The sequence below is a fragment of the Tauraco erythrolophus genome, chromosome 19 (genome assembly GCF_009769465.1).
Source record: "Tauraco erythrolophus isolate bTauEry1 chromosome 19, bTauEry1.pri, whole genome shotgun sequence".
NCBI classification, from domain to species: Eukaryota; Metazoa; Chordata; class Aves; order Musophagiformes; family Musophagidae; genus Tauraco; species Tauraco erythrolophus.
In genome coordinates this window covers 6,047,497-6,166,725 of record NC_141483.1, presented here as the reverse complement: position 1 = coordinate 6,166,725, position 119,229 = coordinate 6,047,497, and the positions used below count along the sequence as shown (strand labels likewise).

The 119,229-nt window shown below is 55.3% G+C and overlaps 12 protein-coding genes across 17 annotated transcripts; 4 read left to right on the top strand and 8 right to left on the bottom strand.

Annotated features, from left to right (window-relative positions):
* The first annotated feature begins 2,932 nt into the window (after positions 1-2,932).
* On the top strand, positions 2,933-9,149 carry LOC104379344 (carbonic anhydrase 15-like). Its single transcript, XM_086623685.1, has 8 exons — positions 2,933-2,999; positions 4,672-4,707; positions 6,088-6,258; positions 6,509-6,669; positions 7,368-7,460; positions 7,790-7,856; positions 8,060-8,226; positions 8,931-9,149. Exons 1-8 carry the CDS (start codon positions 2,933-2,935, stop codon positions 9,147-9,149), a joined length of 981 nt encoding a protein of 326 aa, XP_086479811.1.
* A 10,920-nt stretch (positions 9,150-20,069) lies between these two features.
* Positions 20,070-31,199, bottom strand: LOC104375077 (immunoglobulin lambda-1 light chain). Of its 2 annotated transcripts, none has more exons than XM_086623437.1 (4): positions 31,154-31,199; positions 27,724-28,015; positions 21,953-21,990; positions 20,070-20,492 (listed from the first exon to the last, which is right to left on the bottom strand). In XM_086623437.1, exons 1-4 carry the CDS (start codon positions 31,197-31,199, stop codon positions 20,170-20,172), a joined length of 699 nt encoding a protein of 232 aa, XP_086479563.1. In that variant the 3' UTR covers positions 20,070-20,169. The 2 variants fall into 2 exon arrangements, with proteins under 2 accessions (XP_086479563.1, XP_086479562.1); XM_086623436.1 differs by lacking the exon at positions 31,154-31,199 and adding an exon at positions 28,134-28,196 and having other exon boundaries at positions 21,953-21,994; positions 27,728-28,015.
* On the bottom strand, positions 29,434-31,140 carry LOC147527418 (uncharacterized). The gene is made up of 2 exons (XM_086623428.1): positions 30,725-31,140; positions 29,434-29,836 (listed from the first exon to the last, which is right to left on the bottom strand). The coding sequence occupies exons 1-2, from the start codon at positions 31,138-31,140 to the stop codon at positions 29,434-29,436; spliced, it is 819 nt and encodes a 272-aa protein (XP_086479554.1).
* An 8,295-nt stretch (positions 31,200-39,494) lies between the features above and the next one.
* LOC104372783 (uncharacterized) lies at positions 39,495-42,389 on the bottom strand. The gene is made up of 4 exons (XM_086623732.1): positions 41,939-42,389; positions 41,063-41,365; positions 40,143-40,439; positions 39,495-39,667 (listed from the first exon to the last, which is right to left on the bottom strand). The coding sequence occupies exons 1-4, from the start codon at positions 42,387-42,389 to the stop codon at positions 39,495-39,497; spliced, it is 1,224 nt and encodes a 407-aa protein (XP_086479858.1).
* Positions 42,390-42,926: 537 nt separating this feature from the next.
* LOC147527417 (uncharacterized) lies at positions 42,927-44,131 on the bottom strand. Its single transcript, XM_086623731.1, has 2 exons — positions 43,708-44,131; positions 42,927-43,237 (listed from the first exon to the last, which is right to left on the bottom strand). Exons 1-2 carry the CDS (start codon positions 44,129-44,131, stop codon positions 42,927-42,929), a joined length of 735 nt encoding a protein of 244 aa, XP_086479857.1.
* Positions 44,132-45,034: 903 nt separating this feature from the next.
* Positions 45,035-47,442, bottom strand: LOC104370838 (vacuolar protein sorting-associated protein 29). Its single transcript, XM_086623416.1, has 4 exons — positions 47,424-47,442; positions 46,866-47,054; positions 46,079-46,314; positions 45,035-45,504 (listed from the first exon to the last, which is right to left on the bottom strand). Exons 1-4 carry the CDS (start codon positions 47,424-47,426, stop codon positions 45,387-45,389), a joined length of 546 nt encoding a protein of 181 aa, XP_086479542.1. The 5' UTR covers positions 47,427-47,442; the 3' UTR covers positions 45,035-45,386.
* Positions 47,443-48,267: 825 nt separating this feature from the next.
* LOC104381284 (V-set pre-B cell surrogate light chain 3) lies at positions 48,268-49,165 on the bottom strand. Its single transcript, XM_009988967.2, has 2 exons — positions 49,090-49,165; positions 48,268-48,846 (listed from the first exon to the last, which is right to left on the bottom strand). Exons 1-2 carry the CDS (start codon positions 49,136-49,138, stop codon positions 48,518-48,520), a joined length of 378 nt encoding a protein of 125 aa, XP_009987269.2. The 5' UTR covers positions 49,139-49,165; the 3' UTR covers positions 48,268-48,517.
* A 3,076-nt stretch (positions 49,166-52,241) lies between these two features.
* Positions 52,242-55,138, top strand: C19H22orf15 (chromosome 19 C22orf15 homolog). The gene is given in 6 exon segments (XM_086623730.1): positions 52,242-52,317; positions 53,392-53,476; positions 53,721-53,854; positions 54,195-54,262; positions 54,789-54,913; positions 55,003-55,138. Coding segments are annotated over 6 exon segments (624 nt in total).
* A 1,406-nt stretch (positions 55,139-56,544) lies between these two features.
* On the bottom strand, positions 56,545-57,791 carry CHCHD10 (coiled-coil-helix-coiled-coil-helix domain containing 10). 2 transcript variants are annotated; one of them, XM_086623511.1, is made up of 4 exons: positions 57,736-57,791; positions 57,461-57,644; positions 57,038-57,188; positions 56,545-56,614 (listed from the first exon to the last, which is right to left on the bottom strand). In XM_086623511.1, the coding sequence occupies exons 1-4, from the start codon at positions 57,789-57,791 to the stop codon at positions 56,595-56,597; spliced, it is 411 nt and encodes a 136-aa protein (XP_086479637.1). In that variant the 3' UTR covers positions 56,545-56,594. The 2 variants fall into 2 exon arrangements, with proteins under 2 accessions (XP_086479637.1, XP_086479638.1); XM_086623512.1 differs by having other exon boundaries at positions 57,038-57,185.
* Positions 57,792-70,172: 12,381 nt separating this feature from the next.
* On the top strand, positions 70,173-88,493 carry MMP11 (matrix metallopeptidase 11). Its single transcript, XM_086623580.1, has 8 exons — positions 70,173-70,292; positions 79,457-79,707; positions 80,970-81,113; positions 82,141-82,274; positions 84,997-85,244; positions 85,578-85,791; positions 87,175-87,432; positions 88,360-88,493. Exons 1-8 carry the CDS (start codon positions 70,173-70,175, stop codon positions 88,491-88,493), a joined length of 1,503 nt encoding a protein of 500 aa, XP_086479706.1.
* Positions 88,494-89,708: 1,215 nt separating this feature from the next.
* On the top strand, positions 89,709-102,518 carry SMARCB1 (SWI/SNF related BAF chromatin remodeling complex subunit B1). 4 transcript variants are annotated; one of them, XM_086623394.1, is made up of 10 exons: positions 89,709-89,849; positions 91,575-91,686; positions 92,356-92,385; positions 93,680-93,809; positions 94,383-94,520; positions 95,188-95,315; positions 95,887-96,053; positions 96,496-96,686; positions 101,080-101,211; positions 102,153-102,518. In XM_086623394.1, the coding sequence occupies exons 1-10, from the start codon at positions 89,757-89,759 to the stop codon at positions 102,190-102,192; spliced, it is 1,161 nt and encodes a 386-aa protein (XP_086479520.1). In that variant the 5' UTR covers positions 89,709-89,756; the 3' UTR covers positions 102,193-102,518. The 4 variants fall into 4 exon arrangements, with proteins under 4 accessions (XP_086479520.1, XP_086479521.1, XP_086479522.1 ...); XM_086623395.1 differs by lacking the exon at positions 92,356-92,385 and adding an exon at positions 91,880-91,891 and having other exon boundaries at positions 91,575-91,704; XM_086623396.1 differs by lacking the exon at positions 92,356-92,385.
* Positions 102,519-105,546: 3,028 nt separating this feature from the next.
* LOC104373976 (derlin-2) lies at positions 105,547-109,016 on the bottom strand. Its single transcript, XM_086623361.1, has 7 exons — positions 108,916-109,016; positions 108,718-108,783; positions 108,024-108,097; positions 107,424-107,517; positions 106,847-107,042; positions 106,255-106,345; positions 105,547-105,701 (listed from the first exon to the last, which is right to left on the bottom strand). The coding sequence occupies exons 1-7, from the start codon at positions 109,006-109,008 to the stop codon at positions 105,587-105,589; spliced, it is 729 nt and encodes a 242-aa protein (XP_086479487.1). The 5' UTR covers positions 109,009-109,016; the 3' UTR covers positions 105,547-105,586.
* Between the last annotated feature and the right edge of the window lie 10,213 nt (positions 109,017-119,229).

Genomic DNA, 119,229 nt, shown 5'->3' with positions numbered 1-119,229 from the left:
GCTCAGCCCTGGGAGAACGCTGGGGACGCGGGGACAGGGGTTGGATGTGTTCAGGGGCTGAGTGCTGGCAGTGACCCCAGGGGTGCCAGGCCGTGGGGGGCTGCCCAGCGTCACCGGGCGGGGGGAGATGTCGCTGACCCTGGCGGGAGCGCAGGATGAATGAAGGGGCTGTGCAGCAGCGTGTGGCCAGCACACATCTGCTGGCCACAGAGCTGCCTTTGTGCCAGCGCCGGCTGTGCTCCCCGCCCTGCTCCCGGCTTTCTCCCTGGGCTGGCAGCAGCTTATTACGGAGATCAAAGATTTTCACAGAAAATCAGAAGTGGCTGGAGTATTTATCTCTCTTGCACTTTGCCTCCCCATGGCACTTGCTTCTCTGGATGCCTGCAAGCCTTCATGCCCCCATCCCTGGGTGATGTGAACCACGCTCCAGCAGCTCAAGTCCTTGTCTTATCACTGTTCCCGTCAGCCCAAGTCCTTGGGCTGGGCTCCCAGACAGCAGCACAGGATTTACCTCCAGGAGCTGTTCTTGGCACCTCTGCTGTGTGCTGGTGCGGTGCTTGCTGATGGTGCACGTGGCGAGGGTTCCCAGCAGGGTGGCACCATGCCCACGACTGATCGATGGCTGCAGCTTAAGTAACTATTTTTATTTTTCAGTGGTATTTTTTCCCCTGTCATGGCTCTTGCCCTTGGTGCTGTGAGTACGCATGTCTGTGGGGACCTCAGCTGCCTCCTGGCTCCATGGCGGCAGGACGATGGATGTGGCCTCTCCCTACGAAGACAGCACAGAGCTGCAGGATCGGCTGTGAGCTCCCCACCACCGTGGCAACAAGAGATCTGCAAGTGCAGAGCAGCTCTTTCAAGGTTTGATCTTGTTCCTATAGAAACTGGAGGTTGCTCCTGCCTGGCACTGGTGCCGGCAGCCAGTGGTGTGTCCTGGGGAGCAGGGTGGTCGGGGATGGGCAGGAGTGGGGTGCGGCACAGCACCTTGGTGCTGCCGCTGCCTTTCCACATGCCTTGGTCCCTCCTCTGCTTCCTCAGTCTTCTCCTGCTCCTCAGAGGGGCTGTGCTGAGTGCCCTGGGCGGCAACAGCCTAGGTACAATGGATCCCATCGGCTCTGGAGCTCTGAGGGTCTGGGCTTTTCCCTCACTGCCTGGCACTATAGGCTGTCCTGCCGTGGGCGGTGGCAGAGGTGCTTGTGCCACTTGGTGAGCTCACACCTCCAAAGGAAGCCTTGGTCTACTCTGGGTGCTGCAGCAGCTCTTCTCCTTCCCAGCAGCAATCGGTGGCAGGCTGCCCACCCCATGAGACCCTCCGCCTCACCTGCCCGCCCTTTGCGGCATGCTCCGGAAGGATGATCACAGCCTTCTGCAAACTACCTCATCCCCGGAGCAGGGGCCAAGCGTCAACCATGGCGCGGATCCAGAGCAGCTTGGGGGAGCCCTGCGCTGCCATCCTCCTCTGCGTCCCGCGCCGGTGCCCAACCGTGCAGCTTGGCACTGCCCGGGCATCTGCCTGGGGCTGGCTCTGCCTGGAGGGGATGAGCCTCAGCAGGTGCATTGTCCCCTTGCAGCACATGGCAGCCAAGTGGCTCTGCTGAGCTCGAGTCCGTCCCTGGCCAAGCCGGCAGCAGGAGGCTTCTTCCTGCTGCCCTCGCGCTGGTGCAGGGTTTGTTCATCCTGGCAGCGTCTCGGCAGCACTCCCGGCCAGGACCGAGTGCTGGCGAGAGGAGCTGCGGACTGGGCCCCGTGGCCTCCTTTCCACTGCTGCCTGAAAGAGGGTATGGATATTTTAGGAGAATGTGACAACACCACACTCCTGTGTTCTCACCTGCTTCAGTGACACACTGGCTCTTGTGGGACCTGCCTGGATGGGTGCAATGGGGATGGTGTGCACTGCCTCTGTGTTGAACAGCCCTGTTCCCTGGCACAGGATGCCCACACTGGGCTCCTGTGATGCCCAGGTTGGTGCTGAGGCTTGTGCCCCAGCACTGCCCACCTGCCCTGGCTGGCCAGTGCTGCGTGGCTGTGAGAGCTTGAGCCCCTACAGCAAGATGTGGCCTTATGCCAGCTGGAGGGAAAAGGGCTGGACCCTGCCCCATCAGCGTGCTGCTCCTTGGTGACCTGGGGGGCTGAGGGTCCTCCACAGGGCAGCTGCAGAGGCCATCTGAGCCTGGGGGCTACAGTGACCAGGGCCAAGGTGCTCTGGGCACCCACTGGCCTTTGTCTAGGGCGGGCTGCATGCCACCTGTTTGCAGGGATGAGCTGGAGTCGGCCCGTGGGTCCCCGTGGCATCACCTGCCCCATGTCAGGTCTCTGATGAAGAGCTGTCGCTATTCCTGGCACAGGGGATGCAGGACCTGCTGCTGGCTGGGGGGTTGCTAAAGCTGGGGGGGACAAAGGCTGTCCCATGGTGTGTACCTGCAAGGAGTGGGAATGGGGCAGAGCTGTGCCCCGAGCCCCCTCTGAAGCCCGTCTGTGGCTCCTCGCAGGAGGCGGATGTGGCACAGCAGGGATGCTGCCAACCCCTGCTTCGGGGATGGAGAGCAGGATGGTACCTGGGGCCACCCCCTCACCCCTCGGAGGGCAGCGAGCCGGGGAGGGTGCTGCACTCTCAGGCTTTGCTAGCCCCCCGCTGCCGCCTGCCCTGAGGCTGGCATCCCGGGCAGGGCCTGGCACGGCGCAGAGGGGCTGGCTGGGGGCCGGGCCGCTCCCCCGCTCCCTCCTAGCAGCCGAGGAGTTAAAAACTCAGCCCTTGTGATGAATATTTAACGGCAGTGCACAGGCTGGAGCGGGGAGGATTTCTCCGGGCTGCCTGGGCGCTGGCAGCGCTGCCGCCCGCCCCAGCCCCGCCGCCCGCCCGGGCGCACTGCGGAGGAGGACGGGGCGTCGCGGCGGGGCCGCCCGCCCGCTGCTGCCGGGCCCTGCCGCCGGCATGGGGGCCCGGGGGCTGGGGATAACTTTTCTGACTTTGCCTCTCGTCGTGCGAGCAGCCGCGGGAGGTGAGATGCGCCGCGGGCTCCCCCCGCCCCGGGCGGCGGAGCGGGCCGGGGGGTCCCCGCGGCGGGAGGGGACGGGGGGTGGCGGGGGCCGGGCTGGGGTCAGCCCCGCTTAGTCCCGTGTGGCGGGGGGCCGGGGTCAGCCGTGCCGGCAGGGACTGGGGGACCTGGTCCGGGCCAGGAGCTGTCTCATTACCCCCCCGTCCTCCTCCCCTCCGGGGGATGTCCCCGCTGTGCTGCGGGAGGTCCCAGCCCACCCAGAGCGGTCTGTCCCGGCAGGAGGCATCTGGGACGGGGTCCCTTCGGGGTGTGCGGGTGGGTGTTCGGGCACTCGGGTCTTGGGCTCCAGCCCACCCGCCCCACAGAGCTGCGCCGCTGCGCTGGGAAGCACCGACGAGGGTAAAACCTCCGAGCAAAGCAGTGCTGCCGTCCCGGGACCGAGGCGCTCGGGTGCTCACCTGCTGGGGGACCGGCTGCAGCAACGAGCGCTGCCCTGGCTCCTGCCGGAGGATGCTCGAGGTCAGGCGAGGGCTGGTGGGTGTGGATCTGAGGGTCTCCCAGGAGCTCGCCTTCCCCCTGGACAGGTAGGAAAGCCTGAGCTCCTTGCCCTGGGTCCTGCACCATCCAGCTTCTGGCTTTCTTCTGGGGCTGGTGTCTCCCATACCACCATGGCGAGGATTTGGATGCGGTGCTGCAGGCTGGGGCCATGAGCAGCACAGGTGGGGGCAGGCAGGGCTGCCTGCATCCTGCTGGTCTGAGTGGCCGTGGCTGGTCCGAGAGCGTGGCCCAGCTCACTTGCAGCCGGCGTGCTGCCACGGCCCCTTGGCTGTCAACGGGGACCGTTCCGTTGGCTGGCCCTGGGCAGCTCCGGTTGCTCTGTGCCTCCTGCCAGGGGCAGGATGGGGAGCTGAGGAAGGAAGGGAAGCACTCCTTGGCTCCAATTGCAGAGGTGATGGCCCTGAGCAGATGTGCAGACAGCAGGAGCTGGGCTTTGGCTTCCTTGGCATCCTCTCCAGCATCCCCTCGGGCATCCCCATATCTGCTGCACCAGCACCCTGCATCGAGCGCGCAGCCCCCACGGCTGCCCCCAGCGCAGGCAGCAGTGCTGGTGGGAGTTCGGCAGCTCCGGCTGAGGTGGTCCTGAGTGACGGGACAAGCCGTCATCCTGCAGCGTGGGCGCAGGCCTGCCCACCACCACCCCCTGCCTCCTGCAGCCCCCAGAAACTGCCTTCTGCTGCCAGCCCACCCCCAGGGAGCACGGGGGGGAGAGCAGCAGCAGCTCCCCCTCGGCTCCCCACTCACCCAGGGCTGCTGTGAGGTGGATGAGGCACTTGGTGTGGGGCGAGGGGCTGCCTTGGCTCCCCAGGATGCGTAAGGGGGGTATGGCCCCGCAGCAGCCAGGGAAGGAGCCCCGCAAGCAGCGAGGTTTGGCCGCCTTGGATCTGAGCAATGCTGAGGGAGGTTTCCCTGCGGAGTGGCTGGGGGAGGCAGGGAGGGTGTGAACGCGTGAAAACACCAGTGCTGAGAATAACTGGGATGAACACGAGTGCCGGCAGGACCTCTGGCTGCAATGAGGGGGGCCCTTGCAACTGGGGGGCCGGGCATGGCTGTGGGTGGGTTTGGGGAGCAGGTGCCCATCTGCATCGCCTGCCCTGAGCTCTCCTTTCTCCCGCAGGGCAGTGGTGTTACGACTCGCAGGACCCTAAATGCGGTGAGTGGTGCCATGTGCGGGATGGGGGGTGTCAGGGCTGCGCAGGGCTCGGACCCCCATGTCTCCCTGTGGCACCCACTCAGTGCCCAGCCAAGCGCACCCTGGGCAGCATCAGTATGGCTGCAGCCAGGAGTGTGGCTTGGAAAAGGGCAAATTCACCCATATCACACTAAGGTGGGAATGGTTAGATGAGCTTCGCTTTCAGGTGTGCTGGTGTAGAGACTGGAGACAAGCACCTGAGCCCCTCGGAGCAGCTCAGCCCTGGTCCCCCACCCCAGCCAGGTCTGAGTGCTCGCGGGGCAGCACCAGCCTCCCCCCTTTCACCCGAAGTGGAGTCAATCCCACATTTAAAATATGCTGTAGCAACCCCAGCGAGGTGACAGTATCGGGGGGGCCGTGGGGCACGGGGCCCTGGCACGAGGAGGGACGGCTCCGTTTGGGCAGGCAGTGAGCCCTGCCTGCCTGCGCAGGGGAAGGCAAGTGTGGCTGGGGGCGCTTTGTCTTAAGCATGCAAATAGCTTGTAAAAGGTTAATTAAGGATCAACAAGCATTTAATCAGCCGTTACGGCCCAACTGTTTTATAGCTCTCGGGTGCCCCATGCCCAGCCACCGTGGCACATCAGCCAGGAATCGCTGGGCTCCGCTTATCCCTGCCGGACCAATGCTCAGCTTTATTGGCAATTTAACCTCATGGGGCTGGAGGCGAGGGCAGATTTCGGCAGGGCAGTGGGGCCGGTGAGAAGCAGCTTGGGCAGCACGGAGCCGGTTGTGTGCCTGCAGCAGGGCTGCAGGGAATGATCCCTTAATGAAGGCACCAGCTAATTTGTGGGGCCGCCCGGTAGCATCATGCTGAGGAGCGGGCAGGGCAGTGGCACAGCCAGGCTGTGGCTCTCAGGGTTTCCAGGCAAAAAGCTGCCTGGAGTAATGGGACAAGAAGGGAGGGAGCCAGGGCTGAGCCTGGCAGGGCAGGAGGTGGGGTGAGTGTGTGTCTGTGGTTCTGTCTGCCCAAGAGGAAGGTGGGTGAAGGTGAGAGCCACGCCAGCACTGGCCCCCAAGGAGGATTTCCTTGCAGGGATGGGAGAAGAGGCTGGGAGAAAAGCCTGCCCGTCACCAGTGGCACTGTGGAGGGACAGATGCTGCTGCTGGCTAAATATAGGCCCTGGCCCCGCAAGGAAATCCTGCTGAATTGTGGATGAGGCTGCAATAAGCCCCCACTCATCAACAAGGAGAAAGGTTGGCTGGGCAGGGGGGCAGCTCCCACGGGGTGCAGGCGAGCACGGCAGGGCTGGCTGGGGACCCGGCCACCCTTGGCCTCGTGTTCCCGCTGGGGGTGGCAGTGGCTCGGTGGCTGCCCGTGGTGCCCCTGCTCCTCCTCTGCAGGCCCCAGCCACTGGAAGGAGCTGAAGGCCACCTGCGGCGGCGACAAGCAGTCCCCTGTGAACATCGACAGGCGCCGGCTGCAGCGGGATGGTGGCCTCGGGGACATCCTCTTCGAGGGCTACGACCAGGCCCCCCCGGGCAAATGGAGGCTGGCAAACGATGGGCACACGGGTGCGTGCTGCAGCCGGGCACCCTCCCTTGCCCTGGCTCCCTGGGCACCATCCTGGCCAGGGCTCCACCACTGCTCTTGGGGGCCCTCTGCCCTCGAGCTGTGGGGTCCCAGGGCAGCTCCTGCCATGTGGGTTTATGTCAGCTCTGGGACGAAGCCTGGGGAGGATGAGCCCAGGTGTGCCAGGGCTGTTCCCCATCCCAATCCCCATCCTTACCCCGCTGTCCCTATCCCATCCCGCCGCCCTTGCAGTGATGCTGAGCCTGGCGAGCGAGTCGGCCTCTGAGCACATCACCATCAGTGGTGGGGGCCTCCCCGGCACCTACCGCGCGCTGCAGCTCCACTTCCACTGGGGCAGCCCAGCTGGGAACGGCTCCGAGCACACCCTCGACGGGCGCCAGCTCCCCATGGAGGTAGGCGAGAAAAGGCACCCGTTGCGCTCTCTGGGTGGCCCAAGTTCTTGGTGTGAGGGGAAGGTGTGATCTGGTGTGCCCCAAGGCTGCCACGCAGAGGGGTGATGGGGTTCGGTCACGCTGCACCGGTGGGTTGGGCTGTGCTCCCTGTCACCGCAGCCTCGCGCTGATGGTGGGATGCAGGTAGCTGCTGCGCGGGCACCTGGGGGCTTAAAAAGCAGCTACACGAGACTCAAGGTTTTTCTTTACCGCACGTGGGCCGAGCTGCCTTGCCGGAGGTGCTCAGTGGGGTTGGGAGGGCTCCGCGCCCCGCTGGGACCGCAAGCTGAGCCAGTGAGTGCAGAGCACGCGGGAACATGCTGTGCCAAGTGTGTTGGGATCCTTCTGGGTGAAAGAGGCTCTGCGCCTCTAAAATATTAATTATCTGCCAGAGGAGAGCAAAATTTATGTATTGCGGCTGGCAGCGCCCGGGACCGCTGCACCCCCTTCCCCACCCCCTTCAAAGGATGCTGCCTCATCAGGGGGCTTTGATCCTCCGAGTGGCCGCCCTGCGGAAGCACCCATGGGACTGGGAGGGCTTTTCCGGGGGCTGGATGGCTCAGTGTCCCCCCGCCTCAGACTGGCCGGGGAGATCCGCAGCTGAGTGCCCCGCTGCCAGGGGCAGTTGCCCACACTTGGCCCCTCCGTGCTTTCCCTAGCTGCACATCGTTCACATCAACGTCAAGTACCGGACGCTGGCAGAGGCCAAGGGGCATCCCAACGGGCTGGCTGTCCTCGGCTTCTTCTTCCAGGTGGGTCTGTGGGGGCTCACACTGCTGGCAGGAGGGGAACCCCGGGAGCAGGCTGCTCGCAGTGCGGCTGGGGGAGCATTGTTCGGGTGTCCCGAGGGAGCAAGAAGAGGCAGGAAGGCTGGGTCCAGGCCAGAAGGTGCTGGGGAACCTCAGTGGTAAAGGGTGCCATGACCCCCTCACTGGCTTTGTGCAAGGGGGGTGCTGGCTGGGAGCTCACCCATCCCCACTGCTGCAACGCGGGGCTGCGGCCAGCTCTGCCTGCCGATGCTCGGCGGTGCTGGATGACCCAGCTCTGTCCTATGCCGGTCGCTTCCTCTCCCCTTCTGCAGGTCTCTGAAACCCCTAACACCAACTACAACACCATCGTGGTGGGGCTGAGGAATGTCTCCCACGCTGGTGAGTTGCCTCCTCAGGGACAGGGGCGGAATGGGGAGAGACTTGGGTGCAGGAGGGCAGGGGTGCACCCCGGTGGGTTGGGCGGAGGGGACCTGCCAGTCCGTGGGGCCGTCTGGCTGAAGGGAAACTTATAGGGGTGGCCCTGCTGTCCCCACTGTGTCCCCGGCACGGGACAGGCTGAGCACCCATGTCTTGCCCCACAGGGGACTCCGTGGATTTGGCCTCCACCTTCCGCCTGAGCACCCTGCTGCCACGCACCAGCCAGCTCTCTGGGTACTACCGCTACCAGGGCTCCCTCACCACCCCCGACTGCAGCGAGGTCGTCGTCTGGACTGTCTTTGAGGAGCCCGTGGAGATCGGCCGGGAGCAGGTACCAGTGTGCACAGCCCCATGCTCCAGCACCTGAAGGGCTGGACCGCAGGTGGCTCCTCTCCTCGCCCCTCCTGACCCCTAGGCAAGAGCACAGGGAAAGTCATCTGTATAATAACGCTCCCGGCAACCCAGAAATTAATTAATTTTATGAGGGTTAAGTAATGGAGTCATAGCTACCTGCCAGCGGGGAGAAATCCTGTCTGTAGTGCTCTCCTGTCCAGCCCTGGTGTTCAGAAAGTGAAATGGGAGTGAACCCCAGCAGAGCTCAGAAGGGGCTCCAAGGAGGTGAATGGGTGGGTGGGTGGATGGATGGATGGATGGATGGATGGATGGATGGGTGGGTGGGTGGGTGGATGGATGGATGGATGGATGGATGGATGGATGGATGGATGGAGTTCTCCTCTGCTGCCCAAGCATCTTGATAGACGTATTTCCTTGAGGGTGTTGTGGGCCAGCTGCTCTTTAAGTGCTCAGCACAGGCAGTGAAACACAATTAGCTCCTTTAAAACTCAAGAGCTGATCCTTGGCTTCTGTACTTACCCTCCGAGTCTGGTTTTGGGAGAGCGCTGAGGGGTGGCAGGAGGACACGTGCTGCGCGGGCCACGCGGTGGGTTCGGTGCCATCGGCTGCAGGGCAGCACGAAATGGGGGCTCGAGGTGCCCAGCGAAGCGGCTGCCCACCCCTGCCTCTCCTCCTGCGCAGCTGCAGGCGTTCGTCAGCACCCTCCACTTCCCGGCCGCTGGCCCCACACTCCTAAAAATGACCAACAACTTCCGCCCGCCGCAGCCTCTCCACAGCCGGAAGGTCTTCGCCTCCAGGGCAGCCACGGCCAGCAGCGGGTCCCAGTGCGGAGGCCACCACCAGCTCCTCTCCCCCCTGCTCCTGCTGGCCCTGCTTGGCCCCTTCTCACCAGCCCCTTAGGGTCTGGCCCAGCTTTTCACCAGTCTCACGCGAGCATCGCCCTGCTGCAATGGTGACGGGGAGGCAACACATCTGGTTCATGGGGAAATGGTGAAAAAAAACACAAAAAAAAAAGCACATTGAGACCTCGGCTGGGCGAAGATTTTGCAAACCTGGATCTCTGCAGGGATGAATCTCAGTAAGCCCAGAGGCTCCCTGCACTGCCGCTGTAGCCAGGCGGCGGGCGGCACCAGGACGGGATGATGGAGGGGCTGGAATAAAGCTGAGGTCCTCGCCGGTGGCTGCGGGTCGCTGCCTCTTTGGCTCTGTGTCCCTTCGCTGCTGCCAGGGCAGGGTGCTTGGCACGAGGGTGCGGGGTCAGTGGGGAGGGAGCTGGGGAACAGCATCTGGGCGGCATGCAGGGACACTGGCCCTGCGCACGTGAGTGTGAGACTCCCCCTCTCCTCCCTCTGCAATAAATCCTCAGGGCCGAATCCTGGCCCTGCGTCTGGCTCAGCATCCTTGTGATCCCTGTGCTCGCATGCGCTGACCTCTTGCTTTCCCCCGGGTTGGGGCTGGCTGATGGAGGGATGGTGCTGTCCCTGGGGACACAGCACCCCTCAGTGCCCAGGGGCAGGATGCAGGGAACCGATGGCTCTTTCCACAGAGCTAATTTTACGCTGGCAGAAATAGCTGCAGCTGCCGGCACTGCTCCTGCGCTGCCTGGCAAGGCAGGGGCAGAGCCAGGGCCCAGGCACATGGGGTGGTTCATAATTAATGTGCTGAAGCTCCAGGCGTGTTCCTGTGTCCTTCTGAATTATGAGGGTAAGAGCACAGGTTGTTATCTGGGAGCAGAGCGGGGCAGGTGGAAGTTTTCATCATTTCTTGGGGGGAATCTGCTGCCAGTGCAGGGCTCCAGCCACCGCGCCCAAGGGGTGGCTGCAGCACCCATGGGTGCAGGAGGGCTGAGCATCCTCCTGGTGCGAGGTTTGGGCTCCCTCTGATTCCTGCAGCGGGGAAGAGGCAGTTCCAGTGGCTGAAGGGGCCCAGACGAAGACCCCATGACCCCATGGTGGGGTGCTCACGGGCCCCTGCGGGTGCTGGGGCTCCATCGACCCACCCCAGAGCTCAGGCCTGGGGTCTCGGAGCAGCTATGCTGGTCTGGGGAGAGGAGCGCAGAGCTGGTGCTTGTGCCCTGGGGTGCCGAGTGCCGTTGGGCAAGGCACTGAGCGTGGGCTGCCATGGGCTACCATGGGCTGCCGCAGCCTCCTGCCGCCGGCGTGCTGGTGCCCATCGCCCAGCTCGGTAATTCCCGCCAGGCTCCGGATGGCGCCGGCTGGAAGCGGGAGCCTCGCTCCGGGCCCGTGTGCGGACCCGTCAGTGCGGGCAACGGCCCCGGCCCCTGCGCTGCCGTGCTGGGGCTCAGGCCGGGGAGAGCCGGCAGGCGGGGGCCGTGCTCACCGCGCACCGGCGGGGAGCCCGGGCTGCCGCTGCCTCGGGGCGCTCGGGCTGGCCCCGCGCCCCTCCGGGCTGCCCGCCCGCCGCCACGGGGCACACGGGCCGCGCCGGGCGCGGCTGCCGGAGCGCCGCGCCGCCGCCAGGGGGCGCCCTCCTCCCGGCTACGGGCGCTCGTGCTCCCTGCGCCCCTCCGCTGTGCCCTCCGTTCCCCCGTGTCCGTCATGGCCCCGTGTCCCACTGTTGTCCCCGTGCCCCCTGCCCCCCCATGTTCCCCCACCTTCTCCGTGCTCTCTGTTCCCCCGTGTCCGTCATGTCCCCGTGTCCCACTGTTGTCCCCGTGCCCCCTGTCCCCCCATGTTCCCCCATCTCCTCCGTGCTCTCTGTGCCCCACGTCCCTCCGTGTCCCACCGTTCCCCTTGTGCCACCCCCTGTGCCCCTTGCCCTGCTGCACTGCCCAGCCCCAGCCCCTCGCACCCACAGGCTGTGGGGCAGCTGCCCCACGAATGTGCCCGGGCCCAGCCCAGGGCGGTCACAGGCCCAGCTGGCAAGAGCAGCATGTCCAGCCGCACAGCACAGGGGATCTGGTTGGCCACCATGAGCCCCAAATGGCTGCAGCCCCTCCCCCCCCAGTCCACTGCAGCACCAGGCCAGGGTGTGAGGGGCATTTGGGTGGAGAGGCCAGATATTGCCTGTCCAGTGGGGCCAGACGTTGCCTGCCCAGGGGGTTCATAGAGGGCACAAGGCTGCGGCTCTCCAAGGGGTCCAAAATGGTTGGTAGGAGTCCTGCAAGCAGACACCTCTGTGCTCGGGGTCCCCATCCCCCAGGGGACCCATCTTGGCTGGCCACGGTGCCCCTGGCAGAGGATGGCAGTGGCACCCAGCAGGATCAGGCAGCCGAAGCCCTCTGCACAGCCGGACAACACAACCACTCCGAGGGCTCAGCACACGCTGTGCAGCTTGCTGGGACTCCAGATTCAGGGAGGTGCTGTGCCTCCCTCCAGGAATGCTGGGCTGCCCTGGCTGCCTGGGATAAGAACCTGGAAACCCGCCTCTACCCAACAGCCATTGCTGAAATGGGGGTGAAAAATGGCTTTTCCCGCCTCTTGCGCTGCCCGCGGCACGGCCAGGCAGCAACGCTCTAGGTGCCACGTGCTGGAAAGTTTGTGCCGAGGAAGTGGTGCGTGCCGGGGACGGGGCTATTCCTGGCTCCCAGCTGGTGTTTGGCCGAAGTGGGCTCTTGTTTTCGGCCAGGCTGTAATTTTAGCGAAGGCTGTTCCTGAGCAGCGGGGCTGCGGTCGGCACAGCTGCCCGGGGAGAGCACCGGCTCAGCTGGGGGGGGGTCAGCGATGTGCATCAGCCACTCCTCTGCCCGCGGCCGGCCTGGGGTGCCCGACCAAAAGTGCTCAAAATATGGCACAAATGCTTAAACCTCCTGTTCTTCCCCTGCCGTGGCTGCAGAGGAAGGCAAAAGGGCTGTGGCTCTGCTGTGGCTGGGGCCGGTGGCGTTTGCTCAGGGTGAGGAGGCTGCTGGTGAGGGTGGCACTGGCCAGAGTGCAGGATCCAGCCCTGGAGTGCATCCCATTTTCCCCTCCAATACCCCTGTGCTGGCTGCAAAAGCCGTGGGACAGGCACTGCTCGCCCCAGCAGGCCGTGGATGGGGAAAAAAACAAATTTGGCTTAAAGTCCTCCCTAACTGGTTGAGTCAAACCCTTCTGTTCCCTCCTGAGAGCCCGGCAAAGACTGTGGCGGCCGCCTCCATCACACCCATCAGCCACCGCCTTGCCATCACCCTGCCACCAGCATTCCCTACCTAGAAATTTCTTAACATTAAGCTAAAAAACCCCATCTCGAGAGTGCTAACAAGGGCTGAAACTTAACGGCCATATTTGTCCAGACGGGCAGTGCCAACCGTGCAACAGAACCTCTCCATCAGCACACCTGCCCGGGGAGATACAGCTGTTTACACCCGATACGAGCAGAAAACGAGTGTTTCCTTGGTCCCCAGGCCAGGGCTGAAGCTCTGCTGGGAGTTTTATTTTATTATCACGCTAAACTTGAGATGATAAATATTTTGAAGCAGCTGAAAGGTGTTTATTTTTGAGTTGATTCAGCTTGTTTACAACCTGTTTACAAGCAGGGGTATTTATCTTTGGGGCTGTTTACCTCTTTCCAGGCTGTGGCTGATGTTCAACACACATCTAAATAAACCCCTGGCGAGGGATCTGGCTGTTCCCCCCACCCGGTGCCTTCCTGCCGGCTGCCAGCTGTGTGCCGCGGCGGTTGCTGTTTTGACAGAGCTATGCAAATTCTCTCGTCTTCACAAGTGGGCTTGATTGCTCAGGTCATGTTTTCGACCACGCCAGCCTCAAACATTTATTTATTTCGTTTAATTCCCTTTCAATTGCAGGGTGATAAACCTTGGCCCTGGGCTCTGTGACTGTCACTGGCTGGGGCTTTGACCCAGGGCTGCCTGGTGGGTGTTTCATAGTATTTTATAATTCATAACCTGTATTTTATAATTTATAACCCACATTTTATTCTTTCATAACCTATATTTTATTTCTCAAATTTGGGGAGATCTGCCCCACATCACAGGAGGCTGCCCCATGCATCTCATGACAGGTCAGGCTGATGGATGAGCCCAGCTAAGGGGCTGCGTGGCAGGAGGCAGAGCCTGATCATTTTAGTCCAGTTAACGGGGGAGGATTTGGGGTGACTTGGCAGTGGGGGGCAGCAGGAGGCCCCAGGCTGGTCCCCCTGTGGCAGAGGCACAGAGGGACAAGGGCACGATTTGAGCAGTATCGGGGCCAGCCCTGGCCTCAAACCTCATACGTGTGGGATGAGCAGTGCCCAGCCGGGTGTCTGGGTGCACTGGGGTCACTGGGGTGGGGGTGCCCGTGTTTGTGCATATATGTGCAACTGTGTGCATGCAAGTGTGTGTGCTCTTGTGTGCCCATTCAGCAGCTGGGACGCCCCACACTGGGGCAGGACCCACTCTGCTGGGCGAGACTCCGCTCCCCAGCCCTGCCACGGACCCTCAGGGGACAGGAGAGGTGACCCCAGGCTGGGACACCCACCCTGACCTGGGCACGCAGCCCCACCACCCTTGGGACCAGCCCCCCACAGGTCTCTGGTCCCCCCACCACCCACCCTGCCAATTTTGGGCAGCTTTAGGCTGACCCGAAACCTGTCCCCCCGCTGCGGCAGCTGACAGTCCCGCAAGGTGACAGCCCGGCGAGGCAGGGGCAGCACTCGCTGTGGCAAAGAGCAGGCAACCACCTCGGGGCTGAGCCGACCCAGGACTCATCCACATGGCGCCCGCTCGCCTTCACACGTCAGCACCCACTGGGGACGGTTTCGATTCCTTTTTTTGGGCCCCGCTTCAAATCTCTGATTGGCAATTGTGGTGGGTAAGGAGTAAATTTAGCTGGGGGACGCCCCCATGGCCGCACAGCTGCGTGTCGGGGCGGGTGGGGGGGCCGGGGGGCCCGGGCTGGCGTGGCACAGCCCTTCCTGAACCCCTCGGGATGAGCAGGGGGATGGCGGGACGGGATGCAGGAGCCACCAGCCACCCCCCTGAGCACTCTGCACCCCTTGGCTCAGGCCATGGGGTATGGCCGAAGCGTGGCAGAGCCACAGAGCCTGGGGGTCACTCTGCCACCCCCCAGCCTCCCCGGCGGGGCATAGCTCTGCCCCGCTCCCCCCAGCCCGGGCGGGGGCTGTTCTGGGCCCCAGCTCTTGCTTTCGAGTTTCAGCCCTGCTGCCTCCAGGAACAGGGTGGCTGTTTGGGCGGCTGCAGCTGCCACGGGGGGGGCAGGTGGGACCCCCCCGGCCCCTCTGCCTGTGCCACGTCGCCCATGGCTCGCCAGAGGTGTTTCATCAGCCGCAGGTGCACTCGCTCCGCTCCTGCCACGTCCGCACACAGGGAGCCCCCGAATCCTCCTGGCACCAGGCGCTGGGGCTTGCTGCGGCCTGGGGAAATCACCGAGTGATGGGTAATAAAAAAAAACACCAAGCCCAGGCTGGTTTGAGGGGGTGCAAACCTGGCTGGATGTGGCCCCCGCAGAGGGGCTCCAGCACAGCCACTCCCAGTGCCAGGCCATGGGTGCAGGAGCTGCCCTCGCCCTGGGCACGGTCCAGGGACTGGAGCAGAGCTTTGCCCCTCGGGGCTGGGGGGTGTTTTGGGAGAGAGCTCCCATGCCCTGCACTCCTCTGCCTCTATCCCCCCATCCCTCCCTCTGTCTTGGCTGTGGGGCCTCTCCAAGCGCAAAGTGCTGAACCCACCAGGATTTATTCCCCTCCAAGGCTTTGCCAAGCCAGCCTCAGCCTGGGAATGCAGCTCTCGCCAGCCCTGACCCTGCTGTGGGACCCACCACCTCTCTCTGGAGCTAATTACAGCCTTCCTGAAGCATCTCGTTTACTAAATTAGATCCCTCTTATTTTAAAATTAATGGCGATCTGGGACAACAAAAATAAATAAATGGCTATTTAAAATCACAGCAGGAGAGATGGCAGAGTGAGAGCGAGAGCTGCACCTGGGGAGAGGTGCGGGTTTTGGTTTCACTCAGCACATTTGCTCCCAAAAAAACCCCACCAAGGGCAGCTGCGGGAACAGGATGGGCCTTTTCTACCCAGGCACTGCTTCCCTCCCCACTGCCAGGGGCTGAATCAGGCCCCACATTCCAGTATGATTCCCAGCGGTGACTCTCCAGCCCTGTTGAAGGCTCATTACGGGTTAAACTGAGGCTGGAAATTGGCCGTGCTGTGGGCGGTGGTGAAGCATCTGGGTCCTGGGGGAGCTGGGGCCACTGATCTATAATTCAGCAGGTTTTTCCTTGTGGTTGTTGCTTACAGAAAGAATTTAATGAATTCTTTTAATCAATAATTAGTGAGTTTTCCTGCGCCCAGAGTCGGAGACCTGCCTGCACTCTGCTCGCCCAGACCCGAGCCAAAGCCAGACCCCGGCTCGTGGCCCAGCACAACCTGCCCCAAACTGAGCCCCTGAAAAGCTCAGTCTGGTGTCCTGCAGCCGAGGGACCCGCTTTACCCATGCCATGTCAAGATGGGCTCCAAGCCCCCCGAAAACATTGCCCTGCTGCCCACCTCCCCATCCCCCAACCCCTGAGCAAAGCCCAGCAGCGTGGCTGGGACCGGGGCTCCTCTGTCACCCCATCACTCGCTCCAGCCTCACCCACTGCTTGAGGATGTCAATTGCCAGCTGCTGGAGTCACTAATTACTGAGGCTTCAGCTTTCTCAGTGGGAAAAAAGGGAACATCCTTCCCGGCAACAGGTCTGGTCCTTGGGGCGTTTTTGGTCAGCAGAAACCCAGGCAGAGGCTGTCCCTGATGAAAGCCCCGGCAGCACCACAGGGCCAGGGATGAGGATGCTGTGGGGAGAGGTTTGCCGGGGAATAACCTCGCTCGCCTGTGGAAAGGGGCTCAGTGCCAGGGTGGAGGAGCTGGTGCCGTCTCTGAGCTTGTGTCTCCCAGCAGCGAGCCAGGCTGGGCACTTGTGGCCGCACCGCAGGGATCCTCACCTCCCGGATCCCTGACCGCAGACATCGCAGCCCGGCAGCCCCCCAGGACCGACTCTGCCAGCTCTGCTGCTGCTGCTACACGCTCTCTCTGCCCGGGAAACTGTGTCTTAAAGGAGCTCATCTTGAAACACAGCAGGACAGATGTCTCCATTGCCCTTCCTCCCTTCCTCTCTCCCTTCCTTGCTCTGCTGCGATGCAGACTGACCACCCATCTCGCTGCTGGCTCCTTCCCAGGGCCAGTGGCAGCCCAGGGGGCTGTGATCCAGCCTGGGCATGGGTTTGCTCCGAGGGGTTGGGGTTTGCTGGGAAAACCCTGAGCATGTCACCCCACACATGGACAGGGACACTGGGACTGCCCCCATCAGCCCCATACCCATGCAGGGTGATGGGAGGGGGGTTTGCCCCATGTGTGGGGCTGTACTGTGGCATGGACTCCCTTGCCCGCCTGGGGAGCAGGATAAAGCCAGGATAAAGCCAATGAAGTTGTTTTGGAGCAGGAGGTGCCTCTTGGCACCTCTGGTGGGGTCCAGGCCCTGCCATCAACTCCCTGCCAAAAAGCAGGAGGGAAGGAGGGCCCGGACTGCCCAGGGCTCATCTTCCCCCTGCCCTTCCTGTGCCCTGCCAGGACTGCACAGTGCCCACATCCCCACAGGGCTGGCACACATCCTTGAAGTCAGGGTGCCTGGGGAAGGCTCGAGCTGTCCCCTGGTGAGGACAAAATGGCTGGTGCAGCCGAGGAAACCCAGCAGCCCTGGAGTGGGGCACCCCAGGGCAGCCCCAGGCACAGCGAGGGGTGAGGGTTTGTGGGGGGTCAGAGCGGGGCTGTGCTGCAGGGGCTGAGCCCCTGCCTGCACCAGCAGAGCTTGCCTCCTTTGGTGGCACACGGGCAGGCAGACGGGCTGGCAGAGGCCTGGGGCACTCGGTGCACCTCCCAGTGCCCTACTGTCCCCAGGGGCTGCAGGGTCACTGGGCAGTGAGGGAGAAACAGCAGCTGCAAACAGCCTTGCACTCGGCAAAAGCTGATTCTAGTGCATGTGGAGATAACACCAGTACAGGAATGGGGTGGGAGGGCACAGGAGCTGTGGCCATGCACACAGCCAGAGCTTGGTGGCCATGTCTGTTTGGGTGACCTCTGGGTGCAGGGGACATAGGCGGGGCTGGGGGGGGAGCGGTTTGGGCATGGGGATATGGAGACAGCACGGAGTGGGGAGCTGCTGTCTCCAGCAGCCTTGGGGAGGGATGGGGACAGGGCTGGGATGCTGCATCCAGCACTGTGGATGTGACCGTGGACCTGGAGCTGGCTGGAGAGCTGCACACCATGCAGAGATACACGCTGGGAAAAGCACCTTCTCTGCATGATTAGCAGCATCCTCCCATCAGAATAAAGTCTTCTGAAATGCTAAACCACTGTGTTGCCGTCACGGGGGAGTCCCCAGCAGCAGTGGGGGACATGAGGCTGCTTTTGCCGGCAGCAGGACCAGTGCTATGTCCCAGCTATCACTGCCCACCCTGGCATGTCCATGTGGACAAGAGATCGACGGAAAAAAATGAATGCCACTGGAAGGTTCTCTTTGATATTTGCTTTCCTGAAAAGTTTGGAGTTGCTGCCGCAGTGCTTGCTCCCTGCGAGATGAGGCTCCCTTAGACGTTGTGCCAGACAAGGAGCAATGCAGAGAGCAGAAACTGCCCCCTCGGATCTTGTCTCATAGAGTTTGAGTTTGGCAGACGATTTTTGGCTTCTTTTCCTGAGAAATCCTCAGCGGGTTTCTGAACGGCTGGGTAAAAAAGAGCATTAAAGAGCCAGGGTGGGCAGCTCCATCAGAGCTTTCTGGGACGGACGGAGGCGTTGAGGTGGTTAGGATGGATGGAGCTGTTGAGGTTGGTAGAATGGATGGAGACGTTGGGGTGGACAGGACAGAGGCACTGGCAGGGACAGGACAGATGGACGCATCAGGGAGGACGTGTGGCCGTCAGAGCTGCGCTTTCTCCCTGCTGACTGCCAGGGTCTTTGCCCCGAGCAAGGCTGGTGTGAGGAGAGCTCTCCCATGGTGAAGGTGTTGGCTGGCCCCTGGCCTTCCCAGTCAGCCGATTCTCAGCTGGAGACAGGGAGGAGCCATGGGCGGGGGCGGGGGGGGCGGGGGGGGGGGGGGTGGGTGGGCGAGGATCCAGGTCCCTGGGACTGGCACAGAGGCTGCCTCAAATGGGGCTGTGGGGCTGACCTCTGTGCCTCACTGGGGGTCGCTGCCTTGGCCAGGCTCATAGGGCTCTGGTCGTTCCTCCTGTGCCCTGAAGAGATGTCCCCAGAAGGTGCCTGCAGGGACATGTGGTAGCCCAGAGCTCGGTGGGGCTGGGCACCCTGCTGGCACCGGCACAGCCCAGGGAGGGGGACGTGTGTGGCCATCTCCCACCCCTTTCCCTGAAAGCCAATCGTCTCCTGGGCTGCATCCAAAGCAACGTGGCCAGCAGGTCCCTGGAGGGGATTCTGCCCCTCTACTCTGCTCTCGTGGGCCCCCCCACTGCAGTGCTGCGTCCAGATCTGGGGTCCCCAACCTCAGAAGGACATGGAGCTGTTGGAGTGAGTCCAGGGGAGGCCATGGAGATGATCCGAGGGCTGGAGCACCTCTGCTATGGAGACAGGCTGAGAGAGTTGGGGCTGTTCAGCCTGGAGAAGAGAAGGCTCCAGGGAGACATTCTTGCGGCCTTTCAGTACTTAAAGGGGCTTATAAGGAAGGTGGAGACAGACTTTCTAGCAGAACCTGTTGCAATAGGACAAGGGGTAGTGGTCTTAAACTAAAAGAGGGTAGATTTAGACTAAAAATAAGGAAGACATCTTTTACGATGAGGGTGGTGAAACACTGGCACAGGTTGCCCAGGGAGGTGGTAGATGCCCCATCCCTGGAAACATTCCAGGTCAGGCTGGATGGGGCTCTGAGCAACCTCATCTAGTGAAAGATGTCCCTGCTCATTGCAGAGGAGTTGAACTAGATGACCTTTACAGGTCCCTTCCAACCCAAACCATTCTGTGGCTGTTATTCTTTGTCCCCAGAAGGTGCCTGCTGGGACACGTGGCCACCCAGCACCCGGTGGGGCCGAGCACCCCGCTGGCACTGTCACAGCCCAGGGAGAGGGACCTGGTGGGACCATTCCCCCTTTTACTATTAGGCTGGGGAGGGGGCATTTCCCCCAAAACTGCACCCAGCGTGTCTGGGTGCTCCCATGCCCTGTCCCCAAGCAGATCCCGACAGCTCTGGGAGGTGCCCGCAGCTGAGCACTGTCGCTCTCAGCACAGCTGTGGCTGAGTCGCTCTGTGCGCAGGGCAGCAGGGAAACTTGCCTGCGGCTGTGCTGGGGACAGGCCATGTGGCACGCAGGGGCCAGACTGCCGTGGCACAGGGTGCAAGGGACAGACTGGTGCATGTGTGTGCCCCAGTGGCTACACTGACCCTCCCATCCCAGGAGACATGAGTGACCAAGGAAACAGGGACAGAGCCAGGGCTGGCCAGCCAAAGGGCACACTGGCCATGGCCTCACCACAAGCCACGTGTCCCTGAAAGAGATCTGGTGCCCAGAGGCCAGCAGGTGAGAGACATGGCCAGCACAACCTGGGCCATGTGCTTGCCACCAGCACAGGAGCTTAGCCCAGGCCAATGCCCCAAGCTGCTCATGGCAGGTCTTGGTGGGGCTGAGGGGCTCAGCCAGGTCCCTGTGGGTGAGCAAGAGCTGCAAGGACCCCTGGGCACCCCCAACAATATGCGTACACATGTGTGTGTGCATGTACACGTGTATGCCCGTCCCACCCTCCTCCATACTGGTGCCACTGGGGCGCAGGGGGAGTGGGCGCGTTGGAAGGACACAGAGACAGGAATGCTGAGCCACGCTAGTTCAGTGTCGGTGTTTATTCGTGTGACACTCAGGTCCGGGGACAGGGGGACATGGGGGGGAGACATCGGCGGGGGGTGTGGGGGAGAGACACTGCCCCCAGAACCGGGGAGAGGGAGGGGGCCGGCGAGGGGATGCTGGGCGCAGGGAGCTCCATTCCCGGCGGGGTTAGGAGCACTCGGATCTCTTCAGGCTCTTCTCCACGTTGCCAGCCTCGTGCGTGGCCTTGCAGGAGTAGCTGTCATGGCTCTTCCAGTCGCTGGCGGTCAGGGTCAGGTAGCTGCTGGCTAGGTACTTGCTGTTGCTCTGCCGCTGGGGCTGGCTGGTCTCCACGCCGCTGGTGAGCGTGCGGCCATCAGCCGTCCAGGTCACCTGCACCACACCAGGGTAGAAGTCTTCCAGCAGGCACACCACGGTGGCTCTGTTCTGCGTCGAGAGCTCATCGTCGGATGGCGGGAAGAGGAGGATGCTGGGAGAGACCTTGGGCTGTCCTGCGAGGGGAGAGAGCGGCGCGGGCTCAGGGAGGACCCTGTGCTCTGCCACAGCTCCCTGCCTGCCTGCCCTGCTGCCCTGCCTGCCCTGCCCGGAAACGCTACATTTCCCCCACAGCTAAGAGTTTATCATTTATAACTCTAACGTATTTAGATTTGGGATACATCTATATATGTATTTATATATGTATATATATGTGTGTGTATATATATATATACACACATATATATATATACACACATATGTATTACACACACTTGTGTGTAACAGACATACACATATACATCCATCCCATACATATTTATATATATGTTATATATACACACTATATGTGTATATATGTGCATATACATATTCTATATTATAGACATATATATATACAGCTAATATACATCTGTATGTATATTATATATTACATACGGAAACTATACAATATGCTACGTGCATATGTAGTATATATTGTTATATAAATATATATTATTTGTATAATATATTTATGTATTATGTATACATATTATATATTATATGTATACATATGTATTTGTATACATATTTATGTATTTTTATATAATTGATATAAAAATATGTTCGTGTGTTTTTATATATATCATATATGAACATATATGTTATATATATATTTTATATATAAAAGAAAATCTCTGGTTAGTCTTTCTAACCAGAAATTTCTTTCCTTCTGCAAGGCAATTTTTTCAAAAATCAAAAATTCAAAGACAAACCATCCTGTTTGCTGTCCAGTTCTGCTTTCAGACACTTTCAAACTTGTCTCAGAAAAAGTACGACTAAGAATCAGCCAAACGAAGACAAAGAAAAGATGTTTGGTCTTTCCGACGTGGTTCTGCTGCCTCCTCAAATGTACAATGTCTCTGTCTCTATCTCTATCTCTATCTCTGTCTCTGTCTCTATCTCTATTCAAAAACCACAAGGACTCCGCCATTAAAAACTTTCTGCTGAAGAAACTGGTAAACTGCATTTTTCTCAGTCTCATGCCCCTAGTCATTCTGTTCAGATTGGGATTTTTGGCCGAATTCTTTTAAAAATTACAGATAAAGACTGTAAGAGGACTAAGAGTTGAGGACTTAGACCTTAGACCTTAGACTAACAACTAATTTCTTTAACAAAGACAAAAATTAACTTTCTTAAGGATCTAAACCTGACTTTCTGAAATAGGCTCCCTTAGACCTCAGACACATTTCCTGCACAAATTTTAAGATCTTTCAATTGAGAAAATACCCCCCAATCCTCCATGACGTGCACCAGAGCCCTCCAAGTCCGCAGGACAAGACACAGCCCGCAATGCCACGCTTAGTGCCTGTCTCCGAACCAACGGCAGACCCCAGCCCAACGCCAAGCCGGAGAAAAAAACCCCGGATCACCGAAAATCAACAAAATGTCACAATTTCATGGTGGGGAAGGAAAGACCGAGAAGTCGGCGACTCACCTAGGACGGTCAGCACGGTCCCAGCTCCAAATACACCACACAGTGATACATGGCTGTGCAAAAACCTCCTGCCCCATGGCAGGAGCAGTCCTGGGCCCCATGGATGTGGCAGAGTGGAGGTGATGGGATGGAGGTGCCCTGATGGACACAGCAGGATGGAGGTGACGGGATGGAGGTGTCCTGATGGAAGCAGCAGCAGGAAAGCGATGGGGTGGAGGTGCTGCAATGGACGCAGCAAGATGGAGGTGATGGGATGAAGGCGCTCCAATGGACACAGCAGTATGGATGCACGGTGCTGGTCATGCCTCTGTGGATGTGGCAGGGCAGGAGCAGCATGACAGCTATATGGGGATGACTGCATGTCCTTGCTGGAGAGGCCATGGGAAAATGGGTGGCCTTGGCCCCACCATCCCACACAGACTGTGTTGGCATGGCTGTGTCCTTGGCTGCTCCAGGGACCCCTCTGCTACCTAGGACTGCACCTCGTTCTTGTTACAAGTCCATGTCTCTGCCTGCGGTATGGGGACATTAATCCCAGGTGAGGAAGAGTTGGTGGAGGCTTTGGGTGCCCTCAAGGTACAACACTTCCTGCCCTGCCCGAGTCAAGTGGTCCTGGTCCACAGGTGGAGGGGAGGGCTGGGGGCATCAGCCGGCGCTGGGCGCTGTGGCAGAGGAGTCTTGGCCAGCTGCTTTCTCCAACTTGATTTAGCTCCCGCCTTCGCTGCGGGAGATCAAGCCCGCACTCATGGACCAAACTGAGGGCTGGTGCAGCCCCAGCACCTGACGTGGCTCCCACTCAGCTGCCTGGGTGCAACAGAATTTACAGCAGGAGCCCAGAGACGGAAGGCAGCAGCCATCTGGCTTGCTCCAAGCAGCCCTTGTTTGCTCCTGTAAAGGAAAGGCACGTGAACGCGTTTCAGAGTGGTTAGACAGATGGAGGACACACTACTATAACCAAATGGAGAAGTTGAAGAGAGAAAAAAACAAACTCCCTGAACTGGAGGAAGAGCCGTACAGCCTCTGGCATCAGGAAGACCCTGGGTGAGCATTAGAGCAACTTAACTGAGGATGGTCATCTGGGTCCCACCACCAAAGAAGTGGCAGTGACATGTTGTTGCGCAGAAGGAGTCCAAGCAGCTGCTGAGCTCCGACAGCAGCCCCAGCGCCCCGCGAGTGCGGCTGGGAGGCAGCTGGGCTCCAGCTCCTGGTGCAGCTTGTGCGGTGCCGCTTGCGGGGGATGACAGAGTAGGGACGGTATTTGTGAATCCTCCCCCCAGCCCATCCCTCCTGAGGGATACCCAGAGGCTGGGCCAAGCTCTTGGCTGAAATCACGTGTCAATCCCCCTCTCAACATCCCCCTGTATAAAATGCTCGCTGGGTCACAAGTTTTAGTGAAGATCCCCCCCCCAGTCTGGGCCAGTCTGCCTTTGGTGGCCTCAGAATCAGTCCCACCTTGTCTCTCTCTGGGGAGTGGGTGGCAGCTCGCTGGGTCCAGCTTCACCCCTTTTGAGCACCGCAGCACCCCTCCCCGGGCTGTGCTGTGCAGAGATGCCAGAGATGGGCTGAGCATCTGGGTGGGCAGCATGGCCTGGGCTGGGGGCGAGCTGGGGGCCGGGGTGTAAGGAGCATGAAGTAAAGGGCGAATGAGAGCAGCACGTCCCGGTGCACACGTGTGTGGAGGGGGAACCCACGCTACTGCCAGGGTGAGCGTGGCGCAGGGTTGGCAGCCCATGTGCTGCTCTGGACACCCTCCTGCCTTCAGTAGTGGAGCCAGACGGTGCCTTTGGCACCGAGCAGAGCACTTAAACCCATCTCACCTGGTTCTGCAGAGGTGGTGTCTGCTTCCCAAGGCACCAGCTAAGCCAGCTCCGGAGCAGCAGCATGGACAGAGAGGCATAGCAGACGTATTATCCTTGCATGGGAGACAGGGAGGCTGCAGAGATCTGCAGGTTTGCTCCAAGGACCCTGCCAGCAGTATCCCTGCCTGCCCAGGAACTCAGCTTCCCGCAGAGCCACCCCTGCCTATTCTGTGCCCTCTTAGCTCTGGCGTTCGCAGCCCTTTGGAGCTGCAGCCCTCGGGTGAGGGCTCCTGGGAGCATCTGCCAAGGGCCAGGGCACACAAAGAGGATTGGTGAGGAGGCATTGGAGGCTGTTGGTAGAGAGGAAGAGCTGGGACTAGCAGAGAAAAGCATGCAAGGGATATGGATGCCAGCATACAGCTGGAATAGCCAGGGCAGGGGTGAGCCAGGGTGGTTTCAGCTAAGAATGATTAACTTCAGATTCCCCAGGGAAGGCTTGGCTGCTACTGTGTAAAGTGTTTGCCCAGAGTGCTGCCAATCTCACAGGGCGCAGGGTGCTTGTCTCAGAGCAAACAAGCTCTTGGAGGGCTGAATTTCAGTAGGACCAACTTAAATTGAACTTGAAAATATTCAAATGCTGTGGTTTGTGCAAGTGGTTATAGAAAGAGGCAGAGTCGGTGAACCTCCGGAGTTACTAGAAAACAAAGGATGCTTCGAAGATTTTGTGGTTCCAGGCACTGTCTGTTTCAGAAGTTTAGTGTGCCTCTGGGTAGGCTTGTGCATTGTTGCAAAGGCTGAAAGCAGCCAACAAAATCACTGGAATTTTCTACGCAAAGCATTTTCCTGAAGCCGATGCCATCTATAGTGGATGATCAGTTTCTGAGCATTTCTTGGGCTTTGATGGAGTTTTGGTTCCATTTTAGGGGAGGACAATAAAGGGGGACAACATTATGCTCAAACATTTCTCCTTGGAGAGGGGCACGGAGGGGGACTGATGCCGTGCTGGACATACTGGGGGTGTTGGCCCTTCAGCACCTGCCTGGTGTGTGGCCTTGGTGGGAGCAGGGGCAGGTGAGGGGTGCTGGTCTGGAGGGGCATTGGAGACAGTAAACACGACTGCTGTGTCCCGGCTGCTGGGGCCCAGCAGGGGTGGCCATGCCAGGCACCGTCTGCTGCTGCCATGTGGCTCATCTGATCATGCCTGGAAACACACAAAAAGGGAAAGGGTAGGCTGTTCAGAGCAGCCTTGAAGCATAAACTGCCCTGAAAGTGCTTTGGCATGGCTTGGGCAAACAGCTAGCCCCAGAAACCACTTCCTTTATGGGCTAAAATCAGCACTGGCTGGAGGCAGCAGGCACCCAGTGCCTGGAGGCTCCTATGGTGGGCTGGTAGGCACCTGGCCGGGCCCTGGGTGCCAGCAGGGAAGCGCAGAGGACCTTGGACCCACAGTGTGGGGCATGGACAGGGCTAATGGGGGTCATTCCCTCCCAAAAGATAGGAGATGGGCACAGAACTGGGGCTCTATGGGACAGCAGAATGGGGACACCAGGCACAGCCACCTGCAGCACAGGGCAGCAAGGGCCCGGACACGGCACGAACCAGGACCACCAGCATATGGGGACAGCACAGACGATTAACTGGTCCCTGCGATGGTGGGAGGTTTTTGTATCACTTCCTCATTGCTCCGTGTCACTGTGGGATCATTGCTGCCGTCGTAGCCACCACAGAAATAGACAGCCTCGTCCTCAGCTTGGACCCCAGTGATGGTTAACGTGCCCGTGGTGCCGGACTTGGATCCGGAGAATCGCGTAGGGATGTCCGAGGGTCTCTGGTTGCTGTTGTAGATCACAGTGACAGGGGCACTGCCAGGTGTCTTCTGCTGGTACCAGCCAACATAGCTACCGCTGCTAAGCCCGGAGCAGGTGATCTCGACGGTTTCTCCCGGGTTCTTTGACACCGAGGACGGCTGAGTCAGCGCTGCCTGGACCAGGGAACCTGGAGAGGGAGAGGAGAGAGGGGAGAAGACGGGGGTCATTCAGTGCCCCACAAGCACAGCCCTGCCTGGGCACCAGGATGAGGCCCCGTCCGGGCACAGCGAGTCCGTCCAGGGCACCTGAGCCATGGGCGAGCACCGCGAGGAGGAGAGGGACCCAGGCCATGGCGCGATTCCACCAGCTCTGCGTCCCGACGCCGATGGGGCTGTGTCGTGGACCTCAACTCCCTTTTAAGCCCCCGCCTGCCTGGGCACGGCCCCTCCATGCAAATCTGACCCCGCGCTTGGGGCCGGATCCTGCCCATAATCTCTCCCTACCTCCCTCTGGGCTCCCACCCAGCCCCTCCACCCCAGATGCAGCAGAGCTTGTCCTCAGGCACAGAGCGGAGACGTGTCCCAGCTCAGAGTCCGAAACCTACCAGCACAGAATCCGTGTCCCCAGCCTGGGCCGAGTGGCTGCAGGGCCAACAGGCACAGAGGAGCCGGGTGATGGGAGTGGGGGCAGGTTGGCAGCATCTGCAGCTCCAACATCATCCCCCATGAGTTGAGGGGAGCAGATAAGCTGGTGCCTGTGCTGGGGATGGAAGGACAAGCTCCTGCCCAGGCTATTGCCACTGGGGTGGATTTCTGGGGTCCAGCTGGGCCCAACAAGGCTCTCCCATGGAGAATGGGCTGGCAAAAGGCAGGAGTGAAACCTCGTTTCCATCCCTCCGAGCTCCTCAGCTGAACCTTGTCTGTGACCGATGAGCAGCGGGGGCCTGAGTGTGGAGTGGGCAAAGGGAGCGGGGCTGGAAGTGGGGCTCCATGGGGAGCACACAGGAGCCCTCACCCTTGAGGACCGCAGGGTACAGCCCTGCCCGTGCCCTGCACGCTCAGCCCATGGTACGTGGCCCTCTCCCCCAGCACCACAGTTTGGGGCACCGAGCTGGGACCCGGCTGCTCACGCGGCAGCTCCTGACACCAAACACAGCCGCCGTGGGACGGGTACCCCTGCCCACTGCCCGGCACCATCGCACACCTTCACGCCCAGCCCGTGCCCCCTGACCCATCACACTTGTGGGGATGCAGGAAATGTCACTGCTGACAACAAGCGGCACTCCATAACGTGGAGAGGTTGGTGCCTTTGTCCCCAGCAGTAGCCCCAGTCCCGAGTCCTGCCGCAGCCACCGGCTGCGGTGGGGCCATGGTGGGGCATTGCCCAGGGCCAGGGCCTTCCTGGGGGGCCGAGGTGCAAACACAGCCGACCCATGGCTCCTCTTGCAGCATGACAGTGCAACCCCTGGCTCTGCCCCGCTCTGCCCCAGCAGCCTCATGCATGGCCCTGGAGCTGCTGCCCTGACAGGAAACGCCCCTTCCCAGGGCTCGCAGGCAAAGCTTTGACCCAGCTCTTGGCCCATGGCACATCCCCACCTCTTGGTGCTGGGGCAACAGTTTCAGCAGAGGAATCCACCTGGTGTGACACCCCAGGGGCTCCTGGCGCAGCTGGGCGGAGAGGAGGGCAGGGAGGCGCCCGGCCAGGCCCTGGGTGCCAGCCGGGGAGCGCAGGGGACATTGGACCCACAGTGTGGGGCAGGGACAGGGCTACTGGGGGTCATTCCAGCATTTCTTTACCAAGAAGGTGCTCAAACACTGGAACAGGCTTCCTAGAGAGGTGGTCGATGCCCTAAGCCTGTCAGTGTCAGAGGCATTTGGACAATGCCCTTGGTAACGGGCTTTAACATTTGGTCAGTCATGAAGTGGTCAAGCAGTTGGACTGGATGATGTCCCCAAAGGACAGGGGACAGGCACAGAGCTGGGGCTCTACGGGACAGCAGAATGGGGACATCAGGCACAGCCAGCTGCAGCACAGGGCAGCAAGGGCAGGGACATGGCATGGACCTGGACCACCATCAAATGGGGACAGCACAGATGCCTAACTGGCCCCTGCTATGGCAGAAGGTTTTTGTATCACTTCCCCATTGCTCCATGTCACTGTGGCAGCAGTGCTGCTGCTGTCGTAGCTACCACAGAAATAGACAGCCTCGTCCTCGGCTTGGACCCCAGTGATGGTTAACGTGCCTGTGGTGCCAGACTTGGATCCGGAGAATCGCGAAGGGATGTCCGAGGGTCTGTTGGTGCTACCATAGATCACAGTGACAGGGGCACTGCCAGCTACCTTCTGCTGGTACCAGCCAACATTGTAGCTGGTCCCGGAGCAGGTGATCTGGACGGTTTCTCCCGGGTTCGCTGACACCGAGGACGGCTGAGTCAGCGCTGCCTGGACCAGGGAACCTGGAGAGGGAGAGGAGAGAGGGGAGAAGACAGGGGTCAGTCAGTGCCCCATGCGCACAGCCCTGCCCGGGCAGTGGCATGAGGCCCCATCCGGGCACAGCAAGTCCGTGCAGGGCACCTGAGCCGTGGGCGAGCACCGCGAGGAGGAGAGGGACCCAGGCCATGGCGCGATTCCACCAGCTCTGCGTCCCGACGCCGATGGGCCTGTGTTGTCGACCCCAACTCCTTTTTAAGCCCCCATCCGCCTTGGGCACAGCCCCTCCATGCAAATCTGACCCCGCGCTTGGGGCTGGATCCTGCCTGGACCGCCCAGGGCACAGAGGGGCCAGGGCAGCACCAGCTGCAGACACTCTGGGCACGTGGTGCGGGGCAGCCGGAACGCCTTTCTGCGTCCCAGTCCCAGACATCAGGGCAGATACCCCCATTTCCACTCTTCTTCCCTTGGGTCCAGCTGCAGCCTCTCTCCTGCCCAGTCCTTCTCCCACCCAGCCATGGCCTTGGGTGAACAGAGGAGCCGGTGTCCAGCCTCACGCCTTCGAGCTCTGCCCCACAGCCCAGCACTCTCCGGATGGGCTCAGGCCTCTCACGGGCAATCCCCAGGGCATGTCGCAGAGCCTGTGGGGTAGCCCCAGTGGGCAGGGTCCTTGGACATGGAGCCACACACTGCCCTGGCCTGCAGCCCGTGGTAGACTGTCAGCTGCCAGGGCTTTGCACCAGCGGGGCTTTGCTTCCCAGACTCCTCATCTCAGGGTTGAAGGTGAAGCTTTGTCCTGGCCTCTTGGCCAGCAGCACAGTCCTGCCTATTGGTCTTGGAGCCAAGGTTTCAGCAGGCTGGACTCCCCCACGGTGATGTCCAGGAGCGGGGCTGAGACCTTGCTGCAGGCAGGTCCTGCCCAAGCGCAGCCAGGCGCTCCCTGCCTGCAGCCCAGGCCAGCTGCACCCAGCTGCACTGGCCACCTTGCACCCATGGCACCACTTATGGCTCCTCAGCCCACACCTCCTCCTGCCCAGGCCTGGAACGTGCCCACAGCACAAGGGCCTCTGCAACACCCAGCAGTGCCATGCTCCTGCCCTGCTGCCTGGCTACAGTGGAGCCCTTTGGCTGCAGGAGCCATTGGACATTTCCGTGCCAGTGCTCGCACAGAGCCATGCCAGCTGGACACCTCCAGGTCAGGCAGAAGCCCACCAGCAACCACAGCACCTGGTGGCAGCTCCAGGGGAAAGCAAAAGGGTGGTGGGGAGTAGGTGCCAGTGATGAAGGCGGTCCTGGTGCAGCGGGGATAGGGGTAGGGACAGGGCTGCTGGGGGTCATTCCCTCCCCAAAGGACAGGGGACCCGGGGCTCTACAGGACGCCAGGCACAGCCACCTGCAGCACACGGCAGCAAGGGCAGGGACATGGCATGGACCTGGACCACCATCAAATGGGGACAGCACAGACGATTAATTGGCCCCTGCGATGGCGGGAGGTTTTTGTATCACTTCCTCTTTGTTTCGTGTCACCATTATAGCTGCTGTCGACACCACCACAGAAATAGACAGCCTCGTCCTCGGCTTGGACCCCAGAGATGGTTAACGTGCTCGTGGTGCCGGACTTGGATCCAGAGAATCGTGAAGGGATGCCCGAGGGTCTCTGGTTGCTGTTGTAGATCACAGTGACTGGGGCACTGCCAGGTGTCTTCTGCTGGTGCCAGCCAACACCATAGCTGCTGCTGCTCTTAAGCCTGGAGCAGGTGATCTGGACAGTTTCTCCCAGGTTCTTTGACACTGAGGATGGCTGCGTCAGCGCTGCCTGGACCAGGGAACCTGGAGAGGGAGAGGAGATAGCGGAGAAAACGAGGGTCAGCCAGTGCCTCACAAGCACAGCCCTGCCTTGACAGGTGATGGTGGGACAGCAGAGACTCCTAAATGATCTCTGCAATGGTGGGGTTTCTGTATCCCTTCCCCATTGCTCTGTGTCACCATGGGATCATAACTGCTGCTGTCCCAGCCACCACAGTAATAGACAGCCTCGTCCTCAGCTTGGATTCCAGTGATGGTTAACGTGGCCGTGGAGCCGGACAAGGATCCGGAGAATCGCGAAGGGATGCCTGAAGGTCTGTTGTTGTTGTTGTAGATCACAGTGACAGGTGTCTTCTGCTGGAACCAGCCATAAGCACTGTTGGTACTCCCGAAGCAGATCCCCGGTTTGCCCCAGGGATACGGACACTGGGGGCAGCTGAGCCTGACCCATGTGAGAGGCAAGGGGCTGAGGGAGAAGCTCTCCCTGCCCAGCTGCAGGGCCTGAGGCTCCTGGGCTGGCAATTGCCCACACACCCAGCCCTGCACATCCAGGGGGCTGCAATACCACAGGGCCCTGGGTGAGACTCAGCCTGGTAGAGCAGAAACACAGCAAAGCTTTTTCCAGACAGCTCCAAGGGCTCCAGCTTCTAAAACTGTCCCAGGCTCCTCTGCCCCTCATGTGGACACTGGGCAGCAGAGATGAGTCCAGCCAGGGCCTCTCCAGCACCAGGGCCCCATCACTGGGGACAGAATCATAGCCCTGAGATATAGGGCACATGGGGAAAGGCATCAGGAGGAAAAGAGAAAACTCCAAAGCTGGCAAGAGCATCCTGCCTGGCTGAGAAGAAGGACAAGATAAAACCAATCTCTGCAACGCTCAAGGTCTTGCTTGCCTGAGGCTCAGTGTCACCATGAGATCAGCACGGATGCCGTCTTCGCCACCACAGTAATAGACAGCCTCGTCCTCGGCTTGGACCCCAGTGACAGTTAACGTGCCTGTGGTGCCAGACTTGGATCCAGAGAATCGTGAAGGGATGTCTGAGGGTCTCTTGTTGCTGCTGTAGATCACAGTGACAGGGGCACTGCCAGCTTTCAGCTGGTACCAACCAACATAATCACTGCTGCTGCTGCCAAGCCCGGAGCAGGTGATCTGGACGGTTTGTCCCAGGTTCGCTGACACTGAGGACGGCTGAGTCAGCGCTGCCTGGACCAGGGAACCTGGAGAGGGAGAGGAGAGAGGGGAGGAGACGAGGGTCAGCCAGTGACCCAGGAGCACAGCCCTGCCTGGACAGCAGGACAGGGATCGGAACCCTGTGACCAAAGGCCCTGGCTGGGTGCAGCACATCTGTCCAGGACACCTGATCCATGGGCGAGCACTGCGACGAGGAGAGGGGCCCAGGCCATGGTGTGATTCCACCAGCTCGGTGTCCCCATGCCAATGGAGCTGTGCTGTGGACTCCGACTCCCTCTTGAGCCTTTGTTTGCCCAACTGGGCACGGCCCCTCCATGGAAACGTGGCCCCCAATGTTCCCTGGCAGCTCCTGTCCCAGTGCTCCCCTGCCCACTGCGGGCACGTCTCTGGCCCACCAAAGGCACCGAGACACTCTGGGCTGGCGACTCCCCGGGCCACTCAGCTGGAAAACCAGGTCCTGCTTCACACCGGGGCACCACAGCCGACTTTCTCTCAGGAGCCACAAGATGTGCCCGGCTGGATCCAGGTGCCCGGGCAAACGCTCCTCGGCTCCGCTTTTGGTAACCACCACCGGAGCGAGACACGTGCCTTGGCGGAGCCGCTTTTCTACCCCGCGCCGCGCTGAAGCCACCCGGCACCCCCGGCAGCCGCAGCCCAGCTCCTCCGCCCGCGCTGCGCGGCCGCTTCTCCGCGGGGCTCCGCACCCGCGGCCGGCCCAGCCCCGGCCGGCAGCGCCGCGCCAGCACCCCCTGCCCGCAGTGCACCCCCGCTGCAGGCCGGGGCCCGGGGCCTCCCGGGCCGGGGCCGCTCCGGCGGCACAGACGCTGCCGCAGCTCAGCGGCCCCGCGGGGACCAGGCGCAGCGGCCCGGCCCGGCCTCTCTCTTAAGCTCTGGCTGTAAACCAAGACTAAGCTGCAAGCCGAGTGTTGGGCTACTACACTTCATTGCCGGGGCTGGAGGGGTCTGGGAAACACCGCGCTTTGCGGGCACTGGCAGAAGCTGCCCTGGCAAAGTTACACAGAGCCTAGAACAGCCCTCGAGGCTACCAAACAGCCTGAGTCCTGTCAGGCTCAGGTGTTTAAGCTGGCAGGGCCACCAGCAGTCTGATCTCCTACAAAATATTAGCGTGCAGCTTCTGGGAAGACACCAGAGAGCAAAATGACTTGAAGAAGCTGCTGCCACTCACCCCTCTCCAGGCCCAGAGACCAGTGCTGGGCTGTCACACCGAACATGTGGGCTAAGTAAAGCCCCGGTAACAGGGGAGCCCCACTGCAGTCCCCGGAAAGGAGAGAGTTGGCCTCCTGGAATGAACACTTCCCAACAGTAAATAAACACACAGCACCAGTGCCAGCATCCCATTTTGAAGGCAGAAGCAACCAGCCACACCACAGATCTGCACTATCAGCAGCTCCGTCACTTCCACAGCCTCCAGCACCACTGTCAGGATCAATCCCACCCTTGCACAGCAGACAGTAAGTCAACCCGGGGCATCCACCCATGGGACCCTACGGAGTGACGGGATGCTGATCAGCACTACCATCGTGGCCACCATGGTACTAGACAGCCTCATCCTTGGCTTAGACCCCAGTGATGGTTAATGCGCCCGTAGTGCCGGAGAACGAACCAGAGAATCGTGAAGGGATGCCCGAGGGTCTCTTGTCGTTCCAGTAGATTACAGTGACAGGGCCACTGCCAGGTGTCTTCTGCTGGTACCAGCCATAACTGTTGCTGGTCCTGGAGCAGGTGATCTGGACGGTTTCTCCCGGGTTCGCTGACACCGAGGACGGCTGCTGAGTCAGCGCTGCCTGGACCAGGGAACCTGGAGAGGGAGAGGAGAGAGGGGAAAAGACAGGGGTCAGCCAGTGCCCCACGAGCACAGCCCTGCCTAGGCAGCAGGATGCAGCCCCTGTGCCCAAAGGCCGTGATGCACAGATGGACCCACAGCCCCACAGACAGCTGAAGACGAGAGACCCATGGCCCTGCAAGGACAGCTGGCAGCAGCAGGCCAGTGGAACACCACCTTCTGAGGGAAAGGAACCTGGTCATGGCTATAGGGATTTCTGGGGAGCAGAGGCCACCCTGGCCCAGAGCAACCCAGCAGAGGCAGCTCCAGCAGCAGCTGGAGGATGTGGCTGCCAAGAGCAAAAGGTAGCAGGGCTGGTGATGAGGCAATGCTGTTCCTGGGACAGAGAAAATGAACGCCCAGCCTCAGCATCACCTCCTGTGCCTTGGGGAATGGAACTGGGGACATTCACAGTCATGTCCTTGGACAGGAGACCAGAACCTGCCTCAGCTCCACAGACACAGTTCTGCTTGGCAGGAGGGAAGAGGGCTGCAAACCTTCCTCTTCAACAGCAGGGTCTGTGTCTCACTTCCCCATTACTCAGTGCCTCCATGACCCCAATCAGCATTGCTGCCGTCGTAGCCACCACAGAAATAGACAGCCTTGTCGCTGGCTTGGACCCCAGTGATGGTTAACGTGCCCGTGGTGCCGGACAAGGATCCGGAGAATCGCGAAGGGATGTGTCGCAGCTGGAAGGCTTCAGGCAGCTCCAAGCAGACCAATGTTCTAATGCGAAGGCTTTAGGCTCTACTCTAAGGAAGGCCCATGCTCCTCCAAGGCTCAGGAGGAAATACCTCACCCTTAGGAGTAAACGCCCTGCCTTAAATAGTCAGGAGTCACATGGTTTGCTAGATGGGTCAAGGCTATTGGTCACTTGACCATCCATCTCCCAGAGTGATTGGCTGAATGCTACAGCACCTGTTTCAAGGTAACTTTCCCAGTGTAACGAGCTACAGGTGTTTCTTAGTTAGCCTGCATAGGGAAAGAACCTTCACAGGATGCTGCAGCAGCCAAAAGGTTTCTCCACAGGATGTCCGAGGGTCTCTTGTCGTTGTAGTAGATCACAGTGACAGGGGCACTGCCAGGTGTCTTCTGCTGCTGTCTTCAGCCAACCCAATTGCTGCTGCTGCTGTGAAGCCCAGAGCAGCTGATCTGGACGGTTTGTCCCGGGTTCGCTGACACTGAGGATGGCTGAGTCATGGCTGCCTGGACCAGGGAACCTGGAGAGGGAGACGAGAGAGAGAAGACAGGGGTCAGCCAGTGCCCCATGAGCACAGCTCTCCCTGGGCAGCAGGATGTGGATGGGGCCCCCGTGCCTAAAGGCCAAGTTGCCACGGAATGACCCAGAGCCCAAGGCCAGAGCCCCCGGGTCCTGCAAGGAGACCTGGCAGCAGCAATAGCCCAGGGAATGCCAGAACCAGTGGAGATGGGACCTGCCCACAGCTACAGGCACATTTGAGGAGCAGAGCCCTGCCCAGCACAGAGCGTCTCAGCACAGAGCTAGCTCCAGCAGCAAGAGGAGGATGGGGTCTACAGCAGCAATAGGCAGTGGGACTGGGGACAAACCTACCTCATGCCTCTCTAGGAACAGGGGTGAGGAGACCCCGGTCCCACTGTCATCTCCTGTGCTCTGGAGCGTGAAAGTGAGGTTCTAGGAGAGGACAAGAAGCTCTCTCATCCCCACAACCAAGACTCTTTTGAGCTACAGAGAAGAAGGGCTGGAGACCTTACTTTGATTCCACGGTTTGTCTCTGCCCGTGGTGCCGAACACAGAACCAGAGAATCGAGAAGGAATGTCCAAGGGTCTCTTGGTATTATGATAGATCACAGTGACAGGGGCACTGCCAGGTGCCTTCTGCTGGTACCAACCAACATAACCACTGCTAACCCCGGAGCAGGTGACCTGGACGGTTTGTCCCAGGTTTGCTGACACCGAGAGCGGCTGAGTAATCGCTGCCTGGACCAGGGAACCTGGAGAAGGAGAGGAGAGAGGGGAGAAGATGAGGATCAACCAGCGCCCCACAAGCACAGCCCTCCCCAAGCAGCAGAAAAGGGAATGCCACAGCTGGAGGAGAAGGGATGCAACCACTGTCAGGGGAGAACTGGGAGAGCAGAGCCCAGCCCAGGGCATCTCAGCAGCTCTGAGGTAGCTCCAGCAGCAGCAGAAGGACATGGTCATCAGTAGCATGAGGCGGTGGGGTGAGGTAATAAGGCCACATTGTGAATTCTGTAGGAATAAGGACAATGCTCCCCAGGCATGGGGAAGAGCAAGAGAACCTGCAGTGCTCTGGGACATGAAAGGGAGGGCATTCACAGCCATGGTCATGCAGAGGGGACAGGCACCTGCCTCAGCCCCACAGCCAGCCAGGAGGGAGGAGGGTGGAAACTTCCTCTAATTTTGGAGTCTGTGTCTCACTTCCTACTGCTCAAAGTCACCTGACATAATTGCTGCTGCTGTCACTGCCACCACAGTAATAGACAGCCTCGTCACCAGCTTGGACCCCAGTGATGGTTAACGTGCCCGTGGTGCCGGACTTGGATCCGGAGAATCGTGAAGGGATGTCCGAGGGTCTCTTGCTGCTCTCATAGATCACAGTGACAGGGGCACTGCCAGGTGTCTTCTGCTGGTACCAACCAACATAAGCACTGCTGCTGCTGCTACTAAGCCCGGAGCAGGTGATCTGGACCGTTTGTCCCAGGTTCGCTGACGCTGAGGACAGCTGCGTCAGCGCTGCCTGGACCAGGGAACCTGGAGAAGAAGAGGAGAGAGGGGAAAAGACGGGGTCAGTCAGCGCCTCACGAGCACAGCCCTGCCTGGGCAGTGGTAAAGGGACAGGAATCCTGTGCTTGAATTTCCTAATGGCACAAAGGGACCACATCCCCACACACTGAGCCCAAGGCCTGAGCCCTGAGGCCCTGTGAGGAGAGATGGCAGAACCAAGAGGACGTGACCACCAGCAGTACGAGGCAGTGGGGCAGGCAACAAGGCAATGCCATGCCTTCTGCTGGGACAGGCTCGAGGTGCCCACAGCCTCAGGGTCATCTCCTGTATTGCATGGTACAGTGAGGAGGACATTCATAGACAAGGATATGCAGAGAGGACACAAACCTGTCCCAGTCTCACAGCTCTGCTCTGCCATGAGGGAGAAGAGCAGAAAACCTAAATTTTTAACTCCTTTGTAGCTCACTTCCACGTCTCTCTGTCTCACTACAACAGCATCACTGCTGCTGTCCCAGCCACCACAGTAATAGACAGCCTCGTCCTCGGCTTGGACCCCAGTGATGGTTAACGTGCCCGTGGTGCCGGACTTGGATCCGGAGAATCGCGAAGGGATGTCCGAGGGTCTCTTGTCGCTCTGGTAGATCACAGTGACAGGGCCATTGCCAGGTACCTTCTGCTGGTACCAGCCAACAGCATAGCTGCTGCTAAGCCCGGAGCAGGTGATCTGGATGGTTTCTCCCAGGTTCTTTGACACTGAGGACGGCTGAGTCAGCGCTGCCTGGACCAGGGAACCTGGAGAGGGAGAGGAGAGAGGAGAGAAGACAAGGGTCAGCCAGTGACCCAGGAGCACAGCCCTGCCTGGGCAGCAGGACAGGGATCGGACCCCTTTGCCCAAAGGCCCTGGCTGGGTGCAGCAAATCTGTCCAGGGCACCTGATCCGTGGGCGAGCACTGCGACGAGGAGAGGGGCCCAGGCCATGGTGTGATTCCACCAGCTCTGTGTCCCCATGCCAATGGAGCTGTGCTGTGGACTCCGACTCCCTCTTGAGCCTTTGTTTGCCCAACTGGGCACGGCCCCTCCGTGGAAACGTGGCCCCCAATGTTCCCTGGCAGCTCCTGTCCCAGTGCTCCCCTGCCCACTGTGGGCACGTCTCTGGCCCACCAAAGGCACCGAGACACTCTGGGCTGGCGGCTGCCTGGGTACCTGCCCCTTCCCCAACACGGCTGCTGAGCTCTGAGCTCAGACAGGGCCCACCCAGTGCCTGTCCCTGCCCAGGAGGACCATGGCCTTGCTGTGCCTACAACTCCTGTGCACAGGGCAGGGGACAGCCCCACCTCAACACGTAGACACATCCACCTGCTCTGGAGCCCCCAACTCTGCTTGGCGCTTGCTGGTCCCTGGCAGCCACGCTGGCCATGCGCTGCTCAGCAGCACTGACAGAGGAGCTGGGAAAACCAGGTCCTGTTTCAAATGAGGCCACCACAACTGGGTGTCTAAGTGCCACAAGAGACCTGCAGAGCAGAGAACCGGCATTTCAAAAGGGACTGGCTCGCACAGAGATCAAGAGCTTCAAGGCTACCCAACAGTAAGGCAACACGAACCCACAGTTCCTCCAGCTGCTGACGGCATGGGCCACTGCAGCCGCCAAAGGGGTCTGCTGGGACTGCCCTGCTTCAGGGTGTCACACGCTGGCACCTGGCTGTCCCCAGCCCCTTTGCCTCCTGGCTGCTCCATGAACATCAGGACTCGGTTGTGGGGCCACACTGACACCATGTGGGGACGTGAAGTCCCTCAGCGACAGCACTGGAGGAACCGAGCGCAGAGCCCGGCACTGAACTCCACCCATGCTGTCCCTCATCCCTACCACAGCTTCCAACAAGTCCAGAGACATCTCCAGCCCCTGCCACAACCTTCAGGGCTTCTGCATGGGACCCTGCCCAAGGCAGCCCCTGCTCACAGAGCAGAGCCTCTCACACAGGCACAGGGTCCTTGGGCACAGTTGCTGTCACCAGAGGAGGGTGGGCATCAGCCCTGAACTGGCAGGGAGCCCAGGGACCAGAGCGGGATGCGCCGAGATGATGACAAGGTTTCTCCCAGCTTCTCTGTGCCACAGGACCAGCCACAAGATAAGACATTTTGAGGGCAGGAGCAACCAGCCACACCACAGGTCTGCACTACCAGCAGTTGCGTCACTTCCACAGCCTCCAGCACCACCGTCAGGATCGAACCCACTCTCACACAGCAGACAGTAACAGTCAACCTGGGGCATCCACCCATGGGACCCAGCGGGGCGCCGGGATGCTGATCAGCACTGCCGTTGGGGGCACCATGGTACTAGACAGCCTCATCCTCGGCTTGGACCCCAGTGATGGTTAATGTGCCCGTAGTGCTGGAGAACAAACCAGAGAATCAAGAAGGGATGCCCGAGGGTCTCTTGTCATTCCAGTAGATCACAGTGACAGGGCCACTGCCAGGTGTCTTCTGCTGGTACCAGCCAACAGCACTGCCGCTGCTAACCCCGGAGCAGGTGATCTGGACGGTTTCTCCTGGGTTCGCTGACACTGAGGACGGCTGGGTCAGTGCTGCCTGGACCAGGGAACCTGGAGAAGGAGAGGAGAGAGAGGAGAAGACCACGGTCAGCCAGTGTCCCAAGAGCACAGTCCTCCCCAAGCAGCAGAATGGGGAATGTCACAGCTGGAGGAGGAGGGATGCAACCACTGTCAGGTGAATTTGGAGAGCAGAGCCCAGCCCAGGACATCTCAGCAGTGCTGAGGTAGCTCCAGCAGCAGCAGAAGGACATGGTCATCAGTAGCACGAGGCAGTGGGGTGGGGTAACAGGGCCACATTGTGAATTTTGTAGGAATAAGGACAATGTTCCCCAGGCATGGGGGAGAGTAAGAGAACCTGCAGTGCTCTGGGACATGAAAGGGAGGGCATTCACAGCCATGGGCATGCAGAGGGGACAGGAACTTGCCTCAGCCCCACAGCCAGCCAGGAGGGAGAAGGGTGAAAACCCTTCCTCTAATTTTGAAGACTGTGTCTCATTTCCTGCTGCTCAAAGTCACCTGACATAATTGCTGCTGCTGTCACTGCCACCACAGTAATAGACAGCCTCGTCGTCAGCTTGGACCCCAGAGATGGTTAACGTGCCCGTGGTGCCGGACAAGGATCCGGAGAATCGTGAAGAGATGTCCGTCGGTCTGTTGGTGTTGCTATAGATCACAGCGACAGGGGCACTGCCAGGTGTCTTCTGCTGGTACCAGCCAACATTGCTGTAGCTGCTAAGCCCGGAGCAGGTGATCTGGAAGGTTTCTCCCAGGTTTGCTGACACCGAGGGCAGCTCAGGCAGTGCTGCCTGGACCAGGGAACCTGGAGAAGGAGAGGAGAGAGGGGAGAAGACGAGGATCAGCCAGCACCCCACAAGCACAGCCCTCCCCAAGCAGCAGAAAGGGGAATGCCACAACTGGAGAAGAAAGGATGCAACCACTGTTAGGGGTGAACTGGGAGAGCAGAACCCAGCCCAGGGCATCTCAGCAGCGCTGAGGTAGCTCTGGCAGCAGCAGAAGGACATGGTCATCAGTAGCACGAGGCAGTGGGGCGGGGTAACAGGGTCACGCTGTGAATTTTGTAGTAATAAGGACAATGCTCCCCAGGCATGGGGAAGAGCAAGAGAACCTGCAGTGCCCTGGGACACGAAAGGGAGGGCATTCACAGCCATGGTCATGCAGAGAGGACAGGAACCTGCCTCAGCCCCACAGCCAGCCAGGAGGGAGAAGGGTGAAAACCCTTCCTCTGATTTTGAAGTCTGTGTCTCATTTCCTACTGCTCAAAGTCACCTGACATAATTGCTGCTGCTGTCCCAGCCACCACAGTAATAGACAGCCTCATCGCCAGCTTGGACCCCAGTGATGGTTAATGTGCCCGTGGTTGTGAAAGGATGTCCTAGGGTCTCTTGTTGTTGTTGTAGATCACGGTGACAGGGGCACTGCCAGGTGTCTTCTGCTGGTACCAGCCAACATAGCTGCTGCTAAGCCCGGAGCAGGTGATCTGGATGGTTTGTCCCAGGTTCTTTGACACCGAGGACGGCTGAGTCAGCGCTGCCTGGACCAGGGAATCTGGAGAGGGAGAGGAGACAGGGGAGAAGATGGGGGTCAACCAGTGCCCCAGGAGCACAGCCTTGCCCAGGCAGTGAGAGGGGGAATGCCACAGTCAGAGGAGAAAAGACCTTCCGGTGTGGTCAGAGAAACACTTGAGGAGCACAGCTCAGGCCAACGCATCCCAGCACAGAGGCAGTTCTGGCAGCAGTGGGAGGACATGGTCATCAGTAGGAAAAGGCCATGGGGTGGCAGACAAGGTCACATTGTGAATTTTGTAGGGACAAGGAAAAATATTCACCAGCCACAAAGTCACCTCCCCTGCTCTAGGACACGAAAGGGAGGACATCCACAGCCACAGTCATGCAGAGGGGACAGCAACCTGCCTCAGCCCCACAACCACAACTCTGCTTGGCCAGGAGGGAGAAGGGCTGAAAATCTTCCTCTGACTTTCGAGTCATGGTCTTGCTTCCTATTACGCTTTGTCACCAGACACCATAGCTGCTGCTGTCCCAGCCACCACAGTAATAGACAGCCTCGTCCTCGGCTTGGACCCCAGTGATGGTTAATGTGCCCGTGGTGCTAGATGCAGATCCGGAGAATCGTGAAGGGATGTCCGAGGGTCTCTTGTCGCTCTGGTAGATCACAGTGACAGGGCCATTGCCAGGTACCTTCTGCTGGTACCAGCCAACAGCATTGCTGCTGCTAAGCCCGGAGCAGGTGATCTGGACGGTTTGTCCCAGGCTCCTTGACACCGGGGACAGCTGAGTCAGTGCTGCCTGGACCAGGGAACCTGGAGAGGGAGAGGAGAGAGGGGAGGAGACAAGGATCAGGCATTGCACCAGGAGTCGAGTTCTGCCCAGGCAGCGGGACAGAGGTGGGACCCCTGTGCCCAAAGGCCCTGGCAGGAGCAGTGCATCTGTCCAGGACACCTGATCCATGGGTGAGCACCTCGAGGAGGAGAGAGGCCCAGGCCATAGCGTGATCCTCTGCGTCCCCACGCTGATGGGACTGTGCCATCGACCCTGACTGTCTCTTAAACCCCTTCCAACCTGGGGAAGTCCTCTCCATGCTAATATGACCCTTTGCTCATGGCCAGATCCTACCTGCACCTCTCCCTCAACTTCCCTCTCAGCTCCCGGAACAGGGGCTTCTTCTCACACCCCACTTCACCTGCTGCGATGCACAGCCAGGGTCACACTGGTCACACCTGAGTTATTGCTGGTGGTGATGGCCTCATGTTCAAGGTGCAGAACAGCATGTTGGTCCCACCCAGGGATCCCTGACGCCAAGGGTGCCTGGTGCACCACCACCTGCAAAACGACACCTGGAAGCTGCAGTGCCCAAACCTCAACATCAGCATCCCACAGCACCCGCAGTCACAAATGGTCACCCTGCGGGATGCCTCGACCACACCAGCACCGCTGCTGTCACTGCCACCACAGTAATAGACAGCCTCGTCCTCGGCTTGGACCCCAGTGATGGTTAATGTGCCCGTGGTGCCGGACTTGGATCCGGAGAATCGCGAAGGGATGTCCGAGGGTCTCTTGTCGTTGTAGTAGATCACAGTGACAGGGGCACTGCCAGGTGTCTTCTGCTGGAACCAGCCAACAGCTTCACTGCTGTAGCTGCTAACCCCAGAGCAGGTGATCTGGACAGTTTGTCCCAGGTTTGCTGACACTGAGGACGGCTGAGTCAGCACTGCCTGGACCAGGGAACCTGGAGAGGGAGATGAGAGAGAGGAGAAGACGAGGGTCAGCCAGTGCCCCATGAGCACAGCTCTCCCTGGGCAGCAGGATGTGGATGGAGCCCCCGTGCCTAAAGGCCAAGATGCCACGGAATGACCCAGAGCCCCGCACACAGAGCCCAAGGCCAGAGCCCCAGGGTCCTGCAAGGAGACCTGGCAGCAGCAATAGCCCAGGGAATGCCAGAACCGGTGGATATGGGACCTGCCCACAGCTACAGGCACATTTGAGGAGCAGAGCACTGCTCGGCACAGAGCATCTCAGCACAGAGCCAGCTCCAGCAGCAAGAGGAGGATGGGGTCTACGGCAGCGGGACTAGGGACAAACCTACCTCATGCCTCTCTAGGAACAGGGGTGAGGAGACCACAGTCCCATTGTCATCTCCTGCACTCTAGGGTGTGAAAGTGAGGATATTCTAGGAGAGGACAAGAACCTGTCTCATTCCCACAACCATGACTCTTTTGAGCTACAGAGAAGAAGGGCTGGAGACCTTACTTTGATTCCACGGTTTGTCTCTCACTTCTACATTACCCAGGGTCTCCAGCACACAGACCAGCACTGCTGCTGTCGTAGCTACCGCAGTAATAGACAGGCTCATACTTGGCTTGGACCCCAGTGATGGTTAATGTACCTGTGGTGCCAGACTTGGATCCGGAGAATCGTGAAGGGATGCCAGAGGGTCTGTTGGTGCTACCATAGATCACAGTGACAGGGGCACTGCCAGGTGTCTTCTGCTGGTACCAGCCAACATTGCTGCTGCTGTAAAGCCCGGAGCAGGTGATCTGGATGGTTTCTCCCGGGTTCGTTGACACCGAGGAAGGCTGAGTCAGCGCTGCCTGGACCAGGGAACCTGGAGAGGGAGAGGAGAGAGGGGAGAAGATGAAGGTCAGCCAGTGCACCAGGAGCACAGCCCTGCCTGGAAGCAGAACAGGGATGGGACTCCTGTGCCCAAAGGCCCTGGCTGGGTGCAGGAAGTCTGTCCAGGGCACCTGAGCCATTGGCGAGCAGCACAAGGAAGGGAGGGGCCCAGGCCATGGTGTGATCCCACCAGCTCTGCGTCTCGACGCCAATGGGGCTGTGCAGTGGAGGAGAGAACATGGGGGTCATCCAGTGTCCCAAGAGCACAGCTGTCCCCGAGAGGCAGAAAGGGGAATGCCACAACTGAAGGAGAAAGGATGCAACCACTGTCAGGGGTGAACTGGGAGAGCAGAACCCAGCCCAGGGCATCTCAGCAGCGCTGAGGTAGCTCCAGCAGCAGCAGAAGGACATGGTCATCAGTAGCACAAGGCAGTGGGGTGGGGTGGGGTAACAGGGCCACATTGTGAATTTTGTAGTAATAAGGACAATGCTCCCCAGGCATGGGGAAGAGCAAGAGAACCTGCAGTGCTCTGGGACATGAAAGGGAGGGCATTCACAGCCATGGTCATGCAGAGAGCACAGGAACCTGCCTCAGCCCCACAGCCAGCCAGGAGGGAGAAGGGTGAAAACCCTTCCTCTGATTTTGAAGTCTGTGTCTCATTTCCTACTGCTCAAAGTCACCTGACATAATTGCTGCTGCTGTCCCAGCCACCACAGTAATAGACAGCCTCGTCACCAGCTTGGACCCCAGTGATGGTTAACGTGCCCGTGGTGCCGGACTTGGATCCGGAGAATCGCGAAGGGATGTCCGAGGGTCTCTTGTTGCTCTCATAGATCACAGTAACAGGGGCACTGCCAGGTGTCTTCTGCTGGTACCGGCCAAAATCATAGCTGCTGCTGTAAAGCCCGGAGCAGGTGATCTGGACGGTTTCTCCCGGGTTCGCTGACACCGAGGACGGCTGAGTCAGTGCTGCCTGGACCAGGGAACCTGGAGAGAGAGAGGAGACAGGGGAGAAGATGGGGGTCAACCAGTGCCCCAGGAGCACAGCCCTGCCCAGGCAGTGGGAGGGAGAATGTCACAGTCGGAGGAGAAAAGACCCAAACATGGTCAGAGAAACACTTGAGGAACACAGCTCAGCCCAATGCATCCCAGCACAGAGGCAGCTCTGACAGCAGTGGGAGGACATGGTCATCTGTAGGAAAAGGCCATCGGGCGGCAGACAAGGTCACATTGTGAATTTTGTAGGGACAAGAAAAATATTCACCAGCCAGAGTCATCTCCCGTGCTCTAGGACACCAAAGGGAGGACATTCACAGCCACAGTCATGCAGAGGGGACAGTAACCTGCCTCAGCCCCACAACCACAACTCTGCTTGGCCAGGAGGGAGAAGGGCTGAAAATCTTCCTCTGACTTTTGAGTTGTGGTCTCACTTCCTATTACGCTTTGTCACCAGACACCATAGCTGCTGCTGTCCCAGCCACCACAGTAATAGACAGCCTCATCCTCAGCTTGGACCCCAGTGATGGTTAATGTGCCCGTGGTGCCGGATGTAGATCCGGAGAATCGCGAAGGGATGCCCGAGGGTCTGTTGGTGGTACCATAGATCACAGTGACAGGGGCACTGCCAGGTGTCTTCTGCTGGTACCAGCCAACAGCATTGCTGCTGTCAAGCCCAGAGCAGGTGATCTGGATGGTTTCTCCTGGGTTCGCTGACACCGAGGACAGCTGAGTCAGCGCTGCCTGGACCAGGGAACCTGGAGAGGGAGAGGAGAGAGGGGAGAAGACAAGGGTCAGCCAGTACCCCAGGAGCACAGCCCTGCCCGGACAGCAGGACAGGGATCGGAACCCTGTGACCAAAGGCCCTGGCTTGGTGCAGCACATCTGTCCAGGACACCTGATCCATGGGCGAGCACTGCGACGAGGAGAGGGGCCCAGGCCATGGTGTGATTCCACCAGCTCGGTGTCCCCATGCCAATGGAGCTGTGCTGTGGACCCTGACTCGCTCTTGAGCCTTTGTTTGCCCAACTGGGCACGGCCCCCCAATGTTCCCTGGCAGCTCCTGTCCCAGTGCTCCCCTGCCCACTGCGGGCACGTCTCTGGCCCACCAAAGGCACCGAGACACTCTGGGCTGGCGACTCCCCGGGCCACTCAGCTGGAAAACCAGGTCCTGCTTCACACCGGGGCACCACAGCCGACTTTCTCTCAGGAGCCACAAGATGTGCCCGGCTGGATCCAGGTGCCCGGGCAAACGCTCCTCGGCTCCGCTTTTGGTAACCACCACCGGAGCGAGACACGTGCCTTGGCGGAGCCGCTTTTCTACCCCGCGCCGCGCTGAAGCCACCCGGCACCCCCGGCAGCCGCAGCCCAGCTCCTCCGCCCGCGCTGCGCGGCCGCTTCTCCGCGGGGCTCCGCACCCGCGGCCGGCCCAGCCCCGGCCGGCAGCGCCGCGCCAGCACCCCCTGCCCGCAGTGCACCCCCGCTGCCGGCCGGTGCCCGCGGGGACGGGGCGGAGCGCCCCGGCCTCTGCCGCCTGAGGACAAATGCCCGGCCCGCCCAGCTCCACCCCATCACCCTTCCCAGACTTGCTTCCCCCTTTCCAGGCCGCCCAAAGCAGGAGGTGGGACGCGTCTGCCCAGGCAGAGTCCTTGGGCATCTCTGACACATCCTCAGCAAGTGCACTGCCACTTTCAGCCCTCGTAGAGCCCCCTCACACCAAATTTAGCCCCTCTTCGCCTTTTGAAAGCATCAGGAATAGGACCCAGGCACACGAAGACAGGGATTTATTACTCTAGGTTCGTTTTACATCAGAGGTTCAATGCCAAACTACCCTAACCCTCTGTGACTCCCTTAGGCCGGGAACACAGCAGTTCCTTCTTAAACACAGGATATTTTCCACAGGCCTCTTTCTGTTCATTGGCAGTTTCTTGTACTTCAAGTTCTGGTTGGGAACCGAGGTAAACTTTGTTGTTGTTGGTTGGTTGGGTTTTTTTTTTAACAAGCTCACAAGCAATGAAGTGTTGTGGCTGCTTTAGTCCCACGCGCCGCAGCAGCAGCACCCCCCTGTGGCCTGGCTCCACTTAACTGGAAAGAAGGAACAAAAGGTGGCGAGAATTCAACAAGCAGGTTTGAACACGATTCAGTACTTCTTGAACTCAATTCTTTCTACTTTCACATCATCCTCAATTAGTCGGTATACATAAGTCACAACTGTGGAAGCCTGGATATCCATCAGTACAAACGAAGGGATGATGTTCCTGGAAAGAAAACATACTTTGTCCATCTTCCCAATTAGCTTACACTTCTTGCTATTAACAGATCTTATGCTTATGTATTCTAATATGCTTGGTTGCCAGGGGCTGGAGGGGTCTGGGAAACACCGCGCTTTGCGGGCACTGGCAAAGCCACCCCAGCAGAGTTACACTGAGCCTAGAACAGCCCTCGAGGCTACCAAACAGCCTGAGTCCTGTCAGGCTCAGGTGTTTAAGCTGGCAGGGCCGCCAGCAGTCTGATCTCCTACAAAATATTAGCATGCAGCTTCTGGGAAGACACCAGAGAGCAAAACAACTTGAAGAAGCTGCTGTCACTCACCCCTCTCCAGGCCCAGAGACCAGCGCTGGGCTGTCACGCCCAACATGTGGGCTAAGTAAAGCCCCGGTAACAGGGGAGCCCCACTGCTGTCCCAGGGAAGGGAAAGCACTGGTCTCCTGCTCCTCACGGCACCTCACCAGTGCTCTCCAGCACAGTGGCTGGACACTCACAGGTGAGCGAATTTCAGGTAATGCCTACAGGCTCTGCTGCACTGGGAAGCTCAGGGCCCCTCTCACTCACGTTTCCAAAGCACTATAGGCTCCTGTAGCTGATCCTGGGTTGATGTAGAATTTGTTTTCATGTTCAAATGCTTCAAATCTGTGCGTGTGTCCTGAGATGAGAATGTCCACATCCAGCTGCCTCTGCAGCAGTGCCAGGCTGGCCACATCGCCCCAGGGAATAACTTGATGGCCGTGAATCAGCCCAATTCTGAACTGCCCAACAGTTACAACCTTCTCTTCAGGATAATTCAGGCTCTGAGAGGAAAAAGGTATAGCCTATAAATCAACCAAAGACCCCTTACCTACACAACACAGGTTCCTACATTCCAAGACACAAACCCTATTTTCACTATTCAAGGACACAAGGTCTCTTTCAATGTGCAGACTCACCGGATGCTTGTACCACACCCCAGTAAGAGCAACTGCAGAGCTGGGAATTTGCACAGATATCAGGAGCCTCGAGGCTACCCAACAGTAAATAAACACACACACACGCCCCCAGTTCCTGCAACTACGCAGCCAGCTAGGGGACTCCAGAGGCTTCATAGCAATTGCAAATGAACTTGTGCCAAAGCTCATAAGAGTCAAGTGCATGTATTACCCCCCCACATCCAGTCCCCTGTGCAAGCACAACAAGAAGGGTCTAGAAAATAATTTTGTTTCCTCTATCTTACTCATTCCTACTTCCTATCCCAGTGAACTCCAGTTCAGAGATTGCTAATGCTGAAGGACTCCACAGGTTTCACTGAGGCCACCACAGCATGCAGGAAGGTGGGCTGAGGAATTAACAGCAGCAAGAACATTACCTCAGCATCACCCCTAACAACGTGGATATCCCCAGACAGAGTCCTGAGGTAGTCATAGCTCTCCTTGGTGCAGAGGTTTCCCGTACACAAGATGTGCTGAATCTTTCCTGGAACCAGCAGCTCCTTGAACTTCACCGGCAGACCACGGCACCGGTGTGGGATGTGAAGGTCCCCTAATACTAACACCAGCTTGGCACACAGCAGGAGGAAAGAGAGAGTTTTAACCCAGGTTACTTAACAGCACAGCACAACACCTTTTTGCCGCTTCAGGGCATTCACAGAGTCTGGCCAACCATTACAGGCCCAACGGGATTTCTTTCAGCGTCAGCTTTGAGGAAACAACCCCTCGGCATGCCCACCCCACCCCGCGCAGGCACCCCGGCCCGCTCCCGGCCGGGCACGGCCAGGCGCGATCGCTCCCGCACGCAGCCGGAGGAGAGGGAACGCGCCGCCGGGGGTAGCCGAGGCGGCAGCCGCCGCCACGGGGCGAGTCGGGCCCAGCAGCCGCCTCCTGCCGGGCCGGTGCGGCGCAGGGAGGCGGCCCCGGGCCCCTCTCACCATCCCGCCGCTCCGCACAGCTCCGGCCGCCGCGTTGCCCTGACGCGCGCTGAGGTAACCAGGAAGTGACGCCCCTCTTTTTCTCCTCCCTCAAGCCAATGGCAGCGCCAGCAGCTCTCCACGTGACCTCGGGCCCCGCGCCCGCCCCCCCGTGCGGAGCATGCGCAGTTCGGAGGCGCAGCTGCCGGCGGTGCGCGAGTGCGAAAGGCTTTGGGCTGTATCCCCCCTCCGCGCCCCTCAGTGTTTTTAATGAGATCTGTGGATTTTTGTGGAAAGCTGCGTTATCTTTCCGTGTTAAAATGTTCATATAAAGTACCCACAAGTGCCCGTGCGGCCGAACGGCCCTTTCCCCTCAGCAGCTGTGCTCTGAGGGTGCGGGGTGAGCGGCCATGGCACCGGGAGACGGGGCGGGAGCGACGTTAGCGGCCGTGAGGCGGCGTTGAGGATGCTCGGGAGGGGACGGATCCCTGTGGCACGGGGGCAGGGCTCCCCCTGGGCAGGGCACTGCGGGCTGTACCCGCCATGGGGGTTCTCTGGGGAGATGAGCTGTGCCAGGGGCGGGTGACAGCTCCGTCCAGGGCCCAGAGATCCCACCAAACCTGACGCCATAGCACCTTTGGGTCACCCCCCTAACTCCGGTGCCCCAGGGCACGGCACCACCCCCGCAGAGAGATGCCCACGGGGCTCCTCCGGACTCCACATACATGACACGAGCCGCGCAGGCTGAGCATTAACCTTTATTATGGGGTGAGCCCAACGGCATGGAAGCCCAGCCGGGATCAAGCCTGCATTGTGCCGAGTGCTGGAAGAGCCCAGGAAAGCCAGGCCACACAGAGCGCTCCATCCTCCCACTGCAGCAGAGGATCCCTGCTCCCGTGTGTTCCCAGGCTGAGCCCTGGCAGGTCTGGCACTGTGTCGGTCTGTCTAATGCTCCACACGGGACATTGGGGTCGAAGAGGAGGTTGCTGCACCTCACACACAATGCAGTGCTGCTGGGCTTGCTCTGGCGTTTCTCCTAGAGCTGCCCATCTCCCTGTCAAGGGCTTTGTGTCAGGGTTGCGAGGGAACATGCAGAAAACTTTTGTTCCATGTTTCTAAAACCAATTGAAGGCACGTGACAGGGAGCAGTAATAGCTGCCATTATCTTCGTGGCGGGCGGATGCGATGATGAGGATGCAGGCGTTGCTGGGGAGGTCTTTGGTAGCAGAGAAGCGGTCAGAAATGTTGGCAGGCTTGTGCTTGTCTTGCTCAGAGTTGTAATAGAGCAGATACCTCAGGCTGTGCCCCGGGCGTTGCTGGTACCAGGAGATGCCAAACTTGGTGATATTGTATGGGGGGCTCAGGGTGCAGGACAGCCGAGCAGCCTGCCCAGGCAGCACCAACACAGAAGATGGCTGGGTCAGCACGGGCTGAGCCCTGGAAGCTGCACACACCAAGGATGCGGTTACTGACTGGCTGAGCCATGTCCCTCATTTCCCCCAGCCCCAAAATGTCCCCCTTCCCCCTTGAGGCAACTCTGTTACCCAACCTCCGTCCTGCTCATCACACCACACAGCCCAGGAGCAAAACCATCCTACTCAGACTAACATCGCCCCTGCACAGCCCAGTCCTGCCCGCCACCCTGCAGTGCCCCAGACAGCAGCTAGCTCAGCCCCACCACCCTTACCTGTCCCCACTGTCCCCGCCAGGAGCAGAATGGTGAAGGCCAGGGCCATGGCAGGAAGCAGAGGAAGGGAGGTTGTTTCAGAGAGGGTCGCGGTGCTACACGAACCCAGGTTGCTGTGACGCTGGCACTGGCGAGGTGTATGTAAATAACACACGGGGCCTGGGGACTCCAGCTCTCGCGTTGCTCACCCTGCTGCAGCTGGGCTTCAGGGAGGGGGCTCGAAGCAGTGGGGTGAGAGCTGAGCATTGTAACCCACCGCCCACCTTTGCCCCAGGCTGCTTCCTCCAGGTGCGCTGATGCAGGCGCAGCCCACCCCACCACCCTCTGCCCCAGGCACTGGGGTACAGTGGGGAGGCATCACTGACCATCTCTCCTCTCTGATGGGGGAGCAGAGAGGTTCCCCTGTGGTCTTACACTCAGGCCTTTTGCCTCGGGCCCTCTGCCACCAGGAGTGCAAGAGGCCAGGATCCTGAGCCCCATCATGCCAAGGATGCTCTGCGGTAGCTGGCTTGGAGGCTGGCTGACTCTGCTGCCACCAGAGAGAATGAACGACAGCACATGCCGGAGCCTCCGGCAGCTGTCTCATTGCAGAAGTAACATAAGGAAAGTTGCTGCTCCCTTCTCCATGCAGCTCCGTTGCAGCTCCATTGCCATGGGCAAACATGCGGGGTGGCTGCCGAAGTCACCTGCCAGAAGGCATTTCCCAAGGGGGCCGATGCAGCGAGACACGGCTGCGGCACAGCTGGTGCCTTGTGCGGAAAGACAGCAGACTGTTACAGCAAAAGGCTGCCGGACTCACCAGGTGTAAAGCTCCTCCTGCTCGTACCACCCCTCGCAGAGCCCAGAGGTGCTACATTACGCAGCCAGCCGCAGCCAAGGGCCGGCCTTCTCCCCACACATCTCCGCACCCTCCAGCCCATGGCAGCCCTTCACAGCAGGGTGGTGGGCAGGCGCTTCGCAGCATCCCATAACCGATGGGCGCCTCCTGCCCTCCACAGGCAGCCTCAGCCCCCTCAATGCCACCACATCACCATCCAGGGATGGCCCTTTCCCTCCTGTCTGCAGCACCCAGCCCTCCTCCCAAGGTGTCCCTTTGCCAAAGATGTTTGCAAATGGTTCCTGATGTGACTGGCTCATGTGCACTCTAGGTTTGAGGGAAAAGGGAGCTGTGAGACAGAGCCCTGCCTCGTTAGAACACCCCACACCGTGTCTCTGGCACACGCAGATCCTGAAGAGGAAGCACCACCATCATCTCAAGATTCAATGCTGCAAGCTGGACACGTGCTTTGCTGTGCCACACTTCGGTGCTCTGAACAAGGGCTAGTATGCCCAACGGTTCGTCTTATTTTTTCCGCATTCTCTATCAGTTGGTCTAACAAAAGCAATAACCCCCCACAACCCTGCCCGATGTACTGTGACACAGCCTCCCTGGGGAGCAGTGAGGGGAAAATGAGTGAAAGGGGTGACTGGGCAATCAGAGCAGCTATAACACAGGTGCAGGGTCCACATCTGCAACACCATGAAGTAGTGAGGTGCCAGTTAGACCTGATGGGACTATGCAGCACCTTGCACAGCTGGGCTGCAGGGGCTGCTGTGGTACAGGAGGGCAGTGAGGGCTGTTACACCTGCCAGGGCGATGGGGAGTGTATAGGTGGCACACAGCAGTCCCTGCACATGCGGTAAAGTCTGGCTGTGTCCCACTTGTGCCCATCCAGGCAAACCTGCTGTATCAGATTTATTAGAGCCAGCCTACAGCGGGCAGCAGCAGCTCCAAAGGCCATTCAAGGCTGGGGCTTTGCCTTGACATCTTCCAGCCTCGTGAAGCCCCACCATTGCAGCGTATCAGCAGCTTGTGTTTCATGCAGTCAGGCCCCTGAGCCTGAGCAGGTACAGGCTGCAGACACAGCTCCAGCTGTTGCCCACCAGCACTCCCCAAACTCTGTAAGGTGGTGGCAAGGTGAATGCAAGTCACTCTGCATGTGCCCCCTAAGTGAGGAGGGTCACACATACACCCTGTCATCAAGCCTGAGACACATTAAGTCCATGGATTAGACAGAGACTGTGAAACAAAGACCCACCAAAGCAGAAGGAAATCACCTCCTTGTGCAAGGAGGGGCATTTTGGAGCAAGGGAATTTGTCCACAGAGCAGCGAGCACTGGGTATGCAGTACATCAGCGTTGTGGAGGACCTGCGTGGTGGGAACAAGTAACATCTGCTGACCAGCTCAGAGACATGATTTCATCTGTAAGGGGATGATGCTACAAGGTCCCCTGAGCATTGCTGCAGAATCACTTGTACAGCAACATTTGGGCACTAAATGGAAGATGCAGCTGGTGCATAAGACATGCACATCATTTCGACAGCCCAGGGGTGCAGGAAGTACTTGCCTGTGCCAAGTACAAGAGCAGGTACTGTGCTCACCGGGTTCTGGCAGCTTTGTTCCCCCCGCATGAGGTGCGAGAGGTGCTCAGTGAACAGAAGGGACTCACCGAAAACAAAGCGGGTTTTACCCCAGATTGACATGTCACTGCCCAAGCACAGCAGCCCCCATCAGGCCAGGGCAAAACTTGGACCAGGACTTTCTGCTGCACCATCCCACATTTCCTGCGAAGCCCTATGGCTTCCTCCTGTGCTGCAGCACAGTTACAGCTGCTGTCCCAGCAACTGCCCACAGCCCCTCCTGAGCTGTGAAATCCCACTGCCTCATCCTCCAGAGCAGGACTGGAGCCAGCAGGGTCCTGAGGAAGGTTTTTCCAGTGGCATCTGACCATCTCACAGAGGAGGCTGCAGCTGCCCTTGCAGCAGCACTGGGCTCAGCTAGGAACCACGTGGGCAGATGTGGCACCATCACAGCCCAGACGAGCTGCAGGACACACCACAGGACTGCAAAAAGTCTGGGACCACCCAGAGCAGGCAGCCTTCCCAACAGGCTGTTGTTTAGCCCAGTCATGCTCTATCCCCCCTCTCCCACTCCCCCGCAGCAGGAGGCTCAGGAATCTGCAGGGGCCATTCCCCATTGCTGGGCAATCTGGCTACTGAAACCACAATAGCATCAGCTGGAAATGCAGCCTCTCCTGTGGGCTCTCCAGCAGCTAACACCATCACCACCGGGCATTTTGTCATCCTCACTGCCTGCAGGACAGCACCCACCATGAGCAGCTCCCACATCACAGGTGGGGAGCAGCTCTGGGAACAGAGTGCCATGTTTGTGACAGTGACACACAGAGGTACAAGGTGAAAGCACCGGCTTTGCCTCCGTTCTGGGGCCAGCTGGTCACCTGGGCCATCTTCAACAGGAAGTGGTGGCCTCATGAGGGGCAGGGAGGGACCTGGCACCTTGATGCACAGCAATGCCCAGTGGTTAGGGAACAGGGCAGAAGGGCTCTGCCAGGGCACAGCAGCATCCTTTGCCTCATCTGTCTTAAAAAAAAGAAGAGATCTTTAACCCCTACACAAGGAATTACAGAGGAAAAACACCCCATTAGAGCTAAGTTAATTGCAGGGAGGGAGGCCAGAGGCAAGGATGAGTTCCCAGCCTTGCAGCTCTGGGGAATCACTGGAGGGGACTCTGCTTACCTAGACACAACCAGAAGAGCCATGGGGCAGAAGTGACAGCTGCCAGCAGAGCTCCTGGCTGTGTGGGAAGGGTTCTCTGGCTCAGATCCTGGCCCTCAGCTTCAGAGGGCAGATATCTGCAGCTGGTGGGAGGGAATGAGCAAACCCTGTCCTGACCTTGCCCATTTGGCCAAGAGCCTTTGCCTGACCCCAGACAATTGCAGCTGAAGCCATCAGATGCACATGGCCCTGAGTCTTTGCTCCCTCTGCTATTTGAGCTGGATGCCCAGCTCTGCCTACAGACATGTGCCAGTCCTGGGGATTTCTCAATTGTGATAAACTCAGTGAGAGTTCATGGCCAAAACATCCCCTGGTGACTCAGCTGTGATCTCCAGCTCTCTCCCCTTGTGACTGGGACAAGCTTGTGGAAGGGGACCAGCAAGGGCCAGGGCTCACTGCTTTTATGTACTCATATTTGATGAAACAAAGTTGAAGGACAGAGACATTTGTGAATTGGAATCACTTTCCCCAAATCAAAATGTTCATCCCCACTCCTAAACCAGAGAATTCCCAGCACTGTAACATGGCAGCTCAAAGCCCTGCTGATGGCCATGTTGGGATCCTGCCTTTGCTGGCCATGACAGAGGGCACTTCTTGGCTACCCACTGTGCCTCCTGCCATGGCCACAAGGCCCCTGGGTTCAAGGTGACCACACTCATATCTCAGGTCTCATTCCCTGTCTGCAGCCAACTGCCAAGAGAAGGTGAACCTGCAGTGCCATGTCCTGATCCTCATGGCTCACCTGAAGAGGAACTGTCAGTGCACGCCTGAAGGTACAAGTGCCCCTCAGCAGCGGTCATCAGAGGGACCAGCACTCACCAGTAGCTAAGCAGCAGAGGGTAACAGACAGGCTGCATGGGAATCCCAGATCATCCCTAAAACAGAAGGAAAGGGGCAGCAAACCTCCTCCCCTCTAGACCTCAACAGATTCTCTTGGAAGCATAACCTGCCAAAGCAAATACCTCTAAACCCCACAAGGGCACATGAGACTGTTCACCACTTTTTCTCTCCCTCTGGACTGCATCAATCTTCTGGATTAAACAGGCACCCTGATGAACCTGAGCAAAGTGGAAAATCCTGCATCTGAATTCACCAGTAAGTACCTACAGGAAAGGGAGTGCTACATCAGAGTTGTCCATACATTCCTTGGTGAGACAGCACAGTTCAGCCTCTGCATCAGGAAGGGTCTGCTTTGGGGGGGGGCGTCACACACCATTTCAAGTAACTGTCCCACACACCAGGAAAACCTGTCACCTCCTGTATACAACACACAGCTTTGGAGAGGGGCTCTACTGAGCAGTCACTTGGACATGGTACAGTAGCTCTGAGGAGGCAGAAGCCAGAGCTGAAGCTTGTGTTGTCTGAAGTGGCTGCACTGAGGGAGGAGGAACCTTTCCTGGGCAGAGCCACCCGCCCCAGTCACAAGTCTTGACTTTGGTTTTCAGCCAGGAGAGAGATTAAACCATTTCTCCCATTCTGCTGGCAAGAGAAGGAAGCTTTGAAGCCACCTACTATGAATCCTTACTAGAGAACCTGGCAAAACACTACCCTGGCCTAGCAGGTAAGAGCCAGGCACCCACCTCACCTCCATAGAGGAGCCAGGGGTGCTGGCGTGACTTCTCTCCCCACCCAGCCCTTGTATGTTATCCGCAGGACTGTCCTCTGCATCACACTACGTGCCCTCACAACACTGAGCTTCAGGACTGTTTATGGCTGTGGGCAGCAAGTGAAATCAGGCAGCAAGAGAAGAGACAAGCAGAGGCCAGAGCTGGTTTGCAGAAGCCCTCCTAGTCAGAGTGATAGCAGGCACCTGCTGCCCTCCTACCCCACAACAGGCACAAGCACCCCCAGCTTGGAGGGGTCCGAAGCAAAGAGAGGACATTTCCTCAGAACAAACAAGGAGGGAAGGACAACAGGAGAGATCAGGGGACCCAGAAGTCTCTCTCCCAGGCTCACAGGTTGGCATAGCCTCACTCAACACACCAAGAGGCAACTGAACAGAGAAGAAAAACACCCAACTCTGGAGGGGATCACTCCACGGATCAGCTCCAGAAGGTCTCAGTAAACACCCAGATGCAACCAGTGGAGGAGGGGCTCCTTGCAGAGGAGGGCTCAGCCCCTCACCAGCACCCAAGCCAGGCCTGGGCCCACCTCACAGAACAAGAAGAGCTCAGAGCTCAAGGGCATCCCTAAACAAGGAACAGGCCCGTACTGGTCACAAACAGTGTGGCCACCACTAGGGCTCAGGAGTTTTCTGCTACTGAGCTCCTTTTCCGGGATCCCCCTGCCCCTCTTAGAGGTTTCACACTACCACATCCAAAGCTGCACCCTGACGAACCACACAAGCACAGCACCACAGCCAGACACAAGAAGCAGCCTCCTGCTTCAAGGGGTCACTCATGTTCCTATGGCATGGCCTGCACTTCCAAGTGACAAGAACCTGCACCTCTTTTCAACCCACCTGCACCACTGCCTTCAACACCATCATCATGCTGGCAGCGGCCTTCTAGAGACTTCCCCCTGCAGTCACCAGGAAAGGCTGTTCAAGACACATCCAGAGTCTCCACAAGTCCAGAAGCAGCATTGCTAGCACTTCACCAAGATGGGTCAGAAGACAGTACACACCTGCTGCAGGTGCTCCTGATGGTTCTCCACCCAGACCAGCACACACCAACACCAGTCTAGTATCTATTTCTTAAAGGGAGTTGGTTAAAACAACTTCATTACAGCAGTTCCTCCCTGCTCACACTGGGGCAGTTCAGCACACAGAACACTCGGCCCTTGAGTCTCCAGCATCTACTGTTTCCCTTGGCAGTATCTCAGGAGAGCACAAGGCACCCCAGATAAGAGCTGCGCCTGGCCTTATCTACCAGCCAGAACTCAGGTTTTGACATTTAGAAAAGGCAGGACTTTCAACACCAGCCTCCAGTATCTGCTGCCAGCTTTTAGCATCTAGACCTGGATTTTTGCATAGATCCAGGCAAGGGGCTGAGAATTCACCCAGTGTTCAACAGGCAAAGATTAGTAGTCAACAGATTAATTCTGCCACGAGAGTTCAGCAGTTAAGCATCTGAAAGTGTCATGGTTTCACTGCTCTGTTAGAACTCCAGCTGAAGCCTTAAAATTCTCCTTCACACCAACATGAGGAGCAGGGTCTCCTGCTGGAGGCCAGGCTGCAGACAGCACAAGTGAGACTACCCTGCCATAGCGATTGTAAGAAGCAAGCAGCTCTGAACATAACCTGATGCTGGTGACCTTCAGAACATTGCATAACTCGCTAAGGCTTTTAAGTAAGATCAGCCAACTGTATCCAAGTCACACAGCCAGACAGGTCATATTTTCTTAGCTCCAGGGTCAGAACAGCTCTTCAGGAAGAGGACAAACAAAAATAATTTGTTACTGAAAATACTGTAGGACAGATCTCAGGTTACCTCTCTCCAGCCCCTCCTCTGCCTGGAGGGCAGCCAATCCAGCCTCAGCTCAGTGGCGGATCTGCTTTTGCCAAGTCATGCAGGCATAGTCCTTACTAGGTTGTACCTCCTGACTGCAGGAAATATGCAATTATACCTTGTCCCTTAAGTGGCTGATACTTTTAGCGTTTTGGTAGCTTTATTTTAGCTTTAGAATTAAATAAAGAGCATGCACAAGTGATAGGTCCAAATAAACTAATTTATTTCTCCGTAATAAATCCAGCACTATCTAAACTTCAAGTTCCCACACGTCCAACCACTCCTTTCCTTCCCTACTTGTCCAGAAATGAATTACCACTAGAAGACACCTGTCTGGTCAGTATGTTCCCTCCAGCTCATCCTCTGTCTGTCCTTCCACTCCCCGCAGGCAGCAGGGCTCTACACCAGGCTCCTCTCTTCCCTACAAGGCGGCAGACTCTTCACAGGAGAGAAGAAACACCTGCAGGGGAGAAAGCACAAGTTCAGCATTAGGTGCGTTTTCCAGGAGCTGGAGTTAATAAAAGCTCTTTTACCTAAGGTGACCAGATAAAGACGCAACACTGACATCTGCTCTTAACAGGTGCAGCAGGAATTAAGGAATCAAGTAAGGAAAGCAGCAGGTTTCCCGCAGCAGCAAGAGAGGAATCTCCTACAGCCTCCTCACCTTCACAGAGACATGGTCAGGATGATTTCTCCTGCCCTTTCCAGTTCCCTTCTGCGTTCCAGGACACAAGCAAAGGCAGAACTGCTTCCTATTTAAAGCCTTGAAGACACTATAACGGCCACAGACTGCTTCTGCAGCCTTTTGAACCCTCCGGGACATTCTCCCGGCAGCAATTCCCTCAGTGCCCAGCCCTCCTGCAGGGCCAGAGCACACACTCACCGTTGCTGTACTTGCACTGCTTCAGAGCCTCGTTGAAGCCCTCGCACAAGGTCAGGTCTCTCTGGTTGGTAGCACACTCCAGGAACTGCTTCATCTCATAGTGGCAGGGCCCGTAGGGCGACTGCTGGAGCAGGGGCTGCTGCGCGGGCTCCTGCGGGCAAGGACGTGGTCAGGGAGGGCGGCCCGGGGGCAGAGCCGCCCCCGCGGTAAACACGGCGGCTCCTTATCGCCTCCGCGCAGGAACAGCGCGGTCACCGTGGGCTGCCCGCACACCCGTCCTTCGCCGCTCGGGCCAGCCGGCCCTCAGAGGCACCGGCCATGCCCGCTCCCAGGGCTGGCAACGCCCGCCCAGCTCCCGCCCGCCCCGGCCCGCAAGGGCAGCGCAAGGGCAGCACAAGGACGCCCGCCCGGGCCCGCTCGCACCTGGGCGGGAGCCGCCGCCTTGGCCGGTTCGGAGGAGCCGCCGCTGAAGGCGCCGGTGAGGGCGCTGCCCACGACGTGTCCCACGGCGGAGCCCACGGCCACGCCGGCCGCCGTGCTCGCCATCTGCGCCATCAGCCCGGGCTGCGCCGGCTGCGCCGCCGGCACCGTGGCCGCCGGGGCCGGGCTGCGGAGAGGAAAGAGTCAGAGAAGGGCGGCGGGCAGACACGCGGGCGGGCGGGCAGACACCCGCCCGGCCCCGCCGCCGCCCCCAGTACCTGGCGGGGGCCGGTGCCGCCGCGGGCCGCCGCACGCTCCTGCCGCCGCGCGCCATGGCCGCACCGCTCTCCCGGCTCCGCCCCGCGCGCCGCCTTAAGAGGCGCCGCCGCCGCCACGTGACGCTCCGCGCACGCTCGGCCGCAGCGGCCGAAGCCGCTGGCCCCGCCCCTCTGAGGGCAGGCGGAGCCTCGCGCCGCCGCCAGAGGGCGCGCCCGCCCCGCGGGGCCGCGCCGCTCCCGGCCGGGCGCCGCCGGGGGGAAGCGCGGGGGGCGGCGGGGCCGAGACGCGGCGCCGGGCGGAAGCTGCGGGGGTTTCTGCGGTCCGTCATCGGCGCGGGAAGTTCCCGCTTGTCTGGAGCGGCACCGCGGCGGGGTGTGAGCGAGGCGGCGCGGCTGCCTGCAGCCCCTACCCGGCCGACGCGGACACGCTCTCGGTGTGCGCTCCCACCCGCAATATCTCCTCTAAGGAACTGAGCTCCGCACCCGGCGGGGCCCGGCATGTCCCCCGCCCGACTGAAGTAAAGGGGCCCGGGGCTGATTCCTGCCGGAGCGGGCGACGAGCTCCCCGGGGGCAGGCGGGGAACGGGACCGCCGATGCCGAGCGGGCAGTGCGGGTCTGACCCGCCTGGCCCTGTACGGCCGGTGTTAACGGCCCCGTTAGGAAAGGCCACTGGAGGGTCGTTCAAGCCCCCCAGGTAACGGGGGAGGGGTGATTTATACTCGTGCGATGGCTTCTGCCTCCACAGGAGACACTGACCACAGCTCTACCCGCTCCAAAGTCGGGTCTGACTTTGCATTTCAGTTTGTCCGAAGCCCAGCTGGGACAACAACCACCCTTTGGAGGGTGAACTGGTATCTCGCTGCGCACAAATTCGGCACCTGCAGATGAAGCAACATGCTATCTCTGCAGTCACTGGCCCAAACGTGGCTTAGCTCATTCTTGGTCTCCCGCCGCTGGGTAAGGACCATGTTCTGCTGAGTGCTGCAGAGCCACCAAGTCTATAACGAAGGACGAAGCTCCGTGCAGTCCGGGCAGGGGTGAAGAAACAACAGCTGGGTCAGGCAGACCGGGCAGCGGGAGGGAGCGAGGAGACACTGCTGCAGGCGATGAGCAGAGCACAGCAAGCAGCTGTGCCACGAAGGTTCCTGCAGATGTCATGACAAAGAATAGCTTCAAGGTGGCTCTGCAAATGCTCAGAGGCTTCTTCTCCCAGGTGTGGAGCAGAGCAGGAGAGAGCATGAATGGGCTTGTTGGAAATAGGTGATGGAGACGGCCTCTGTGGCATGGGAGATGATGGGTGGAGGAGAGGTGGATAATGAAGGGCTGGGAGAGGGAAGATGAATAGTCCACAACTGAGGCAGAGAAAAGAGGGTGCCAGGGAGGAGCATGGAGAGGAATGATGTGGTCTAAGCCATTGGCCAGCACAACAATTTTTGCAGCAGCCCTCTGGATACAAACCAGCAGATCAAGGAAACCTTTGCAAGGTGTGGACATTGTTGGGAGGCAGGAATCCATGGAGAGATGATGATGAGCCCTCAAATCACAAACAGACAGGCTGGACGACGCCAGTTTTACCTTCAAACCAATTTCTTGACAATCATCTCTTCCCTGGCACCCCAGCTGGTCTCCAGGGCCTCTGTGGGTCTTGTCTCCCAGGGATGGGCCTGGTTGCCCACTCCATCTTTGGAGTCCATCTTTCCTTATGCCCTGTGGAGTGAAAGAAATTTCCAAAACTGAGAAGGATCCAGAAGTTGTCTAGGAAAAAAAAAATCCCAGCTATGTTATGTCTCCAGGGCTGTGTTCGAACATTCAGCAAGTTATGAAAACCAGCTCTTTGGGCTGGTTCATTGACTGGCAGGAATTAGAGAGCTAAGTCACTGCAGGGTTGGCAATTAGCTGCTGTGTAAGTGTTTTTGTAGAATCAAATTTCCAACACGAGGCGAAGAGAAAAGCATTTGTAAAGCAAGCCGCCCCCTCAGCACAGGAGCTGGGTGGGCCAGGGGAGAGCTGCAGCTCCTGTGCTTCTGAGGAAAGGGATTGAGCCTCAAACAAACATGACTTGGGTCGCCTCTTTGGAGGAGTAAAACCCCCAAATCCTCCCTCCTGCAGTGCTGGGGAGCTCCCCTGCCAGGGAGCTGTGATCTGCAGTTCTGCTTATAGCTGGAGCAGCAGCATTTGGCATTCGCTCGTCTTTTGCCCACTAATAAAGAGGAGAGGGGGGCAGGCAGTTGTAAAACCGGAAGAATGTAACTGGGCAGCCCCTGTATCAGCAGCACCTGCATTTTTGCCTTTACCCAGCCTTGCGTCCTGGGGTAGCAGGGTTCCCTTCTCCAGGCAGCTCATCTGTCCCTCCTCAGCAGCCCCGTCCTGCTGAGCTGAGCCACGAGCACTTGTGGGGAAATGGGTCTTAAAGAAGTCAGGAAAAAAGGCAGGAGGGAAGAAAAGGGCGACCTCGAGGAGCCCCTCACTGCAAGGAAACCCCTGGGGTAAGAGCTCAGCACTTTACCACCAGCATGGAGCACAGTCAAGCCCAGCATGAGGCTGGGGGTACCACACCGTGGGCTCCTCTTCCCTCCTCCGTTGTCCCTGGCCGTAGGAAAAAACTGAGCATGTGCCCGGGGGGAGGAGAGGATGGAGCTGCGGGGGTCTTAGGAATGTCAGGCTTCCAGCCCTAGGAAATCGAGGCTCATTAGTTCCACTGCGCACAGACCGACTTGCTGAAGGAGCTGCGTTTCGAGCTGGGGGCGCCCCTTTAAGCCGTGTCTGGGGGGACCCTTTGATTTGGTTAATTAGACGCAAAGTTTTCCTGTGCTGTGGGAGGCCGGGTATGTGCTGAGGAGCACAGCTACCCTGGGTTTACTAATGAGATAATTTATTGTGGCTGTCTGAGAAGGCTGAGTGTACACAACTCCACCCGCACACACCACCCACTCCAAGCCCTCTGCTCCCAGCTGGAGACTCCTCAGCACCGGAGGTGGAAGTGCTGCGTTCGGTCCCCCTGCGCTGAGCCCTGCCAAGGAGCCATCCTCCCCTGGGGGGCTTGTGCAGCAGGGCCCCATTTGCACCTAAATATCCCCACAACAGTTTTCACTGCTTCCCTGGCCAAACTTCCTAATTCTCCCATTTTTCAGCCTAAATTTGGTCTGTGATACAATTAAGTAGCTTCATCTCTGCCCACCTGCTCCAGAAGATCCTTCCTTACATAGTTCAAGTGTTAGGGCTTGCCTACACTTGATGGTTAATTCTGGATTAAGGGACATGTAAATCTGAAAGACAGGAGCTAATTCCTGAATAGTGCTGGAAAGATTTACTTAAACCCAGTAATTTCTGAATAACTCGGTTCACTGGCTGGCCTGTACGTTCCCTCCTGTAAGCAGCAGGATCAAGTAAGACAAGGTTTGTAAAAAGCAGATCTGTTTTCTCCAACTGCTTTCTCCCCGTTGCTCTAAAAGCAGATAATAATCTGCCCCTTCAGAGTTTGCCTCACTTAAATCCTCGCGCTGTCGCAGCCGAAATGTAGCTACAAAGAGATGTAGGAATTCTCCAAGCGTTTGGATTGCAAGGGGTTATTTCACAGGTAAGGAATGCAATCCTGGGCCTCCCTGGGTCTCCTACCTGTCCCTGCCCCTCCATCGGGCGACAAAGCCCCGCTCTGTCTTTACCAGGCTGCAGTATCACAGGGCGTTTGCTTAGAGGAACGGTGCCACCCACAAGTGGCATGTTTCCACAGAAGCCTTCTCCACGCAGCCATGCCACGCTGCGGCGCATCCCTGCCCCATCCCGGCCGTGGGCCACCGCCAGCAGGTAGCCATCTGGAGATGCCGACGGAGCCTCCTGCCTCGCGAGCTGCAGGTTTGCGCTTGGAGAGCCCTAATTACTGCATGCAGGGGCAGATCTGGGCAGTGCTCTGGGTGTACCTGAATTTAAGTTATTTAGGTTAACAGCAAATTGCACAGGATGGTTGCTCGGGGATCTGGGCAAACTATTCAAAGCAGAAGAAAGCGTCTGATGAGTTAGCCAATATTTTTGTTTGTGGACAATCCCCCCCCCAAAAAGAAACAAAACCTCCAGTTCTTACTACTGTGTTCGCTACTCAAAATTACTCCATGAGTCATTTATGACTGAATGTATTGCACTCAGTGGGTTTCTCGTGTCCTGCTTTTATTTTCATCTTTGAGCCCTGGCTAGTCCTAATTTTGCTTGTGCCTAGTGGCTGATTTCAGTCTCCCAAGTTCTTATGGAGCTTTCAGGTCAGATGTAAATATGCAAGCACTACTTTTTTATCCTACAAAGTTTTTTTGCAAGCAGGAGTTGCAATCGACAAATAATATATATAAAAAAATAAAACACGTTGCTACCACTAAAAGAAATTCACAGAGTTTTCATCATCAAAGGGGCACGTTTCCCGCAGTCTTGTCTCACGGCTGTTCCCCCAAGGGATAACAAAGGGGTAGTGTCACAGGTGGGTGATATTCGATGGCATTGCCACTGCAGCGTGGCACACAGCCCTGTCTCACACTGGGTGCCACGGGCTTTGAGCACACACTCCCCACAGAGACCTCTTGCTGCCTGCATCCTTCCTCAGTCTCTTTTTAGCCAAAATACCTGAAATGAAGTGATTGTACTGCAAGAGTCAGAGATGAGAAAAGAGAGGCATTAAAAAACACGGTGTCTAACTGGAGGAGCTGCAGATGGCCAGACATGACTGCACGGGCAGGGAAGGCAGCACTACAGAGTGCCGTTTCAGCTTTCAAGTCTTGTGCTCCCAGGATCTACATGCCATTTCTTGGATGTGGTTTGCCCGGAGGGCAATCTCAACAGCTGTGAAGTTTCAGCAGATGAACAATGTAGTTTTCAATAAATTTCATCCAGCAAACGAAAGGATTTTAACTCATTCATGCTAGCCCACTTCTGGTCTGAAGGCTCTTCCGGACCCAAATCCATTTACGTCACGAATGTTTCCTGTTTGAATCCCAGGGCCTGACTGCTGGAGCACACCTGAGCTAGACTGCTCTGCTCCGGGTTTCTGGAGAGCTCTTCCCATCAGAAGAGGCTTCTCTCAGCCATGCCCATGGGTCCTGGGAGGTGTAGGCACATCTCTGCATTTACCTGTGCCACTTAAACACACCCTGATGACCCGCACGTGGAGGAAGGTACCAAATGTGGGATGTGTATACCCTCATCTCCTAGCGGGGAAACAGCAGGCAGTAGAAAGAGAAGTTCCCCAGGTTTCTTCTTCCCCAGTGGCAGCTGCGTCTCAGAAGTTCAATCTCCTTTGTATTCACACACTCAGAAGCAGGGCTTGCACACTCGGAGACACATTCTGATCCCAGCTGAAGGCTGATGCCATTAGTTGTAACTTAAAGAAGAGCTTTTGTGTCCCAAAAGTCAGCCCTAGTCAAGAAACTACCTCTTCCAAAACACCTTCGGTGTATCCTCAGATCATGAGGATGACAATTACTGTGAGCTCTGTGAATTCACCTGCTAAATACAGCACAAGATGGCAAACCTGAGCCTGGAGGTTTTGTTTTGTTCATGGCTGCAGAGCACCCCGTAAGCAGTGCAGCTGAAAAGCCAGCATGGGTTCGTGTGGTGTGTGTCTGGAGGATCAGAGCAGTGACACAGTGCCCTTCACTGCCTCTCCTCTGGCTGGGATCTGCCAGACGATTTCAGGGAGCCCAAAGCAGACCTGACACCCCTTGCAGGAGGTAACAGTGCCGAGTGGGCCCTGGAGGAATCTCACACCTTTACAGGCTCCCTGCTTTACCTGTGTTGTCCCAGTCGATGGGGCTTGGCATTTCCTCCTCACCCCAACGTCTACTCAGAGGCTGTTCCCCTCTGCTCTTGCACAGCTGTTCCCTGGCCGGTCTGGTTCCCCTCCTCTCTGTTGCAGACCCACAGCAAACATCTCTGGGAAGCTGCACTTGGTGGTTCCTCCAGCACAGCTCTGGGGAGGTGCTGACGACCCCGAGGCATCTGTAGTCAAACAACATCTGAGCAAATATGGAAGCAAGGATGGGGTCTGTGTGTAAGGCAGAGGCATCCGTGACCTTTTGAGAGACTGTTAGCACCAACCCATGAACAGCTACTGCTTTGAACTAGAATATTACAGTAACTACCTCCCCCATCCCCTCCTTCCCAAGCAAAGACATAGCCCGTACAGCAGCCAGAGAGATCTTGTGCGGCACTGCAGCCTCTGCACCAACAGTTCACAGCCACCTGTGATCTGGGGTCCTTTGTCTCAGCTCTCCAAAATGTCTCATGAGTTTTAATCACCACCTTGCTCTCCCTGCCCTACTGAGGCTGTCCAGCCATCAGCTTCCAACATCTTTTCTCAGCCAGCAACTAAATACTGGAGCTCTTCTTTCCTCTGTAGAATAAACCACTGGTATCTCCTCTTCCTCTTGCTTCCCTTGTAAATGCACAAGGAAGCCCAGTCTCACGCTCTGGTTTGTCAGGATTTCTGCTGAAATGCTCTTCTTTCAGCTGCAACCTCTACCATAGAGTGCTGAGTTCAACGCGGAGACCATCCCCAGGTTCCTCCATAGGAACAGTGCAGGCTTTTTGTCTGGCCTTTGTAAAATCGGTGGCCCGAGCAAACACTGCAGCTCTCTGCAAAGGCTGGGCACTGGGTATGCCGCGCTGGATTCACTCCCGGCCCTGTGCAAGCTCTCGTGGTGCTCCTTTTAGACTGTTCTTTGGAGTCTTACGTGTGATCTCTGGGTGCTTCTCTGGATCTGAGGCTTCTACACTGAGTTTGTGATAATGTAGTCTCAGAGTTCAGCAATTGCTGTGCAAGAGAAAGTGGGAAAACACTTTGGGAACTGAGCTCTGCCACAGTCTGGCAGCCAATTTATCGCAGTGACATTTGTTAGTGGCACCACAGTGTGGGTCACAGACATGTCCTTCCCCACAGCATCTAGGGCAGCATGAGTTCTGAACTGCACCACTGCTGTGTAAACTAACAGCTGTGAGAGCCACTTCGCATCCCAATGGGAGCCAAGTGAGCCCTCACACCAACCAAAACCCGTACCTCTGTGGTCTCTCTTCCTGGTTACCTCCTCTAGACTGATTTTACTTGCTCTTCTGTCATTCTTGCCTCCTGGCTCACATCCTTACTGCTTTCACGGGGCTTCATTCAGTCGGAGCCCACGGCACTGCCCTGTTGCTGGGCAGATGCCCCATGGATGCCTAGTTCTGCTCACCCAGCACCAACCAGCCCAGCTGCTCCCCTGCCATGAGCACAGCCTCCCCTGGTCCTACGGAGATGCAGGGAGCACTCTCTCCTTGCTACTGCTGGCCCTGGCTTGCCAAGCTGGCCTGCACATCCTGGGGGTGAACACCTGCCACTCACCATGGGAAAAGCCCACCCTGGGGTGATGCCTGAGCAATGCAGAGGCAGGAGGGTCCCAGCAGCAGCAAGGCTCAGCCAGAGGGGCTGGGCCAGTGGTACCTGTTCCAGGGAGGTGCTGGGGAGGGAGGAGAGGGAGGGAGGTGAGGGGTTTGGCTGCTCTGAGCAGAAAAGTGCATAAAGAAAAGCCTCGACCCACACCCTGAATTCCACAGCTCAGCTCCAGGGACAGGGGGAGGGAGAGAGGACAGGATGGGACATTTCCAGCAGACCCACAACTTGTTTGTAAAAGCCTCATCTCACCAGCCCTGCCTGCCTCCTCCCCCATCATCTCCACATCTCACACTGGGTTTTATTAACGCAGTCCCCCTTAGGCTAGAGGGAATCACATCCCAGGAGACATTCCAGTCTCTGCTCAGCTTTGGAGGGGATCAGAGGGAGCCAAGGGTGGGGGGCGATTCACCAGGACGTTTCATTTGCGGAGAGCTGGCAGGTCGAGAGCGCTGCAAGACGGCACTAGCAGCCTTCTTATCAGACACGGAGCAGCCGCAGGCTGGAGTCGAGTCTCTGCTCAGCTCTGTATCTCCCAGTCATTTCTGCTTTGTCCGGGCTGCTGGCTGGAAGCTCTTAACCTGGGCTCTGCCGGATGCCAGGTGCACGACCGGGCACAGGGAGTCTGGGCAGCAACTCTGCCTCTTTTTCTCACGTGATGAACGCAACTGTTGGCGATGTGCAGCCGGGTCCACACCACCGCAGGGGCTCAACCATGGGTCAGCACCCTTCCCTGTCTGCCAACAGGGCCTCAAGAACCAGCCCCTCACAGCTGTCATGCTCTATACCAGTTGGGGGCTGACACCTCTCGCCAGGAATGGGAGCTGGCTCCCCGGCGTCTGGCTCCTCAGGTGAATTGTGGTGTGCCCTGAGCCTCCGCCAGGAAAATGCCAGCAGATGAAACTCCATCTCAGGCCAAGAGACACGAAGATGGATGTGTTTTCCTTGCTTGGCTTATCTCGCAGGCAGTGCTTCTCACCGGAGCCCGCCACTGTTTGTGTGCGCTCGGTTCCTGGCACGGGGGCAGGAGATGATTAGACAACAAACACTGTGGATACCTCTCCCAGGGCTGCAGCCTGCCCCAGCCTCGCCGACACCACAGCCCAGCGGGGAGTTGCTTCCCAAGGGCCAAATCCCAGGGCTGGCTGCAGCTGCACCAGGGCAGAAGAGGGAGGAAGAGCTGCATGACCCCGCAGCTGCTCGAGCACAACGTGAGCTGCAGTGTGAGCTACATGGGGAACGGGGCTGTGGCTGCCTGAGCTGCTCTCCCAGGGACCCGCTCCTGGACTGGACCTCTGCCGTGAAGGTGACACTTGGGCAGACAGAGCCAGTGCAGCTCTGCAGGGACAGCACCGCTACCATCTTGCATGTTCCTGGGTTGGAGGAGGCAGTGGTGCCAGCCCAGTGGCCCTGCAGGTAGTCATGCACTCAGCCCCAGCGCTCTTCTCCACTCGTGCCCCTCGGCTTCACAAGGGCAGCACACCAGGCAGATCCCAGCCTCGGCAGACTCTGCACCGCTGGGTTCAGCCCAGAATCAAGGTCAAGGAAGGAGATTTTTCAAAGGCAAAACCAAATAAATGCAAAGTAAGTAGTAGTGGATCAAGCAAAACTTTCTGGAAATTCATAGTGAGACTGTTGCATTGGCCTAGTTAAGCTGAAATCTGTGAAAAAAAAAAATTTTGGCATTTTCAAGGTGCACAGTTTGGATCTAGGACAGCCTGCACATTCCAATGGCTGCAATTCCAGCCATTTTCATTTAAAAGATTTTGAAAAGCTAAAAAGAGCTTTGAAGCAAAGCATTTTGCTGTCTAACAGATATTTTTACACATTACCTTTTCACTTGTGAGCCCAAGCCGAAAGGCTGAATTTCCCCTAACTGCACATCCTCTTCTTGCCTCCTCCCCATGCCCATGCTTTGGGCTGCCTGCTAAGGAGCAGAACTGGGTAATTCAAGGCCCCTTCAAGAAATACTCCTGATCACTGGTGTTTACAAGGGCAGTTCACTGCGCATGACCACCAGCCTTCTCTGCACCTACCACCACCTGTACAAACACCCACTTTGGCTGCCCAGGAGAAAAACAAGATGCCAGGGCCAAAGAAAAGGAGAATCTCAAAAGCCAGAGGACGAGAACAGAGACTTGCCTGATGAGGATGTGTTGTCCCCATTTGTCACCCACTGAGCAGTAATACTGGAGACACCAATTCATGAGGCCATCACCTACAGAGAGAAGAGGAAAGACATTAGAGAAGAGAAATCAAAGGAGTTTCTCTGTCCTGGGGGTTTGTCTCCTCTACCCTCTTCGAGCTGCTCAGGGAAATGCCCAGGAGGTGTAAAGTTCCATGCTGGCTTTGCAGGGAGCCTAAAACCAGGTCCTCAGCCACGGAGAATACAGCTGTGAAAGTCACACCAGGGAGGTGGCAGGAAACAAAGGACTTTGGACAGACAGGCTTAATCCATTTAAATTCAGTTTCTCTCTCACTTCCCTCCCCTTTCCCCTTTGCTCTCATCGAAGACCTCTTCCCCCACCTCCTCTCAGGCCAAAGTGCCTTACAGCAGTTTCACACCCAAGTGGCCCATGGACTGAAAGAAAGAGTTGTTCCACCACTTTGCTGCTCTCAACAGAGCAGAATCAGACCTGCCGTTCCCTTCCTCCCTCTTGCATAGCCTCTTTCCACCAAACACCTGCTGGGGAGGGACTGCTGAGAGAGGTTATACCCTGTTGGTGGTTCCTGTTGAGACTCACGTTCTGATGTCACTTCGCCTGCCCAGGCGTTCACAAGGTCCCTCGTTGCTGGAATGCCTTAGGGGAGTGGGAGAAGAGCTAATGCTTGTCGCCAGAGGGACTTGGAAAACCCATTGCAGCTCTGCTGCTTGCTAGGACTGGAAGGCACTGAAGCAAATGCTGAGCAAGAAGAGCTACATGTGGGGATGCTGGACCAGCAACATCAGTGACTGTCAGGACCTGCCAATCAGGAAGGTTTCCACCGAGCTCCTGCAGCCATCACGACATCCCTGAACCCCCGATTTGGCTCCAGCCTGGCAGGAGCTACAGGAAGGCAAGCTGACAGCACCTGCACTGAGAGATGTCAGGCTGTTGGTGCTCTGGGGCTGGGACAGGAGCCCTGTGCTCATCTGCCAGCAGCCTCTGTACATTCAGCAGGCTGCAAACTGAGGTAGGGATGAAGGCTGCATGGACAGACAGTGGCCGAGAGAGCTCCCAGCATAGGAGCGCTAGCAAGAAGGACTTCTGCAGGCTGCGCGTAGGGCCCTCTGCAGAAGGTGAGCACACAAGCTCCCAAAACACCCAATGAGCCATTTTCCCACTGCTAAACATCTCCTTGTTCGGTTGGGAAATATTTGTAATCACAAACACACCATGCACGTTCTTTCATGTTAAGTGCCTTGGTAGTAGCCAGCAGTTCTCACATGCTGTCCCATCTCTCCAAGGATTGTGTTTCCCAGAACACCCCCTTCGAAAATCTCCCTTTATTAAGAAGAGCCAAACTGCCTGTTGCTGCCTCACAGGCTGCTCCCACGCCTCTCCAGGGCACTAACAGGCTCTGCTGCCATGGGTTGGAAAGCACTGAGCTCCCAGAGACACCAGCATTCCAAGAAAAGACACTAAAGAAAAGGGACAAGGGCAGGAAAACTTTTCTTGCTGGGACCCAGCTGTCTGGCTTAGAGCAAGCCAAGAGAGTAAGATCTGCTCTGCATTCCCAGGGCACAGCCAGAATAGCAGGAGAAGGGTAAATTCCACGGTGTAAAGTCTGAGCCAAGTGAACGCCAGCTCCTTGCTTCTTCCCTTCTGCTTCTTCCTTCCTTCCCTTTCCCCTGTTAGAAGCAAGGCCTCGAGGATACGCCAAACACACTGCTCTGGTGCAGGGACGTCCCGCTAACAGCCCACTAGCGAAGCACAGCAGCACCTTCCAAGCACGGCCATGATCAGGCTCTTTCTTCTCGCTTCTGCTTACCATACCAGTATTTACATCCTCAGTATGGTTCCCACAAAACAAAACACGAACAACTGATCACAGACAAATAAAACAGTAATGCAGTCGGGGATGTAAGGAAGCCTTACCCACTCCCTGCACACCAGTCCAGGCAGCTGGAGATGAAAGTTTTCTTATTTGCATACATTTCTTGAAACAATTTGCAGCTAAACTCAGCCTACTGTGGGAACACTGACACAGTCCAAGGCTTCTCCCATAGAAAGAGGAACCAAGAAACCAGATCTGTGCATTTCTACCTCCATCTCCAGGTGGCCAGAGGCTTTGGCATCTCCAAAATGAGGAATGTTCCCTTCCTTCCCCTTTCTCAGCATCTCGCACAGGCAAAGCCTTCTTGGAAACGCCGAGCGGAGGGCTAGGAGCACACCGACGGCTTCAGCAGAGCTCTGCACACGGCAAAGCAGGGATGCAAGACACATTTAAACCCAGAGATCAGATACTCCCCGTGGGGACTGAGCTGTCTCAGCGGGCACTGAGGGTCTAAAAGCATTGCCTTTAATCCTCGGTACCCCTAGGCAGGAGAGATGGAAAACACCTTTAAACCGACCCGTATAAACCCATCCCAATCCAGATAGAAACCAGTTACAAGACTGGAAGCATTGACACCGGGTTTAGGTGATTCCAGCAGCTGCTCCCTCCCAAAAACCGGACGGGGAAGCAGATTATCAGCCCCGGAGACCAATGCCTGCCCCCAGGGACACTCGCAGAGACCTCCACAGCCTGCTCGCACGGAAGCCAGAGGCAGGGCAGGCGCGGGAGGGGGGACCCGCCCGGCCCGCCCCGCTCCGCCCCGTCGCCTCCAGCGGCGGGGCGGAGCGGGGCGGGCCCGGCGGGACCCCCCTCCCGCGATGCCGCCGGGCCGTGTCCCCCCCGGCCCGTACAGCCGCCGCTCGGGGAGAACAAAAGGCAGGAGCGGGAGGAGGCGCGGGGAGGAGGGCAGGCGGCAACGGGGGGGGATAAAAGGCTCAGCGGGGACATCCCCCCCCACCCCCCCTAACCCCCCCCGCCTCCTCCAACCTCCGTCCCATGTCCGAGCCCGCTCCGCCGCCCGGTATGGCCCGTCCGCCGCTACCCGCCGCCGCCGCCTTGCTGGCCGCCGCCTTACTGCACTGCGCCCCCGCCGCGCCCGCCCGCCGACATAAGCCGGTGAGTCGGGACCACCCGGTACCTCCGTGTGCCCCCCAAACTCCCTCCCCACTTCAAATCCTAGCCCCGCCGCTCTCCCGTGCGGCCCCGACGGGAGCATCTCCCCGGTAGATTCTCCGCTGAGCGGGATGAGCCGCCCCCCCTCCGCCTCCCCTCTTCCATCCCACACCCCCACACCCCCCAAGCCGCCCTCGGGATGCCGACACGGGCAGCGATGCGCTGCCGGGAGTCACCGGCCGGGGGACGGCTGCTCCCAGCGGTGTCCCCCCGCCCGGGCACCCCCCGCTCCACGGGCTCCTCTCGGTATGTTTGGGGAGTTTTCTCAGGCGTGCTCCCTTCTGCCGAGCGAGCGAAGGAAAAACAGGGAGCGCGACAAGGAGGGTTTACGGGAGGACACGGGATTCCCCCTTCCTTTAAAGGCAGCGGAGCACTCAGTGCCTGTTAATAACCACCCCCCCCCCCACCCCACCCCCGGCACGCTGTGCCGGCAATTCGGGGGGCGTTTCGGGGAAACGAGACTAAAAGGGCGAATCAGGCAGGAGGGGAGCAGCAGGGCTCACTCTTCCTGCACACGCCTGCCAGATCCCAGCACCTGGGATGGAGCCGCCAGCAGCAGGGACTGCGGCTGCCAGAGGGGAGCAGCGGCCTGCGAGGGATTCGGGGGACGGGAGAAGACAGAGGGCTCCTTGTGCTGGGAATGGGTGCGTGCGTAATTGGGTTATTATATACATGCGCTTCACTAGTGTGCCATAAAATAATGACAGAGCGAATGCCCGGTAGCAGCCCAAGGGGATTAGTTCAGGTTCTGTCGATGGTTCTATTATCAGCTCTGTCATCTGAGTACTTTCTAACTTGGCTGCTAAATATGCTGTGGGCTGGGACTTGGCATGGAGCAGCCTTGGCCCCCAAAGTGCTTGTATTATTCCAAAAAAAAATGTCACTGCGCTTGGCTCCACTCTGCCTCCGAGGAAGGTGAGGCCAAGCACCAGGGCAGTGGCACTCTGCACCCCAGTTATGACACCACTCCGCGGAGTTCATCCCCATCTGAACGTAGTGAGTGCTGGGCTGGGAGGGACCTGCCTAACGCTGGAGAGCGCTGGTTCCTGCGGGGACGTTGGCTGGGCTGGTGGGTGCCTCACGCTCTGTGGTGTGTGAGCTGAGAAGCTGCTACTCCTGAGGGACCTGCACAGCCTCTGGTCCTGGCATGGCTGCCAGCAAGGACCTATGTGGGATCCCCGGGGAAGGGAGAGCCAGCCTGAGTGTCACACTGTCTGAACTGGGGTCCGGTCCAGCTGTGGCACGCAGCGTTCATCTCCTTTTGCTGGTGCTTGCAGCTGCTGACTGACTGCAGAGGTTGCTGAGGCTCATCTGCCTTGGCCAGTACCCCTTGAACAGGGGAACACACCAAACTGCTGGACGAGCATAGAGTTAACGCAGAGGTCCAGGTCTGCTCAGACTCCAGGTCCATCTAATCCACCACCACACTCCTGAAGAAGGTCCCCCCAAGTTGGCAGTCTGCTGCCCAGAGGTGGTTTCTTCCTCATCCCAGGCTAATGCTCTGCTTCGTGAGTGCTAATACTTTCCTCTTGGCTGGAGTAACTCCAGGTGATGCTCCTACAGGTATGTTTTGTTCAGGAACACCCTGTGCTTGTGTGTTTGACCAGCCATGTGGAGCTCGGGATTTCAGATCCGTGTATTTCACTCAGTCTTTGCAGAGATTGTGGCTGCGTTGGTTTGGGGTTGGAAACAGACAGATGATTTCCCATCCTTTCAAACAGCAGTTCTCTCATCCCAAACAGCTGCCCTTCTGGGTTCCTTATCTGGTGTCAAGGTTTCTGAAGGCCATTCTAGCACCTCTGAGGTAAAGCCAGCATCACAGTAGTTGCTCTTGCATACGATGTAAGCAAGTTGGCAGCAGTGCACCCCATTCCTCCTCCAGCTGGGGCATGCATGTCAGCGCAGAACGGCTGAAGCGGGATGGCTGGGCTGACAGTGGCTCGTGGATGAGTTTCTGACCTCAGCCCTCCTCTACCCTGTCGTAGTAGTGAGCTCTGCCATGCCATTGCATATTCGCTTCTCTGGCTGCTTTTAGTCTCTCCACACAAAAAGATGTTTCCCTATGCCTAACAGCAACTCATTTCCTGTCTGGGCACCTTTTGCTGTTGGGTGATGAATGAGAAAGGAGCCGAGGGGCTGAGCTGGGAAAAGAGGCTCATTCCTACAGCACAGACGATGGTGGTTTCCTGGAGCTGTGCTAGTAGATGGGGTGGGCAAGGCCCTCGCTGGGCAGCACCTGGCGCAGCAGGATGCTGCACCATGACTGTTCGGTGCTCCAGTAACAAGTCACAAGAGCAGTATTGAGGGGGGAGGGAATCAAGGGCTAAGATTCATTTTAAAGCCAGGATACCCAGTGCAAGTTGCAGAAGGAGCTGTGTTCTTTGTGGCAAACTTTGTAGATCTCCTTCACTTTTACATTAGCACCTAAAGAAAGAAAGAGAAAACTGAGAGCGGAATACAGGCTGTCTGGTGTCCACAGCAAGACTTGAGAACAAAAGATCTGCAGTCCTCAAGGCAGTGCACGCGCAGACACCGAATTCCTGCATTGCTTTCTGCTCCCCTGGGAAATCAAAGTCAGCCTGTTTGCTGGGAAACTCTCTCTCCGTGGAGAAGGGATGGGCACCCTCCCAGCTGCCAGTGTAATCCCTCAGGAGCCGTATCCTGCAGCTCTCGCCCTGAACCGAGCAGGTTTCCCCCTGGAAGCACAGTGCTGCCTTCCCCCCAACCCAGGAGCCAGGAGACTGCCTGCCTCGCTCAGGGCTCAGGCAGCTCCCGCAGGAAGGGTTTGATTTGCACTGTTTGGTTTGGCTATTTAAATACTGCAGTGAGTGTTGGGGTAATTTTAGGCATGTTTATCCTCTGCTCTAGGAGAGACTGGAGACACATGTAAGCAGTTATTCTCCAGTGGGTTTGTTGTGTTTGTGCTTTCGCATGCAACGCATACGCAAACGCAGCAGTGTGGCAAGACTTGAGGTGTGCAGCTGGCAAAGCAGACCAGGGAGGAAGAAGAGAGCAGGGAGGAGAGAAGCACTTTGGGGAGGATCTCCCACTCCAGCTCATGCTGCACTTCACTTGCTTCCCCCATGCGTATCCTGCCCTGGCACCGTAACTCAGAGGGCTCAGCAGAGGCAGGGTGCCCTGTGTAGGTCTCATTTAAAAAAGGATCTTATGTGGAAAAATTGTCCTGCAGACACTTTTCACAACAGAGACACTGTCAGCTCTTTCCTACTAATCCCAAACGTGCAGATAGGTAAATGAAGGGTTCCTGGATATTCTTACACTGGGGACGGCACAGTCTGTAAGGTGAATGGAAGCACTGCTGAGGCTGCACATAGCTGCCTGGCAAAATGAAAAGTGGAGCACTTCAGGGGTTCTCTGAGGGCCACAGACATGTTTTAAGAGGTTCACTGAGATCCTGGTGCAGATAAGACCCACAAGAAGAGACAGGTGACCAGACCTTCTCCTCTTAGTGGGATTTGGGCAGGAGAGAGGCATCACTATTTCACAAATAGTGAAAAATGGCTCTGTGAAAATTAGCAGAGGGGGAAACACCCCTAGACGTCTCCAGGAGATTGGACAAGGGGACAGTTGTTGTCTTGTGGGTTCGGAGATCCCACCCTGCGCATCTGAGCAACGTATGCTCCCTGAGGGTAGAACATCCCCCCATAGCTCTGAAGAGGGCTGCACTGTGCCATGTGGCCTTACCCAGCGGGACACGTCCTGGCTGTTGTCCTTGGGCTGGGCACCGATAGCTCATTGCTCACCTTAAGTGGGATGTAATTGCACAATGAACAAAACATCTCAGCCCCCTTCCTCCTCTGGCTGGAGTGTGCTGCATCCTAGAGCGGTTTCTTGGTTTCAAGGGGATTTCTAGGTCATCAGATTAAGGGCTCTTGAAACCTTTTGCTACCCCAGCATCCGGGGGCTTGTTTGCTTTGTGAGTACTTCTCTTTCTGGCAAACTGTCGCTTGGGTGACACCAGCAACTCGGTTGTGGTGGTGTTGATGGACTAGACTCACAAACTGTCACATAATTAAAGTGTCTGATAATAAAAATAGTCCTGCAGTGTTTATTCATTTGCTTTCTCTTGTTACATCAGAGCCTGGGTCTTCTCATTCTGTCTGTGGGCATAAACATGTGCAGTCCGTAATGTTTCATGTTCCATGTTGCTTAGGAAAAATAAACATTTTCCTTTTTTTGTTGCCAACAACAACTACCACCAAATAATCCGGAAACAAACTGTCAGGCCCCAGGAGGTAGTGCTTGATGGTGCCACGGAGTATGGGAAGTGAGTGGAGAGGAACCTCCGACTGTGTATGCATGGCCAGGCACTGCAGCACCTCCCGTTTGGCCTCACTTGGCCAAAGTTTGACCTCAGCCTTTGCGTTCCCCTTGGCTCTGTCTGCAGCGGGACCAGGCTGCAGCCCAGCATGAAGGAGTCAGTCCTGTAGCAGAAATATTTTGTGTAAGCAAAGAATTCATAGTTAGAGAGGCTGGGAGACTCTGCCTTGTTCTGGGGGAGGGAGGATCAATAAATCCGGTGGCTTTGCCATTGTTTCCACTAAGAGTGTCCAGACCAGGAGCATGCTTAGCTCAGGGTCTGACCAGACTGCAAACAATCTGTTTCTACCATGAAATTTCGGCTGAAGCATTAGCCCCTCTGAGGCGAGTCTGCTTCTGGGACACAACCTGACTAGAGCGGAGCTGGCTCCAGGTTGACCACTAACCATCAGCTGTAGTTGCACTTTCAAATCCAACCCCTGCAAAGCAGGCTGCCTGAGAGGCAGCCTGGCCCAAAGCCTGCCACGGTACTCTGTGCATCGGGACAACAGTGCTGATCTCAGGCAGGAACATTGCTGCAGCCTGTTAAAGGGGTGCAGAGCCCCTTGGGGGCACAGCCACCTGACAGTGGTCAGAAAAGGGGTGAGAGAGCTGTCTTATGTGAGAACTGCAGGAGAAAGCATCTCCACTTGCCTTCCCCGCACGATGAAATAAGGGCAGGAGTGCTCTGAGGTGGGAGGAGGATAATGCTACTAGTCAAAGGGGCAGCGAACACCAGGGCCACACCAAACACTCTGAGTAACAGAAGGAGACAGCAAGGAGAAATGGAAAAGCAGCAGCAGAAGGGACAGGGAGGTGGGGAGAAAACCCATGAGCTCATCCCCTAGCAGAAGAGGAAACAGCCCCCAATGACAGGGGAAGTATCCAAGACTGATGGAATTCACGTTGTAACTTGTCCAGTCACTCCTGTCTGACAGGGAGGGGGGTCTCCTTTCATGTCTGTGCTGCAGGAGCGGGCAGGAGCCCAGGCAATTAGGTACAAGAGAGAGGAGACAAGTTTAAGTTCAGGGCAGGCAGCAGACGATGGACCCAGGCAGAGGAGAGCACCAGGTTTGTCAGTACCAGGCACTGGCCTCACTCTGGAGGTTTTTTATACACAGCGATGCTGATACTCCACTGTAGCTGTGCTGCTCCGGCTGCTTCTCCTCCTGGGAGGCTCTGGAGGGTGAGTGCTGACCAACACAATGAGGTTAAAGATGGCTGGGATGCTTCCTGGGAAGCTTGGCTGGCGTTCATCCGGCCCCAGCAGACCCGAAGCGATGGCTGTTGTGTCGCAGCAACGAGGGCTGGTAAAGCCGTGAGGAACCGAGTGGGCAGTCTGTACCTCGGCTGCGGTTTCTGCGCTGCGGTGGGATCTGTCCTTTCCCTCGTGTCCCCGCCTCAGCCTGTCGGTCACAAGGCTGCTGGGAAGAGGCACTTTCCTTGCGAGGGGCTGTGGCCAGCTGCAGCACAGCCCTCTCTGCGCGTAGCTTTGCTCCTCTGCTGTCCCCACTGCCCTCGACCCTTGGTTCCAGGCCTGGCAGCCCCTCTGTGCTCGTGGTGTGCGGTCATTTTGCTGCTCAGTCTCTATGGCAAAGCCCCGGCCTCTTCCCTTGGCTAAAAGCTGTCTGTTCCCGTGCACAGCATCCACCCCAGCTGCGACGGGCAGCGCGAGTGGCTGCTCACAGCCTCAGCCAGAGGCTCAGATCGGGCTCTGCACTCAGCTGATCTCAACACCTGCCCCGGGTTGCAGGGACTTTCCTTTGCTTTTGGTCTTCAGTAGTCCTTTCCCCTCCAGTGGTGGCATGGGAGGAGCAGGGATGCTTTGATAGTTACCTAGCAGCCAGTGCCCTCCTCATCCTCTCTTCACAGGTTTGCTCTAGCTTCAGCAGCAGCACAGCCCTAAGCAAACCCCTAAGTTCACAGTGGGGGCATTACACCACCGCTCGGCAGAACAAAGCAGCATCTCCCCAAGAGAGGGTGGATTCAGCGCTGGGTGGGAAGGATGCAACCTTAAGCGAGAGGACGCGTTATCTAAGCCTTGGGAAGTGCCTGAAGCAAGGTGTGTCCAGCCAAGGAGACCGAAATCTCTAGCCTGACGCGTCTCCTGAGCATTGTTTGGCAACGGGTTTCTGCCTGTCACATTTCCCCTTGCCGGCTGCACCCGCAGTGGCATTTTCCAGCCCTTTCCTGCCATGGTGCTAATGTCGGTGCAGTGACGACAGGGAGAGACTCGCTGTTTGTCTAGGGGCACAGCGAGCACACGGGGCAGCGGGGCAGGTCTCGACTCCTGCCTCCACCCAGAGCTGTTCCCAGGGCCATGCTGTGTCCCCTCCCAGGGCTGGGTCACAGCAGAGGGCAGGCAGGCGGGAGCAGGGATGGACCTGCATAAGTCAAGGTGGGGTTTGGATGGCTGGAAGCTGGGCTTCATGCCAGTGGCTTTGAGCTAACCAAAGAGGAGAGAGAAAACCTGCCTCTGGTCTGCCTCTGAACGTGGAGATCCCTCGGGGTGAGAAGGAAACAAGACAGTTCCTCCTGCTTGGAGGAGAGAGATAATCTTCAGTCTATGTCAGTGCCCCAGCCAGCAAGGAAACAACCAGCCTTCCTGGGAGACCAGGGGGATGCACTTAGCATAGCCAAGACAAAAAAATAGGAGTAAGCCCATATGTGTCAGCCTCAGCCCACTCACTTACCTGGGTAACTCCTGAAGATTTCCCAGTGCTCCCAGTTCCACTGCGAGGGCTCTCCCCAGGGTCCACCTCTGCTCTCCCCATGTGCCTTGGAGAGGCTGTCCAGCACCTCCTGGTCCTGGGAAAGTAGACGTGTTCATCATCCCATGCTCTTGAGCGCATCCAGGAGCAAGGAGCCGAGCAGCCCTCCAGCCTGGGCTTTGGTGACACAGCTGCCGTTATACACTTGGCGGAGGGTCTCAGTGGGGCTGGGAACAAGGTGTTGGCCAGGACATGAACATTACCAGCTCTTCCTGCCAGCTGTCCTTCGCAGACGCTAGCCGCCAGCCCAGGCAGGGTGCCAGGCAGCTCTTAGAGAGCTCCTCTTAGAGACAGGTACCTCCGACCTGGCAGGGCTCCAGCATTCAGCAGGAGCAGCCCGGTGCAGACTCCCCTGGGACAGGCCAGCCCGTACACTCTCCTTCCACTAAAGCACTGGATGGATTCCCAGTGCTGTGGCTGGTGGGTTGTGCAGGCATTGCTGTTCAGGATGTAAAATGGCCTTCTCTCTTTGCACATGTTGATGGTGTGGTTCCCGTGGTGTGTAAAAGTGCACTGGGACACCAGGATTGGGTCGATGGTTTCTAAGGCAAAGGCTGGCAGGTGTCAAACCACCAAGGTGTGTGGCTGGCTGGGGATGACATGCCAGCAAACTGGAGTGGTGACAGACACATGAAAAGCTGGGCACCTAAACTGCACCTTGTGTGACCTCCCAGGCTCCTGTGTCCATCCACGCAGCGCTCAAAGGCACGGGGCCATTACAGAGTCGGGGGCTCGGTAGCGGAATTAATGCCAAGGGCTTCACACTTCATTCCAGCCCGCATGAATGGGCTCATTGTAGGGAACAGAGTGGCCGCAGCACGCGGATTACACGGCATCACGGCAGCCCTGGCATCGTGCCCGCCTGACCTTCGTGTCCCCGGCAGGGCAGCCAGGAGAGCTGGCCTGGAGGAAGGCAGCTCCTTGCAGGGGAAGGAAGGGGACCTCTCAACCCCAGGTGCTCACTCTGGATCCCTGTGGGACAGAGCCTGCCTGTCTGAGTAGGGATGTGTCACTGCTGCATCTCAGCTTCTCGTGCTGCTCAGACACCTTTACATTTGCCTGCACAGAATTAGGCAAAAAATTCCATGTGTGGACCTCTGGCTTGTGCAGCATGGTGATGCAGGGACCAAGCACCTTGCACCCCACATGCCCTGCAGCAGCCTGGGGATTATGCTTGGGTTGTGTTTTGTGGTGGCCCCGCAGTCCTGCTGTCAGGTAGGTAACCAATGGAAGTCAGCTAATTAGCACTAATTGATGTTGTCAAGATGAACCATGCTTTTCCAGCTAAGTGTGGGATAGCCCAGGTGATCTTGTCCCCAGGCAGAGTCACAGGCACAGTGAGGCAAGGGGGTATGGTCCTGTCCATCCCTCTGGCATCAGTGACCTCAGACAGCGATAGGGGCTGCAAGGACAGTCACTGCTGCTCTCTGCCCTGTGGGCTGGGCTCTGAGTCACCCCCTAGATCCATGTGTCTGGCTCTCCAGCTAGTGATGTCCCCCAGCCATGCTGAGAGCCTGTTCACTACACCAGGACAGCGAGGGGACACCGTGGGAGTGACAAAAGGGAGCACAACTGTGTGCTGGGGACTAAAGGCTTCCTCCCATCAATATCACCTCTACACGGGGCCAGGAGGGAATAAAGGATGTGGGGCAAAGGGGGAGAATTTACTCCCTAGTGATTTGTTTCATTCTTGAAGGGTCTGGTTCTCATCCACAGTTTGCAAAAGCATTTCCTGCCGGCCAGCTGCCAAGGAAAAATGGACCAAAAATAGTCCAGTGCTTAGGAGGTGCCATGGCATGAGACAGTGCTTTCCAGGTGTGACCCAGCTCAGCACAGCAGAGCCCAGGGAACAGAGGATGTTTATGGGGAGCAGTTTGTGCCCTGGCAGCAGAGGAACAGCCCCAGGCAGAGGTGGAACTCACCGCTGCAGTGCTGCTGTGGGGAGTCGTCCACCAGTCTGCATCAGGACCTCTCTTCCCAGACACTGAAGTCATGGCTTTGCTTTTTCCCTTTTAGGACATGTCTCGAAAGCATCACACCTGGAAGGAGCAGAGTCCTTGGCTGTCTTCCTTGGTGAACGCTGTGGGGACCGGTGTGCCCACCAAGGGCTTCTCCATGGGCACAGATGAGCAGGTGGCACGCTGGAACCCACCTCGGTGCGGTGTGCCCGACCTCCCGGTGTCGCTGGATGGCCAGAATGGGCGGAACCGGCAGAAGCGGTTCGTCCTCTCCGGTGGACGCTGGGACAAGACTGATCTCACCTACAAGTAAGAGAAGCCCGAAACAGGAGTCAGGCTCGTTTGCTTCTCCCTCCCCAAAGCTCTCAGTCTGATGTTCTCTGGAGCGTGGCATGCTGTGACACGATCACAAAAGCTGGAGGGCAGCCCTAAAACCGGGCACAGCTGGCTGGGGGGCAGGGGAGCCACGTGCTGGACCACCAGCAAGGTCGTACCCAGCGCCTCCACATCCCCTCACGCACACGCTGCCATAAACACAGCTGCCCACCCGCCCCTGCCCAAACACATTCCACGCAGCCGTTGCGTTACCCCTGGGTCAGTCCCGCACTGACACCCCCGCGTTCGTACCTTCACTTCCCTACATCAAACCCCTGACACATGCCGAGCCCAGCTCCTACCACTGGCTCTCTCCTCCCGTGCCTTCGCTCCCCCAGCCACCCCGCTGTGGGCTCACTTCACAGTTTATTTTAGAAAAACCTTTTTATTCAGCTGTTATTGATGTTCCCGTAAACACGACTTCAGTGCAAAGTTTTGCCCAAGTCACCCCACACGTTCTCAATAGCAATTCTGCTCAACAGGCTTGCGGGGGGGTTGTGCTGCCTCCCCAGTTGCCCACAGAGACATGAGTGGAGAGGTGAGCACATTCATATGGACTCTGACAGCACCTAAATCATCTTTTGTTGAATTAAGTGCAGGAGACAGTTCCTCGTAGCGTTAGGAGGCGATAGATAACAGAAAGGCTGCTTTTTTTTTTTTTTTTTTTTCCGGTTAACTGTTAAAGAAACACAGCAGATGTGAGCGCACACCAACAGTGTTAATGGAAGGGAGAGCAAGCTCCCTCTGCGGCAGACCTTACAGGCTGCTTGTGCTATAGGAGGGCAGAAGAGGCAGCAGCTGCTCTGAGCCAGCCCAGGTTCCCAGGGCCAAAAAAATGCAGAGACTGAGGAGGAGAAATCACATCACACCACTCCCAGGCATCTCTGTGGGGCTGGACTCACAGGGACAGACCTGGGAAATGCTGCATCACTTCACTCCAGAACAACACAGATTGGCAAAGATCTCCAGAGAGTCCACCAGCCAGAGAGAGGGTTTAAATGTGACGGGATTTATCTGCTGCACATGTTGCTTGGAAGAGGGTGCCGGAGCAGTGCTTGTATGGATTTGAGATGTTCCAGTGCTGAGAGAGAGTGGCAGCCCCAGGGACGCTGATCCTTCAGCTAGTGTCTTCATGACAGCAGTGTTCATGGGGCAGCGGCTGATGCTCTCCTCATCCAATGTCTGTTGCTTTTCAGAATTATCAGGTTCCCGTGGCAACTTGTGAAAGCTAAAGTGAGAAGGACCATTGAGGAAGCTTTGAAAGTCTGGAGCGACGTGACCCCGCTGACCTTCACTGAGGTGCAGGAGGGCCGGGCTGACATCGTCATCGATTTCACAAGGTGAGCACGGTGGGCAGCAGCATTCTCCTCCCAGACAGAGCAGCATCCTTGCAGGCAAGACCCCAAGCCTCTAACCAGAGCAGAGCTGCCAGCACACAACTTAGGCACTTAAGTGGAGGCTTATGTTTCTGCTTTCAGACACTAGGATTTTTGGGGTGGTGGTTTGGGTTTTTTTTTGGTCACTTGTGGTCTACTTGGTTTAAGTGAGGCTATTCCATGCTGGCTGTGCACAGTAACATTACTGATCATTCATTAATTGTCCTGGTACATTTACGTTTCTCTGCCCACAGTCTGTTTTCCTAAGTGTTTGTTTTGACTTTCCATCTTCAGGTCCTCCATCCTGTCCCTTGACTGAACGACGTAACTGTCTGCCCAAAGACAAATATAGTTTCTTGGTTAAATGAATCTTGGCTCCTGGCCCGAAATTTACTTTTGGAAAAATATGCACAGGGGCAAAGATTTCCCTCTGCTGCGTGTTTGCGTAAAACTAATAAAGTCAGTGGAGACCGACCAAGCAGTGATGCGATGTGCATGCCGTGTATTGGCCTGTGCCTTCCTCAGCTCTCTAAAGTGGCCACATCTCTCATGGGTTTCCTTCACTAGTCAACAGCAGGCTTGACCTGAGGGTTTGGCTGGGATTGCTGCTGGCTGCCCCTCTGCATCTCCCCGTCACTCGGCTATGTCAACTTAATCTTGGCTTGAGCAGTACCCTCCTTAATTCTTTAGGCTCCATGGTTAGCTTTGGGCTGGAATCTGAACAGGGGGAGGAGAGAAACATCCCTGAGAAAACATATGAACTCCCCAGGGCTTGTTGTCACCAAGCTCTGCTTCCTCAGTGCCCCAGAGCAGAACTGAGTTTGTGGCAATCCAAAGGGCTCAAAAGAGTCGATCCAGGCTGGTGGGATAAACTTGGGATGGATGTGAGAGCTGCTGTCCCCTCACAGTGGCTTCCCACCTTTGGCCATATGATGGTGTTCACTGGATGTACACGGCCGTTTGTCTGAGGTGCAGCGTGTCTTCCCTCCAGGTACTGGCATGGAGATAACCTGCCCTTCGATGGGCCCGGAGGGATCCTGGCACACGCGTTCTTCCCCAAGACGCACCGGGAGGGAGACGTCCATTTTGACTATGATGAAACCTGGACGATTGGGAACAACCTGGGTACGGTACTGTTTCAGGGGGAGCTGTGGATGCTCCAGGATGCTTATCGGGGCACTTGGAAATGATTCAGTTGTGCTGGGAACAGGGACCTTGTAAAACTGAGAGGCAGCAATCTTTTCTGTGGTGTGCATTGTCATCTCCTAACACTTACAAGCCTACTGGAAGTATTTAGGTCTTTTCTTGTCACCCTTCAGCCACAGCAAAGCCTGTGTCCAGTGCCAGGACTCTGGTTTCCCAGTGGGCTCCCCCTGTGCGGGGAGAGCAAGAGGGACACATCTGAGAGACGGCTCCTCTGCCCAGCCACACGTGCTGCCGCTTGGGAATTGCACCCAGCATGGGCAGGAACCGTTAGAAATAAAGCAGGCAAGGGATGAAGAAAGACCGAGGCTCAAGCACTGGCTGCCACAGTTGTCTCCCAAAGGACAGCCTCAGCCCCAGCTGCTGCATGCACTGTTCACCGCCTGCCCACAAAGTATTTTCTCTTTGAACAAGTCCATAAAGGGAAAACATCCAGGCTCCAGCTCTGCCCCTGTGGCCTGGGAATGCTCTGATCATAACCAATACCACACCGAGTCAAGACTTTTTTTTCCTTTCTTTTCTTTTCTTTTTTTTTTTTTGCTAATAATAGATCCAAGCTGGTAGCTCTCTGCTTGGGTACTGAGGGACTCAGGGTCTGGTGTCACAGTGTCTCATGAGATACTGCAGTACCACCTGGGACCATCTGAATCAGTGCCCAAAGCATCAGTTTCTGCAAGACCCGCCAAAATTAACCCAGATCAGCCTCTCCTTCCCCGTTTATCTACAGGATCAAAGACACAGGCACAAAGCCCAAGTTAAACCCCTGCCTTTCTGGGGTTTCCCAAACATTTTGTCCACATTGATGGTAAGGGCTCAGATGGGCTCCCCCAAAGTCCACTTTATTGCCAGTTGTATGCCAGCTTGAATCTCTGTGTGCGGCACAGGACTACTATGTCTTCAACTCTGTTCATGCTGACCCAAAACAAGAACCACAGAGCATTGGATCTTTCTGCAGAAGCGTTTCTGCTCCTTTAGGAAGGGTGGGCTCTGCTGATTTTCACCTTCTGTTGAGGCTGCCTATGTTGTTGAAGAATTTCCAACATTCTCAAAAAAAACACTGTTGGAGGCAGACCAAGAACTGAAAATGGCCTTTTTACCCCCACTACATCTTCCATAAATAAATGCTGCAAAAGCTCTTTGCAGCTAATTGCCATTTAATATGCTGAAAAGAGCTTTACAATATAAACATGGATAAATCCTTATCTCAGCTCTCGGCGAGGCAGGGAAATCCTTAGCCTCATTTTACAGACAGGAGAGCAGGATGGCTAAGGTGTGCCCTGGGGTCACCCCAGAGCCGTGCCAAAGTAGGACTCCACGTGGAGGACCCTCCACAAGGGACACCGTGACGCTCCCCAGCACAGCTCCTTCAGGCGTGCTGTTGTTCGCCTCCCCCAGAGAATCTGACAACAGCACAGCCGACCTGCCAACACTGGAAAGCATCGAGCGAGGAGCCTGCCAAACCAAACACGAGTGTCTGAAAGTTTGTGATAAATCACTGACACAGAAATCCCACTTTCTCAGCTGACCTAGATGTGTCGATTTAATTGGGCCAGTGCTGCGCAAATTCATCGCTTCAACATAAAGCTGACCAGTGGAGGAAGACGGGCTCACCTTCCCCTCCGCCCTTCCCAGGCATTCCTCCCAGCTGCATGCCCCTGTCCTGTCCTTCTGGCTGCTGAGAAGTGATCAGCTTCCCTGGAGCCAGCAGGGAAATCCTGCTTGGAGCAGCGAGGCTGGCTGACTCACATCCCTGCCTTTCTCATCGCTTGGGCTGCAGCTCGGAGGATTTCTGGCTGAAGGCGAGTGAACGAATACGCTGGGACTTGTCAACAAACAGGCCCGCTCACAAGTTTCGCTGCTTAATATGCCTCTTCCAGCTTTCCCTGAAATCTATTGACTTCAAAAAGGATCCATTGGAAGCTAAACAACACCTGCCAAATGACACATTTTCGCATACTGAAATTCACTTTTCCCTCTCTCCTTTTCTAGATGCTCCAAGGTCATGTATTGCTAAAACATGATCTCCCATAGATCTACTCCAGTCTGGTGAAAAGGCCCAGGCCTTGACACTGGATAGCTTTCTATGGATTTCTAAATGTCACCTTCTTGCTACAGTCCACACACGAGCAATAAATGAGCTCCCTCTGCTGTCTGTGTGACAATGGCCATTAGCAAGTTTAATCCTCACTGACGCAGGTATCTTCCACAGTGGACATGATCTAGACGGGACCTGACACACTACAGCTAGAGCCAACGACTGCTGCAAGGCTGGGTGGACAAAACCTGACCTTACCACCCCGACACCTGCTTCTGTGGGCCAGACATCTCTCTCTGCAAATTTCTTCTATCCAAAAGCACACAGGAAACCCTTTTCTTCCTGATAGCTGATGGGGTACAGAAGCCCCTGGTGACAGGATTACAATTTACCAGCATGCCCAGGCTGGTACCTGAGCGTATGAATTCACTCATAGTGTTCCAGGAAAACCCTGGGAACAACAAGCCGTGAGCGCTGTCGTTGCGGTAGATTTCTCCTTCCTCGTGTTAGGCTCCTACAGGGTACCTCAGTGCGTTGTCAGTGGCTGTTAACTGGTAGACGTGAGCCCCGGAGGCAGGCAAAAGCTTCTCCCATTTTTTCCCTTTGTAGGCACTGACCTCCTCCAAGTGGCTGCTCATGAGTTCGGCCACGTCCTGGGCCTGCAGCACACGGCTGTCTCCAAGTCACTGATGTCTCCTTTCTATATCTTCCGCTACCCACTGAGTCTGAGTGAGGATGACAAGCAAGGTATCCAGTACCTCTATGGGAAACCCAAACTAGATCCTGACCCAACCCCAACTCAGCCAGCAGAGCTGCCCCAGCCAGACTTTGAAACAAACGAGATCACCAAGGTGGAGGTGAGTGAACAGCTTGTCTGTGTCCTGCTCTAGCACAACAGCTTGTTCCCAACTGCTGGGACTGTCCTCGCCGTGAGGCTCACAGCAGGCTTCCACGGGGTTGGTGTCTGTGTCTTCCACCCACGCTGCTGAGCCCAGGTCTGGACCTCATGGCTGGCACTGCCAGCCAGCCTGGGACGTGTGGGGAGGGAATCTTTGGGCAGCACGTGCCCAACCAAAACTGGCTGACAGCAGGACAGTTGCCTGGACACAGGGACTTCCCGTCTGCTGAACCCAGCCCGGGCGAGGGGTCCTCCTGTGAGTCCAAGCAGCTGACCGGCCGCGCTTTGGCAGTCTGTGCAGCCCGACGCCTGCGACACAGCTTTCGACGCCGCCTCCACCATCCGAGGGGAGCTGTTCTTCTTCAAGTCCCGCTATGTGTGGCGGCTCCGGGCTGGAAAGCTGCAGGACGGCTACCCAGCTCTGGCCTCCCGCCACTGGCAGGGGATCCCCAGCGCCGTTGATGCCACCTTCGAGGACCCTCTGGGCAATATCTGGTTTTTCCAAGGTAAGAGCTGGACTAGGATCAGACAGCTCGGAAATGCGTCTCGTTTACTGAGGGGTATTCAGGACCCAACAAGTTCCTGGGAAGATGAACCTTCTGGGCATCCTCAGCAATCCAGTGGTCCTTATTATTTGTTTCCTTCTCTCTTTAGTTTAAGCTTTTTAGCAGATATTGAGGGGGGAAAAGAGAAGGAGGGATCACTTTTATTTTAGACACAGCCAAGATATCCCTTTCTCCTCCTCTGGAACACAAATGTTTGTTTTGAGCCTCTGCCCTGGCAATGCTGCTGGCAGAGGAGGAGGAAGGAAACCTTTGCTCTATCCCCTCAGTTGTCCTGGGAAACATTGTGCCAGAAGAGAGCCACAGACACTTTCACAGGTTGTGAAACTCCTGAGCCTGTGCCCCTGAGGTCCTGCTCAGGGGATGGACAGCATCTTTTCTGCTCCTCAGAGACCTGGATGCAGAGCTTGTGTGGTTCCGCCAGACTGAACGAGCCTACAGGGAGCCTGTGTGCAGAGCCAGGCAACCTCCTGCCACCACGGGGATTAAAACCAATCACCCATGGTGGGCCAGACCTCCTCTTGGCTGCCTCTGGAGTTCAAGACCAGCAACAACCCCTGTTTCAGCTCCACTGTTTTCCTTAATGCTCTTTCCAAGTGTAAATTTCATAGTGGGGACGCAGAATGACGTAGGTACCCAGCTGCTCTGGGTGTGCACGCCCCGTCTGCGCACCGTGAGACCAAGCACCAGAAAGCAGACCACGCGGCTCTGCAGGCGGTGTTCCTGCATAAATAGATCACTTAGCACCTGATCCGTACCCAAGGACTTACAGTGCTAAAATTGGCAGGCTTCTCCCATGAGTTAAAATGAGATCAGGGGAAAGTATTACATGCCGTAGGCTAATTACAGAGATTCCCATTTTAATCTAATCTGGAAGTATGCTTCCAGTCTCTATTTCAGCTTGTCAGCTTCTTCCCGGTCTCTGTAGCTTGCTCCTTTACAGCTGCATGCCCCCTTTATGCCTGTGCATGCCCACATACGTTCTCCTCCAAGAGCTGAGACTGCAGGGTAGGGGCTGGTCCTTCCAATCAAGTCTTTTGGTATAACTTCCACAAACAGAGAAAAGACAGCTGCTAAAACAGTCTCCTCATCCCACTGCTGACATCCTCTGGGTTGGGCTGAGGTGGGTAGTCAACTCCTCACTCTGCTGGCACTTTGGGCACCTGTCTGTGGCAGCATCCGTGACACTGGTGGGGTTTTGCCTCACAGGCACAGCTTCCCTGGGAGCTCTGCCAAGGCACCAGCTCTGGTTGCATGGTTCACTGCTGAATATTAGACACCAAAGAGCTTCTGAACCCTTATCTCCCTTTTCTGTCTCCTTGCCAGATTCTCAGTACTGGATTTATGATGGCGAGAGACGGGTATCTGGTCCCACCCCGATTGTGGAGCTGGGTCTCCCTCCATCCCCTGTGCAGGCAGCTCTGGTGTGGGGGGCTGAGAAAAACAAGATCTACATCTTCAGTGGAGGCAACTACTGGCGCTTCAACCCTCACACCCGCCAGGTGGACAACATCTATCCCCGGACCATGGCCGACTGGCGCGGCGTTCCTCAGGAGATTGATGCGGCTTTTCAGGATGAGTTCGGTCAGTGCAGCAAACTGGCCTGCTCTGGGGTGGGTGCTCAGGCTGACACCACTGCCCAGCTGGAAGATCTGGGCAGATCGAGACATTTGGTAGTAGGGGACACTTCCCAGCCATAGCACATGCCATATAGTGGAGAGAGAGAGGCAGCTCCCTCCAGTGGGTAGGAAACTTAGGTTTCTCCCATAAAAGTGAGAAGTTTTATCATTATTAATTGCAACGATCAACAGATAAAATTCTCATAGAATTCAAACTTCTGACTAAGAAATGGTCACAGTCCTAGCCAGCTGTTACCACTCCCAACAAAGGAAGTGATGAGAAGACAGCAGAAACACTGCCCATGCCTCAGCCCAGGCAGCTGTCCTGACTGAACAGGCTGCTTTTGGTATTGCCTAGTCCTCCCAGATTTGCCCAATGCTCAAGACAGCATGGCAGTGCCACAGAAACAATGGGGACAGCCAGGATGCTTGGGATGGCAGATGCGGTGGCTGCCTCCCTCCTGCCAAAGGATGTGGTGGATCAGCTCCCACTGCTTCCAGGGCCTAACTCTCAGGGCAGCTTCCCCACAGTAACAGAAGCTCTGCCGCAGATCTTCACAAGTCCCTTGTCATAGGCCCTGTTCAGGTCCTAGACATCCTTTGCCCTCTCGGGGCTGGGCCACTACCTGGGTACAGCGTATTTAAAACCACCAGGAATATAAAATAAAATCTGGCTTATTCTCCCATCAAAAGTTAAACAGTGTAAGCTGCAAACCTGGGTTCAAGTGAAATTAATTTTAGCAGCACCTCCTACCTCTTCCAGGCTCTCTTTTGGTACTGCACATGCTGCAGAGTGTCAACAACACAAAATGCTAGGAAAGACAAAACACTAGGAAAGAGCTCTGAGTTGTGCCAGCCCTGTCTCTCCTAACCCTTTCTCTCTCACCCGCAGGTTTTGCCTATTTCCTGAGAGGCCGAGATTACTGGAAGTTCGATCCAGTCCAGGTGAAAGTGCTGGAGGGCTACCCACGCCAGATCAGCCAGGACTTCTTCAGCTGTACACCTTCCTCCAACTCCTTCAGATGAGGGGGGTGCTTGTGTCCTTCACGCTTCCCTTTTGTCACCCTTACCTCCAGCAGCCGCACAGAGGGTCCCCTCTGCCATTCCTCGCTTCCTTTCAGGCTCACCATCTGGCACAACAGGTGTCCATCATAAGTGACAAAGTTTGCTCCTCTCCAGTTCCAGCAGCCCCAGCTTCAGTCACTATCTACTTAAAAGTATCTGCCGTGTTCTTTGCAGGCAAGAGCAGCCACTAAACCCTTAATGTGGCTGCACTCTTCCAATAAGAGCATCCCAAAAGCCATCAGGCCAGCCTGGAACAGGATCACGCTCTCCTAATTAACCTGGACTCCATCATGTAGAACCGATCTGATGGCATTTCCTATGTTTACATAGCTCACAGCAGCAGCCCTTTGCTGCTCCAGACATGGGCTTGGGAAGAGGTTTTCCGCTGGGATACCTCCCTCAGCCGTAGCCAGGGGCTCTGAAGGACACTGACTGTGGAGAAGCGCGGACATGCGGCTGCTGCCGGGGTCACTTCGTCAGGGCTGCATCGCCGCCACAGCCCTGCTCCTGTTTTTATGTTCCATCCCCAGTACGCGTTAGGATTTTATACTGGTCTGTGTATAGACAAGGGGCTCCCTCTCTTCCATGGTGCTGGGTGCCAGTGCTGGACACTGCCCCGCCGCTCCCTGTGCTCACTCCGAGTCAGGTTCTCCGTCCCGGGTTGCTCACGACTGCACTGATGGGGCTCGCGCCGCTGTTCCCGGTCCGCGCGGACACCGGGCTGGCGGCGCACGGCCCCGCTCCGGCCCTTGGCGCACCCCTCGGCCCGACGTGACTTTATACCAAAAACATCGCCAAGGGGCCGCGGTCGGTTTCTTCCCTTTTCCCCTTTCAACCCACCCGTTCCCCGGGTGACCGGCCGGAGACACCCCGGCGGGCGGGCGGTGCTGCTGCCAGCCCGGGAAGCGACCGCTGCCCGGTCCCGGCGCCCGCCCCCCCCCCCCCCCCCCCCCACCGTGAGCGCCGTGCACCCGTTTGTACCGCGCGTACCTGCCCGCGTGCGCGCGCCGCCCGTGTATTTATACCGCCCCGCGCAATAAACCGCCCCTTTTCTACGCGCCGCTCCCGCCTCGTTCGCGCTGCCCCCCGGGCGGGCCCCGCCCCCTGCCCGCGCCGGGGCGGGTCGGCGCATGCGCACAGCGGCGGCCGGACTAGGCCGCGGCGCCGCCCGTCGTTGCTCCCCTCGCTGCCGCCGGCTGCCGCCGCCCCCCTCCCGCCGCCGCGATGATGATGATGGCGCTGAGCAAGACCTTCGGGCAGAAGCCCGTTAAGTTCCAGCTGGAAGAGGACGGCGAGTTCTACATGATCGGCTCCGAGGTGCCGCCCCGCGCACAGCGGCCCGGGCGGGAACTGGGCCCGGGGGAGGCTGCGGGGGCATCGTGGCGCCGGGCCGGGCCGGGGGCTGTCGGGGGGAGCGGGCTCGGGGCGGGGAAGGGGCCGAGGGGAGCCGTGTCGCGGGGGACAGCGCAGTGCTGGACGCGGGGGGCACCGGCCTTCCAGCCCTGCGGGTCCCCTCTGCCCTCCGCGCCTGCGAGGCGCTGCCGGGCGGCGGGGGCCCGGGCTCGGCCCGGCGGCCGGGCGGTGCGCTCCGCCCGAGAGCCCCGATCGGCCGGGCCTGGACCGGTGCTCCCGGTAAGGGCGGCTCTTGGAGCCGCGCATGAGTAGGTGGAGACCGGATCCTCATCGATCGCAGCCCGAGGCCCCCTCCATTCGGGGCCCCGCTCCCCGGTACTCTATTTATCAGGTTTTGTAGCACGCTTGTTCAGAATTTTGGATCATCTCACATGCTGCGAGGTGATTAATCCACACTCAGGCTTTTGTGCTTTGTAACGCCACCAGGATCCGCCAGCGCAGCTCCTTCAGCCTTGTACAGAGGAGTCGTGCCAACAAATGCCGGGGTGCAGCACCTGAGCACCCCAGTCTGTATGTGGACACTGTGTTCTCTATGCTGAGAATATAGTTTCTGCCTCCCTGAAGGCTGGCCTGAGTGAAGCAAGAAACACTGGTGCTTCAGCACAAGGGAAATGATCACAGTTGGAAATGGGAAACATGTTTTAGCCCCTGCTTTGATGCAAAAAAAGGAGATACTGGATAAGTTAAATTGCCAGCTGTATATGTTGAGAAGGGACTAAAGGCCCCTCGCTCTCTCCTGTGGAATGTGAGGTTTGAAAGAACTGTAACTGCAGTCAGCTAATCTGTGAGATTGCCGTACCAGACATGTGGAAGGGCAAAAACCGTTGCCTTTTTTATCTACCGTTAATTTCTGTCCATTGATGAGCACTGTAGAGCAGCAGAGACGATTAAAAATTACCTGAAAGTAGATGTTAAGATCAAAATGAGTCTTGTCAAACAAGGAATAAAAACCTTATTGTGTGGCAGTCTGCCAGTGTACTACCAGTCTAAAAATTTGTTTTCAGAGTCTAGCAATAGTTCTGTTGTTCAGCAAGTCCTTCTGTAGCCTTTAGCACAGGTGAGGATCTTGTGCCAGGAAGAACAGAACTGCTTTACAGATGGTGTGTCAATTGAAAGAGGATTATCGGCAGCGATCATGTTTTACACCTTTAAAGGTTTTAAAACAAAATGCAAGTCTCTGGGCATTTGCTGTATTCGAGCAATGCCTAGATGGCACAGAGATTCAAAGTAAAAATGATAATTGTAAGAGAGCTGGGTATCTGGTTTGATGCGTTGTGCATTGGAACAGAAACTGACGTAAGGAAAGGTTAGGTTGTTCAAAAATATGTGAAAATTAATAGGTTTTTTCCTATTAAGTGAATTATTGTCAACAGATGGGAATTTTTTCATATCAGACTAGTGAAATAAATGCTGCTAAATTTTTTTTCTATATTGCTGCAAAAATTGCAGTGCTATATGATGCCAAATCCAGTGCAGTCAGTCTATCATGAAAAACAAAAAAAATCCTCTTAGGAGGTCTCTCATCATTACAAAAAGCTGAATCTATTTCAGCTTCTGCTAAAAATCTCTTAAAGGGAATACCAGGCCATACTGGAACACCAGGCCACGTCTGTGCTTTTATTCTTGTAGGTGGGGAACTACTTGCGTATGTTCCGGGGTTCCCTGTACAAGAGATATCCCTCGCTCTGGAGACGACTAGCTACAGTGGAAGAAAGGAAGAAGATAGTGGCCTCTTCACATGGTGAGAAGATGAGTAAACGTTCCCAGTAATATTGATCTGAAATCTGAAGTTTTGCCTTGAAAGACTGTCTGTGGTGATTCGGAAGCTCGCGCGCCTTTAGGGCTGCGCAGATGGCGTCACACTGCCCCAGCGATGGAGCACTCTGCAGTGGTGGCACCAGTAGCTCCTGGGTCAGCCTAGCGACAAGCATCAGCTGATCAAAAACGTTCAAATGTTTTGATTAAACATCCCACTTGGCTTCCCTGGGGTTGGCTGCGTTCATCACAAAGCAAAAGCCACATCTCAAAATCAACACCATATTCCAGAAGAGACTTTCACAGGCAGAGGGGCGTTTTTGTCCCTGTTGTCAAACAGGGGAATGTTGTAAGGACGCCCTATTGAAAGTGTGCGTCTGTGTTAACTGTGCTTGCGGGGACGGAACGTTTGTGCCTCCAGAGTTTGCTGCGGTGCGTTGCTGCTGATGTGAGCGCCACAGTGAGAATATCGCTGCCTCGGTGTCGTGGTGGTGGGAGACTAGCAACAAGCAGTTGCATTTCTGAGCAACATGACTTGTTCTACACTCTTTAGACTAAAGCATAATAAAAATAAATGTTTCATTCTGGACTTATGTCTCCTTCCTCCAGCTGACCTGTTGCTTTCTTTTTTTTTTTCTTTCTTTCTTTTCAACAGAAAATCAACGGTCTCACAGTCCCAGAAGATGTAAGTCTTATCTGCATGTTATTCTTAGCTGCACTAGAGGAAGAATCTCCACTGTGACCTTTGCTGCTATTATAATATATATTAATGTCTAATCCTCTTCCTCTGATCTCTCCCTGTGGTCGCCCTCATTGTGCACCCTGATCACACACTTAACTCTTCTTTCTCGGAACCTTAGTGGGGCTCTCAAGTGCAGATGGTTCCTGTAATTCAGCAAGAGCTGTCCTGAGGTTTCTCCCCCTTTCCCAAGTCTTACCAACTTTCTGTTGATCATTGCTTCTCTATTTCCAACCTTTAAGTCCACTGAGGATTTGTTGTTGTTTTCTGGGCTTTTCCTCCCAGAAGGCTGTGGAAGAGGTTTTGCATCATTTTGGCAGATGTAGGTTTGCAGAGCTAAACCATGTGATTACAAAGGGCAACTCAGGGTAGAAGAGAATTGTTTTTCTCTTCCTCTCCTTAAGTAAAAGCAGGTTAGATTTAAAATTTATCTAATAATTATGAGGATTTAAGGACTTGTTTTTCTGAAATTTTGTTTTGTTAGTGTTCCTTTCCATCTTAAGTAAATTTCACAAGAGAAATGACCAGAGGCTATAAATAAGTTGCACCCTGGAAGAACGATGTTTATCCAGTGGTATTACCTGAGGGAAGCTCATGTAATTCTAGCCCTCCCTGTGTCTTGACTCTTAGTCCAAATGAAAGATGTTTTTAATAGACTAAGAACAGGATAGCTGTACGAGGTAAAGAGATATGGGTGCCTTTTGCAAATCTTGGCTCTATCACTGTGCAGCCATTTCAAGGTGTCATACTGCTTTTGTCTTTTGAATTGTATTTCTTCTCTAGGCTTTGTGGTGGGGATTGCCATGTATTAACTGACATTCCACCCCTGCTCCCAAGAAAGTCATGCTTAGATGGATGTCAAAACTCACATATATTTCTTCAGTGCCAGGCACTGTGGCTGGGCTTTTGGTCACTCCAGTGCAAGTAATCTACCCCAGCAGCAGAGCGTCCTGGTGTATGAGGGAGAGTGGACGCTTCTGGCAGCTTCTGTAAAGTTTTGTCATCTCCATTTATCTCATGTGTACAAAATGCCATGTCAAAGCCTTTCTTGAAAATTAAATGTCTATGAGAAGGTAAATGAAACCCAAAGGACTTTTGGGGCACGCACTCGTACCACTTGGTAACCTGTTTTAGTCCCTCCTGCAGCATCAGGGAGGGCTTTTCACTGTGCAGCCTATTAATGCTACACTTCTGTGTAGTAGTTTTCCATGTTAATTATTGGCATCTTTCCTGGTAATAGATCACGGCTATACAACATTAGCCACTAGCGTGACGCTGTTAAAGGCCTCTGAAGTGGAAGAGATCTTGGATGGAAATGATGAGAAGTATAAGGCGGTGTCTATCAGCACAGAACCTCCAACCTACCTCAGGTAACCAGCGTCGGTGAGGGCCAAGATCAGAATGGAGCTGCTTGGAAGATGTTGGATTGGGCAGGAGGCGCAAGGAATTGCGTAAACCCAGGCTGTTGTGCAGGGGGGTGCTTGCCAGTCTGTGCTAATAGCGGTGTTGGGCAAATGAAGATCTCCAGAGCATAAGGATTGAGTTACTGCCCACATACAACAGGAAGAAAAACATAAGTGTTTGACGATACAGCTCTTTGTGCAATTACTGTATTCCAGCTGTAACAGATGTTTTGCAGAACACGCTCTCTGCACGTACTGCCTTCTGGAGACCTCACATTTCTCAGCAGTCCTTTTATAAAGTATAGACAGAAAATCCAAATAGGAGCCTAGTATTTATAAGTGCACCCAGATTCATATCTGATGAATAATTGTGAGCTGGAGAATGGGCTTCCCAGAGGCTAGTGTGAAACATGAGTTCTCAGTGCAATGATATTGTTGACAGTTTCAGAATAAAATAGCAGGAACTCATAACAGGACTTAAATTTTTAAAATTATACAGTGGTGCTCAGAGCCTGCAGTTTAACACACAGTCTCCTTCAGAGAACAGAAGGCAAAGAGGAACAACCAGTGGGTGCCGACCCTGCCCAACAGCTCTCATCACCTGGATGCCGTGCCATGCTCAACAACAATTAACAGAAATCGCATGGGCAGGGATAAGAAGAGGACATTTCCTCTGTGGTAAGACAGCTTCCTCCTTCTGAAAAGTGGAAACAGTTACCCAGATGACACACTACCAAAATAGTGCTGATGAGTTAATATAATGTTGTGATTTGTCTCTAACTGACAAAAGACCTACAGGTCACTAATTTGGAGGTTCTTAGTTAAGCTGTATGTCTTGAGGCTCTTCCTTAGAGCAGCCAGCCATGACTCATACAGGAGGCTTTCCTTCTGTCAGGAAAATGGTTCATTCTTTTCCTGGTGAGTTCCTTTCTGCTGATTTGCTGAGCAGTTGTCATTTGAGGAGCCTACAGACCCTCTCTGTGAAGGACAGGCTTTGTCTCACTGAAACATTCCAGTAACTTTGATGTAATTTATTCCATGGAAAATGCTGCTGTGGCTCATGGCTAACTTTTGTTTTCCATTACAAAAGTTGAGGAAACCAAGATTATCCTGGAAAGCCTCCATGTTTTATTTGCAGGAATGTATTACGATAGATGTAATAAAAGGTGATAAACTGGTATCAGTTGCCGTAGCCCTGTAAGCTTGCATTGAGGAGTCTGTCTAAAGACTGATCGGGGAGTTGGAGCATGGGGATTGCTTCCTACAAACATTGCCTTTCCTCTGTGGATGCCAGATGTGTCATGTGCTAGTTGCATATATACTGTGTGGTTGCTCTTTGTATTAGCTTTGATGACCATGACCCAGCAGTGATCCATGAGAATGCATCCCAGCCGGAGGTTCTGGTTCCAATCAGACTTGATATGGAAATTGATGGGCAGAAACTCAGAGATGCGTTTACGTGGAACATGAATGGTATGTAGGAAGGACAGTTTCTCAAGGCTGGAGAGAGAGAGAGTTGTATCTGTCACCGAATACGAGAAGAGAACAAGCATGAGTGTGCGTGTCCTTGCCCTATATACACAGAGCTTTAAAGCTGTCCCTCTTTGGACTGTACTCGGCTCTGAGGTCTCTTAGCGAATGCTCTGCCACTTCCATGGGTTGCAGTCATTCCTGGCTACATGTAATCTGAAGAGTTTAATTGGCATATTCTCCTGACCCAGTTCATTAGCTCAGCAGTCTGAGGCTGTTCAGTTAGCTGAGGTGCCTTGAATACAAGATCATTGATGTGTACGTCGTCTTTATGAGTGGGGATTAATAGTCCCTCGCTATGTTGTCTCCATGGTGCAAGTAAAGAAGGCTCCAAGTCCCTGTGCCAGTGTGCATGTCCTTATAAACCTGCTACAAACCACCTTTTAAAAAGCAAAAGGTGGTGCATTTGGGATTCCCTTTGACACACTGTGGGATTAATTTGAGTATTCTGTAAGTGGCAGGCGTTGATTTCTAAGAAAGTAAACAGTGTCTCTTCATTCTTGTTCTGTATCAGAAAAGCTAATGACTCCAGAAATGTTCTCTGAGATCCTTTGTGATGACCTGGATTTGAATCCTTTGACCTTTGTCCCTGCTATTGCCTCTGCCATCCGACAACAGATCGAGTCATACCCAACTGACAGTATCCTGGAAGATCAGTCAGACCAACGAGTTATTATCAAGGTAATATAGGAGGGCAGCAGAATGACAGCTGATCCGTTTGGGTTTCTCTGGTTATGTTATGGAGGAGTAAGAATACAAAGGCTTCCCTTTGGAGCAAAGGAGCTCTTAATTCTAGTCCTGTGTCCAGGTTGCATTCTGTCCTTTGTATTGAGAACAGAACTAAGGTGGCAGATTACTAAACGTTCATGTGCCACCCCCTGAGATGATGAAATAGTTCAGTGAAAGCATTGTTGAGTGCTTTTGGAAGAGCTGAACCTTGGTGAGCAAAGCTGAGTCGTCTTCATGCTACTGGAATTAAGAATTCAGTTAAGGAGCTCTGCACATGCAGTGAACTAGGAGTTACCTCTCTGCTTCTCTTCTCCTGCTTCTCCTCAGTTAAATTACCTTTGACAAACTATAGTGAGAATGGAAACAAATGACTTATTTCTTCCCTTGTCTCCAGCTAAATATCCACGTAGGAAACATCTCCCTTGTAGACCAGTTTGAATGGGACATGTCAGAGAAGGAGAATTCACCAGAGAAGTTTGCCTTGAAGCTGTGCTCAGAGCTTGGCCTGGGTGGGGAGTTTGTCACTACTATTGCCTACAGCATCCGGGGACAGCTGAGTTGGCATCAGAAGACATACGCCTTCAGGTACAGAACTGTCATCTTCCTGGTACGGGTGTGGGGCTGTGTTTGTACCTCATGGGCGTTCGCATCAATGAATCTTAGAATAGCTGACCGGATACAGAAAGTTTCATCTGAAATTGGTCCTTATGGCTTGCACCCATTCTGTCCTGAAGATTGCTTGTGCTTGTACTCCAGTATTTTTTCCTTTTGGGTGTAACACATTCCAGGACCAAACATTGATGAAATGTCAGCTTTTGCCACAGAACGGAAGGCTGTCGTAATTAACAGTGACTGAGTACCTGGTTCTCCCTCTTCTAATGTGTGTTAATGATGAGCCCCGGATGTGTTTCTGTTTTGTTGGCTTTGCCTGACTTGAGCCATCCACTGTCTCAAGCTTTGGAGCTTTGAACTAAGACTGATTTAAACTGTAGCTCTCTACTCTGGCTGATGTTAAAGTTGGCTTGATCATAGGCCCTTCTCACAGCTGGAACGCAGCAGAGTCAGGTTTGATTAGTCAGCTCTGTAGCTTGTCTCCGAGTGATAATCGTTTCCAGTTGCGGAGCAGTGTTCTGCGGTGAGTTACTGTACTGATGTTATCCTCAGCATGTTGCTGAGTCTGCAGGCTGCAAGTATCCCTTAGTGTGTGCTGGGAGGTTTTTTGACCTCGGGTCACGGTGACCATCGAGGAAGTTTGAGAGTTCAGCAAATAATGTATTTGCAGAGGTGAGGGAATCATACTGTTGACACCAGTTTTGTAGAGGTCAGTTCAGGGAAGCAGGATGACCTGCCTGGGCAGCAAAGGGAAACATGCCCAGCCCTGTCCTACCTCAGGGAGAGGGCAATGAGTAGTTGTGGGAATAAGCAAGGAGGAGCTGGAGGCTGTGGGGCAGCTGCTGCTGTGAGGTCTGCTCTTTCCTTTTCCTCTTTCCGAAGGTTTCCTCTCTGATCGGCATTCTGTGGAAAACAGGCACTGATCTGCTCTGGACCAGTTGCTTTTCCACTAGTCTCACTCTGCTTCCTCTGGGGGTTATTCTTATCCTGAAAGTCTTCCACAGCAACTACTTGGTTCTAAAATGATCCCCAGAGTGGTTCATATTAGAAAATGGAAAGGGACTCTTTCCCACCACATGGGAATTAAACTCTTCTACTGAAACTGTTAGACTGCGTGTCCGTCCTGAGGATGTCCCTTCTCCTCATGGGAGTGGAGAGGTGACTTCTGCCTTTGTATCCACAACAGCTGACGGGTATTTGCAGATCCAGCATGGGACCACATCAAACTGTAACAACAGAACAGTGAGCGTGCGTTCCTGAGAAATGATGGGAACTTGGAGGGTGGCAGATGGGAATCTGGCACCTGTAGTACTGCCTCTCCTTCCCTGCTGCAGGGTCCATTATAACCATGACAGAAGTGAGCTGGCACTGTCTGTACTGTGGCCTGCAGTAGCAGAGAGTGAGAGTGTCCCTGCTGGTAGACACAGAACTTGGAGACAGCATGAAGTAGACTTTAGTCTGTGCCTTAAGCTATGGCAGGGAGCGAGTTTGTTTCCAGAAGGTTTATTAGGACTCCTCGTTGCCCGAGCATTCCCAGGAGTTTGAGCTTTCATATCCTCTGTGAAGTAGAGATGGCCCTACTCACACCACACTCACCAAGAAGCTCTCTTTTCTACTCACAATTTATTTACATTTTCAGTTAATTTACTTTATCAACTTTTTAGCATACTGCCTTCTAACCTACAGGGTGTTTGTTTCTAATTCTTGTCACTTGGCGTGTCAGAAGCAGGCTTTGAATGTAGACACTAAATGTTCTCCCTCTTTCTCATGCTTCTCCACGTATTGCAGATATCTGCGTTAAGAAATTAAGCTGTGTACATCTTAACTGTTGCAAGGGGGGTTCATTTTTGCTCCTTATCAGTCTCTGTAACTTGCAGCAAGTAGGGTTTTAGTCAGTGCTGCCCAGGCTCTCTCAGATGCATCAGATTAATGCCAACTTCACACTATTCCCTCTAAAAACACGTATGTGTATCTGGCCATAGTTAGTAAAGAGCACTTTGTTTTAGGGGTAGTTCAAACAGGTAGATTTCAGGCCTTCTTCAGACTGTTACAGTATTGCAAGGATGAGAATCAAAAACTAGGACGGGAACCCCAACAGAACAAAGTACGTGGACGTGAGCTGTTCAGGGAGGAAAAAACATCTAATTTAAACCTTGGTTTGTGTCATAGTACAAACATGCCCTCCTCTTCCCTTTTTTCTTCCCTTTTTTCTTCCAGCAGAGGAGTATTTTTGAAACCTTACAGTGATTAATGATATTTGGGTTCTGTGGTTGGTTAGTTCCTGAATTCCCAAACCACATGAGTGGTGGTTGCTCCAAAGTAATTCCACTGATGTAAGGAAAGGGTCTGCTTTAGATGTATCAAAAGAACCTTAATATCTCAGGGGACTGGGGGTTTGAGAAGTCATGTGCCTCTTAATCATCTGAGGGAGAGGTGAAACTGTCTTCTCATTGATGAAAGCCAGGGCAGTTCTTTCAGCTGGCCTGCTCTGTGCAAAACAAGGAGAGCCTGAAAGCCCGACAGAAGGGGCAGGACTGGAAGCAGACAGGTTGACTGATGCGTGTGTATTTTCGGGGGGACAGTGTGCTGTGATGTTTCCCACCTCGGTACTGAGTGTTTCTAGTGGCGGCACACAGCACTTGATGGCTGGAGTTTTGCCTTCGAGACCTGAATGATGGCACAGGTTCTCTCACACACCAAACCTAAGTGCCTGAGGAGTCACCTTTTCCAAAAGAAAGCGTTTTCCTGCCCTGTTGCCATGCCCCTGACACTACTGCCAGAGGCCTGGACCCTAGCAGAGGGAGCGTCTTGCTCTCCTGGGAATCCTACAGCTGAGAGCACATTTCAGTCATTCTGCCAGCAGCAATGCCCTCTTCATCAGAAAAATAACAGAGGAAGAGGAGCTGTCTTACTTTGGAGGTTGGGAGATGAGAGAAGATTTTTTTTTTTCAGTTTAACTCTGATTCTTTGGTAAAGAAATGTGGTGTCTGAGTTGACTTGCAATTAAGTTACACGCATGAGGCCGGCTTTCCAGCCCCCTTTAATTCTAGTGGGTACTCGGTGTTAACAGTAGTAAAAGAGGTAGAGATCATGCTATCAAGCCAAAAAAGCCAGTTAAGATCTAGCATTTAGCCTGGACCGTGCAGCAATCTGGGGCTGAGATGAAATTCCTGGTTTTGAGTGTTGCTCAGTGGATGTCAGCAGTACTAGGAGTAGATTCGAGTAAAGCTTCCTCCCAGGATCAGATACCAAAGGCTCTGGATTAATTTTTCATTGTAGGATTACTTTGAAGAGTTGTTATTCTAGATTAATAGCTTTGATGCAGACATCGTCTGTTCCCGTGGCAATTAGCATTTGAGTTCCTTCGTGGGGGAACAAGAGGGCTGCCCATGAGCCCTGAAATCCTGTGCACGGAGGCATGTCCCTGGGGAGGGGGCCGGACGTGCACACCTGCCAGAAGGCGCCTCTCAGACACACTTCCTGCAGCTCCGGCTGAGCCGCTCTCTAGAATGCAAAGCAAACATTTACATTCTGAGGCTCCTCTGTATTTATCCTGGGCTTCCGGCTTCACTGTCAATATTTGGGAAGCTACTTCTGGTCAGTTCCTGTTGACTTTTACTGAAAAGTGGCTAGTGAAGCAGTAAATATTTTTGTGCACATGATAATACAGCTGGTCAGGGCAGAGAGACCTCTGAGGAGCAGATCTTGTGATCTGGGACAGAGCCTGAGGTTTCATTGCTTGTGCAGGGAGTAATGGACTCTGGTTGCAACAGCAGGTCCTAGAAGACTACCCTTTCCATGGCGATTGGGAGAACAATGCTTGTTCCACTATCAGGCTCCCAGAAAGCCAGACTTTTGCCAGGGAAGAGCTGTTGGAGGTGTGCCAGGCAAACTGCAGCGAGGAAGTCGGAGTTGCAGAATGGCAAAGCTAGACAGAGCCCTGTTAACAGTCCCTGCTCAGCTGCTGCTCTGGGAGAAGTGCTGCCAGCACTAACAGACTGGTTTGAACTTTGCCTGGGCTTACTGGGTTTGAACGCTGTCAGCCAGTTACATAATGGCATTTGCGGAAGAGAACTGTGTCAGCTAGAGTTGCTTTGACAAGGCCTTCTCCCGTGGTGAGAGGAGATGGTCGTAGCCGGTCTCCCAGAAACTTCAGGCTCCACAACATTGCAACCTTCAGCCCCTCGTGTGCTTCTTGCTTCTGGGAATCAGACTGTACCAGGCAGGGCTGCCAAGGAATGCTTATCCTGAAACACTGTAAATGATGCTCTGTCGTCCTTGTGTCTTGCATCTGGGCCGGTAACACAGAGCTGTGCTCTGGGACCACTGATGGATGTTGTTTGTTGCCTTCTGCCCTGCCATGCAGCGAGAACCCTTTGCCGACTGTGGAAATTGCTATTCGCAACACGGGGGATGCTGACCAGTGGTGCCCTCTTCTGGAAACCCTCACAGATGCCGAGATGGAGAAGAAGATCAGAGACCAGGACAGAAATACAAGGTGCTGCCACTCGTTCAGACAGTTCTCCTTCTGGCCTGTCTCTAAGACAGAAATTAAAAGCTTTGATGTTTGTCTTTCTCCGCTGAGAGCCAACTGGCAGGATTTCAAATTTGCACACCACAACAGAAACTTGTATCCCTGTTACTTCAGGGTATTAAACTGTTATCACCTTGCTCCACAAACATTTAAATCTCTACTTTAACCATCTCCTGCTTGAAGCAAAGTTTCCTTTTTTTCTTTTCCCTGGCTCTCTGCTTGTGCAAAGGGATTTGTTTCTATAGGAAGGCATTCATCAAAAATATTGGAGTTTCATGCACTGTCATGCTACCTAGAATCCTGCCACAAGGCCTCCTTTTATGTAGGGTAAAGTGCTGTTTGATGTAGGAATGGGCAAGCTCCCAGCTCCAGCCTGACTGAAGCTGACCTGTTTGCCAGCATGGGAGCACAGTTGTGATTCCAGGAGGAGCTCTGCCTGCCAGAGAGACCCACTGAGCAGTGTTTGACAAGCAGCTGAGAGCAATTGCTCCTACTTGGTGAAATTGCTCCTCAGAAATATAAATGAACTGTTAGAATGTCTCCAAAAGAGACATTGTGGGAACAGTAAATATGCTGGCTCAGCTCTCTCCCAGGATTTTTTTTTTTTTTTCTGCTGATTAACAGATCTGTAATTATTTTGCTTCTCTGTTGTGGCTGGGTGAATAGTTCTCAGCAGCGATCGGTTCAATCCAAGTTAACGAGCAAAAGTGCCCTAAGAGCTGTTACTGAAAATAGTGCCGTAGCCTTATCAACAGGGGCACTCTCGGGTCACCGAGGCAGTCTGTCTGTGCAATAAACCTGTGTACCGAGTTCACAAAGCTGCAGCAGCCTCCTCAAAAGCATTGGGTTTAATGAGACTTCGCATGACTAACAACACTTACTGTACCTCTTTTTCTCTCTCCTAGGCGCATGAGACGTTTGGCCAACACTGCTCCAGCCTGGTAATCTTCCTGTTGTGACACTGGTGCTCATCCTACAGACTTTATCCCTATTCCTCTCCCCAGATGGATCTAGGATTGGCAGGGGTCTTTGTCCCTGAAGGGGACGCACATTCCACTTGCCAAGAGTTCCCAGTACTGCTGACTTCTGCCCCCATCCCCTCCACCTAAATGCCACGTACCAAGAACGCTGCATTAGCACGTGACCTAGCGAACAGCTGTGGCAGCTGTTGGAGCCCTTGTATACCTGTGTGTGGACAGTGTAAAGATTCTTTTGTATAGGTGCAACATGCACTGTTAGGACAACTTTTTAAATAAAAGGAATGCATACTACTTGGGATGAGTTCACTAAGTTTGAATGAGTAGTGAATCTCACTGTGTTTTGTGCTATTCTGGTAACTGAGCAGTCCTAGTGTGTGATATTAATGCTTTTGGGTATAATGCTGAACACTCACAGGCATTCAGTTTTCCTGAAGCACAGTGGAAACAAAGTGCTTTCTTCCAACAGATGAAACAGCCTGAAACCTTTTGCTGTGGGGCAAGCTGAGAATGAGACTTAAAACTAGAATCAGCAAACAATTCTCTAAAGGACGGGTCTGTTACCACACTTGGTGCGGTCTGTGATGGACGCAGTGAGCTGTTTCAGCTGGCTTACGTGACAAGGGTAGAACAGTTTAACTGAAATCACAAACTTAACATTAATTTCTATTGGATGTCAATCTGGTGTGTGGTGAACCCCTTTTTTCTGTGAAAACTGCTGCTGGAAAACAACAAAATCTCTGAACTGGTACAAAAGCTAAAGCCTGCAATCACTGAAACTACAGCTTCTCTTCAGCAGTGGCTTTGCCAGCCCACATAGCTGCCAGTTACAGCGCACAGAGCACCCAAGCAAAGTGCATCGTCTTAAACACCCTCAGCACTGCAGTGTCAGGATTTTGCAGCCCTAAAAACAACCTCTTTTTCCCTGTGGAAGTTTAAAAACACAAAATGTGTTGAAGTGAGATTAAAAAAAAATTCAAGCTTGCTTAAAAAACTAATTAGAACCTACCTTGGTGATGAGGTACACCAGCTCTTTGATAGAGTTCCTGCCATTCACTGCCAGAACGGGTGAGTGTTGTGAGCAGGGCAGATTTTGCTGGCAGCTCGACAGTTACATTCAGGCCTTTATGATAAAGCCAATAGGTTTTACGATCTTTGCTGATCCACCCACACTGCTAGCACAGTCAAAAAACACTTTCTGGCCTTAATTTATCATGTTTAGACTTGAGTAGTAACAGAGCCAGTTCTGATTCCTGGGTGGGAGGGAACTTTTTCCAGATGTTAGTCTGCAAGCTTTTGGTTTCTGCAGTTTAGCAATAACATGGCAGTCTTAACTCTGGGCTCCTGTGCCAGAGTGGTACTGTATCTGTTCCTTGTGGGAGAGATTGAAAGTTTATTTCAGCAAGCAAGACAAAACCTGGGACTTCTGCATCTTAGCTTCCCATGTAGAACACATTTTGTGTCACAGACATAAAACCAGCTCGTCCTGAGAATGCTTTAGCTTCTTTGTTATGAGCAGGTACTTCTGCAAGCAGCCTCTCCAGCGGATTTAACCAGAACAAGCATGAAACTGCTGTAGCCTTAAACTAGCATCTGTGAGGTGATTTTTGAATTGCTGTGAAGCTTGTGGTTACCTAACACTAAAGTTCACAACAAGGTATGGACACATGAGGACTGCAGCTTCTGTAGCAGTTTTACAAGTACCTCCCTCTGCTTCTTAAGACCCAGAGAGGCTGTAGGAAACGCACCTCCAAGCAGCCAGGGGCAAGGCCGGACAGGCCGGGGTCCAAGTTCCAGAAAGATGAGAACTTCAGCCAGCTTTCTCTGTGTTTTAGGACTACTAGGGAACAGCTGGGAGCAGCTTTCCTGCTCTATAATCACAACTCCTTAAGTTAATCTAGTAGCCCAGCTTTTGCGTTTTAAAGCCCCATCTCACAAGCAATTTAAAACAGGATGTCTCCAGACTTTGACAAGTTTTTTCCAGGGACTGAAGTGCCAGCTCTGCATTATTAGGTCATGAGCAAAGCACACAGCAAGTACCTGTTGAGTCTGGGGTTGCTGAGCGCTTAGTACTGCTGTGTCTTCTAGAACAAGATTACCATCTGTATGGGTCGTTAATCCTCTTCCTAGAGGGAAATGTAAGTGCAGCAAAATAGCTTATTCAAATTAAGTCTGATTTTTCATAAACAAGGTGTTTTCATGGAATGCCCACAAAGGAGACCAAAGCATGAGGCTGTGGTTCATCTTCCTTTGCTGCAAGGCTTCTGTATCATTCTTCTTAATTGTATGCTGGTTACTCACACTTCTCTTTGGTAGTTTTAGTGGTGGCTCACAAGCTTGTCTGGCTGAGCAGGCAGCAACACTACCAACTGAGCTATCCCAAGATACAATGTGGATTTACTCCAAAGGCTTTGAGGTCTGACACAAGGACACATGTGCACTGTGTTAGCAAGAACGCTCAAATCCATTTAGTACAGCTGTTCATGGTGGGGACTAGACTGTTTAGTTTTCCCCTGAAATCCAGGTTTATATCTCAGAACTAAAACTCAACAAGTGGAATTACACTGCATGTGCAGACAGCCTTTATTACTAGTGTCAAGTTCTATTTCCAGTCGCTGCCTGGAACAAGCTTTCAGCTCTGTTCCTTGTCCTTTCCCAGGCAGCACTTTCTCCAACTAGGCCTCCCCCTCCTTCTCATGCTCTGCAGTCCTGCTGACAGAAGAGGACATCTTACAGCTTGCCTGAACTTTGCTTTGCCCACTAAAAAAAAAAGCCCAAGCGAGCAGCCTGGCAGTTTTGAGCAAAGTCCTGATGAGTACTGGTGAATTGCTGCCTCTGCCCCAGCAGAAATGGACACACAACTGAAAAATAAAGACTTTAATGTAAAGACTCTGTGGAAACAACAGCCAAAAAAGGAGTGGGAGGCTTAGAGGAAAGGTAGAGGCTGAGCTGCATTCTACCATGGTAGAGTTGGGAACACTACTTCATTGAAAGCCCACAAAGAGGTCTTACAACAGAGAGCCAGGAGCATTAGTCTTTGTACAGAGGGCAAGAGTGACCTGGCACACAGCAAGAGGAGTAACTGGTTTAACACCCCATTTGATACTTATTCCCCACTGGGTAACTGAGAAGCCGTAAGGACTTCCAGCCCCTACCCCTGGGACACCTCCATAAGCATTCATCAGTTCTTACGTGCAAAGCTCTGTGGAACCACTTAGCACAAGGGGAAGATGGGTTACCCATACAAACTGAAACACTACACATCGGAATGGCAACTGGTGTTATTCCAGTAGGATCTCTGGGCCACAGCGTTAAGTCCAGCCGGAAGAGAGGAATCTGGCCACACGGAGAAGTCCCCTGTGTTACTGTGGATGCTGCTGCTGGTTCTGGTCTTGGTCTCTATGTTGGTTTTCTGGATGATCCTCAGGGAGAGGGTTATAGTTGGGATCCTCTTCAGGTGTGTCAAATACCATCTTCCTGGCAAGGAACATGCCCATCCCACCAAGCAGGCAGGTTAGGAAAGTAAGCCAAGGACAAATAAACCCCCCAGCCCTCCTAGGAACACCCTAGCCCTTCACAGGGCTTGGCTGTATGCCACAGCCACCTGCCCATTGCACCAGCACTAACTGTTCTTTTGCTCAGCTCAACGTGTAACGGTGACAGTACCTGCTTCCTTGATCTCTAGGTCAGCTTTGATCCTCACCATGAAGAAAAACATACTCTGCTTGCTTAAACTACAGAAGGACATCAGAAAAAAAAAATCCTTCCACAAGCAGTAAGAACACTCCAGTTCAACTAGCAAAGCTTAAGGTACCAGAAACTGCTTTATGGACCCTGTGTACATATGTATATAATGTGCAAAGTGCCAGTGCCTTCTGCAGCAGGAGCATAAACTGTCGAGCTGAGGTGCTATCAGCACACAATTGTACCCTATGGTCACCCCATGCTGTCACAGACCAGAGTTTGCTATGAAAGTGACCCAGGCTGGGAAGCAACACAGCAAAGCCCAGAAAGAATCAGTTTTACTTACAGGAAGCCAGGGGTTAACAGCAACTTCTTTCCTCCAGGCTGGTTGGGGAAAACATCTTCCAAGAAGTAATAGATGTGACCCACTGCAATCCCTGGGGAGAGATGTCACCAAGGTCATGCCCAGCTGTTGCCCCTTTGCCAACTGAACCAGAGCTGCTGGGAGCTTAAGCAGGATGAAGCTCCAAGAATCCCTCAACTGTGTACCCGCACCCCGGCTCCCACTAGAGCCACCTGTGCTCAGTGCCAGAGGGCCGGGCCGCTTGCTGTGATCAGCACACAAGCAGGCAGGGAGCCCGTCAGCTTGGAGGCAGCACCAGGCACCCAGGAGACCAGACACAGCACAAGTGTCAGGCAGAGCTCACCATACCCAGCTCCTGCCCCAGGGGAAGACACAGCAAAATCAGGACACAAGCAAGAGCTCATGCACGAGGCTGGCCACCCAGCAACCTCAGCCAGCTCGTGTTAGGAAACCCACCATCTTAAATAAGATGAAACCAAGAGACAGTGCTAGTGCCCCAGTTGCATCTATGAGAATAGAGCATGCTGTGGCTGCAAAGTGCCCTTGTTACCAGCACCCACTAGCATTGACTCACCCAGTAAGTCGATGATGATGGAGTTGCCTAGGAGCAGAGAGAATCCCATCAGGACCCAGGGCAAGAAGGGGGCCTGGAAGTTAAGAAGCCCAAAGAAGTTCATGCGGATGTAAGGGTTCCTGCGACTCCACACGTACACCAGCATGATGGTGAAAGCCTGGCCCAGGAAAAACAGGCTGGCAAAGAGTCCAAACAGCTAGGAACTACCGAGTCAAGGAAAAGCCCACCCTCCCTGTGCACCACCTCCAGGCAGCACAGGTGCCTTGTGACTAGGAAACCCAGAACCATGGGCAGCTGATCAGAGTGCAAGACATCACCCATGCCACCAAACCTTTCCTGGTCTGGCTGGGATGTACCAATTCCCCCTCCCTGTACACTGCACTTCCTGCCCTGCAACCCCAGAACACAACACTGTCGCATAGCGCCAAGAAGGTTTACACGCCAGCTGTCCTGGTCAGCAGGCAGGTACCTGCTACAGACCACACAAGCTGGGATACAGAGAGCTAGCAGACAAGCCCCACCCAATCCACAGCATGTCAGAAGACACTGAAGAGCCTTAATCAACTCAAAAGGATACTGTCATGAGAAACCCTCCAAAGAGGAACATGAAGACAAAGTCAGCTGTCCTTCCACGGAAGGAGCCTTCTTCTAGCATGCGGCAGTACCTGTACCTGAGAGCAGGAGAGAAGGGAGGGGTTGCAGTATAGGAAATTAACAGCTGGCCACCCTATGTCCCCACGCATGATTTTTACAGGAAATAAACCAGCTGCAAGCTATTTCATCACAGGAAGTTGTCAGCCAGGTGTCCAAGCCCCAGAGCAAAACAGTGCAAACATCGCCTCATACCACTGACTCCAGGGAAAGAAAGAGGCATCTGCTGTGCTCCAGCCAGAGCTCACCCCAGGAATGGGCACTGCTCTCCAGCGTGAGCAGTAGCAGCACTGCCAGCTTCTTCAGCCTTTTGGCAGGGGCTGCCCTGCAGCAAGCAGAGGTAGAGGTGCAGGAGGTGGCCACGGTTGTCAGAGGAATGGCTTCAATTCAGACTGAAAGAGCCAAGGGAAGAACGCACAGCCCTAGGCTGCTGCCAAGACAAGTCAGCTTGGGGAGGATGATAAACAGGGGAAACTGCATCCAAGCCAAAAAGGGCGCAGAGAGCTTCACTGAGATCAAAGGATACAGAAATATCATGTTGAAAAAGAAACTGAATCCCAGGGGCCCAAAAAAGAGGAAGTTGGTGATCAGCCTCCATATCTGAAAAAGAGAGAGAAGCGAGAAAAGGAGGTGGACAGACAGGTCCCTCCCCATCACATACACAGCAGCCCATCACCCTGTCCTTTGGGGTCACCTAGTCATGCATCCATCCACACAGAACTACCCCAGGACACCAGACAGCTACACCAGCTTCACTTGGGATCTCCCTCCCTTGCCCACATCAGAGTATCTTGTCCGTCCCGGTGTGGGAAAGATTTCTCCACCTTTCTGGAATGGGTGAATAGCCACGATTCAGCATGCAGAGCCAAAGTAAATCCCTGTTCATGCCTCCCCACCCAGCCTGACATCAGCTGGCCAAACATCCCAGTGTCAACGAACAGGAAGAGAAAAGTTTTGAGTGACGGAAAACGCCAAGATGGTGTATGGCAGGGAGAGGCTGGAAGAAGCGCTCTCCTTCCAGGCACATGTGACAAACGGGGACACCATGCTGGTGACCCAGCTCCTGCCAATCAGAGAAGGTTGGAGTGGTGGGAAAGAAGTCCTTCAGGATCACAGACTACTCCCTGAGCACCCTGGGGAGCGGGACACCCCGTGCCCAGCATGGACGCCCACCCCTCGCCGGGAAGGGGCAGGAGGGGTCCCTGAAGGCAAGGCCTCACCTGGAACTTCCTGAAGATGAGGTCAGGGTTGAAGTACAGCTGGAAGGGCGTGATGAACTCCAGCTGCTGGGAGAGACAGGCAGAGCAGCTGCCACCCGCCGCCCCCAGCCAGCCCCCAGCTGCCCCACCGCAGCACGGCACCCCTCAGGGACCCCGACCGCCCCGGCGCAGCCCCCCGCAGGGACCCCCCGCCCTCACCACGGCGGCGGTGGTGAGCACGCAGGCGGTGGTGTAGGCGCGCGTCACGGCCGGCATGCCCAGGTACTCCTGCGCGAAGCCCTGGTACGCCATGGCGCACAGCGACAGCGCCCGCCCGCGCCGCGGGCCCTTTAACACCCCCCCCCGACGCGCCGCCGACGCCGGGGCCACGCCCCCGCGGGCTGCGCCCGGCCAATCCCGACGCGACAGGCGGCGCGAGCTGGCCAATCGGAGGGCGCCTCATGCCCTCGGCCTCCACCCGCCGCCAACCCGGAATGGACCCGCTGCGGCAGGTGACAGGCCGGGAAGGGGAGAGCCCCTGAGGGTCCCGCCCCTTGGAGGCGGGGCGAGCCTCCGATAGCCAATGGCAGCGGGCAGCCCCCGTGACAGGCGGTTGAGGGAAGGCGGGGGAGGGAAAAAGCAGGTCACGTGCCTGCCAGGAGACGGCCAATCAGCGGGAGGGAAGGGCGAGACATTGCGGTCAAGGAGGTGAGGGGGGCACGCCCGGCGCATGGCCCGTGCCCCGCGGGCCGGTGGCGTGGCCGGCCCGGCCGTGGAGCCTCCGCCCGGTTCCTGCGCCGGTGGGACAGCGCTGCGGTGCGCTCGGGACTGTCCCCCTCTAGCCGGCCGCTCGGCATGCGGAGCGCGGGGCTCTCACCGGGTTATTCCGGCGACCTGCGAACAGCCGGTTGCTTGCGGGGAGAGAGACGCCGCTGAGCGCCGGGCCGCGGAACGGCGTGCCCATGTGAGCGCCTCGGCCGGTGTGCCCGCTGGTCAAAAGGGCCTTGCCGCCACTAGTGCACAAAGGGCTTTGGGGTTTTAGTGATTCGTGCTAAAACCGCTGCTTCCTCGTGGCTGGAGCAACGAGGTGCTTCCTCAGGCGGTGCAGGGTCGCTGGAAGAAGCCGAGAGATGGTGCGGTCCCACCGGGTGCAGTGGGGCAGGCTGCGGAGCAGGGATGCCCCCGGGAATGGCGGGAGTGTTTGCAGTCAGCTCTCGAGGAGAGAGCGCGGTGTCTCTGCTCCCCACACAACCGTCAGGTATGTCACACAACGCTCTGTGACAGGATGGTCCAATAAAGGTCTGCGCAAACCTGATATCCTCTCTCGTGCTGATCGTGCTTTGCAGAGCAAAGACCCCCCTGCCCTGCTCAGGGGTCACCTCTAACGTTACAGCCGCCCTGGGTTCAGAGGGAGGAGTGGGTGCGGTGTTGGGTTTCTGCAGCAGAAGGTTAAGCTGTCCTCATAGCCTTAATGAGCCCTGAGATTTCCCTTTAAACCTCAGTTAATGGGGAATTAAATCACTGGTGGGGATGGAGTCTTTGTGTTTTCCGCCACCTCCCCCCTGACTGCCCTTTGAAGAAGAACAAAATGCAGCTGGAAGATGAGGGGACAGGAGGTTAAAGCAACATATCGGGGGAGAAGACAAGAGACAGGTGGGCACCCATGAGAGCAGGGGACGGGTTCCTGAGCGCCCCGGGTGCTGTGGTGCTGAGAGCCCTCTCTGACCTGGCTGCTCCAGGGGAAGGAGAAACCACTCCGGGCCAGAGCTGCATTAGGGATCCTGGGAATGGAGTCGAGGGAGGAACTTGGACCTTGAACTGCAGCAGTGCCAATAAGCTTGGCTGTTGTTACAGGCTTTCGGTGGGAGCTGGGATGGATGTGAGAGCTCTGGCAGGTGAGAAGAGCTGAGCTTACAAGGAAAGACAGCTCCTCACCAGGGCCGGGAGCTCTGCAAAGGGCTGCCCGTGTTCATGGGACTATTTCAGCCCAAATGCACCACTGCTGCAGCTCGGCCGTCAGCATGCCGCGGAGCTCGCAGCCCTAGCAGAGGGGGCAACTGAGTCAAAGAACTGAGAGTGAATAAATGAATAACGAATGAAATAAATAAATATCCTGCTCCTTTGGATGAGGGATTAGAGGTTTCCTATCTGCTCTCACTGCCTGCAGGCAATGCCAGCCAGAAGCTGAATTCAAGCGCTGTGATTCCTGCCCTTTCCTTGTTCGAACCAAGGCTGGAGGTGCACAGTGGGAGCCCTTCTGCTGGAAGGAGGTCAGCATTCTGGAGCTCAGTCTCACTAGCTTCACAGAGATGAGAATCCAATCGATCAATCACACTTACTCCCTGTGGAGGTCTATGTGAAAATCAGGCATTGCACGGAATCTAAAAAAAGTCATCATTTTCTCATTTTTCTTCTTTTCGCTTGTTTGCCAACAGAAACTGGAGATCCCTACTTGTCCAGGCTTCTACTTAGGGCTTTCCTTTTTTAAGATTCATGGGTGAAGGGGGAGAAGCAATGAAACGCATTGGGAAGCTCATCATCTGGGACTGGAAGAGGACAAACAAATCTCAGTGACACCTCCGGTTCCCAGGCTGCTTTCTGCCCATAATCTCACTCCCTTCGGAGCTCAGCCAAGCTGACTTCATGTACTACAGTACACTCGGGGGCAGCTTTAGTCTGTATTGCAATCCTTGTCACATTTTAAGAGTTTTGGGAATCATGTCCTTCCACAACTTCACATCAGCCTAGCCACATAGCTGAGTTCACATTATACATCTTTGTAGCGATGCCAACATGCCTCCTTCTATCAAATCATGGAATCCAACTAAAAGCCTGAAAAAAGCAAACTCAAACTTTTTGTCTCAGCTGCAGGAAGGAATGAGGGTCTGCCAGAATAGAAACACTGCTCAGGAGTTTCTTTGGCAATTTCCTCCTACCTTGTCCTACTGTCCTCCCCCTGCCCAGGGACTCAAAGTGGATGGAAGCACAGGTCTGAGCAGCAATGACGTACCGTTGCTGCCTGCCATCTTCTGGGTTCCTCTTCCTTTTGGAAGCAGTTGAATTCATGCCAATGCGCAGCATCGGTTTCAAAACCCGACATCAGACATTCAGAGTTTCCATAAAAATGTCTGATGCCCAGACTTCAGTCCATTTTGGATGGGCTTTGAAGAAGGTCTCTGTCTGGGGGCTCTTGGAGCTGCCTGAGGAACTAATTGGAAGAGCTCCCATCTGTAACCTTTGCTCAAGTCACTCACAAGAAGAACTGAAACATGATGGCACCCCAGGCAGCTCTCTTTTCCAGACAGTATTTACTCGTTCTGCATCTGCAGGCTTAGTGATAGTAACCTGTTGTAGTGTAAACATTTACAATCCACAAACCAACTCACAAGAAAATATTTCTGGAAAAGAAGAACTAGTTTTGTGTTGTACACTTCCCACTGTGGATTCATTTGGCCTTTGATTTAGAAATATATCTCCTGAAAGGGAATGGTTGTGCACATACATAGTGACAGACCACTACTGGACTCTCCGTTATCTCTGGGTTTGTTTTCCCCATTTCTGGGGTGATTTTAAGGAATATGCAAGCATTTGCCTGGAGTTGCAGGTAAGCTTAACCCTGCAACGGATACTTAAGAGCTTTCTGTCTCAGTTTCTGCAAACCAAAATAGCAAAGAGTTAGAAAACAAAGAAAAAAGCTATTAAGTCTCCCCATGAGTTAAACAGCACATAAACCTCAAGAAGGCACATGAGCAAAGATAAATGGGCTGTTGCAGCGTTCATCTCTTTTGTTTGTAGTAAAATATTGAGTGTAATTCATGTTTCCTGTCCATAAATGCCAGAGGAACTTGAAGACATGGAATCCATTCTAATTTAGTAAAGACAAAAACAACTCCTTTTGAGCCCATCTGGAACTTGTTTTTATCGTAATTGTTTTGGGCTCAGTAACGAGTTCAAGATCTAACTGCCCTCACTAATTGTTTCAAGAATAAACAGATGCTTTGTTTAAAGGCGGCAGCTCCCATTTGCCCAGCAGAGCACCCTCTGGGGTCGGAGGATGAAAGGAACTGTGCGCCATGGCAGCACAGGCCTTAACAAGCATTGGAGTCCTCACCAGGGGTGCTCATCTCCGTCAGCAGCTGATGGGGCACGAAAACAGCCCCCAGCCATGCACTTGATGAGGGTCCAGCTGGTGACATGTGTCCTCTGCTCTTTAACACCATTGTAAATTCATCTGATGACCTTTTGTAACATGTCCTACTGTGACAAGTCATACCTGGTCTGGTGACACATAGGCACCTCCTCCAGCTGAGCTATAGGGCACACAACAGAGAGAGTTCATTCCCTGGCCACCTAATCTGAAACTCCTTGGCTGGAGTACTGATCCATCCCCCTGCAGTAGAGCCTAAATTCTTTTCCTCATTTGAAAACAAAGATACCTCCTCACCACCCACTCTGAGAGACTCACCTCACCAGGATGTGAGGCTGTGGGAGCACTGCACAAGGTCTCACCCACCCTAGTGCTCCCCAGGACATGCCATACCTGAGATCCCTGTTAGCCCTGGAGTAAGAGGTCACTGCATGACGGATGCACTGGCACTAGGAACACATTCAGAAAGAGCAGCACTGAGCTCCTCCACAGGTGAGCCACAACAGCCAAAGGGACCTGACTGGAACATTATTTCAGCTCCCAAACTCAGTCCTCGGTGGCATGGACAACAAGTGCCAAGAGCTCCAGATCTACCACAGAGTAGTCATTAAAGAGTTTCTGCTCCAGTTTTGGGAACAAGGCTCCATGAACCCGCTGTGCATAGATAAGCTTTGTAACCATAACTGTCCGAGGGACTTGAAATGTTTACTTTTCAGTGTTTAATGGCCATAGATAAATTCATTCTCCTTCATTGAAGGATTTCCTGTCCCAATCAGCTAACTCTACAGTGTGATGGCTAAAGTCAGGAGAAAATGAATCCTACAGAATTGGATGGGGTTTTTTATTTGTTTGTTAGAAAGAAGCTAAAGAGGGCACTTAGAGCTCAGCCCTCCAAGGACATGTGGTTTGCACAGGGTTTGCTGTAAATCAAGCTTTATGTTATTTTTATTTCCTAGGGTTTTTTAGTTCAAAAATATGTCTTTGCATCTGGCATGTCATGAGAAAGAAGCTCTCACCTAAATCTCCTTGAGCAGAGCCTAGTCACGTATCCAAATAAAGCATCTCTTCCAAAACAGCTTCTGATCATGAGTTGAAGAAATCAAGCAAGAAAACGTCTGTCTCTTTGCACAGTTATTTTTTTCCAGTGCTTAATCATTCTTGTTAAATTCTTCTGCCTTGTGATCTGTCCTCTACACCATAGGTTGCCTCCCACAGCCGTCAGTGAGGAATATCCTTCAAGGGCCTTTATTTTGTAACATCCATTTCATAAGCCATGTGGCCAAATCAACAAAGAACTGAAAAACAATGCTTGTTTCTTATAAAAAGAGGGCTACGTTCAGCTGCACAATAGCAGCACGTACAACAGAGCACACTGTCAGCTGTCAAAGACCCCTACAGGAGTCGGAAACCATAATTGTACTTGGGTTTTCACCAGAGGCAGGACTATGTGTCCTAGTCCAGGTGTCTCTCGATAAGCTCTAATAGAAAGCTCTATCTGAAGTGAGTGTTAAATAAGAAATGAGGATGAGTCTGACACTCCACCACTGCTGCACATATCTTCCCCTCCTCTGACGGGAACGTTCAGTGACATTTACTGCCATTTGGCAGAGTTTAAGTGCTCCTCTCTTGCACACAGGGACAGAGATTTTGTTCCTCAAAACAGTTTGTTTTCTCTGGCCTTCAGGTCACCCAGTTTCAACTAACTGCCTGCATCAGTGTCTGACACAAAGAAGGAAGGAAAGGGAATAGTTCGGCCACAGCATGACCTACAGCTCACAATGGACTGAGAAAAGGGTATTTAAATTATTTTTAGTATTTTGGGGTTTCTCAGTTTTCCCAGAGAAGCTCTATTGCTTGTCAGGAGAATGAAAATGCAGACTGCTGATCCAACGCACAGAACGGAACCATTCTTCTGACATCCAAAAATCCCAGCTGGCAAGGAAAAGCAGCTACATCCCTTGGCTGTATCAGCCCTCATGTCCTCAGAGGACTCAGCTCCCATGTATCATCTCCACTGGTCTGGAAGGCATCCTAGTGACGCTGTGTGGTAGCAGAAGCTCTGTCAGCACTGGGTCCCTGCCCTGAGAAACCTCTGCGATGAAGCCCGTTTCCTGAAGATCTTATGCAGTGTCTTGAACGTACATAAATTGTGGGTTTTTTCTAAGGAACATTAGTGAACAGAATAATAGTGTCACAGCAGGGCACTCATTTCCTACAAAGAAAATCTGTTTTAACAGCTAAGTTCCATAAACACTGCTTTCACCATAAAACCAGCAGACCTGCTTTCTGTTTCTTGAGAAAGCTGCTTGTTTGTAGATGATGTTATTTGTCTTCTGCTTTCTGAGCGAGTCCTGCAAGAGTCAGGACAAGCAGACAGTGGTATTTTGTATTTCACTGTGATGGTCCTTACAGGAAAGAGAAAAGGGTTTACAGAAATAGCCAGGCTAGAGCCTGGGAGATAGCGAACAACCAGCCAGGGAACAGCTCCAAATCTCTCCTGTGATTTACACTGTAGTGTTCGTAGGCAGAATTCATCCTGTAGATCCAAGCCTCACAGATGGAAATGGAGCGTCTTATCCCCTGCAGTGTAATTGCAGTTGGTCCAGAGAACCCTGGGGTGAAGATGCTCTAAAACACAGAAACCTCTCAGTGCCTGGCAGATCAAAGAGCATGTGTTGATGTTTTTTCCTAATAGTAGGAATATTACTTATTCCTGCAGTCAGATAATTACAGGCAGAGACTGCTGTCACATTCTCCAAATAACTGCTCTGCCATGCTCATGGCATCATATTTCACCTTGATTATGACAGGTTTGAGTTCAGTGAAAAGGTATTTGAGGGAAAAGGGTGGCAGGTCCCCGTGGTAGTGCTGGAAATCTGCAGGGTTTATGTGATGGCTCCCAAAGCCAGGAGTTTGAGTAACTGCAAGTGCAATGGTTACACCCTGGTGACAGACCTTGAGACTGAAGATTTCTCATCTACACCAACTGTGACTCTGAAATTGTGCGAACTTATCCCAAGGACTGAATATTAGGAATGCTGTTTTTTTAAGGTGCAGCAGGAAGCCAGTTAGAAACAACCAATGTGAACACCTGTCAGCACCAAAGCACGACTCATATAGATGCTATGTAGGAAAAAAAAGATCTACCCATCCACTCCTCAACAAGGCAGCTGTTACTAGAAAAGACAGAGGACAGCCTTCAGGAGCTCCTGGCCAGCCAGTGGCACACACAGATCAAGCCATAGCAACAGACAATTTCTGCTGCTTCTGGAATAGGGAGGCTTGTGAACAGCCTCAACCACAGTGCGCAGCATTTCACTGCCTACCCACAGGACTTCACCCATCTCCTGGAGCTGCTGTAAGATCACCTGCCATTTCCCTTCTCTGACCAGAGGCTGCCATAGGCAGTTGCTTCACTTCATCGCACAGGTTGCAAGTACTCTGGCTTAACCACCACATAAAAGCACCAGGAATGAGTTTTCTTGCCTTGTGGCCTTGTGCATTGGTGTCCAGTGCCTCTGGGATTTCCTCTGGACTGCGATAAATACTGCTTTCATCTTCTATAAAATAGAAGAATGTGCATATATTTGCTTTGGAAAAGTAAACAATGCAATGGTCTAAGCAGGCAGTCCTTGACCAGGTCATTGCAGAAGGATCTATTTCTATGTTTGACTGCAACAGAAATGAGACAGATGGATCAGATTGATGGTACTCTGGCCCAGGGAACGGATGGAGACCAGGCTGCCTGGGTGAGCTGTGTTCCTTTGCCTCTTATCTAACTAGAGACATGCTTTGACATGTTGGCCTCTGTCTAAGGAGCTAGAAATGGGATAATCCCCACCTACCTCAAAGGCTCCCATGACACATCTCAGTGACTGGAATGACCAGGGACAGTCTACCTGGTAGCCACAGGCTGAAACTCCTGTATGCCATCACCTGAGGGGACAAAGACCTGCACTGGGTGATCCCTGCTCATAAGATGCCAGGAAAAAGGAGAAAGCTCTTGCCTAATACAGAATCATAGAATGGTTTGAGTTGGAAGGGACCTTAAAAATCATCTAGTTCCAACCACCCTGCCATAGGCAGGGACACCTTCTCCTAGATCAGGTTGCTCAAAGCCTCATCCAACCTGGCCTTGAACACTTCCAGGGATGGGGCATCCACAAGTTCTCTGGGCAACCTGTTCCACTGCCTCACTACCCTCACAGTGAAAATGTCTTCCTTGTATCTAATCTAAATCTCCCGTCTTTCAGTTTAAATCCATTGCCCCGTGTCCTATCACTACATGCCCTCGTCAAAAGTCCCTCTCCAGCTTTCTTGTAGCCCCTTTAGGTACTGGAAGGCTGCTAGAAGATCTCCCCGGAGCCTTCTCTTCTCCAGGCTGAACAACTCCAACTCTTTCAGCCTGTCTTCATAGGAGAGGTATGTATGAAAAATATGTATTTTTCTTCCCGGAAAAGGCCTACCTAAACCTGGTATGATTCAGAGTAGAGAGCAGGAAGAAACTAGAGCTTTCCTTTTTGAACGTATACACTTGTAGAGTTACATACAGTTATGTCTATTTCCAGTGAGCAGTTATCTTTTGGGAAGCTGTTCGAAGTAGTCCTTTGACCCCTGCCATATGCCACAGGCAGCAAACTGCTGGCACGTTGGATTCAGAGCCTAATACAGGAAATGTTGTACTTCTCCTGCCACTTAGTGGCTGCAGCTGATGCAGCACCACATCCCTACTTACGTATTTGTAAGAGAATCCTTCTGTGATGCAGAACAGGTTTATGCTTCTGTTCAAGTGTATTAAAACAGGGACAAAAAGGCATTTAAAAAAAAAGTTCCACTTATTTTTAATACTTTGAAATCTGTCAGGGGCGGGGTCGGTGAAAAGCAGGAGAGGAGGAAAAAAAACAGGGTGCGTCTGTAAAAAGCAGGCGAGGAGGAAAAAAAAAAGAGTCGGTGAAAAGCAGGCGAGAAGGAAAGGAAAAAAGAAAAGGTGAAGGGTGGGTCTGGGCGTGTTCTATAGGTGTCTATGGGGCTTCTACAGGGCAAAGCGATGGGATGCGGTGGCGGGACAGAAAAAGTGACGGATCGGAACGTTTGTGACGCGGAACCAAAGTTCCGGGGTGCGGGGCGGTACAGAAAAAGGGACGGACTGGGCAGAATCTTCGTGTTCTATGGGACTTTATAGGGCTTTATGCAGCTCTATAGGGCTTCTATACATTTTTTATAGTACTCTATATGGTTATATAAGGGTCTGTAGGGCTCTATAGGGCTTTATGGGGCTCTATAGGGTTTTTTAATTCCTGCGTATATTTCTTGAACCCTTTCACATTGTCCCGCTGCGTTTCCCTCCCTCTCCCTGACCTCATTTCCATTCCTGCCCATGTTTCTCTTATCCCGTCACTTTTCCAAACTCTCATTCTCTCTTTACTTTTTCAAGGCTTCTCGTTTCTATTTTATAGTTTCTCTCTCTGTTTTGTTTCCTGCGGTATCTTCAGGATTTTCCCTGTATCGGCTCCATCTCATTTTCCTGCTGGTCCCTCCTGCCTCTTTCTCCTGCTCCCTCTTTTCTTCATTCCTCCATCTCTGTCCCTGATTTTTAGCTCAGGCTCTCCACACTGTTGTCCTGGTCCCCGTCCCTAAGAGGTGCGCAACATCCTTAAAGTAGCTGTAGAGTGAGGTAGACATGGAGTATTGAAATGGGAAGAGGGAGCAGGTGGGAAGTATAAACACGAGTTAAATATCTTGCTTTATTTCACTTTGTGCAGAACATGATTATAGACTACGCTGGTCGGAGGCCACTGCTCCTGTGGGGATATGTCTTCATGGCAGGATGGGCCATCGTCTTCATGGTCGCTCTGAGCCAGCAGGTATCAAACTTTACTGAATTATTTAGGCAGAATGAAGCTGGGCTTTGCCTTTTATATGACTGGGATGTTTCACGATGGCGAATAAGTGCGAGTGCCCTTACTGGTTTTCCATTGATCTCTGTGGCTGTAGACTCAGATTAGCTGGATGCCTTATCTCGGCATGGCCTGCATTTTTGCCTGTATCCTGAGTTTTGGAATTGGACCAGGTCAGTTCCTTGAGTGTTTTCACTGAAACTTTTGGGTGCTGCAGAGGCTTGGAGATATGTGCAAGCAGCTTATGGAAACTCTCAGACCCTTTTTACCCACAGCACACTCAAAGCAGTGAGGCAAATTCTGGCCGCAGTTTTCAGCTATTTCATGAGGGCTTGCATGCCCCTGGTAAGTCAGTGTTGTGCAGGGCCAGCCTGTGCTGTTTTCTGTGTGGTTTCTCCTTGCAGCCATCTTGTGATGGCACTTGGAGGTGATTCTTCTTTTAAACGGACAGCAAGGTTTTGATTTGCTGCCAAATCCGTTAGGGCTGTA

Coding starts and splice junctions, on each gene's coding strand:
- LOC104379344 (XM_086623685.1), top strand. CDS start 2,933: ATGGGGGCCCGGGGGCTGGGGATAACTTTTCTGACTTTGCCTCTCGTC. Junction 4,708..6,087: donor CTCGCAGGACCCTAAATGCG/GTGAGTGGTGCC, acceptor CCTCCTCTGCAG/GCCCCAGCCACTGGAAGGAG. Junction 7,461..7,789: donor TCCTCGGCTTCTTCTTCCAG/GTGGGTCTGTGG, acceptor CCCCTTCTGCAG/GTCTCTGAAACCCCTAACAC.
- LOC147527418 (XM_086623428.1), bottom strand. CDS start 31,140: ATGTGCTGCACCCAGCCAGGGCCTTTGGTCACAGGGTTCCGATCCCTG. Junction 29,837..30,724: donor TACTGTGGTGGCGAAGACGG/CATCCGTGCTGA, acceptor TTTCTCCGCTAT/CTCCTCTCCCTCTCCAGGTT.
- LOC104375077 (XM_086623437.1), bottom strand. CDS start 31,199: ATGGCCTGGGCCCCTCTCCTCGTCGCAGTGCTCGCCCATGGATCAG. Junction 28,016..31,153: donor AGTGCTCGCCCATGGATCAG/GTGTCCTGGACA, acceptor CTCCCTCTCCAG/GTTCCCTGGTCCAGGCAGCG. Junction 21,991..27,723: donor TACGACAGCAGCAGCACTGC/TGCCACAGTGAC, acceptor TGTATCACTGTG/TGGTGTATTTGGAGCTGGGA.
- LOC104372783 (XM_086623732.1), bottom strand. CDS start 42,389: ATGGCTCAGGTGCCCTGGACAGACTTCCTGCACCCAGCCAGGGCCTTT. Junction 41,366..41,938: donor CAGCAGCAGTGCTGGTCTGT/GTGCTGGAGACC, acceptor CTCCCTCTCCAG/GTTCCCTGGTCCAGGCAGTG. Junction 39,668..40,142: donor CTGGGACAGCAGCAGCTATG/GTGTCTGGTGAC, acceptor CTCCCTCTCCAG/ATTCCCTGGTCCAGGCAGCG.
- LOC147527417 (XM_086623731.1), bottom strand. CDS start 44,131: ATGTGCTGCACCAAGCCAGGGCCTTTGGTCACAGGGTTCCGATCCCTG. Junction 43,238..43,707: donor CTGGGACAGCAGCAGCTATG/GTGTCTGGTGAC, acceptor CTCTCTCTCCAG/GTTCCCTGGTCCAGGCAGCA.
- LOC104370838 (XM_086623416.1), bottom strand. Junction 46,315..46,865: donor TTGTTAGGGGTGATGCTGAG/GTAATGTTCTTG, acceptor TTTTCCTCTCAG/AGCCTGAATTATCCTGAAGA. Junction 45,505..46,078: donor GCCTATAGTGCTTTGGAAAC/GTGAGTGAGAGG, acceptor TTTTCTTTCCAG/GAACATCATCCCTTCGTTTG.
- LOC104381284 (XM_009988967.2), bottom strand. CDS start 49,138: ATGGCCCTGGCCTTCACCATTCTGCTCCTGGCGGGGACAGTGGGGACA. Junction 48,847..49,089: donor GGCGGGGACAGTGGGGACAG/GTAAGGGTGGTG, acceptor TGGTGTGTGCAG/CTTCCAGGGCTCAGCCCGTG.
- CHCHD10 (XM_086623511.1), bottom strand. CDS start 57,791: ATGGCGCGCGGCGGCAGGAGCGTGCGGCGGCCCGCGGCGGCACCGGCC. Junction 57,645..57,735: donor GCGGCACCGGCCCCCGCCAG/GTACTGGGGGCG, acceptor TCCTCTCCGCAG/CCCGGCCCCGGCGGCCACGG. Junction 56,615..57,037: donor GCAGTGCAAGTACAGCAACG/GTGAGTGTGTGC, acceptor TCTCCCCTGCAG/GTGTTTCTTCTCTCCTGTGA.
- MMP11 (XM_086623580.1), top strand. CDS start 70,173: ATGTCCGAGCCCGCTCCGCCGCCCGGTATGGCCCGTCCGCCGCTACCC. Junction 81,114..82,140: donor ATCGTCATCGATTTCACAAG/GTGAGCACGGTG, acceptor TCTTCCCTCCAG/GTACTGGCATGGAGATAACC. Junction 87,433..88,359: donor GGCTTTTCAGGATGAGTTCG/GTCAGTGCAGCA, acceptor TCTCACCCGCAG/GTTTTGCCTATTTCCTGAGA.
- SMARCB1 (XM_086623394.1), top strand. CDS start 89,757: ATGATGATGATGGCGCTGAGCAAGACCTTCGGGCAGAAGCCCGTTAAG. Junction 96,054..96,495: donor ACCAACGAGTTATTATCAAG/GTAATATAGGAG, acceptor CCTTGTCTCCAG/CTAAATATCCACGTAGGAAA. Junction 101,212..102,152: donor GACCAGGACAGAAATACAAG/GTGCTGCCACTC, acceptor TCTCTCTCCTAG/GCGCATGAGACGTTTGGCCA.
- LOC104373976 (XM_086623361.1), bottom strand. CDS start 109,008: ATGGCGTACCAGGGCTTCGCGCAGGAGTACCTGGGCATGCCGGCCGTG. Junction 108,784..108,915: donor TGCTCACCACCGCCGCCGTG/GTGAGGGCGGGG, acceptor TGTCTCTCCCAG/CAGCTGGAGTTCATCACGCC. Junction 107,043..107,423: donor TTGGAGGGTTTCTCATGACA/GTATCCTTTTGA, acceptor GGTAGTTCCTAG/CTGTTTGGACTCTTTGCCAG.